This window comes from Taudactylus pleione, unplaced genomic scaffold (genome assembly GCF_031769625.1).
Source record: "Taudactylus pleione unplaced genomic scaffold, aTauple2 ptg000201l, whole genome shotgun sequence".
Taxonomy (NCBI): domain Eukaryota; kingdom Metazoa; phylum Chordata; class Amphibia; order Anura; family Myobatrachidae; genus Taudactylus; species Taudactylus pleione.
The window spans coordinates 34,275,607-34,419,785 of record NW_028284603.1 but is presented as its reverse complement, the minus strand read 5'-3'; the positions used below and the strand labels follow the sequence as shown (position 1 = coordinate 34,419,785).

Below are 144,179 nucleotides of genomic sequence, written 5' to 3'. Positions count from 1 at the left end.
CAACTTCTTTACTTTTATCACCTCACTGCTGCTATACTATGTGTTCTTATGGAGTCTGCACTACACTTATGCTAAAGATGGTGTCTGTATGTTGCTCTGGGCATCTCTAATAGATAATATGTCTGTGTCCTTTACATTTGTGTGCCTGTGCACATAACCTGTTGCAAATGATGTGTGTGAAGGGGTTGATATTGCGGTGTTATGTATTGTAGGCACACACCAGCGGATGACTCAAACTATGAACAGCCCAGTTACTTAACAAGTAATTTTGTTTTATTGAGAGATAGCAGGTACAGTCATACTCACTACTACATGTTTACCAGTCAAGGTAGTTAAAATCCCGGCTGTCAAGATGCCAGCACTCAGAATGTCGGTGCCGGTATCCCAAAAACAGTCAGAATCCCAGTGCTGGCATCTCAACTGCTGGCATATCAATGGTAAATAGTGGGGTAAGGGAGATGGTTAGGGTTAGGCACTAGGGGGAGGGTTAGTGTTAGGCACTAGGGTGGGAGGGTTAGGTTTAGGCACTAGGGAGAGGTTAGGTATAGGGTGTGCAGAGGGAGAGTTAGGGGTAGGGTTAGTATACTTACCGGCAGGTGTTGGTATCCTAACCCTGTATGGATGCTGGCATCAGGATTCTGACTGCTGGGATCCCGAGCATCGGCATCCCATACCCAACCCATTTCATGGTAATGGAGCCGAGCCTGAGTGAAGCGAGGTTCTATACAACTCACCAGCTGGTGAGTGTATGCTGTGTCTCTCATAAGAGCTAAGTATCAGACTACTGTCTTCCACTATGTCACTCTACACAGTACAGACAAAATGGCCACTGCACATGCTCAGTAGTGAGCTAGTAGACCATCTTGAGACAGGGCATGAAGCATCCCTGAGAACAGGAAGACTGAAGTCTGCACAGTAGCATAAAGCACCATAGCCACTTTTCCCATTGGTGTTTTTTCTGTTATTACACACACCCATTATTATCTCCTATTAGTGCAGAACATGCACAGTGAAAATCAAATGGGTCTTCATAGCCCATACCCCAGTGGTTGCTAAGAAGAGCAGAGTGGATACAATGGGAGGATGGATGACATCCCCATCTGGTACGTCACATGTTGAGAATATATACTTATGCTACAATGGGGTGCACATACAACAAAACATTATTTGAATATTTGGCTTGAAACTCTCTTTTTTTCAACAATTGTTCCAGTACTAAAATTTAGCTCATTTGGTCTTACGTTATGCCTAGATTGGTGTGCAGTGTAAATGGCTTTAAATAAGCAATTGACAATTCAGCGCACCATTTCAGGTAACTTTTTATCATTAAATATTCACATTTTACGGTGAGAATTACATTATGCATGCATATAAAAAGCTTCAGTCTTTTAAAAGCAATTCAAAATTGTATCACTTTTTGTTTTGTTTTTTTAGTTTGTGTGATTTGCACACCCAGTGAGAGCAACATTTTTATAGAAGAAAAGGGGTGGCTTCATTGTCATTATAATTATTTTCATTCCTTGTCTTTTTTTGTATAATTGTCAACTTAAGAGTAATATGGAGGTTGTATTTACTAAATCTTAAAATAGATGATTAACAAAAACCTTTTTATAATACAGAAAATAATTGAGCTCACCTAATGTTTTACTTATTTTGATTATATTTACATATTTTTTTATTTTGTACAGCTTGTTTATTAATAATAATAAAAAATTATTATTATTATTATTATCATTATTCATGTGGGGTATTACACATTTATATCAGAAGAGTCCATTGCATTGCTCAGAATACAATATTGCTCTAGCCATCTCAATAAATCACACATGAAGTCTTTCATTTTCCTAAATTAAATTTTTATTTAAATAAATGTGTTATGTTGGTATTTGAGCTGACAGCTAAATCTGATAATTAGTGTGTATGAAGTTGGCTTTGATTGGCATTGTAATTGGGTTGTCATTGGGCTGAAAACCTATTATCTTTGGATCATGCCCCATGAAATCTGTTGAAGAAACTTTGCTGCCAGTCATTAAATCCACCATCTTGTCTTACAAATTAGGTTTGAACGGCTTCTTACCACTGGGAATGTAATTTAAATAACTGCAGTTGCAGTCCGACTAATAAAATTATTTTTAAATTATTGTTCATTTTAAAAACATTTTTATACCACTTGGAGCTCTTAAGATTATATAATGGTTCTACTAGATTGACATCTAAAAAGTGACATCATTTATTTAACAGTTGCTATTTGGTATTGCTGGGACTAATAGCAGGTTAAACAGTGCTATTTATGTATGTAACCATGATGAAATTTATTATGTTGTTGTTGTCATCTGATAACATAACACATTTACTTTGTCCAATGTAGCTTATACTATTTGCACCATAAACTGTATTTTTATTTATGTATCATTTAGTTTTAAGGTAGACATATGTGGAACTTCCCAAGTTTTGTACCCCTTAGATCCATATTCTGTATTGTAATAATTTGGTATAATTATCTTGTTTTATGTTTTTATTTATGTTTTGTTTAGTTTCTTTCAGGGTAGAATAATTCTAATGTGATATAATCTACTTGGTCAGGGATTATTAATATAAAAAGGTTTATAAGATGACAATGTAGTTAGGGAGCATTTCAGACAGCAATCTTTAAAAAAAATAAAAAAAATCTTATTAAATTAAAAAGTTGTTTCTCACCCCTCATTCTAATGGAGCGTACACACGGTCAGATTTGTCAGACTTGTCAGATTTGTCAGATGAACGACTGAACGATTAAACGATTTGAACGATTTGGACGATTTGACCAAAGTTTTGAACGATTTGAACGATTGAACGATTTTTAACTGCATTAAAATGAATGGAATCGTCCAAGTCTGACTGCAAACCCATCAGATGTCAGATATCGTTATCTGACAAACGGGAACGCGCATCGTTGATCGTCCATCGTTCAGGCATGTCAGATATGAACGATTTTTCATCAGATATGAACGACTGAACGATTTTTAAATCGTTATCGTCCATATCTGAAGAAAAAATCTGATCGTGTGTATGCACCATTAGACTTAAGCTGGCCACACACTAGAACAACTTGCATCCAACCAGCCAACTAGTTGATTGGTTGGAATGAAAATCTGGTAACGTATGAAAGCAAATGACAATCAGCAAGTTGCTCCCAAACGCCGGAAAATGGACCAAAACTGTTGTTTGAACAAATTGTTTAGATCATACATATAACAAACTTGTCTGAACGACCATTTTCATCTGTTTTCTGGCATTTAGGAGCAAATTGCTGATCATCGGTTACTCCCATATGTTACCAGATTTTCATTCCAACCAATCAACTAGTTGGCTGGTTGGATGCAAGTTGTTCTAGTGTGTGGCCAGCTTAAGGATAAAGACCAACTTGGAAAGCTTATCTTATTCATCCACTGTGACATACTGTCATACACTGAGTAGCATTTCCCATTCTGATCTCATCCTCTTTGTTTACATTGTGTAACCGTGTTTGTGGACTAAAGAAATCAAAATACTAGTTACTGTCAAATTAATCTTTATAGATTCATGACATTCAGTATAAATTGCATTGTGGGGCTCATGTAGTTTGTATAAAATATGAATTTCTGTAATGTACATGTGTGCAAAACATACTTGCACTTGTGTCTGTATGCAGATTCAGTGGCATCTTACCCTTATGACTCATTACACTTAGAGAGGCTGAATGAGAGTGGGAAAAGGTGGCCAGGCACAGATCACGTACAATAAGGCTGTGTTCATGTTGAACAGATGCAAAATGGCACAGAGATGCAAATGTGCCTATCAGGAGGCTTTTCTCTTGTGGAACCTGCAACATTTGACCCAAGTGAGTGGATTAGCAATTTAACCACTTAACTGGTATGGTGCGACTACAGCCAGCTTTGCTTTAGCTGACAAGGTCGCATCATATGCAACTGTGTCATCTTGCTATATCCCCTGGTTTTTGAAGAGGAGATGCATTCTGCGCATGATTCCCTAGACCCCCCTGAGGTCACTGCCGGAATCGCGACTCCAGAATGACTTTAGACTGTGGGATATCTGAGATGCTTGCATGCTTCTAGGGCAGTGAGGAACTCACAGAAGAGGATATATTTAAATCACTTTATGACTGAATTCCTTTGGTGGATGGATTTACTGTAGATGGTTCATTGTTTGCAAATAAAGTGAATGAAATGAAAATATATTTTGTGTTCCAGGTTGTCAGGTACCACAGTAAGTATGCACAAATTATGGCTAGAGTGCCGTAATTTGAATACAATACAACACTTGCTTCCACCACCTGCCACAGGTCCCTACATATAACACAATTGCACAGACTCAGCAACACAATTCCCATTCAGTTAATTGGTCGCCCCCCAGTTTAAAGCATACTGTAGCCCTAGCTGTCTAATAGTCTCTTCAAATAATGGGTTTTGAAGCATATATATATATAAAACTAATAAAGAATACTTTATTTACAAAAAGAGTACAATGTTTAGGTATAAACAATATTACAAAGGAAACAGTTACAAGATAAATACATGTGTTGCAATTACAATTAAAAATTTTATAAACTTCCAGATTAAAACAATTTAACCCAGAATCATTAGTATTAATGATAAAATATGTAATTAGGAATAGCAAGGTAAAATATCCACATCATTCTAGATTCATCTATACTATAATTTCCTACAATCTGTGCCGTCTATTCAATGTGTGCATTGTGCTAGCCAAGATGCATTCTGCCCCTCCAGTGGCTCCCACTGCAAGGGAGATGGGACTGACTTAGCACTGCAGAAGAGAAATTGGGACAGGGTAAATATTAGAGCAGAGGAGGGACTGTTGGAAAGAGTTGAGTAGGTGGGTTGGCGGATGGGACAGATAGTATCAGGGGCTGAGGTTGGGAAGAGAGTGCAAGCAGTCAGGGTTGGGCTGGACAATGGAGGACAGAGTAAAGCAGGCGGGGGCAGATTGAGGTGGCCTGGCATATGTTAAGGCTCCCATACATCAGAGATTGATTGCAGCAATCGTGCAATTTGCAATCGATTGTGTATAAAAATCTTTCCCTTTTTCAATCGATTGTGGCAATTCTGCAATCGATTGAAAAAGGGAAAGATTTTTATACACAATTGATTGCAAATTGCACGATTGCTGCAATCAATCTCTGATGTATGGGGGCCTTTAGTTAGTATTATACCTATTGTACACTGATAAAATAGGTAGTTTGGAATAGTGAGGCAAATATCCACATAATTCTAAACTGGGACTATTCATCACTTCTGCCTTTTAAAGATGATCTGTAGAGGATTTTAGTGTGTGTATAAGGAACATAAATTTTTCTTCACAAGTAAGACCTCAAAATAATTTAATTAATACTTTACCTATTTCTACAAAAAAATAAATAAAACCAGCACTATACAGTATTATGGATGGCAACGTTTTTACATTGATAGCATTACAGTAAATTCATCCCTGATCACAGCAAGTCAAATTATGCCTGAAAATAGCAGATCTTGAAGGAATACATGCTTATAGCTGTACACATGCACCCCTAGAGTTTTATTTTTACCTATGATTTTAACCATGCGTACCTCTTAAATGTCCCAATTTCAGTTGGAGTTGCCTTTTAAATAATTGCCACTTTTAAAATAGGACCAGACTGACTGTACCAGAACCTCACCAGAGCCTGCAGTTTGCAGGATTTTCCATAAACCCCAATGTTTTAATTTTACCCAGTCAATGAAAAGGTATACCATTAATCAACAATACTATTGTTCATAATCCTTAGTATTGTATACTGTATAAGGATTAAAAGGGGAGAGGTTTATATACCCGCAACCTTTGTTGATTATATATATATATATATATATATATATATATATATATCTGTAATTACATATCATAAGAAATGCTTCTCTGCATGGTTCAAAAACTGGAAAAACCTACTTTAATAATCACATCAAGATTAAAATGTCATGTCCTGTGTTTCACCTGTGGTGTCCTGAAGAAGACCACGTTTGTGCGGTCTAAACATCGACCTCTTGATATTTTAATCATGATGTGAATATTAAAGTAGGTTTTTCCAGTTTTTGAACCTTGAAGAGAAGCCCTAGTGAGTGTATTCCTTATGATATGTATTGTATACTGGTACCTTTTTCGAAGACCATTGAATGGTCACCCCAGGCAGCACTATTGACCGCTTAAAGAGAGTGCTGACCTTTGCTGGATATATATATATATATATATATATATATATATAAATAAACACCCTGTCACTAGGCAAGCTAATAGCTAACATGTTCGCAATATTAAGAATAAAGTCGAGGGACATGCTGTGTCTAAACATTTTTCTGTCTACCATGATTCCAATCCGGAGGACTTAACTTTTAAAGCAATAGAGCATGTGAAATTAATAGAGAGAGGGGGTGATCTAGGGAACAAATTATCAAGAAGAGAAATGTTCTGGATCTTCGAGTTAAATACCATGGCTCCACAAGGATTTAATGAGAGTTACGAGATTGCCCCATTCTTGTAAGAGACAAGGCAGTAGTGGTGTATGTTAAAAGGAACCTACAACCAAACCATTGTGTATATGCCCAATCTCGTCCGATCTTGGAAGCTAAGCATGTATGGGTCTGGCCAGTACTGGGATGGGAGACCTCCTGGGAATACCAGGTGTTGTAGTGTTCATACATACTTATAACAGGGTGTGAGATAGCCACTGGGTCTCTGAATGGTTTTAACTCTCTACCCTTGTTCCATGGTTACTCATGAATTTTATCTACAAACCCCCTCCTCCGTTTCTAAATAATTTATTTATTTATAAATAATACATTTTTAATGATTATTTTTATGAAGACTATTGCTTGTCTCTTACCATATTCGAATAGCCAGTGTTTTCTTAAAGGTTTTTTATTAACTTATTATTATTTATTTTTCTTAACCAGCCAGTGATTTGTGCCTTGTCGTCAATATTATCATTTTTATTTTCATTTTTAATATTTTTTTATGTTTCCATTTGCCATTTAGAACTCAATGTTGTTTTTAAGACTATGCTGCTATACTTAGGTTTATTGTTTTATAATGCCACCATCATTTTATGCCTATCCAATTGGTGTGTCTATTTAATGTTAACACTTTGGGCAAAGTTACCCTTTCTCAAAATGGCGCTTTGTATTTTCCAAAAATTACTGAGTTTTTCTGCTTCCGCAGACTTATGGCAGTGCCTATTCCTGGAATAAGATAGGAGAAGGAAACTCTAGACCGGAGTGGGATGTTGATGACGTAGTCTATGGGCGGATGTTTGCCGAGATGATGAACATTGGAGTTAGGGCGGAAGTCACGTGGACCGGATGGGAGCTGAACACCCGCGATACCATTCCCGGATACTGAAGGACGGATGCCACGTGGAGCTAGAAGTGAGGGCGGAAGTCACAGATGTCAAGTGGACACCGATCCCATTGCCATCTGCCTCCGTCTAGACCCGGGAGAGGGCGGATGTTGACATTGAGGGCGGAAATTCGGAATCTTTTGGGCGGAAGTACCGCTTGGTTTCACGTTAAGTTTTACATATTATTAGAAAGATCTGGACATTACTGGAATTCCATTCATGTTATAAATAATGTATTTCATACATAGGAGTGTTTTGGAAGTCTCCTTTGCTAAATCACTCTGATAGACCGGATATGAGGTCACTAATTGTAATGAGGATAAGCACCTTTGAACTCATTGCTGTTTTTAGAACCTTATTCTCAGTTCATTTGTTTTTAGTGTATATTATTGGGCCTATGCAATATTTACCATTATCCATTTGCACTTTATTCCAACACTGTGGTGTTGAGATTTATTGATACGCCTTTAATTCAGTCAATATTTTATAATATTATCATCTTGTAGCTATCAGCTTGACATTTAAGGTCATATGTATTATTCTGTGCGTTTTTATTATATGTATTTATGTTAGTATGTCCTTATGAATTTTTCATTAAATTTCTTTATATATTTATTGCACTGTGCACTTTTTAAGTGACGCCTGTCGCTGTATCATTCACTATTTCCACATTTGTTGTTTGGGATTTGCCCCAATCCTTCTTATTGATATCCAGCTGACACCTTTTGGTAGTGCGTCCTGATATATATATATATATATCTTCCACTTTATTTGTTCACTACAGTTTAAACTATATTCAGTTTTATATTTATTTACTGTTGATTGGTTGGCGCCATAGCCATCACATTTGATATATATATATATATATATATATATATATATATATATAAAACACCCTGTCACTAGGCAAGCTAGTAGCCTGCAAAGTAAACAAAAAAGACCAGCACTCACATTTAGATGAATCCACAGGTTTAATCACATGGCATGAACAAGACACACCGCATCAGCTAAAGGCGGCCTGACTATCGTTTCAACTGTCATCCAGTTTTCTTCAGGGACTCACTCATACTGAGCCCTGGAGCTCTAATATACCAAAAACTACCATTTATAAGCCTGCCTACCCACCTGATGCCTTGTAGCCAATAAACGCCGAGGGGCGTGGCCAAGGTGACACAGCGCGATCTGGGCTTTGCTGATTAAGGCGCTCTTTTTGGGTATAATAGAGCTCCAGGGCTCAGTATGAGTCAGCCCCTGAAGAAAACTGGACGACAGTTGAAACTATCATTGGGCCACTGTTAGCTGATGCGGTGTGTCTTGTTCATGCCATGTGATTAAACCTGTGGATTCATCTTAACATGAGTGCTGGTCTTTTTTGTTTACTTTGCAGGTCACCCACAGCTATACGAGCAGCCAGGAGGCCGCTCTAAAAATTCAGAAGGATGGCCCTGATTCAGAGAGAGCGCTCTGTCAGAACGTCTGGCTCTGAATCAGGGCCACAGTCCGGGAGGGAGAGACTTGGGAGTCCTGTCTGCATTCCATGCCCTGTTTCCCTGTCTCCTGCACTCTCTTCCCCTCCTGGTGACTGGCCTCTCCCTATCACATGGAAATATTGAAAATATTGCAGGTTCCTGATCTGCAAAGAGCCCATCTATAGGAAGCAGAGGTTGCACATCCCTGGGGACACCTACTGGGAACCCCCCCACTACAGCCAGCATCATTAACAAATTCCACCCCTTCCTCTACTCTCACCATCATTAACAACCCCCCCTACTCCCTGCATCACTAATAACCCCACACTACTCCCAGCACCACTAACACCACCCCCACTTCTCACTCCCAGAACCACTAACAGCACCTCCGCTTCTCACTCCCAGCACCCCTACTTCTCACTCCCAGCACCACCCCCACTACTCACTCCCAGCACCACTAACTGCATCCCTGCTTCTCAATCCCAGCACCACTAACACCACCCCTGCTTCTCACTCCCAGAACCACTAACAGCACCCCCACTACTCACTCCTAGCACCACTAACACCACCCCTGCTTCTCACTCCCAGCACCACTACCGCCCCCACTACTCACTCCCAGCACCACTAACACCACCCCCACTACTCACTCCCAGCACCACTAACACCACCCCCGCTTCTCACTCACAGCACCACTAACACCACCCCCGCTTCTCACTCCCAGCACCTCTAACACCACCCCCGCTTCTCACTCCCAGCACCACTAACACCACCCCCGCTTCTCACTACCAGCACCACTAACACCGCCCCCGCTTCTCACTCCCAGCACCACCCCACTACTCACTCCCAGCACCACTAACACCACCCCTGCTTCTCACTCCCAGCACCACTAACACCACCCCAGCTTCTCACTCCCAGCACCACTAACACCACCCCAGCTTCTCACTCCCAGCACCACCAACACAACCCCTGCTTCTCACTCCAAGTACCACTAACTGCACCCCTGCTTCTCACTCCCAGCACCACTAACACCACCCCTGCTTCTCACTCCCAGCACCACTACCACCCCCACTACTCACAACCAGCACCACTAACACCACCCCCACTACTCACTCCCAGCACCACTAACTGCACCCCCGCTTCTCACTCCAAGTACCACTAACTGCACCCCTGCTTCTCACTCCCAGCACCACCCCCACTACTCACTCCCAGCACAACTAACTGCACCCCTGCTTCTCACTCCCAGAACCACTAACAGCACCCCCACTACTCACTCCCAGCACCACTAACACCACCCCTGCTTCTCACTCCCAGCACCACTACCACCCCCACTACTCACTCCCAGCACCACTAACACCACCCCCACTACTCACTCCCAGCACCACTAACTGCACCCCCGCTTCTCACTCCCAGCACCACTAACACAACCCCCGCTTCTCACTCCCAGCACCACTAACACCACCCCCGCTTCTCACTACCAGCACCACTAACACCACCCCCGCTTCTCACTACCAGCACCACCCCCACTACTCACTCCCAGCACCACTAACTGCACCCCTGCTTCTCACTCCCAGCACCACCCCCACTACTCACTCCCAGCAACACTAACTGCACCCCTGCTTCTCACTCCCAGTACCACTAACTGCACCCCTGCTTCTTACTCCCAGCAGCACTAATACCACCCCTGCTTCTCACTCCCAGTACCACTAACACTACCCCCGCTTCTCACTCCCAGCGCTACTAATACCAACCCTGCTTCTCACTCCCAGCATCACTAACACCCCCACTACTCCCTGCATCACTAACAAGCCCCTCCCAGTACCACTAATAAGCTCTGACCACTCCACTGCTCCCACCATCATTAGCAACCCTCCCACCATCATTAACAATCCCCCACTGCTTCGAGCACCACCAACAAACACTGCCCATTACTCTCAGCACCATTAACAATAACCAACAACCTTTTCTACTCCCACTATCACTAACACCACTCCCCATTCACTACTCGGCATCAATTATAACCTCGTACCCCACCCCCAATACTCCCTGCTTCAGTAACAACCCCATGCCCCACTCACAATAGCATTAACCTGTCTCCGCTGCTGTCACTCTATTTTTCATTAGGGAGGAAGCAGGTGCCGATGAGGGCTGGAGCCCGGTGGGAATCCAGCAAGCGCTGCACCGTGTAAGGCATCTAGCTGTTGCCGTCAGGAGAATGAAGTGTGCCCAGATCTCAGGCTGCATTGTACCAGCCAGGGGAGCATGATGTGACGTCATGACATCACCCTCATGCTTCCAGAAGCACAGGAAGGTTGTAGGAGGCAGCAGAGCCGGAGATGCTGTCAGTGTCATGCTGCTGAGAACCATGTACTTACTCGGTGGCACAGTCTGGCAGCAATGGCCCGCTTAAGGTGGCTACATAGTGAGTGGTGGTGTAGCATACCAGCAGCCAAAGAACAGAAATTGTTTAGTGCTTGAAGTGCCGGTATGCCATACCGTTGCATACCAGCACACTTCGAGCACTGGCTCCAGTCCTATCTCCAAGTTACTATAGCTTTTATTATTTCAGTATTATACTCTTCCTTTAGACTGTAAGCTCTCATGAGCAGGACTCTGGGCTGATGTTTCACATCTGCACCTTGTTTATCAGAAATGTCTACATTCACTGTGTTGTGTGCATTTGTAATTGTATGATTTATTACTCTGAATCTCTGGTGCTGCAGAGATTTCTGATGGCTTTAAAATCAAAAAGGTAAAACGTTATCTTTCACGGACATGTGTTCTGAGTGAAAAATGACGTTTTGCCTCATTCTGAGATCCAAACTTGGCTGGGAAGATCTGAGCCAAAACTGAACCCATCATTTCGAATAATTTATGGTATTTAATATACACTTTTCTGTGATGTCACAGAAATTTCTCCATCAATCAACTGTCAGATGTTTTTCAAGGCATTCAAGGAAAAATCAAAACATTGCTAATATTTTAAAGAAAAAAAACAATGCATCAGATATTAATTGTTGCATAATCTTTGGCCACAATTCATTGTAGCTATTTATAAGATGTGCATTAATTAGTGTTATATCTTGCCTACAGTAAATTAATTTTATTATTTTGAAATGGATTCATTAATAATTCAGTCTATATGTATAGGTGAATGTAATAATAATACAGGAAATATTATTACTGTATGTCAAAAACATTTACCAAAAGTGTCATATTATCTACAAAGAAAATACTTAATTTAACTACTTGTGGTTTATTTTAATTTACCATAAAACAACTTATTAACATAATTCATTAAAAAGTTTAAGTTAAATAAATGTAATATGATAGAATACTTATAATAATATTTATAGTGTGTACATTTAAATCAATTTGAATGGGAATTAAAGAATTTAAACTACATTACAAAATTCTTTAGATGGTTATATAAAATGTTTTTGAAATATGTTTCATTGCTTATTTCTCTATTTCAAGGTCAAGTAAACTTAACTGTCTACCAATTTCATCAGATATTAACAAGTATTTCGGTGCCCGAGGCAAAGTTTCATCACTTCATAAATAACACATAAAAGATGCAACAGAATTTCTGTTTCTTTCTCTCCCTTCGGATACCTCCACCCAGCATTCATTATCTTGTTTCCTACATTTCAGGAATTTCCTCCAACCGTTATCACTACACCCCCCAGCATCTTATTTTATTTCCAACTATTTCTTTCATCAGTCCCTCTATCTGTATTTTATCTCCTCAGTGATTAGCCACAGAAGAAAGTCATCCATCCACAATCTCCTTTTATTATAATCTTCTATTCCATTGCTTGTATTACTCTTCACAAACCACGCACATGTTGCTCTCAAGTCCATGTAAAGCTGGGTACACACTGACAGATATATTGGCCAATCAGTTGATCGGCCAATATATCTGGTGGCCGTCGGCCAGTGTGTACCAGCGATATGTCTGTGAACGACATCGTTCACAGACATATCGCAAATGCTGTGCTGCACAGCTGATAGACAGATATGTTTGCAGATATATCTGTCCATCGGCAAGTGTGTATGGGCGATCAGCCGATCGCACATACACATTCAGCGGCAGCCTCGGGGAAGGGAGCAGACCTGCCTCTAACCCACCCCTGGCCAGCATGACCAGTGACTGTCTGGAAGATGATAGTCGTTCGGTGTAAATAAACGACCATCATCTACAGATATATCTGCAGATCACTTGATCTGTAGATATGTCTTTGCAGTGTGAACCCACCTTAAGAGTATAAAGCATGAAACTGTTTCTACTACAGGGTCTACAATCGGTAGGAATCTTTTTTTGTCATGTACATCTTTTTGTCATTGACTCAATGAGGGTAATAGACCAGACATGGATTTGTAAAGATGCATGTGTTATTTAGCACAACTGTGAAATACATTTATAGCTCCCTGCCCAATTTTCAGTGCGCAGTGGCCCTGATTCAGAGAAGGATGCTCTCTCAGAGTGCTCGCTCTGAATAAGGGCATTTTTTGCTTTATTTTGGTGCCGGCTTCCTGGCCGCTCACTAAGCTGTGGGTGACCACCCACAGCTTTTGCGAGCAGCCATGTTATGGACCATCGTTACCATCGGGCTTGCGACGAGACCCTTGTGGTAGGGTCTCGTTCCCGCAAGCCCCAGTGAGCTTCCTGCTCTAATAGAGCAGAAAGCTCACTACTGATATCACTCTTGATGTCAGTAGGGCCGCCCCCAAATGGCAGGTGTTCCTTCAAGAACGCCTCTGTTTGGCCAGCCACCCCCCTGCCTGCCTCCAAAATGGGGCGAGCTGTCAATCACAATTGACAGCCACCCCATTTTGGTGCGAGACCCGTAGCGATGGAGCGCCCTTTCGCTGGCCGGGTCTCACAAATGCGCACGCCAGAGGCGGCGCATGCACAGGGTGCAAACATCGACCCGCTAGCAAGCAGGTCTGAATCAGCCCCAGTGTGCGTCAATGTGGTCTTCTTTTATTGCACTCCGGGCCCGATTCAGACCCACTTGCTAGATATGTTCGCACGCAGCTGTCAGCTGCCAAAATATGCAAATCCTGCGATTGCACGGCAAGGCTTTAGCATGCCCTCTATGTCTTGCTGTGCGATCGTGGTGTGTATTTAGACACCCACCAGCCTGTCTTAAGACACCCACTTTCCCTTAGTAACACACATATCTCCATGAAGTGCATTCAACAATCGGTAACATCGGACCCATATGCAGCACTCGTGGCTGACCATACCCTACCGCAAGCACTGCGAGTGCTTCAGTGTGTAATTCAGCCATGTGACATGTATTATGACGCTGCATCTTAATTATGAACACAGTGAAATGCTGTTAAGATGCACAGACACGTCTGCGTTCGCACCACTACACCCCCGTTACCATCGACCAACCCCTGTCACCATCCAAAAATGGCTCATCCTATCACTCATTCTTGCGAGGTGTGTATGTACAGGGTGCAAACTCTTCCTGATCGCATGGACTAGTTTGCAAATGCACACTGCATCTTATGCACATACGCACATTGCAAACATCGGCAGGCTACATGCGAACGCAGCCTAGCGAGCGGGTCTGAATCAGGCCCTCAGAATGACATTTGTTTTTTGTAGCATTAATGTGCAAATATTACGTATTAAGTACATACCAAAAGTCATATCAATGCACAACTTGCACATTTGGACCTTACTGTAGCTTCATTAATTGGAACTTTTAAGATTACATAAATCATGGCAGCAATAAGACACCAGAGCTGTTTTTATTCATGTGTGAATTATATCTAGTTTCATATAGAAAGTAGAGTATACTGTTGAAAGAATAGTGCACTACTGCACACATTCCATTTTACTGTCTCTCCAGGGAAGCTTCATACCAGGATAGCTGTCGTAGTTAGTACTGAACATGCGCGGCGCGATCTTGAAACTGTTTGAAGTGACATGGTGGGAGACAGACATCTCCTAATTAGCTCATGATAGACACGGAAATTGCCTGCATTATAGGCTGTTCCAGTGTCCTGTAACACAAGTGTCATACACTCACTCTCTGATGAGATGTATGAAACCCCACTCTGCTGAAGCTCTGCTCCATCACCTGCTTGTATGTAACAGTGAGTATGGTTGTACCTGCTATTTATCAATAAACCAACACCACTGGTGAAGTAACTGGTCTGCTCATAGTTTGAGTCATCCACTGGTGTGTGCCTAACTACTCTGCAAATAACAATACTTGTACACACATCATTTCCATCAGGTAATTGGGCCAGGCACCCACAAACCCAAACATACAAGCTACTATGATGCTCAGAGCAGCATACAGACACCATCTTAGGCACATGATAGTGGAGACGTCATATGAGCGCAAAGGGAAGAGAACATAGGCCCTGATTCAGAGCCGGTCGCTATGTGCGCTCGCTCGTCCAGAAAATAGGGGTGGCTATTCAAATGAACCGTTCGCTGTTTGCGGTCTGTTCACGCCTCTAGGTCTGAACGAGCGAACAAAACTTGCGGTCGTTTTTTGGGAAACTATGCCCCCTGGCCGCTCGCATCCAACATCATGTCCGCTATTTATTAGATTAATCGAGTACATCGAACAGGGTCTGAACTGCTCGCTATTCTTGTGGTTGGTTTTTGCTACCACAATTTTGCGAGCAGTTCTGGCTAAAAAAAAACCAGTGACGTGGTCAATGATGCTGCTGTTTTAAATATGCACACCCATAAAACGCCCGTTTTGACCTTTAAGCACGCCTGCGTTCTGATTTCCACTCCCAGTTTTCAAGCACCTTCCCCTGTTACCACCCACATACGCCTCATCCTGTTTACTCAAATTAGCAGGCATTCGCTATTTTGCGAGCACATGAATTTCGGCCGCACTGACTGGTTCGCGCATGCGTATAATGATCCGTACGCATGCGCAGTTGGGCAAACATCGCTCGGAGCGAACGAGCTGGTGCTTACGAGTGGCTCTGAATGAGGGCCATAGTGTTTCCAGTGCACTATAGCAGCAGTGAAGCTAATTAAAGTACAGCAGCTGAAGAGTTATGTCTGTAAGAAGAAACATACAGAAGCTACACTTGTAGTTCGGTTTATTAAGCTAAAAGGTGCAGAAAAAGATGCAACCTAGAATTTTGCAAAGCAAACACAATTAAAGAGTGAAAGGTTGTGGATGGCACTGTAATACCAGATACAAATTCAAACTCAGGTTATATAGAGCGAGTCATGGGGACCATAGTCTTAATGTGGAGCAACACGTGTTCTCTATAATACATGGAAATAGTCAGCAAAAGACCTGTGGACAGCACTGCAGGTGTGTAACAAGATGATTAAAGGATTGCTACAGCAATGCTCCAGAGTTTAATGCCTGCATTTGATTTCCTATTTGTGACATAGGAGGCAAACACAGCAAAGTTAACAACAGACACAAGGCCTGATTCAGATATGTATGCTAATACAATTGCAGCTGCAATACCATATGCAGCTGCTGTGCAGAGATATGCTAATGCATGCAGCAGTATGTAAATGTATAATTGCAACACCCACTGGCAGCTTCATAGATCCAAGCAAGTGTGTGCATACATGCAGCGGTATTCGCAGATCATTCATTAATCGACCATCTGGCTAACCCTATGGTCGCTCAGAATGGCCATGGGAACTGAGCACCATGATTTTTGGATTGCAATAGTATGCTGATATATGCCCCAGAAATGACCATAACACACCTGCGTTTTTTCTGCCACTTCTTATAACTGCCCTCAAATGGTCCCTGAATACAAATCACCTTGCATAGAAATCTTCACTGCAAGCGGCATTGCTAAGGTACCTTAGTGCCTGTGCAGCGCCATCTTGCCACTGTGTGGAGTGACATTGTGGGAGATGGACATCTCCTACTTAGCTCATGAGAGACCTGGCTATTACCTACATTAAAGACTGTTTCAATGTCCTTTACCACTACCCACAAGTATCATACACTCACTGGCTGTTGATCTGTATGAAACCCTGCTTTGCTCCATCACCAGTGTGTATGTTACAGTGAATATAGCTGTACCTGCTATCTATCAATAAACTTATACAACTGGTTACTTAACTGGGTTGTTCAAAGTCATTTGCTGGTGTGTGCCTAACTACTTGCAAATAACACCTGTACACACACATAATTTCCAACAGATGCCACCTTTTACAAACTGTTTACACATGGAGAGAAATCTATTAATGTACTTTTTATGGTTTAACATTTGCCGCACAGTACCAGTAGTTTTGCCTTACTACACAACAGATTTGCAATGCCCACAATGCCATCAGTAGTGCTCATTATACACAATGCCCACAGTACTGCCCTTTATACACAATGTCCACAGTGGTAGTGCCCTCTATACAATGCCCACAGTAGCAGTGCCACCTATACAATACCTACAATAGCAGTGCCCCTATACAATGCCCACAGTTCAGTAGTAGTGCTTTTACACATAAAGACACAGACAAATACACACACAACTGTACTTATCTGAATCCCCGCTCCTCCGCCTCCTGCTGTCCAAAAGCTCCTCACACTCAGCACTGTGGAAGGGACATCATGATGTCTCTCCCTACACCCACTGTGAGAGCTGTTCATAGTAATTTGCTGGTATGTGCCACCATTTACAAACTGTTGTTTACACATGGAGAGAAATATATTAATGTACTTTTTTATGGTTTAGAATTTGCCACACAGTACCAGTAGTTTTGCCCTATTAGACAACAGATTTGCAATGCCCACAATGGCCTCAGTGGTGCCCCTTATACACAATGCCCACAGTACTGCCCTTTATACACAATGTCCACAGTGGTAGTGCCCCTTTCACATAAGTGCCCTCTATACAATGTCAACATTAGCAGTGCCACCTATACATTACCTACAATAGCAGTGCCTAAAATACACTGCACACAGTGGCAGTGTCCTCTATACAATGCCCACATTAGCAGTGCCACCTATACAATGCACACAGTAGCAGTGCCTCCTATACAATGACCACAGTATCAGTGCCCCCTTAGCTACTGTATACAATACCCACAGTAGCATTGTCACCTATACAATACCTACAGTAGCAGCGCCTCCAAAACAATACCCACAGTAGCAGTGCCACCTATACAATACCCACAGTAGCAGTGCCTCCTATACAATGCATGCAGTAGCAGTGCCTCCTATACAATGCCCACAGTAGCAGTGCCACCTATACAATACCTACAGTAGCATTGCCACCTATACAATACCTACAGTAGCAGTGCCTCCTATACAATGCATGCAGTAGCAGTGCCTCCTATACAATGCCCACAGTAGCAGTGCCTCCAATACAATGCCCACAGTAGCAGTGTCACCTATACAATACCTACAGTAGCATTGCCACCTATACAATACCTACAGTAGCAGTGCCTCCTATACAATGCATGCAGTAGCAGTGCCTCCTATACAATGCCCACAGTAGCAGTGCCTCCAATACAATGCCCACAGTAGCGGTGTCACCTATACAATACCTACAGTAACAGTGCCTCCTATACAATGCACGCAGTAGCAGTGCCCCTATACAGTGACCACAGTAGCAGTGCCACCTATACAATACCTACAGTAACAGTGCCTCCTATACAATGCACACAGTAGCAGTGCCCCTATACAATGACTAGAGTAGCAGTGACCCCTTAGCTACCCTAAACAATACCCACAGTAGCAGTGCCCCTATACAATGCCTACAGTAGCAGTGCCTTTTATACAATTGCCACAGTAGCAATGCCTTCTATACAATTGCCACAGTAGCAGTGCCCCATATACAATGCCCACAGTTCAGTAGTAGTGCCTTTTACACATAAAGATACAGACAAATACACACAAAACAGTACTTATCTGAATCCCTGCACCTGCTGCCGTCCAAAAGCTCCTCATGCTTGGCACTATGGGAGGGACATCATGATGTCTCTCCCTACACCCATTGTGGGAACTGGAGTGAACTCCAGACTCCCACTGCAGGAAGGGAGCTTTTCAACAAGGATTAGATCAGAAATGCGCAAACATAAAGTGCTAAGCTGCCTGTGTAACACAAAAAAATGAGCCTTCCCCACACTCCAATAACAACCACAACAACAAAAAATAGTGTTCCACAATGGCGCATAAGCACGTGTTCTCCCAAGTTTTTGTGATATTATAATCTCTTACACAAATTTTCTTTTTTCCACTTTTAGATTCATGAAGAAGGTTTAAATATCCCCAATTCCACTCCTCCAAAGATATTGTTTCTCGGTAAAGAATGAAAAGAACAAATATAGTGTAATACTAGCATGAATTAAATATAGTGTTATTCCAATATTACGCTCACATTTAGTAATCACAAAGCTTGCATATATCACCATATCCAAGGCGTATCCTTTATCGGAGCTTCTCTTCACAGTGTCTCTAATTCTTCTGATTTCCAGTAGATAATATAGGATCTCAAATGCAATTAAAAATAGAACAAATAGTGCAAAATTATTTCAGACAAAGAATATATTTATTTTATTACTACTGTATATTGCACTCACATTTCATCAATTAAAACATGTATATATCACCATGTCTTTAGTGAAGTTTTTAGGGATAACGGTCTCTCCAGTGGCAAAGGTAATTCTTTCAGATGGTAAATAGGAAAATGGAGTTTTTCAAGAAAAGGAAAGGGGACAGGGGGATTGTCGAAACCGCACAGGACTAAAGTGTCAATTGATAGAAGATTCAGTATAATAGTCAAAGACCAGCATATTTTAAAGAATTAAAATAGGATTTATTTCTTTAATAATTCTCATAGAATTGCTGGTGGTGCACCATTGGAAAAGTACAGATAGTACTTATATAGTGGGTATTGAGTCATAATAGAAAATGACTCAGAAAAAAGAGAAATTTCCTTTTTTGATGCACTCTTGTTACCTAATAATTAGTACATTGAATATCAGTACAGTATAAAACTTAACTTTTAATTATTGGACAAACAAACACAACAAAAGACATACATACAAAAAATCTGCTCGCAATCAAAGCATATAATGCTGCAGATAACTTGCTCAGCTTATAATGCTGCAAATAATTTACTCCCTTCAGGAGTGTTAATTGTTAAACTGGCTCAAAACAATTAATATAATCTATATAGGTCTATTATTACTCCAAACAATTGTGCTATATCAGCTAGTTTACTAAATACACAATTGGTTATTTCATCAATGTGAATAGACCTTATATTGAACAAGAGAAATTATAAAAAGTGAAATATATCAGTCAAAGGACCAATTTGTATTATCGTTCCTTGAAATATAGATAACAGTCCCATTACAGGTATAAATTAAACATAGCAGGGTTACTCACATCCTCATAATTAACCCCTGTCAGAGTATTTGCATATGGTATAAGCAAAGATATCAAAAATAAATGTACATACAGAAACAGGTAGTTGATAGTATATATCATTCCATCCATATATCTATTCTTATTTCTCTTGTTCAATATAAGGTCTATTCACATTGATGAAATAACCAATTATGTATTTAGTAAACTAGCTGATATAGCACAATTGTTTGGAGTAATAATAGACCTATATAGATTATATTAATTGTTTTGAGCCAGTTTAACAATTAACACTCCTGAAGGGAGTAAATTATTTGCAGCATTATAAGCTGAGCAAGTTATCTGCAGCATTATATGCTTTGATTGCAAGCAGATTTTTTGTATGTATGTCTTTTGTTGTGTTTGTTTGTCCAATAATTAAAAGTTAAGTTTTATACTGTACTGATATTCAATGTACTAATTATTAGGTAACAAGAGTGCATCAAAAAAGGAAATTTCTCTTTTTTTCTGAGTCATTTTCTATTATGACTCAATACCCACTATATAAGGAAAATGGAGTTCCCAAGTCCCAGAAACCTGTGAAGACTCTTCTGAGGAAGGACCAATAAGGGTCTGAAATGCGTTAAGCGGAGGTATTCTTTGGGGACTATTGGAGGTGGAGCGGTATCCTTTGAGGATTGGAGCAACATGTGTCTGGGACTTGGAAACTCCATTTTCCTATTTACCATCTGAAAGAGTTACCTTTTGTCACTGGATAGACCGTTCTCTCTAAAGACTTCACTAAGGATATGGTGATATATGCATGTTTTAATTGATGAAATGTGAGTGCAATATAGTAATAAATGTTTTTTTGCTTGAAACAATATTGCACTCTTTGTTCTATTTTTAATTGTATTTGCGATCCTATATCCTACTGGAAATCAGAAGAAATATTAGAGACACTGTGGAGAGAAGCTCTGATAAAGGATACGCCTTGTATATGGTGATATATGCAAGCTTTGTTATTACTAAATGTGAGCGCAATATTGGAATAAAAACCTATATTTAATTCATGCTAGTATTACACTATATTTGTCGTTTTCATTCTTTACCGAGAAACAATATCTTTGGATGAGTGGAATTGGGGATATACAGTCAGGTGCATAAATATTGGGACATTGACAGAATTTTTATATTTTGGCCTCTATTCACCACCACAATGGCTTTGAAATGAAACAAACAAGATGTGCTTTAACTGCAGACTTTCTGATTTAATTTGAGGGTAATTACATCCAAATCAGGTGAACGGTGTAGGAATTTTTCTCTGAAGTTGTTGCTCAATGTTGCTTTTGGATCTCAGAACCTGCAGACCACTATTACATATTTGCCTGTGGATGTTTAACATTTCTAAACCTAGCCCACATTCAGCAAATAAGACCTGACTTGCACCAAACCTTTGGCACAGCAAATGCTGTAACCTTGACAAGCAAGTAGTTAATTATATATGTACTGCTGCGCTACTGAAACAAAAATATCTATGCGATTTTGCAGCTCACTTTGTTAATGGAAACAATGTTAAAGATGAAAAAACGAGCGCTTGTGATAATGAATTAAAATAAAACTTATGTGTAGCACGATTCATATAAAAAAAAGGTTAAAAGGTTATAGATATGTTTATAAGCTCTTTTTAGCACAGTTAAAGTCTTTTAAGTGCATTGCTTGTGGGTTCCAAAATTGCCAGTAGCAAAGTGTTGACCGGGTAGCTACAGGTAGAACTAACTAGCTAGCCCTGTTACTGCCTACCTTTCCCTCCCTGGCTGGTTCCCTCTGATATTTCGCTGGTGTACGCGGTGATTTTCCGCTGGTGGATAATCAATGCCTTTTTATAACATTATCCATGATGTCAGATATTATCATACATTAATAGCATAATAACATTAATACAATACATTATATTTTTTAGTTAACAGCGCAATTCCATTTCTTATATTCCATACATTTTTCTTATAAGGCAGCCACTATAATATTAAACACATGGTAGCCGCTTTTTTAAAAGAGGGAAACAATGGATATTGAGAGCTAGTGTGACTAATAATCCTCATGTGTTAAAATACTAATACACAAAGCTCCCTGGTCTGCTGCTGGTCAGAATGTGAAGGGTGAGACCTCACAAAAAACACAATGACAATCGGAAACAGATGAACAGCGCTGACCACAGTGAGCATATAAACAGTATTTAATCACATAAAATATGATATATAATGACAACATAAAACAGAAACTCTAAAAATAAAAACACACTGTGATTACACAGCTGATGTAAACTCTTAACAGCACAAAAAGTTTCAGTACAAAAATTAACAATTTTAACTGGTGCTGTTAAGAGTTTACATCAGCTGTGTAATCACAGTGTGTTTATTTTTAGAGTTTCTGTTTTATGTTGTCATTTTATATCATATCTTATGTGATTAAATGCTTTTTTAAAAGGAAGTCAAGTCCAGACTTCCGCTTTTTTCAAAAAAAAATTCTCTATAAATAGAAATTTTATGCCATTTAAATGTCATTCTTGATAAAGGGCAGAAGTGCCAGAAACGCGTTGGTTGCGGACATCACAAAAGCTAATTTTTCCTATTCTGGAGCAGCGCTTCACATCGCGCACACCAGCGGAAAATCATCGCATGCACCTATGAAATTTCAGAGGGAACCAGCCAGCCACGGAGAAGACCACATACAGAAGGTAGGCAGTAACAGGGCTAGTTAGATAGTTCTACCTGCAGCCACCCGGTCAACACTTTGCTACTGGCAATTTTGGAACCCACAAGCAATGCACTTAAAAGACTTCAACTGTGCCAAAAAGAGCTTATAAACATATCTATTACCTTTTTTACCTTTTTTCTTTTACAGGAATCACGCTACACATAAGTTTTATTTTAATTCATTATCACAAGCGCTCCTTTTTTCACCTTGACAAGCAAGCCCACACAAAATGGAACTTGTTCTGCAGTTTTTTATTTCCACAAATGACCTTTGATTTATGTTTATTTATGTGCTTATTTTTTATTTAGCTGCTTGCTTGCTTGGTGTTAATATATTAACCCATTCCCTCTCACCCCGTAATAGATCTATGTGCTGTTGCACTGCATAGATCTGTTTCTCACTGAATGGATGGTCAATACATTTCTTTCCCCAACCAGACAGGAATTGGGACTGCATCCAGCTCCAGTAATAAGTCCATGAGCAGAAACAATTGACTTCTAGATGCAAAATCAGTAAAACACAGTACATAATGTTAGTGCTGTGTCCCAAATACGCAGAATGATTACTATGAAAACCTTTCAATGCCATTAGAAAACCATTAGGGGCTACTTTTAAAGTATAAAGGGGTGACCAAATAAAAAAAACCCATACACCTCATCAATTAGAGATCACTTGTTTATTTGAGCATTGTGGATGTGACATAAGCAAATTCACCTGTCAGTCGAAAAGTAAGAGAATGCCATGAAGGAGGGGAAGATGGTGAAAAATATATTTAGGGTGGAGAATAGGGATTGTCACTTATTTTACTGCACCTATGTTAAAATAAAAGTCTGGGATACAGTTCAACTACTTTTGAGATGATGGTCAAATTAGTATCTAAGGTTTTAGTTTTCTAAATGCCTTGAAGAGCTAAATTATTATGATACATTGTTTGAAGACCATTGCCACGGTTTCAGTAATGTTTGAAAGAATTAATCAAATTGATTTGCTGATTTATTATTATTATTATTATTATTATTATTAACTTCACATTTCACATGGAACTTTGCTGTGTACCTTTGGATAAGTTTTACAGTTTATTTACCATCATATATCTCCTTAAACAAGAGGCTACTGCTCAATTTGCATTTCTGGAGCTACATCATTATTCAAAATATTTTATACACATAAAACGCATTAAAACTATTTCCTTGAGCAAAATAATCATTTCTCTGCTGAATATATCATTTGTGTACTCAAACTGTAAAATGTAAATTGATATATAAGAAAATGGCCCATTAACTTTTTCATTAATGACAATAATGCATTTTGTGCATCATCCATGGTATTGAATGAGTATGTGAGACAACAAGAAAAAAACTAAATTGCATGAAAGGAGTCACAATGTTCTGGCAATTTTCATAACAAATAAGGAGTCATTGGATGATACATATGTATGATTTCAGGCTGTATAATTATGACAAGTTCTTTAGTAGCAATGAGAGGTGTATTCTCACAGGTAGGTGGGGATGATACAATTCTAGTTAAGGCATTCAGCAAGACAAATACGTTACTAAAGAGTCATCACATAACCATCCTGTGCCCTATCCTCAGCTACACAGATCTGTAGTCCTTCTTCTATTAGTTTATTTTCTTATTCCTAGTTGCTGTTTGCATGTTTGGAATGCCTCTTGTTACATTTTGAGTAAAGTTGAAACCCCCTTTTTGGCTAAAACACTAAATATAGGGGTTATCACCTCTTGATACATCTATCCCATATCACAATGTCACAAAGCTAGCCTCTTATGTTATACTGTCATCCACAGTACAATCTGTAGTTTAAGCCTCTATTTGAGAAATATAACAATTTAACCCATTACCATATAATTTTATAAATAATGATGCAACACTTAAAAAACTTGTCAAAGCCAGATGATTGGCTAAGACAAAATCTGTTTAAAATCAAGATCTGCAAGACGCCATTTTGCGACTGGTCGCAAAATTGCCATTTCAGATACAACTGAAAATAATCTTTACATTAAAATATTCAGTGATGACAAGACAGGTTTTTGTAGATTTGTCTGTAACAAATAATCAAGAATACACAAAAACACTGATATACTCAGAGTTAATTTGAAAACAATTGTTCGGGATTTAAGCTATCGTTAGCCATTGTAGGCATGGTATCTGATGGGGTTAAGCTAACTAAGCCATTGTCTTTAAGTCTGAGGCTTAAACAAATTAGCCTTACCTGCATGATCCCTTCAAGCCTCGTTTGATCACATGTGTAAACACATTGCCTGTCATTGTTGTAGGCCCAGTAATATCAAAACCAAGTAAAGCAGAGAAATATATATATATATATTATTAAATTCATGATAAATACATGCATGCACATAGACAATCGCATGTGTATTCACAATGCGTGCAAATATACACACAATTACATGAAAAGGTTCCGCAGTAATAAAGGTTTTTACCCGAAGTTTTATTTATATTTGCAATACTGTGAAATGTATGTTATATGATATTTATGGTTTAGTACATAATAAGTAGATCATGTTTGGTGCCATTCTGATCCGCTGTGTATTTGCAGATCTCCTGTTCTATTGGTGGGGAAATCGCTACAAGCATCTGCAAGTTATGAACTGTAATGAATTAGGTGATAGAATGTACAATGTATGAAGTGTTCATTGCTTAGTTATGCGGCAGGAAAAGTACACAAAGAGCCACTGGGAGGCTGAACTTCTCAAGTACAAACAGACCAATGAACTATGTTGTAACAGAAGACCAAAGAAGAAGAAAAAATGTGAAGATGCCAGCTCATGCCTATTGTATTGCTTATCTCTGTTCAGGTACATAACCAGGCTCTCTGACCCTAGTTGGGTAGTCATATTTCTTGTTCCTGTGATGGAGGTTTCATGTTGATGCCGGTATCTTGATTCAGAGAGCCTGCGTATGTATCGATTGTGCCATAGTTATTGTAACCTTTGCACGTAGTGTTTAGATCATGTGCGATAACATACCTTTGTCTTTTATGCCAAAATAATAACATTTTGTGCTTTGGAACCACAATCTGAGTCAGAAGGTATTTATTTCTGTGTGCAACTATTTGCAACGCTAATTAGCGTCATCTAAGGTTTAGAGGTTATAGGCAGGATTCCTTAGAGGTTGTAGGCAGAATTGCTTAGAGGTATTAAACAGGATATAACATACTGAACCATAAAGACTCAAAATGGTTGCTCTCATGCAAACAAAGGTATTTACAACGCAGTAGTGCAGAGAAGCACAAAAGCCATTTTCTTTCCTTTTTTGATGTCATTATTCTGCCTTTTGGCCTGATGCTGAGTTGGGAGTACCCTAATTTACATAACCTAAAGGATAGAAGTTTTGACTGCATATTTCCATATGTGCTTGCTTGGGTTTCCTCTGGGTACTCTGGTTTCCTCCCACACTCCAAAAAATATACTGTTAAGTTGATTGGCTCCCAACACAAATTAACCCTAGTGTGTATGTGTGTGCGTATGTGATAGGGAATATACTGTAGATTGTAAGCTCCACTGGGGCAGGGACTGATGTGAACGGCCAAATATTCTCTGTAAAGCACTGCGGAATATGTGTGCACTATATAAATAACTGGTAATAAATAAATAAATATAGATTGTAAGCTCTCATGGGCATATATATAAAGGATAATAATATTAATAATAACATTATTAATAATAATAAATATACATATCTGATACTTGTACTTCCTTATGATTGGAGAAGCAGAATGGGGTAGGGATGAAGTCGTCTAATGTAGGCTGAGTAGTGTAAGGATATGTTCATGTAATTGTGAACTTAAGGAAACCTGTACAGAGACAAAGATATGGCTTACGGTAAACATTATAATAATAGCACATTTGAAATGTTTTAAGCTGCTTTCTTCTTGGATATAAATAAAAAGTGATAGATATAAGGTCTGAGGAAGCGCTATGTGCCCAATGTGGTGGAAACAATATTGCATTTATGAGTGTAAACAAGTGGCAATAGACAAAAATTAGTTAAATAATGAACTATAAAATTATATTTAAAGAACAAGTAATGTTATAACTCTTTCACTGGGTAAATGGTTTTAGTGTAATGCTGCAGGTTTCTCTCCCTATCTTACCCTATACTCTGGTCTGGTGTCCTCAGTCTGCTGCTGGTGTTTAATGCGCTGCTGCCAGTGTCCCGATCCCCTCCCCTGAGCTTTTCTGTCTTGTGCAGACAGGCGGGTATGCAGTGTGACCTCAGTCTATAGCACAGTTTCTCAGGCGGCATAGATATTTCATGAACTGCTCCATTGGCCTGACTTCACTTTGCACTGTGTCCTACCAGTCCTGCCATTGTTAGTGCTTGCAGGCTCCAATGAGTTTCATCCCTTACTGGACTGATGGTTGTAGTATCAATTGCGGTTGCTGGAGTGCATGGGACAAACGCATAATGGTGATAATGATGGATCCACCTATGAAGCTAAGAACAGAAGTGGGAAAAATAACTCTATTTGATGATCATTCTTCTTAATACATCCTATTTAAATCTTTAAAGCATACATTTTCTTAAAGTTTCATACACTAAAAAGGATTAACAATACATCAAGGTAAAAATTGTGAAGTGAAGTTTAAAGTTAATTGCTTGTGCTGAAAAGTGAGCTTGTCCTCTGTGAACAAGCCACCAGGTGAAACGCGAGTTGGCTGCTTGGGTACGCCATGACTCCAAGTCTGTATGTGTTCATCCTTTTAGCTGATACTACTCTTGTTTTTATCCCTGTGGACATCGGACAGGTCACCTATTACAGTCAATTCACCACTAGCACTTTATATGGTATTCCTAATAGAGCTACCAAATGCCACTATTTATCTGATGAGATTAATAGCAAAAAAAGCAAAATATACACAGTGCTACTTGACAAAGATTTAATACTAACAATTACCATACAAATAATTAATAAATAATGAAAATACAGCGTTATAAACAATTAGAAATGATTAAGTGTACGGAACCGGCTGGTGTAAACACTCATCAACAGATACAGCTAAAAAAAATATGATTTTAAATATCCATATACAACCAATAAGCCATATGGTTTTATAAACACACCATGACTGGTGTTCTGAAAAAATAGCAAGCATAAAAATAACTTAGGATGGAACTCCGTCTGCTCAGAATGTAAGTTCAGTTCATGCCCAAATCAAAGATTTTTTGGCTTGCACCACATCATAAATATGCCGAAATTAAGTCCTTTTTGATCACCTTTAGTCCAATTGTGGAGTGATTCCACGCAGGTTTTACAAACTTTTTGTCAGGCACCCAAATCTTTTCTTGCTGGCTTATGTGACGTCCAAAATAAACCTGATATGCTCGTATTAAGAATGCAGTTATATTTTTATTTCTTTTGCAACATTATATTTGCCACAAATATAACAAAAAACATCAGAGTTGTTAGTACACCATCTCCGAGAAGAACTCATTTTTACGGCAAAAACGTTTTGTTTCACACATTCAGTGCTAACTCCCAACAAAAGGACGTACTGAACAAAACAAGCCCAAACGGCAGGAAATTGGTTGCATTACTCGGTCCTCTCCATTGCTCCTCTCTGTATGCTGGGAGGAGGCATGACAGTGGTCTGAAGATGTCCCAGCAGGCTCAGCAATGCACTGCCACACCGCCTTCCAGCATTAGTGAAGGGATTTGAATGTGATATGAGTCTCAAACGTGACTATCAGCTACGTTATAACAAATTAAAACATTTTTTTGTTATTCTGTTAAGTAAAGCAGGCCTAGACTAGTAAGGTACTTCAAATGGAGAAAATAATTGAATTTTTTCATTTTTCATTAATTTGAAAACTGGAGCCAATTCAGCTATAGTGAAGATCTAATGCCAAAATAGGACCTGTGAGTACTCTCAAACTGATCTTAAATCCTTGGCAAGAAAAACATTTTTTTTGTTCCCCAGTGTTATTAAACAATTGGTAATATGGTGTAGGTCAGAGGTTTTTAACTCCTTAAGTACCCCAAAATGTCATGTTTTAAGGGTTTCTTTGATGCACAGGTTAGTGAATTTATTTTGCTAGGTCAGTAATTATGTCACCTGTTTGAACAGAGAGAAATCCTGAAAACTTGAGCTTAAGTTAAAAAGCCCAGTCTAGATTTTCACAAAAGACAAAGAGAACACAACTTTAGGTATTATCTTTATTTTATTATAAATTAGGAAATATTACTTTGATAAATGAAGTACTAATGGACATAGGGCCTGATTCAGACCCGCTTGCGAGCGCTGAGCGCTCGCAAGTGGGTTGATGGTGCCCTAGTGCGCATGCACACGATGGAGGGAGCTCCGTCGTGCGCATGCGTGAGACCCGCATAGCGACGGCCAGCCACACTATGGGTCTCGCACCAAAGGGGGCGTGCTGTTGATGGTGAGTGACAGCACGCCCCCTTTGGTGGGTGTGCCAGGGATGTTGCTGCCCAGATGGAGGCATTCCCATGGGAATCTGATAGAGCCAAAAGCACTCCTGGGCTTGCGGCGCGAGACCCTACTGCAGGGTCTCGTCGCAAGCCCGATGGTCGCGATGGTTTTGACCATCTCGACCATCTTTTTGGCCACTCGCTTAAGCTGTGGGTGGTCACCCACAGCTATGCGAGCGGCCAGGAGGCCGCTCCAATTTTAGGTATGAGGACCCTGATTCAGAGCGAGCGCTCTTGTCAGAGCATCCGGCTCTGAATCAGGCCCATAGAACATGATAGATGCCACAATGCTCATTTTTCAATGAAACTAACCCTTTCTTAATGATGTTCATTTGCTAAAATAATGTAGATAATTTTATTCCTCTCCGAAGCTATATATTTAATAGACTAAAGGATCCCCAGTCATTTAATTCTTCCTCATGAAACCATTTTATGGGTTTTCATCGAGCCATTTTATGCTCCCCTCACCCAGCCATTTAATGCCCCCCCTCCGCAGACATTTAATGCTCCCAACATATACCTATTCTTCTTACAGTGGAATCGGTTACTCTCAGGGTGGATATTTCCTGCAGAGTGAGCAGAAAGCTACTAGTCTCACATTATGTTTTTGCAATGACAGATAGCATGCAGGAAATCTGATTTACTGTCAGACTGTCTGTCATAGATGGTGCACTGTGTCATAGATGGTGCACTGCATGGGCCTCCTATAGACTGGGGTTGGCCCTAAGGAGTCCAAGAAACGCTCACCTTCAACTTGCTATAAAATCTAAAACCCAAGTACATACATAAAAAATATTCCTGCTGCTAAAGCTCAGGATAGCAACTGCTCAGGGTATTCCACCAACCCTATACAACCAATTACATCTTAAATAAACTTGGCCATAAACTGAGCTGAGAGGGTGTGAGGAGAAGCGTTGAATATCTGTAGGAAGTACAGGGGAGACATAACCATGCCCCAAGCAATTCAGCGACCACATCCTCCCCATTACACATCTCTGCTTTTCAGCAGCACACATCATACCAGTATGCAGATCACATGCCCTCTGAACATTGCACCAGAATTTATCTCCCTGACCCCTTGGAAGCGAGAGCACAGGATACTTATATTTAATACTTAAGCATTCTTATTTGATGAAGTGAGCAGCCAACACCCACAGAACACATTAACATATTGCTGTAATTATTACATTCACCTGCAATATATTTTATAAATATCAAGTTTTATATGTGCATTAAAAAAAACAAAATAAGTCCTTAGAATACAATCATGTGGATTTAAAAATGAAAAGAGTAGCAGTAATCTCAACACTTCCAACTAGAGAGTACACTTGCACCCATGAGAGCAGCTCTTTTTCATTACATTTTCTTTTTTGAGGGAAAGTACTGTTTATGGTGTCTCACACATTGTAAATAGACATAAAATAATATATAAAAGTAGTGTAACTTTTTACAACTTGGCCAGTTTTTTAAAATAGGCCTTTATGTCTCTACTCTTGGATACTGATGTCACAGACTTTATTGAACTATTAGTTAAATCATTTCACATACAGTATCTAACCAGGGCCGGATTAACAATGGGGCGGGTGGAGCTACAGCTCCAGGCCTCCCATTGAAAATAGGCCCATAGGAAACTGACAGCCGTGCAGACAGGAAAAAAAAACATTTTTTTTCCCCAGTCACAACCAACAGCCCAGCTCACTCACCTCCTGGCCGACCGAATCTTAGCCCTCACACCCCCTTGGTCCTCCTCTCCTCTCTGCTGGTGGACACACACACATGCCGGCTGAAGCCCCGCCCACCTCGGACCCGCTGAAGCTCCGCCCCTAGTCACCCGAAGCTCCACCCCCTGGCCATCTTGCTCTAAAGCATTGTGAATGCAGTAGCCTAGCACATGAGGGAAGGCAGCCCTGAGTACAGCATGATGAACTTTCAGCACAGCAGGTCAGTGTAACTCTAGATCCCTGTGTACTTATGTTTCCATATCTATCTATCTATCTATCTATCTATCTATCTATCTATCTATCTATCTATCTATCTATCTATCTATCTATCTATCTATCTATCTATCTATCTATCTATCTAGTTAGTTAATCAAGTAGTGGACCAGCACTCAATCTCCTCCTATTGTAAAGTGCCCAGGTGACCTCCTCTATATAAGCGACTACAAAGGTAAATAACAGGAAACTTTGGAAGTTATGTGTGACATACTTTCAATACAAGTGATTTATGAGACCAGGAGTACCGCCTGTTATTTACCTTTAAAATATATATATATATATATATATATATAGGACCGTACGGAGGGTGGTGCGGCCGGTGCCTCCGCACAGGGCAGAATCCTGCAAAGTCATCGGCCTCTCCCTGCTGGGCTCCGGAGGTCTGCAGGAAGTGACCTCCTGGAGTGATAAGCGACAGAGCAGCACAACTCTAAAGAAATCCCTGCCCTCCACCCGACGGCCGGGTGAAAAGGCATGCACATATGGGAAGTAGGCGGCGGTGGGGGGAGTGAGAGGGGCGGCAGTACAGCACAGAGCGCACTGCCGTCCTGCTACGGCACTGTGTGTGTATATAATATATTATATATATATATATATATACACACACACACACACACACACACACACACACACACACACACAATTGGTAGGCTGCCACTCCTGTGCAAAGTATTGTGCCATGGTGCCTGGTGTCCTCCTAATTACCTTTTGCCTGTGAAGGGAGTGGACCATGTAGCAGTCGAATGGGCTGCACTCAGGTCGGCTAGTATATAACACTAAAATTCGGTATCAAAATTGCAGAACCTGCACTCATTCTCTCTGTAATCCCTCACGAAAGTATGAAAACAGGTTCTGAAATATTTAAAATGTAAATGGATTTTAGTGTGCTTTATACAAGATGTTCAGAGTGCTGTCCGTTCGACTGCTATATTATATATAATTATATATATACACACACACACAGTAAGCGGCCTGGCAGATTACTGGTCCTGTCCCCTAAATTCATGATGTCATGTCATCACACAGGGGGGCGGGAGTGTCATCACCTGGAAGTGTAAAGTGCAGCACTGCCGAGAGTGCCCTGAGGATGCTGCACAGACTGCAGGGTGTCTGTCTGAGCAGCACTGCATCTGCGATACTGGCAGCAGGATGCTGTTCCAAGCAACCTGTTTGCCAGTGTCAAGGGCGACGGTGCTACAAACAGCGCACACCTCTAGATTGGCACTGTATACAGTCAGAAACGGTGGCACTCACTTTCGCCATGATTGAGACATCAAAGGTCTATGATCAACATTTCAGTCCTCTGTGGACTTTTACCAAGAACCCTCCAGAGGACTGAAACATTGATCGGGCCAATAATTAGTGTATATGCAGGAGGGCTAGCCAATAAACATCTTCAAATGCTCCTGCAATGGTCAGATAGCGTGTTCTGCACACACTATCTCGTTCCCGGAATGGTATTTAAATGCCGGCAGCTGTTTAGCCAGTTCAAATACCGACTGCGGATGCCCGACAGGATGAAGGTCCCAACTAAGGCAGGTAAGTACTATTATCCTCCCCTGTCCCCGCCCCCTAACCCTCCCTTAGGAGTGCCTAACCATAAAACTCCCGGGGTGGCAGCGGCACGCAATAGGCCCTTCATGAATTTCAGCTCCAGGCCCATGTGGACATTAATCTGGCACTGTATCTAACTGATCATGATAAAAAATGTATATTTGTAAGACTTATTTTACTCCAATATCTTTAATGGAAATATAGCTTCCAAATTGATACATGTTCAATTTAGAAAATAGAATTTAGAAAAAAATATATTATATTATATTAAATATTATTTTCATATTAATATATAGCCATTTCTTACCTCATCAAATGACTAAAAAACATTTTTTCAGTACTTTTTATTTTACAGTGTATTGGGCATACATTCAAATAAAAAAATAAGATATTGAGCAAAGTATGAATTCAACTATATATTCTTTTTCAGAATTCTTTAGTTTGTCCTTTATATGCTTTCAATTTGTATGCAAAGTAAGCTTGGTAGAGAGAAGCTTTGCAGATAAAGCATAGACTTATGAATTTGTGTTATTATGCATTAATTCGACAGTGATTTTCAGCATTTAGAGCAAACATTCATATTCTACAAATTACCTTAAGAAATTAAGTAAAGTTCAAAGCACAGTTAAATGACATGAGTCTTACATAGCACATTCTTCTATTGTCCTTTTTTTTTTCTCTAGGCATTCAGAAACAGATGATTAAAAAAAGTTATTAATTTCTTTAAAATACAATATCTAACAAATATACTATGTTAAAGAAAAACATAAACACAGAATTAATATTAAAAAAATACAATCTGCATATAATATTTCAAATACAATCTGTTTAGCTACCTGCACTTCCGAATATTATGTTGTGTCTCTAAAATGCTCGATTTGCATTTGTTTTTTTTATTGAACCCTAGTGAAAATATATAATCTATTCCCTCATCAGCTCTTGCTTACACTCATTCAGTAACACAGTGACTGCAAAAACAAACAATATACTAGTAAAAAGCAAGAGATAATGTGGGTATTTCATGCATAATCTGCTATCTGAAATGTATATTAATAGGAAAATTGCAATGCATTCAACTATTCTAAAATACCATCCAGAGATGTTTTGATATGGCTATTTACTGATAGCATTGGAACAGCGGGGAGCTTCTCAAGTGATGAATAAATTAATCTCCTAATCTCAAAATGGGCATTATTTACAATCAATGACAGCCTGGTGAAAGAAATCAACATTTACATGTATACAAACAATGCAAATATTATAGATAGTCCAAAATGCTTTATTTAGGGTTTTACACAAAGGTGGGTACACACCTGACAGATATATCTGCAGATGATGGTCGTTCAAACACACTGAATGACCATCATCTGCATGCTGCAGCAGGTCCTGGCGGCTAGGGGCAGGTAGGGGACGTGGCCTAACCGCGGAAGGCGTGGCCATGCCCCCTTTGAAAAAAAAAAAACCATTTGCGGCGCTGGGGAGGGGGACGCTGTGTGCCAATGGGGGCATGATCAGCGTGATCGCCCCCCCCTTTGGCATAGGAGACTGCTCAGGTTGCTGCTTTAGCAGCCTCAGACAGTCTCCCAGTGCAGCCCAGCACACAGCAGCGTGTGCTGGGCTGCTGTGGATGGGGAGCTGTGCCGGACCCGGGTAAGTAGTATCCATTTGCAGCCCCCCCTCTCTGCACCCCTGTGTACGGGCTATCGGCTGATCACCCGTACACACTTGCCGATGGACAGATATGTCTGCAGACATATCTGTTCATTGGCTGTGCAGCACAGCCAATGCGATATGTCTGTGAACGACGTTGTTCACAGACATATTGTCTGTACACACTGGCCAATGGGGGCACAATATATTTTCCGATCAATTGATCGGCCAATGTATTGACCAGTGTGTACTCAGCATAATACACGTAAGAGGAAAAAGCAACAACTATTAGCATAAGATTGTGCTATTACACTACATTATAAAATAATAGGTTAATACCAGTATTATACATAGAGTATGCTTGTACCCATTGGCCAGGGTGGCACTCACCAGGGGTGCCGTCCAAAGGGGGGGTGTCATCCGGCAGTGTCACCAGCAGTCAAGGGGTGGGCTACCCCCACTAGTCCCTCAGCCCCACAAGTGTAGGGCAGACCACAGTGAGAGCGGTCTGCCCTACACAGTTTACAAACACACAGCTGCCAGCAGCAGCAGCTGTGTGTTTGTTATAGAAGTTAGCCAATGAGAGTCAGACAGACTCTCATTGGCTGCTGTGTTGTCCACGGAGGGAGCCGGCTGGAGCTCACTCATGAGCGCCATCTTCTGGCTCCTCCCACAGTGGGTGATGGGAGAGCCATAGTGCAAGAGAAGAGGTGGGATTTGGAGTGGACAGTGGGATCAGGTAAGTTGTATTTTTTTTTCTTCTGTGTGACTGTGTGTAAGCCTGTCACAGCAGGGGGCACTGTATAGGGGTTGGCTGCTACTTAGGGCACTTTATGGGGGGTGCCCATACTGGAGGCACTGTATATGGGGGCTGCTACTGGGGGAACTTTGGGGGGGTGGCTGTTACTGGGGGCACAGTATAGGAGGACTACTACTGGGGGCATTGTATAGTGGGACTACTACTGGGGGCACTGTACAGGGGGGACTACTACTGGGAGCACTGTATAGGGGGAACAACTACTGGGGGCACTGTATATGGAGGACTACTACTGGGGGCAATGTATAGTGGGACTACTACTGGGGGCACTGTATAGGATGGACTACTACTGGGGGTACTGCATAGGCGGACTACTACTGAGAGCAATGCAGCATAGGAGGGACTACTACTGGGGGCACTGTATAGAAGAGGCTACTACTGGGGGCATTGTATAGGGGGGACTACTACTGGGGGCAAAGCAGCATAGGGGGGACTACTACTGGGGGCAGTGTATAGGAGAGGCTACTACTGGGGCATTGTATAGGAGGACTACTACTGGGAGCATTGTATAGTGGGACTACTACTGGGGGCACTGTACAGGGGGGGACTACTACTGTACTATATACAGTAGTACTGAACTGCATTTTTTTATGAATTCAGAGCTGCAGTTGACTGTGTAATAAAGGATTCAATTATTTGGTGACATTATATGCATTGTACTGTATATAATGTATATTATAGACATTTTATTATACTCATTACGGGCCGTCCGTATGGTATACTGTCAGTACATGGTGTATAGATGCCTGGCTTAAAGATGCAGATACAATTTTTCATGGAGAGAGATCATTTCAGGTTCAATACTCTTAAAGTACTTGGCTCAACTTTATGTATTGCTCTGCACTTTCTTCATTCCTTCATCCAGCATCCAGCTGCATTAGACTATAAACCGCTATTGACATTGTGTTGTACATGTTGGTGTAAAGACGCATGCTTAACATCACACACACAATAAGTGTAACAGCTGCTATGGCTGATTTGTGTGGGTGAATGGGTAAGGTGAGCACAGGCCTGATTCAGAGGCGCTCGTAAGCGGCCGCTCGTTCGCTCCGAGCGATGTTCGCACATCTGCCCATGCGTATGGGTCGTAATGCGCATGCACCAACCAGTCATTGCGGTCGGAAATCGAGCGCTCGCAAAATAGCGAGTGCCTGCTAATTTGAGTGACAGGATGAGGCTTTTGTGGGTGGTAACAGGGGAAGGTGCTTGAAAACAGGGAGTGGAGATCGGAACGCAGGCATGCCAAACGGTCAAAACGGGCGTTTTAAGGGTGTGCATAATTAACAAAGCAGCGTCATCGGCCACGTCACTTGGTTGTCTCTTAGCCTGAACTGTTTGCATGATTGTGGTAGGAAAATCCAACCACAAGCACTGCGAGCAGTTCAGATGCCTTTCGATGTACTAATAAATAGCGGAGATGACATAGGATGCGAGCGCCAGGGGGCGTCTTTACAAAATAGCGAGCACATGTTTTGTTCGCTCGCTCAGACATAGCAGCGTCAACAGACCGCAAAGAGCGAGTGCTCAATTTAAATAGCCGGCCCCTTTTTCTGAACGAGCGAGCGCAAATAGCGTCCGGCTCTGAATCAGGCCCACTGCTCGCTGCTGGCCCCTTGGGTTTGAGGTCTGGAAAGGGACGGTCATTTTGTAAATCAGTATTTATTTTTTCTAATCTACAATAAAAGATTAAGTAAAGGATTAAAACATTTGGTGTGTGAGTTTTGTGTTTTACAAGAATACATATCTGTGCTAAAGTGAAGACGCATGGGCAGGAATTCAAGTTCAATAATATTAAGGTACTCTGCCAAACTTAATACATTGCGCAGGACTTACCACCACATTTAATTTCTATGTTATGCCACCCAGCTGCATTTTACCGCTATAGACATTGTACTTTATTGCACTCACTATTGGCCAGCTGTACTGTATACTTTTGGTACGTGGTGTAAAGACACCTATCTTAAAGACGCATTGGCAGTTTTTCATTAAAAGAGATCATTTCAGGTCAGGCTTGCCTACCCTCCCGATTTGGATGGGAGCCTCCCGAATATCGGGTGCCGCTTCTGACCCCCTGGAGAGGCAGGCAAGCCTCCCGGCTGCCACCTGTCCACTGACTACTTAGTAGAAACCCCCGCAGCGGGGGGCCCGATGACTCGATTTGCGCTGAATTGCGTCATCCTGGTTCTGCCCCCTTCTTCACAATGCCTTTATTTTTGACCCCCAACATGGACCCATTGCCCGGCCACTGTTTGCAGACATTCAGCTCGCTCTCGGAAGGAGGGAGCTGAATGTCAGCGAGTATGTTTCAGGTTCAATACTTTTACAATTTTCTGCTCAATTTTATGCATTTCTTAACACTTTCATCATGCCAATCAGCTACATTCAACTCCAAATCGCTATTGACAATGTATTGCTGGATGGGGCCCTTCCCCCCCAAACTTAAGCCACCATGAGTCATTCATCACAAATCTCACATTGGAGTGGGAGCAAAGAAGATGCCTACAGTATGAAAATGTTACACACTTTGATTTTTGCCATGCTCTTCAGTGGCAAGTTTGGTCGTTAGGGAGCAAGGTCATACACCTGTTGTGTATGTCATGTTAACCGTGCAAGCTGGATGGCATAAAAAAAGAGATGTAGGGAGAGGGAAAGTGGCTGACAATGCATAAGGTTCAGCAGAGTACCTTAATAATATTGAACTTGAATTGCTCTGTGTTTATGAAATGCTGCACATGAGTCTTTACACAAACGCAAATATGTATTCTTATAAAATACGGGACTCGCACACCAAATGATTTAGGGCCTGATTAAGCTTTGGGAATAGAGGCCCTGATTCAGAGCCGGATGCTCTGACAGAGCGCTCACTCTGAATCAGGGCCGTCCCTCTGAATTTTAGAGCGGCCTCCTGGCCGCTCGCATAGCGGTGGGTGACCACCCACAGCTAAAGCGAGCGGCCAAAAAGATGGTTGCGATGGTCAAGACCATTGTGACCATCGGGCTTGCGACGAGACCCTTGTGGTAGTGTCTCGTTGCCGCAAGCCCAGGAGTGCTTTTGGCTCTATCAGAGCCGAAAGCACTCCCACTGACATCACTTGTGATGTCAGTGGGGCCGGCCCCAGATGGTAGGCGTTCCAATGGGAATGCCTCCGTCTGGGCAGCCACGCCCCTGGGACACCCACCAAAGGGGGCGTGCTGTCACTCACCATCGACAGCACGCTCCCTTTATAGCGAGACCCATAGCGACGGCTTGGCCGTCGCTATCCGGGTCTCACGCATGCGCACGATGGAGACTGCTCCCTCATGCACATGCGCACTTGGTCAACATCGACCCGCTTGCGAGCGCTCATCGCTTGCAAGCGGGTCTGAATTAGGCCCAGAGTCAGATATAGCAAGTAACTGTGAACCTGGACAAACCATGTTGCAATGCAAGGGGTGCAAATACATGCAATTAATTTTTTTTGCATGTAGGGTATATACAGTATACTGTCTGCTTTTGCATATAGCCCACAAATACAGCACAGCTTTATTTATACACTACAATTTAGATTTCAATTTGGACACACCCTTCCCTAATCTACAGTAAGTCTCACTGCACATTTTATATCTGCCCCACCTGTAGTGCAGCATGGTTTTACCAGGATGCTTAGTTACTTGCTATATCTTACTCTATTCCCAAAGCTGAATTAGGCCCTTAATCGTTTATTTAAAACCTGTATAGTAGATTAAAATATGCTGATTTACAAAATGATATTGTCCCTTTCCAGGTCTAGAATCCAAGGTACCAACTTTGGAATGCGCTCACCTTTCCTACTCACCCATGCAAGCCAGCCATAGCAGCTGTTACACCTGTTGTCTATGTCCTGTGAATCATATTAGAGACTAAAGCAGCTGTGTTGCATAACATAGAGATGAAGGAATGTGGAAAGTGCAGATTAATGCTTTAAGAATATTTAACCTTAAATGATCAACTTTAAGCACTTATCTATGAAAAACTGCCCATGCGTCTTTATACCAGACGTCTTTACACCATCTAGCAACCGTATACAGTACGGATGGACCATAATGAGTACAATATCATTTAGTCTTGACACAGTGATAGTTTCAAACACCTGGAGGAGTGATTGTTTACACTGCCTGAACGTGATTGGCCAGCCTCTCATGGGTCATCATCCACTGCTACAGTATTGTATTCAATACTATAGTAGTTTTCTTCCATGGAACATTCGGCACCCAACGGTTAAACTGTGTACTGCATGGCACGTTGTCTATCACGGCATACAGTACACCATGCCACGCCATAATGCTTATTGACATGCCACAACAGGAAAGTCAGAATGTAATGCTATGAGCAAAGACGTAGCAGGACACATCTGTAGGAACAAAAAACAGGTCCATGTTACATGATTTTTACTGTTTTTATAAATTTTTAAAGAAATCCCAAACCAAAACACTTGAAAGTGTTTTTGCCAAAACCAAAACATGACGATGATTTAGGACCGAAATGTGAAAATCTGTGCACATTTTACAATGCCTGCAATATTCTGTACTATAAGTAAATTGTTTCTTGTTGTGTTCATTCTCTTTCTGTCTATATACTTTGCAAGGCACTGCGGACCCCTTGTGGTGCCATATAAAGGATAATAATAATATTAGTATAATACTTCCATATTCACCATTATATTATAAATGCCCTAACAACACATACTTTTTTAAATTAATACAAATCTAAAACAAAGATCAGGAGATGTAAATATGGCATATTGAAATTTGTTTTATTGATAACATTTTCATAAATTTATAATATTGTGTGTATATATATATATGTATATATTAGGGGTGAGCGGGTTCGGATTTCTGAAATCCGAACCCCCCCGAGCCCCCCCGATCTGAGGCCGATCCGAGTCAGGCTCGACTTTTCCAGCCTGACTCAGATCTGAAATCGGGGCAAAACGTCATCATCCTGCCTTCCGGGTCTCGCGGGTTTTGGATCCTATATAAGGTACCCACGTCGGCGCCATTTTCTCACTCGGCTGTGGACAGTGAAGAGGGAGGGTGGGAGTTACGGCTGGCTGGGCTGTGTAGTGTAGTGTAGTGCAGTGTAGTGTTGTGCTGTGCTGTGCTGCACTGTGCTGCTGTTGTCCATAAGGGCTGTGTCCACTCCTCCAAAGTCCATAGGGGCTGGCTGTGTTGTGCTGTGCTGCTGTTGTCCATAGGGGCTGTGTCCACTCCTCCAAAGTCCATAGGGGCTGGCTGTGTTGTGCTGTGCTGCTGTTGTCCATACGGGCTGTGTCCACTCCTCCAAAGTCCATAGGGGCTGGCTGTGTTGTGCTGTGCTGCTGTTGTCCATAGGGGCTGTGTCCACTCCTCCAAAGTCCATAGGGGCTGGCTGTGTTGTGCTGTGCTGCTGTTGTCCATAGGGGCTGTGTACACTCCTCCAAAGTCCATAGGGGCTGGCTGGACTGTGTTGTGCAGTCAGGTGTCCATAGGGGCAGTGTCCACTCCAAAGTCCTGTGCAGAGTCCCAGTCCTAAAGGGGTGCTGTAGTGTTGTCCAGGGGGTGCTCTGTCCATCAGGGGTGCTCCCCCCAAGTGCAAAAAAAAATAAAATATTTTCTGTGTTTGTGAAATGTGTGCGTAGTAGCCGCACGTGCGTCAACAAAGTAGTGCCAAGCGAGCGCCTGTGTCATAAGTAAAGGGCCGGCCTTCTTGACCGTTAAAGGGTGCTGTAACCCCCAAAGTATACTCCAAACAAAATAAAAAAATATTTTCTGTGTTTGTGAATTGTGTGCGCAGTAGCCGCACGTGCATCAACAAAGTAGTGCCAAGCGTGCGGTTGTGTCATAAGTAAAGGGCCAGCTGGCTTGACCATTAAATGGTGCTGTTACCCCCAAAGTACACTCCAAACAAAATAAAAAAATATTTTCTGTGTTTGTGAATTGTGTGCGCAGTAGCCGCACGTGCATCAACAAAGTAGTGCCAAGCGTGCGCCTGTGTCATAAGTAAAGGGCCGGCTGGCTTGTCCGTTAAAGGGTGCTGTAACCCCCAAAGTACACTTCAAACAAAATAAAAAAATATTTTCTGTGTTCGTGAATTGTGTGCGCAGTAGCCGCACGTGCATCAACAAAGTAGTGCCAAGCGTGCGCCCGTGTCCCATAAATAAAGGGCCGGCTGGATTGACCGCTAAAGGGTGCTGTAACCCCCAAAGGGCACTCCAAACAAATTAAAAAAATATGTTTTTTTGTGTTTGTGAATTGTGTGCGCAGTAGCCGCACGTGCATCAACAAAGTAGTGCCAAGCGTGCGCCTGTGTCCCATAAATAAAGGGTCGGCTGGTTTGACTGCTAAAGGGTGCTGTAACCCCCAAAGGGCACTCCAAACAAAATAAAAAAATATATTTTTTTGTGTTTGTGAATTGTGTGCGCAGTAGCCGCACGTGCAACAACAAAGTAGTGCCAAGCATGCGCCTGTGTCCCATAAATAAAGGGCCAGCTGGATTGACCACTAAAGGGTGGTGTAACCCACAAAGTGCACTACTCTCCAGCAAAAATAAAAAAATATTTTCTGCGTTTGTGTGCGCTTTAGCGGCACGTATATATCAATATAACATAAATGGAGGACCAAAATTTCTCCGATAAAAATAAAATAGGGAAAGATCAAAAACCACTTCCTCCTAGTGCTGTTGCTGCTGCTGGGCATTGTTCATCATCCCAGAGAGGAAGTAGGAACACCACTACTTTTACTAAACAATTGACCCTCCAACAGTCCCTAGCGAGGAGGATGAACTACGACAGCAGTCATCCTGAAGCAAAACATATAACTGAGGCCTTGACTGCTATGTTGGTGTTAGATGTGCGTCCGGTATCTGCCATTAGTGCAGTGGGATTTAGACAATTGATGGAGGCAGTGTGTCCCCGGTTCCAAATCCCATTTAGATTCCACCTGCATCCTCAAAGCAGCAGTGACAAGCGTGCGTCTGTCTGTTAAAGGGTGGTGTAACCCTCAAAGTGCGCTCCACAAACAATAAAAAATTCTTCTTTTTTTTCTGTCTTTGTGAATTGTGTGGGCTGTAGCCACACTTGCATCCTCAAAGCAGCAGCGACAAGCATGCGTCTGTCTGTTAAAGGGTGGTGTAACCCTCAAAGTACGCTCCACAAACAATAAAAAATTCTTTTTTTTCTGTCTTTGTGAATTGTGTGCCCTGTAGCTGCACGTGCATCAACAAAGGAGCAGCGCCAAGCGTGCGCCTGTATCCCATAAGTCTGTTAAAGGGTGGTGTAACCCCCAAAGTGCTCCAAAAAAGAAAAAACATTTTTTTTTCTGTGTTTGTGACTTGTGTGCGATGTAGCCGCACGTGCATCAACACAGTAGCAGCGCCAAGCGTGCGCCTGTGTCATAAGTCAAGGGCCTGTTTGGATATCTGGTCCGGACTGAAGGACGTGCCAAAAATTTCTGACAAGTCTAGTATCACTGCATATGATACTGTCCTCAAAGCAGCAGCGACAAGCGTGCGTCTGTCTGTTGAAGGGTGGTGTTACCCCCAAAGTGCGCTCCAACAAAATAAAATAATCGTCTTTTTTTCTGTGTTTTTGTGTGAAATGTATGCGCAGTAGCCGAACCTGCATCCTCAAAGCAGCAGCGACAAGCATGCATCTGTCTGTTAAAGGGTGGTGTAACCCTCAATGTGCGCTCCACAAAAAATAAAAAATTCTTCTTTTTTTTTCTGTCTTTGTGAATTGTGTGGGCTGTAGCCGCACCAGCATCCTCAAAGTAGCAGCGACAAGCGTGCATCTGTCTGTTAAAGGGTGTTGTTACCCTCAAAGTGCGCTCCAACAAAATAAAATAATCTTCTTTTTTTCTGTGATTGTGTGTGAAATGCATGTGCAGTAGCCGCACCTGCATCCTCAAAGCAGCAGCGACAAGCGTGCATCTGTCTGTTAAAGGGTGGTGTAACCCTCATAGTGCGCTCCACAAAAAATAAAAAATTCTTCTTTTTTTTCTGTCTTTGTGAATTGTGTGGGCTGTAGCCACACTTGCATCCTCAAAGCAGCAGCGACAAGCATGCGTCTGTCTGTTAAAGGATTACATCGGTGACAGCATCCAAGTAGGCATGTCAGACAGTCCGTACCTGTACTGGCAGGAAAAAGAGGCAATTTGGAGGTCCCTGTACAAACTGGCTCTATTTTACCTGAGTTGCCCCCCCTCCAGTGTGTACTCCGAAAGAGTGTTTAGTGCAGCCGGGAACCTTGTCAGCGAAAGGCGTAGGAGGTTGCTTCCACAAAATGTGGAGAAGATGATGTTCATAAAATGAATTATCAACTCTTCCAGGGAGACCAGCCTCCAGAATGTACAGAGGGACCTGTGGTTGTGGATTCCAGTGGGGAATAATTAATACTCTGTGAGGATGAGGATGTACACAACACTGAAGAGGGTGAGGAATCGGTGGATGAGGAGGATGAGGATGACATCTTGCCTCCGTAGAGCCAGTTTGTGCAGGGACAGATTAAATGCCAGCTTGTTTTGTGGGGGCCCAAACGAACCAATCATTTCAGCCACAGTCGTGTGGCAGACCCTGGCGCTGAAATGTTTGGTTTGTTAAAGTGTGCATGTCCTGTTTATACAACATAAGGGTGGGTGGGAGGGCCCAAGGACAATTGCATCTTGCACCTTTTTTTTTTCTTTGAATTATGTACTGTTTGGGGCCTAGTTTTTGAAACTGCCATCCTGTCTGCCACTGCAGTGTCACTCCTAGATGGACCACGTGTTTGTGCCGCCCATTCGTATCTCTTAGCATAGTCATCCAGCTACCTCGGTGCAACCTTTTGGACATAAAAACACTATTGTGAGGTGTGAGGTGTTCAGAATAAACTGGAAATGAGTGGAAATTAAGGTTATTGAGGTTTATAATAGCATAGGAGCAGAAAAACACACAAATTCTGTGATTTTAGCTGTTTTTATGCTTTTTTACAAAAAATACAGATCCAAAACACAAAACCCAGAACCCAAAACACGGAAGGGTGGTTTTGGCAAAACCAATCCAGATCCAAAGCACGAAGAAAGATCCAGATCCAAAACCAAAACACAAAACACGAAAAGTGGCAGGTGCACACCCCTAGTATATATATATATATATATATATATATATATATATAATTATATATATATATAAAATAAATATAATTAGCTGATGTACCCGGTTTCACCCAGGTAGACCTTAGATATTTTCATTTCCTTCATACCATCTTAACAACTTATATACTTATATTATTTTTGCCTCTGGTTCATGCAGTGCAGTTTAAGAGAGCAGGGGGCCCATGTTTAGTTTCCATGCGGTCCCCCACCACTCTGGCAGCACAGTAGACTCTGGCTTTATGCCGGTTTCTGGAGACATCTCTACTGTGCATGCACTAATCACAGGGAAGATTTCTGTCTGCAGTGCCAGAGAGGTAAGTATAATTATCTATGGTTGCAGGGTGTGCAATGTGGGATGGATAGATAGTGTTAAGGATTAGGATTCATGTGAATGAACACTTGTTTGTGCCAGTAGATAACCGTCGTTACATTTCTACAGTGACTTAGGGGTCTATTTACTAAGCAGTGTTAGGAGACAGAGAGAAAAGTGATAAGGTGCCAGCCAATCAGCTCCCAACTGTCATCTCACAGGCTGTGTTTGAAAAATGACAGTTGGGAGCTGATTGGCTGACACCTTATCACTTTTTACTCTGCCTCCTAACACTGCTTAGTAAATAGACCTCTCCATTTTCCACTATCTCTCCTCGTTTCAATCATACCAAATCACCAGTAGTTGCACAGAAATCACAATCACTATGACTCATGTTTACCATCCCTTTCTCATATAATTGTATTTGATTTATTTTTATAATATTGCCCTCGATGTACAGAGATGGATATATAATAATATAATAAGTGAGTAGTGTTAAAATTATTTGAACAGGGACTCAATGTACAGTCCAGTGTAATATATCAGTGCTACAAAATAGGAATATAATAATAGATATCCCACAATTGATAATTAGTAAAATAGACCTGGCATAAGGTGGGTCATCATAGCCCATCCCTGCACCGCCTGTCCTGCCCCTCCCTGCCCCATCCCATCCTGCTTTGATTATCATTCCTCCTGTCCAGTCTGGGTTATATCTCCCATCTGTTACTGGATGACAAAGATAGGACAGATCAACCTCGATTATTATGTAGATAAGATAGATCCATGTTATTAAGTTCTTAAACTGTCATTATTTTTTCTGGAAAATAAACATACAATAAAATTATATCTAAATCACTTGGGTCCACAGGCGTCTAAAGATGTTCTAGCCTGGGCTCTCACATTCTCATCCTTTCAAGACATTTGGAGTCAGCTGCCACTACTGGTGATACTGCAGTGTTACACAATACAAAACAGTGAATGTTGTTTTTATCATACAGCAGTGGAAATGTAAATACCAAAAAGAGCATCTAGAGAGCAGACAAATATATACTACCTGGTCCTCTTTAGGAGCCCAGGAGAGCAGAGGAGGAACCACATCTCCTTGCACACAATACTGTGACCATTCCCTGGGTTGCCTTTGACCCAAGTAATAAGCTGTAGAATCTGGTTGCCTACAGAAAATAAACATGACAGGGCTATATTTTCTTACATTAAGCACTGGGGTGGGACACTGGGTATGCTAGAAGCTTGTCTGGCCTCTCATGGAGTTTACGGCAGTAGAACACCGTGCTGAGTCCTCAATTTGTTTTATTATTCCTGCCACCATTGCCAGCTATCTTTAGCTTTGTTGGACACAAATTGCTGGACCTGGTCAGTGCACTGATGGAAGTGATCAGTTATTGGCAGTGTGTTAGGGAGATATTTAACTCCCCAAACACAAAGCAAAAGACTGGTATTATCCTCATCACTACTGTCTACATACTAAGGACATGTACCATATAACTCTATTTGTGCAATGTGGTGCATCATTAGCATACAGAGTGTTAATACATTTAATGCACTGTACACTGTCAATGCAAATAGTATATATAGAGGAATAGAGTAAAGATAATCCTGATTTTTGCTGAAGCCTGAAGCCAATTATTAGTAGAAGTACATACTCCCAAAGTAGCTATTGCTTTTGTTTCATCAATATTTAAAATGCATTTACAGTAACAATCTTACTAGTTTCCAATATTGTAAAAGTATTGAAACCTGTAAATCATAGTCTCCAGATGAGTCTCATATACTGGATGCTACAATCTCACCCATTGGTAAAAGAGGGGATGGGGCACAGCCATGCAATCTCCAGTGGCTAAGACCCCCAGTACCTGTCACCATCCTATGTCTCTGCAGCCAAGAAAACCAATGATGTATTTATTTATTACTAGTTATTTACATAGCACACATATTCTGCAGCAGTTTACAGAGAATAGTTGGCCATTCATCAGTACCTGCCCCAGTGGAGATTACAATCTAAATTCCTTACCACGTGCTCACAGACCTACACTCTAGGGTTAATTTTTGTCAGGGGCCAATTAACCTACTAGTGTATTTTTGGAGTGTGGGAGGAAACTGCACAGGGAGAATATACAAACTCCGAAGTGGGATTTAAAACCACAACTTCAGTGCTGTGCAGGGCTGCCATCAGAAATTGTGGGGCCTGGGACTGACAAAACAGGCCGGACCCCCCTAGTGTTTTTTACAACTCCAGCCCTGCAGTGTCTCTACAGTACCAGCTAGCTCCCTTATGTCTATGCCTGCCAGGCCCCCTTCTGTCTTTGCCAGCCAGCCCCCTTCTGTCTTTGCTAGCCAGCCCCCTTCTGTCTTTGCCTGCCAGACCCCCTTATGTATCCACCTGCCAGCCCCCGTCTGTCTCTGCCCAGTCCCTACATGACATTACACTTACCTTCTCCTCTTCTGTCTCACATGCCATGGCTCCTTAACCTTTCAATGACATGACGTCATGCTCACAGAAAAAAAACTTTATTGCATGGCATCTGGGCTGCGGCAGTAGGAGCTGGGGAAGGTAGTAGTAGCTACCAGCTAGCAAGCAACCGAGTGGGCCAGTGGGTGGGTGGTAGGAGTGGATGGGCCATCTCCTCTGACTGTTGCACGGTGGGTGGTAGGAACAGGTGTCCCCCCATCTCTCTGGGCCCGGGACTAGAGACCCACCAGTCCCCCCTTTGATGGCGGTCTTGTTGTTGTGAGGAAGTAATGCTAACCATTACACCATTTGTGCTGGTCATTAACTAAATAACAACATTTCCAAACCATTCAATAATCAGTTGGAGGATATGAGGATTTTTTTTTTTTTAGAACATATCTCCTTCAAAATCCTTCTCATTTTTAAGTTGGATATGATTTTTGTGTAAGACATTGCACACAATGGTTCACCTGACACTCCTCTATGTAGTAACAAATGTGTTGTATTTTTGTCAACATTACAAAAAAAACTAAGATGAGTTATGTGAGTCTTAATGTTTAGTATACTTGTACAATTTCTGTGCAGATAAATAAAAGATTCAGCAGGGCCACTGGAGAACACAGCAGCATGTCTTTGGCATTGTTTGAATCTTATCTGATGTAGATGTTTATACCTCACGGGGAAAGGCAAAATATTGGAACAGACGGCTTGATATTCCCGAAGAATATAGTAAGCTTTATTAGCAATAGCTGCAATCCCTGACTGACAAATTTTTCACATTTTTTATCTTATTAATCCGCGCTACTGTATGTAAATGTTATTCCACTCTGCATAAGGGAGCCAACCAGCGATTTGTAATAAATGCTTATGAGTGCCTGAGGCTGCACTTAAACTTTAAAACATCTATTATTAAGTTGCAAAAAACACTGTAATGGCCAATTGTGACCTCATAGGAATTTTAAACTGTGGTCTGCTACTCAGCATTAAAAAAAAAGCGCCTGAAGTTAGAATTATGAGCTATGCTATTCTTAACAGCTGCATTTTGATTATTAAAGTGTGTTTTACAACTGAATTAAAAGGCTTTAATGGACTCTAAGAACAAGATTTAAAAAGGTCATTAAACATAGTTGTTTTTGTCACAGTGGGTGTCATAGTACACAACAGATAGTGAAGACTCTATTTTATATAACAGAACATTGCGTTTTTCATAATAATAACATACATTGCAGTTTAACGTGTCGTTTGCAGATTATTGTGTGTTTCTTCCTGTACAATGATAAGTTTAAATTACTATTTTATTAATTTCATTGGGAAACCTGCAGACTATTATCATGCCCAGTTTATCTATTGCTGCAAATCTTAAGGGGCACATCCACTTGCAGACCAAAAAACGACTGCATGATTACGACATTGTAATCGTGCAGTCGTTTCACAGTCTGTGCTGGGCTACACTGAACGAGCAGTCGTTCAGTGTAGGCACATCAATCATCCCCTACCATGCTCAACCTGACGTTATCATCAGGTTGACCAGCATGTACGGGCGATGATTGATGTCGGAAACGACCAGCAGGAGCGCACATCGCTGGTCGTTTGCGACATTAATATGCCCGATTCATGACCGATTCATGTGCTATTGAACGATAACCATATCGTTATCATTCAATTGCACATAGAAATCGGCAAGTGATGTGCGCCCTTAGATACTACTTATGTTACTCTTGTTATTACTTATACAGATTAATATACAGTGTGTGTATGTATGTAATATATATATATATATATATATATATATATACACAGATGTGTCCAGCTACATCATTGCTTATCACGCTACAAACGTGTATGCATTGCACCATGTGACTACCCACAGCAGCATACACTACGGTACACTATGGCACGCACTGCGATTGCACCATGCAATTTTATGGAAGCGTGGGTGGGGACGCAGTGCACGTATCCACTCGCGGGTGCATGCCTCCAGCCATATGTTGTACAATTTGCCGTGTATGCAGCAGTCATGTAGCTGGACGCACCTGTATATATGTGTGTACATATATATATATATATATAATATATATATATATATATATGTGTGTGTGTGTGTGTGTTTGATTGTTTTTGTATATAGTTCACTTTAAACTATATTTATTTGCACCTGATTTCTTTTGGTCTAATCTTAAATTAAAGTATCATGTCATTGCATATTTTATTCTTTATAACATGAATTTGTCTTTCATGTTTTGTTCTTGTAACATATTCTCCTCCGATGTGTAGCAATAGATATACTAGAGCCATAGAGCTGTCATATAAGTTTATAAAATAAAAGATCCTCAAACTGATTTATATTAAACAATCTGCCTTATACTGCAAGTTGTATACACTGTGAGCCTATTTCCCAATATAAATAGTGGATGAAAAATTGAATTATTAATTAGGTACACTCATCCAGCAGAACACTCAAACACTTAAAATTTATTCCACTATGAAATGCCTCTAGGTGTAAGATAAACTTTATATGTTTGCAAAATGTTACATGTTTATGATTATTGACATATCTATTGCTAATTAAACCAGTACCTCACTGTTACTTTGCTGCAAGTTGAAATATTTATAGAAAATAAGCAATATCTCTGCAAATGAGCCATGCAAATATAAATATTAGACGTCAAGAAACTTAAAATTTGTCATTCTGTCATAAATGTCTACATCTGCATGTTGTGCTGGAGACAGAGCATGTTGATTAGTGAGTAGTGAACTGTGTCTGTCTGTGTTTTACCTCATATTGATAACAATCTGTTTGCACACTATGTATTCTATGTACATTTTATGAACACATCTTTGATCATCTTATCTGTCATTCAATTGACAAATTAAAACCGTACATTTGTAAAATCTCTACATGATGATTAGGAGCAGCTACAGGATCCATTGATGTGTTTTTTTGTGTTAAATGTAACACATTTGTGCTATGTTCTGTATAAAAATGTGATATTATCAACCAGTCATTTTCTGGCATAGATTAGAAGATGAAAACTATAGGGGTAGTTCAATAACTCACGATTATAACTGGAGATAATATTCACATGGTAGCTCTGGGGCTTCTATGTAGTGTCCCTAGCTGCACCACATATAGAGGTATCCCAATCTCTATTGAATTAGAATTATATAAAGAATATGTTAAGTGCACTCTGAGGCACTTAATATGCTTAATCTTCGTGTATGTCCTGATAAGGCTCCTTATTGGTAATTATACACTGAAGGAGGTGACTGCCATCCGTAGAATATTGCTATTACTCATTAAACATACGTATAGTCCCGACTTTCAATGTGTAGGCAGGGTGTTCTTAAAATATGGTCCATAGGGCTTCCCAGCACTGATGTTTTACAAATGTCTTTCTATATAGTCCCAACTTTTCAATCACGTTATATCTGTAGGGTGGGTGTTCTTATATATCGGCTGAGGAAAGAAGCAGCTCTCTTCACTCTCCTCTCCACCTCAAATATAATACATAGCACATTATCAGGAATTTGGAGAACACTATTGTGCTTTATAGGGTAAAAAGATGTATACTAACACAATGCTGCTGTGCATATCCTGCAGGTTCCTTCAGTTCCGGTGCTCGCAGAGGTGGTAGTGGGGGTTAATATTATGTGTTGATAAGCGGTGTCGCTAATGTTAAGTACTAGACACTAAAGCTTGTATCTAATACTGTCACCTCCCTCAGTGTATAATTACTAATAAGGAGCCTTATCAGGACATACACGAAGATTAAGCATATTAAGTGCCTCAGAGCCCACCATAAAATTTTCTTTAAATAACTGGAGATAGCCTCAGGCTTTAATGCCTGGGGCTATTCAATTAGCCTCCCGCATTCACCCAATAGCCTTTTTAATGCACATACTGTTAGGATCTGAGTTTGTTGTGGATTTGGGGTGGTAATAGAAGCAGACACCTGAACAATTTGAAAAGTGGCTTTTTTAATGGGTGAACTTGCAGACATGTACACGGATAAAATAAAGTCCGGAATATTAAGAAGATGTTGATTAGAAACTGTAGTGAAGTAATAATAAACAATGTCTGGTTAGTGGCAGAACTAATAAAAAGTCTCTGTAATCCAAAAGGGTTACTGCAAGGCTGCAGACAGGAAAACTGTAACTGATTGATACTGGTGAGATGAAATCCAGAGAGGTATAGAGAAATTGGATTAGCAGCAGCTGATGAATTGAACTGAGCTGGCTCGGAGCAGAATCAGAGAGCTAGGTAAATGGAGGCAGTGTAGGGTCAGGGTTATTTGTACACATGGGTCCTTTGGCAGGGAAAGGGTAATTAGAAGGTGTAGGATGGTTCCAGCAGGAGACTGGGAGTAGGCAGAGTGGTGGAGGCTACTTGGAAGCTGGGAACCAGCAGGAGCACAGGTGAGCACTCAAACAGACATTTTTACTGGAGCACAGGAACTCTCTCACAGCATACGCTGTGAAACACATTGCACTGGCAACTATAGGAAGCTTTGAACTACCTTAAGTACCCAGTGTAGAATCATGATAGGTCAGAGAGAGCATGTGACACACCAGGACTGGAGCAGCTAAGTCACATGACCAGAGGCAAGATGGCAGCGCCCATACCAGAGTGGAATGGAAACACCACTAGGCCTACCCCAGCCAGAATGACATAGTGCCCGCGAAACACTTTGCACAGCCAAAGGCCGCCACCAGAAACCAGCTCCTCTGCCAGAAGAACCATGGCACAGCGCCCTCACAGGTAATAAATGTCGACCCCTATGCCTGGAAACCCTGGTCATGACACGTTAAACACATGGTTATTGAGCGTTAACATGCAGGAACCATGATGTGCTCATAGACCTGTGCATTTACTGCCAGCTGTCACTGGATAACTGCTCGGTTAAGAGGGCTTTCTTTTTGGGTCTCAGGAGACCCAAAAGGAAATCCCTGATAAGTGGGGCTAATTGAATAGGGGCCAACACTTAATTAGCACCCGTTCAGTTAATATGGCTAATTCAATACAGCCCTATACCTGATTGGATGTTATGGTATTTTTCTAAAGTGAGTGCCACTTTTGTAAAAAGTGTACTATGGAGATGTATAAGTTTGATCTTTTAGTATGCAATTTATATTATGATTTTACCTGGTGATGTGTTTATGAACATGTGGAATTTGGTGATATAAATTGAGTTGATCACAGGTGAAAGCAAGTCTTTTTGCATATCTCATATATTTGTATATTATCATTGTTACCACTATGATATATTATTTTATTTTTTGTAATGTCTTATTTTTAGTATCATTTTAATCTGATGGATCTTCATACTCACATTTGAGCGCAAGTAAAAATAATAAAATAATACTCTGTCTAGATGATAGTTTTCTCACCCTTCTTGCAGTATATGCTTTCACAACTGATATAATGACAGTTCACAAGGAAAAAAAACAAATTGAAGTTGTTGACATATTGGACAACTGAAGAATATTAATACTGTACTATATTTTATAGACCAAGCAGGTGTAGTGCTAATCAGTACTTTATTATTCTATCTATCTATCTATCTATCTATCTATCTATCTATCTATCTATCTTAATAAATATATATAATATATATGCATTGAAGTGTACTGTACTCAAGGGAGCCAGGATATAGTAGATTAGAAAGTATAATGAAAATGGTACTAATAAAAATAGATGAAAGTATAAATGTTTTGGGCAGCCTAGTGCTCTTTATCAAGGTAACTAAAGAGCTCTTGACTGCCAGAAACTTTGCTGTTTTAATCTGTTTGATGTTTTAAAAAACACTTTGGTATTGGACTATGGGCCTGATTCAGACCCACAAGTGGGTCGATGATGGGGCATTGCGCATGCGTGGCGAGCACAAGCCCCAGAGCGAGAGAGAAATTCTCTCGCTCTGGGGCTCGCTACAAACGGGGCGGCTGTCGATGTTCATTGACAGCTCGCCCCATTTTGTAGGCAGGGTGGGGGGTGGATGGACAAATGGAGGCATTCCTGAAGGAATGCCTGCCATTTGTGGGCGCCCTACTGACATCACGAGTGATGTCAGTAGTGAGCTTCTGGCTCTATTAGACCCAGAAGCTCACTGGGGCTTGCAGCAGACGAGACCCTACCACAAGGGCCTCATTGCAAGCCCAATTGTCTCGATGGTCATGACCATCGTGTCCATCACCTGGCCGCTCGCTAAAGCTGTGTGTGGGCACCCACAGCTTAGCGAGCAGCCAGGAGGCTGGGCTTGTTAAAACAAAGCGGCCGCCATGATTCAGAGCTAGTGCTCGCTTTTTGCGAGCAGCTCTGAATCAGGCCCTATATACAGTAGTTCAAAACAAGAAAAAGAAAAAAGCGACTCCTTTTATAGGGCACTCACTGACTATTTATGAAAATCTGATGAAATTAAAATATAAATCTTTATTCAATATATTTAAAATCAAGTTGCCAAAGAAACATACAAATAATGAACTTCAAATGCCAGACAAACAAACAAATAAAAAGTGATCATAAGTGATCCTGTATGTGCTATATGCACCCCTAAATTCAGTTAAATCTCAGAATGCATATATTCTCCACATGAGTTGGAAATATTTGAGAGGAAATAATGATAGAACAATAATGATCCAGTTAGCAGTTCTAAATATAGACTCTAAAGTATCACATATAGGGGTATCAGTATAAACTGCACATATAGGTGTGGCGAAATATTGGTGAAAAAAACATATACAAAACATATAAAGCAGAAACAGATTACATATATTGTTAAAAGGCTGAAAACCACGAGATAAGTAATACAGTACACAATGGTTTATATATTGGAGGCGTCCCTCCCTTCTAACTGGGAGAATCTAGAAAGGATTTAACCTAAATAGATTAGGAATAATAAGAGATAAGTGCTCTTATAAACCAGATGCTGCTTTCCCGTGTCATATAAATATCAGACACGGGATGAGTGTCACTGATATATGGCACAAAAGAAACAGTGCAGCTTGCCTCTGCTGTTAGCGTCCACAATGACCAGACCCCCTGTTGCCTAAGCAGCGCAGGGAATCACAGTAACGGTTAGCTAATGAGAGAGCAAGGAGGGAGAGTAAAGATAAAGTACCTGTCCCTGAAATCTCCCAGGTAGGATCGTGGTGTGGAGGTTCCAAGTGCGCACTAGGTCCCCCCCAGCTGTGAGGCCAACGCGCGTTTCGCCGGAGGCTTTCTCAAGGAAGCTGTCATGGCTGTATGTGCAAGCCGGATTTACATAGTGCCGGCTGTTCATTGATTGGTTGGCAGTGTACGTTAGTAGCGCCAGCCTCAGGGGATGACGTCACCTTCAGGAGATGCACATAGTCACAGCTGTAACTAAAGCAAAGGTCAGCTGATTGAGGGATGGCTAGCCCTCTTCATCTCTGCGCATTCAAGAATTCAGAGGGATCAATGTACAGACAAAATTATCTGCTTATACTAAAACAATACACAATCGGCATATCATAGAAAGGCCCTAGATATCAGTCTGATATAAGTACATAATATCATATACTAGTAATTATAAGCTATTTAGCCAGATTAATAAAAATAATAATAATAATTAATTTAATTTGTAAACTGACAGTTAACTCTGTCAATAACGAGGATAACGAGGATTTTAATACATCGATATCCCTTTGGGTTCGATATATCGATGATATTTTGATAATATGGAATGGACCAGTGGAAAGATTCCATGACTTCATGATGAAGCTTAATGAAAATAATCTCAACCTTAAACTGACTTATGAGACCAGTATGAAATCAATTACCTTCTTGGACCTAAGAATAACTGTGGATGAACAGGGCCTCTTGAAAACTGAGCTGTATAGAAAACCTACTGCAACCAATAGTTTGTTGCATCATGAGAGCTGTCACTTTCCCTCCACGATAAAAAATATCCCTAAAGGGGAATTTCTGAGGCTAAGAAGAAATTGTTCTGATGATGATATCTTCCGGACACAATGTGCAGATCTGTCTTTTAGACTCAAGAATAGAGGATACAGTAACAAATGTATAAAAAGAGCATACCACACTGTATCCAAAATCAATAGGGATACGCTTATTTTTCCATCAAATGAAAGAAGTAAAAAATAGAAAGATAAATTGAGGTTCATAGGTAATTTTTGCCATGAGTGGCAAACCATTCGTGACATCCTACAAAAACACTGGGGGATACTGAGGTTAGACTCGGATCTTGAGCAACATCTGGACCCTAGAGTGCAGATCAGCTTGGCGCAGAGCACAAAACATTAAAGATATGTGTGTCCACAGTCACTTTGTGATGGAAAAAAAGAAAAAACTCAGTGTACAGGGTTCCTTTCCGTGTGGACGATGTAAAGCATGTCCGAATATGGTCCGAAAGAAGGAGGTAACAGATCGTTTTGGTAAAAAATACACTCTTCGGCATTTTATAAACTGTGACACCTCGGCAGTGATTTACTGCCTTGAGTGCACATTTGTAAAGAGATATATATAGGTATGACTACCAGGCCCCTCAAACAACGAATACTGGAACACATTTGGAGTATCAGACATGCAGCGACGGACATTCAGAGAATGAAGAAAATAACATCGGTCGCCAAACACTTCCTTATACATCATCAAGGATCTTCGAAAGACCTGAAGGCTTTTGGTCTTGATAAGATATCTCTGGACCTCAGAAAAGGCGATGTAACCAAGGAACTCCTTAAAAGGAGTGTGAATGGACTTTTAAATTAGGTACAGTCAGTCCAAATGGGATGAATGAGATGATTAATTATAGTCCTTTCCTTGATACCTGATTTACAATCTAGTGGTATACTCACTTTGATTTCTGGTATTTGTCGTTTTCAATATAGTAATCAGATGATCAATTTATTCTGTCAATATTAATTTTTGATATTTACATCTATATTGACTTTTTTCATTTATTTTTTCTATTATATTCTTTCATACTATTTTATTCTTTTAACTACACATCTTGTTAATGTTATATGACCATAGGTTTATAAATGTTTTTTATATTTTTTGTCTCACCTCTTTCAACCCTTTGGGGTCACTTTTATATTCATACATATATATTTTTTTCTTATTCAATTTTCATGATATATACTCACCTTATTTAATTTATTTTTCACTTTTATAACACTGTTTGCATCATTTATACACATATATATGTTTTTTATCCTTATCCTTATCAAGTTTTTTATCTTTATCATGAGTGTGATTATTCAGCATCTTATTAGCATATTTATGGGTGAATTAAATTTCGGAATATCTTACACCATTTATATTATTAAATTATATATTATTTTTAATGCATGTGTGTACTTTATATTGAGTATTTATACAAATTATAAATTATTTTACTCTTTGGTTATTTATCTTTGAGGGTTGTGGTTACACCACAAAATCATAGTGGTGAATTGTGCATATTTGTCACAGATATATCTTTCCACTGGTCCATTCCATATTATCAAAATATCATCGATATATCGAACCCAAAGGGATATCGATGTATTAAAATCCTCGTTATCCTCGTTATTGACAGAGTTAACTGTCAGTTTACAAATTAAATTAATTATTATTATTATTTTTATTAATCTGGCTAAATAGCTTATAATTACTAGTATATGATATTATGTACTTATATCAGACTGATATCTAGGGCCTTTCTATGATATGCCAATTGTGTATTGTTTTAGTATAATCAGATAATTTTGTCTGTACATTGATCCCTCTGAATTCTTGAATGCGCAGAGATGAAGAGGGCTAGCCATCCCTCAATCAGCTGACCTTTGCTTTAGTTACAGCTGTGACTATGTGCATCTCCTGAAGGTGACGTCATCCCCTGAGGCTGGCGCTACTAACGTACACTGCCAACCAATCAATGAACAGCCGGCACTATGTAAATCCGGCTTGCACATACAGCCATGACAGCTTCCTTGAGAAAGCCTCCGGCGAAACGCGCGTCGGCCTCACAGCTGGGGGGGACCTAGTGCGCACTTGGAACCTCCACACCACGATCCTACCTGGGAGATTTCAGGGACAGGTACTTTATCTTTACTCTCCCTCCTTGCTCTCTCATTAGCTAACCGTTACTGTGATTCCCTGCGCTGCTTAGGCAACAGGGGGTCTGGTCATTGTGGACGCTAACAGCAGAGGCAAGCTGCACTGTTTCTTTTGTGCCATATATCAGTGACACTAATCCCGTGTCTGATATTTATATGACACGGGAAAGCAGCATCTGGTTTATAAGAGCACTTATCTCTTATTATTCCTAATCTATTTAGGTTAAATCCTTTCTAGATTCTCCCAGTTAGAAGGGAGGGACGCCTCCAATATATAAACCATTGTGTACTGTATTACTTATCTCGTGGTTTTCAGCCTTTTAACAATATATGTAATCTGTTTCTGCTTTATATGTTTTGTATATGTTTTTTTCACCAATATTTCGCCACACCTATATGTGCAGTTTATACTGATACCCCTATTTGTGATACTTTAGAGTCTATATTTAGAACTACTAACTGGATCATTATTGTTATATCATTATTTCCTCTCAAATATTTCTAACTCATGTGGAGAATATATGTATTCTGAGATTTAACTGAATTTAGGGGTGCATATAGCACATACAGGATCACTTATGATCACTTTTTATTTGTTTGTTTGTCTGTCTGGCATTTGAAGTTCATTATTTGTATGTTTCTTTGGCAACTTGATTTTAAATATATTGAATAAAGATTTATATTTTAATTTCATCAGATTTTCATAAATAGTCAGTGAGTGCCCCATAAAAGGAGGCGCTTTTTTCTTTTTCTTGTTTTGATCTACTTCTCATACTCTGAGGGAGCACCTCTGATTTGCTATTAATCCTATACCCAGACCTTTGTTGGGTTTCTCCTGTGCTATTGTGTTTTTTTTCCCCATTCCCGCCTTCCCATTAATAATACCTATATACAGTAGTGTCAGTTTCAATATACTTATATATAAGTAACACCTCCCTACCACAAAATACATTTTCCCAGGAGATGCAGCAGGTCACTGATGGGGGTGGGGCAGAGTGCTTTGAGTTATTAGACTCCAAACCTTTGTGGCATAATGTCACAATGAAGAGGGAGCATGGCCAAAATCATGCAAATCTCTTAAAATTGCATCATATTGACCCCATCACCTTCCCACAGACACACAGATTGTGGCACTATTCTGCTTGCGGGTGAGATTTCATCTCTGGAATTTTTTTTATCCATTAGGGAGAGATTTTAGGTACTCAGAAACTCCCCTTGGTGTGTGCCCAACATCTTTTGTATTTTTGACCTTTACTGTACAGCAGAAATAGTTTTTTATACAGCCAAGTTAATTATTTTTTCAGGACAGATATAAACTTCTTTGTGAACCACAGTAGAGTAAATGTATGTTTCATTTATTCACATTCTCTCCTTACCTTGCTATGGGATATCCACAATAAACAAACCCAGCATCCCCCTATATCATGAACTATTCCCCTCTCAAAACTAAATATGCCAGAGTCTTCCACAACCTGGGCATTTATTCACATTCAAGATAATAGAATGTAAGCTCTCACAAGCAGGGACCTCTTCCCTCATGTGCTTCTCTTTACATTTTCTGCTACTCTTTACTCCCCATAAGGGCACCTAACACATGACTGCCAACTCCCTGCTGCTTATTGTGAGTGCTTTAATCACTATTGCAGCATTGTATATACATTGTGTCTTTGTCCTGCACTATAATGTACTGTAAGTTACTTGTTTCTTGTTCACTTATTAGTTCTATGTACTATGTAAGGCGATGCGGAACACTTGTGGCACCATATAAATAAAGTATAATAATAATAATAATAATAATAATAGAGCCCTTTGATTTATCTAATGATTTCACTATTAGTTCTGTGATGCGATCTATAAGCACATGATTAAGAACCTCTCCTTTTTGGGCTCAAATAACAAATGTTCTCTCACTTATTAATTTCATGTTTTTTAGATGTAAACAGGAGTTAACATTGCTTACTCTCAGATAATGAGCTTTGTGCTCTATTTTGACCTAAGATGAAATTTACATAGTATCTATGTTCTTCCCATGTTTGTGTAGAATCCCACATCAGGACTGCTCTTACCACTTACTGTCTTTTTAGACATTTTTAAAGGGTAATAACTTCTGTCTAAAAATTTTACCTGGTGAATGTATTTTTGCACATCTGTGGGAAAGGAACTTATGTGTCTTAATAACATTCTCTAATTTGACTGTGCCTTATAAATAAAGTATTATTACTATTATTATTGATGATGATAATAAGTGCTTTTTACAGTATGTGAATTAGTATTGTACAGTATGTTCTATTTTCCAAAGTTTAAATAAAGATAGTATCATAGGCTTCTTAATGCATTAGTAACATTATACAATGCTCTGTTATCAAAGCTCTTAAACAATCTTTCATCTACACTATCTATAATGATATTCTAGTTTTGAAACAGAATTTACATTTGACAGTAATTTTCAACATGTCACAGCATATTTTAACTTTACAATATGTGTTTACAATAAGTGGCAGATAAGTTTATTATAACGATTCTGCATAATGTTTGGAATCATTCTAATCTAATCAGGGCACATAGTTCCTTTTAAATAAAAGATGCATTTCTATGTAAAGATGTATAAAACTAAATTTTACCAAAGTTAATATAAAATGTTAGCAAAGAATGGGCACGATATCGCATGTTATCTGTCACCAGATGAATAGAAAGTGATTATGGAAAGACAGCAAGAGACAAAATCATTTTACAAGTGATGAAAACTGTAAGTATTGACAGCAACTTCTAATCTTTCTCACAAATCAATACACAAGGAATCGAGGGGGTCATTCAGACCCACTCATGAGCGGCAGTACGCTCGCAAGTGGGTCGATGTTCCCCACTGCGCATGCGCAGGATGGAGGGAGCTCCGTCGTGCGCATGCACGAGACCCGGCGAGCGACGGGCTTCCCATCGCTCCAGGTCTCACACCAAAGGGGGCATGCTGTCGAAGTTGATTGACAGCACGCCCCCTTTGGTGGGTGTGCCGGGGGCGTGCCTGCCAGACGGAGGCGTTCTCATCGGAACGCCTACCATCTGAAGCCGGCCCCACTGACATCACTAGTGATGTCAGTGGGAGTGATTTTGGCTCTGATAGAGCCCAAATCACTCCAGGGCTTGTGGCAGGGAAACCCGACCGCAGGGTTTCCCTCGCAAGTCCGATGGTCGCGATGGTCAAGACCATCGCGACCATCTTTTTGGACGCTCGTATATGCTGTGGGTGGTGACCCACAGCTATACGAGCGGCCAGGAGGACGCTCCATTTTAATGGAGGAGGGCCCTGATTCAGAGTGAGCGCTCTGGTCAGAGCATCCGGCTCTGAATCAGGCCCAGAGTCAGCAATGACAACACAATTTTTGCTCACATCCTATAAAAGTAATAGCAACAAATAATAATAAAAAAATATATAAACTATATCTCCAGGTATGTAAGTAATAGTAACAAATAATAATAATAAAAAATCTTATCAACTGTATAATAAAAAAGGTAATGCAGTAGATATCACAGATATCTCCTGCTTACCTTTCTCTCTTGAAATGGCCCGCTGTGCCCATACACTAGTATGGGGACAAAAATTCAGCAAGCTCCAAAAATACAATATTTTCGGAGCTTGTCTGCAGGAGCATTCACCATCTTCAGATGCCGTTTGCTCCCTCAACCTGCTCCTTCCTAATCGGATACCTCTAGTTTACACAGGCGCACTAGTTTCACTGCTCCGAAAGGAGTAGTGAAAAGATTCGGGGAGACAGCTGATTTTCATATCAGTTGTCTCCACGCCAGAGCAATGATTAATTGCTTCGGCACTCGCCACGAGTTGAAATGTTAATTATCGGGGTACATAAGGACCCCAATAATTAGAATAATGAATAGATCCCTTAGAGAGAGCTGTAGGTAGATGGAGTAAGTGGAAGGCATGTAAAAGACTGCAGACATCTTTGTCACTGTGTGTATATTTGTTACAGATAGATAGATAGATAGATAGATAGATAGATAGATAGACAGATAGATACACTCACCTCATCTATCCAGGATTAAGCTCGGAACCAGCACTAATATTTAGTAGTATGAATTGGGCTTTATTGAAGAGGAAACATATAAATCAAGTCATCACAGCAGGTGCCTGATGACTGTTTCATCTGCTCACTGTAATTTTTCCTCAAGGGTCTGTTTACTTAAAGCCAGACCTGTCAGGTTTTACTTGATAGTTTGTTTATTTTTGTGTTGCTAATAAAACTAGCTGTAGTCACTTGTTCCAAGGCCATTGGCTGCTGCATGACAAGTGCAACCTTTTACCCTGGGAGGTGGCACCCTTAGGCACTTATTCAGGTAAATGTAAAAAAAACTTGCTCAGTTGCCCTCCTTTAGGAAATAACTTGTTCCAATATGGAAGGCAGTACTCAGATTTTTCATACAGTAATAAACACCTTGTTTAATCCAATGTTTCAATAGCAGGAGTTATTTTCATCATGGACAATAAAGTTGCATACAAAATGACAATATATATCCCCACCCTCAATTGAACACACTTGGGACAAAATAACATCTGTGCAAGACACATTACTTTTGTGTTCCATATAAACACTGTTGGAATGCAGGGGTCATATTTTCATAGCACAGGCTATGCAATACAAAAACATTAAAGCATACCATTAACTCATACACCCCTAAACATTATAACAATAACAAAGATATTAAAAAAGCAAGCAATTTAAACTGTAAATAAGTTGCGGTAATATACAAAACAACCACGACCATATATTAATTTGACATAATCAAAATATAAATGTATAAATAAATCAGCAATACAATACTAATTTTAAATTAATTTATATAAAACAATGGAGCAGCAATGTCTCATTTAATATTAATTTATACTGTATTAATAGTAAAATGCAAGACAGTGAAGTAACCTTTTAGTTGATCTAACCTTTTTATTTGCTCCATATAATTTCCATAGAGTAGTGGCATCATTAATTACTTACCTGCAATCTACTTTTTTCTCGATCCAACATAATCCAGTGGGTTTAAAAAAAAAAACATTAGCAGCTCATTAGATACTACTTTTGAAGACCTCTGACACAAAACAAGTGAATGTCCAATAAGCCCACCAATCAGAAATGGTCTCTTATCCATCAGAACTTAAGAAGAAAAAAGTTAAAAGGAAAGTAATTAATGATACCACTGTAGTGGGGCCAGGCACTGAGAAAGACGGTGGCCCCAAATTTGAAGGGATCCAGGCCTCCGATGTGGCAGGGTCTGGCATGAGTCATGGGCTCAGCAACAGACCCAGAACTTTTGGGATCCTGTCCCTGTCTGGAAAGGCTGGGATAAGGATCCAGGCTGGCAATATGGTGGAACCCGGTATAGGCCAGCAGAGCAGGACAGTGGCAGTGCAGGGATTAAGCAAAGGTCATTAGACCCCATAGAATTGCACCCTTATTATGTGGCAGTATGCTTAGACACTAAGGGCACTAGGCCCTATAGCATAGACCCTTGTTAGGTATTACCAGGCTGAGCCCAAAAGAGCATAAGGCCCCATAGAATTGCTAGCTTGTTAGGTGACACTAGGCCAGAAAATAAAGGGTACTAAGCCCTGTGGAGTATAAATATTTCCCTGTCCAGAATCATCTGCATTTAGTGTACTGTGTATCACCTGCATTGCTTTGTATTGTATGATAAAGTGTGTATTATCTGCAAACTGCATTTCAATTTGTTTGCATATTTGAGGATGTTAGGGGCAGTACACTACACCTAGTCTGTTTTGTTATTGTCCCCAGGCCAACCAGAGTTAGGTGCAAAGGTCTAGTCAGGATGTGGGTGGTACACAGAAGGGAAACCAAAGTAGCCTAGTACAGCTATGTGGGTGGGTTGTGTCATAGTGCTGTTGCATCGACAGAGACTTGGATCATTCATCCATCAAGTGAACCAGTGTAAATTTGGCAAGCGTAATTTGTGTTCTATACATATTCCTTCTTCCCCCTCAGGCATTTCTCACCCAGGTTGCATAATGATGACTAAATATTGTCCCCAGTGGAGGATGCTCTGGTAAAAGCATCCCTTTCTTTGCAGGGGCCAGGAGGGGGTCTACGACCACGTCTGACCTGCAGTACAGGACCGTCAACCAGACGGCCTGAAGGTAAGTTGTGTGTTGCAAATTGCATTAGTAAGTGTATGACTACACATGTGCATGCAGCAGGACCCCCTTAGCCACCCCTCACACCACTACACTACTGAAAATCTTAATGATCAAAGAGAATGGCAGACAAATCCAATTAAAACAGTTTGAAGAAAGAAGCCATTGGCTTGTACAGTATCAGTGGAGGTGATGTGCAGTAGGAAGAAATAATGAGATTTCTATGAACATTAATGGTCAATCTGAATAGATAAGTTTATAGTGTCAATAATATTCTTATCAGATGCTCAAATGTAATTGTTTTATTGCTGTATCCTTCCTAAATTCTATAGTCAAGCAGAAATTAATTTTACTCTGGTGGAACACAGAATATTTAATTCTAACATTACAACAAATTTCTCTCAAACAAGACATTTTTGTGCATGTGTATATTGTGCCAGTGTGCAGGGGTAGTTTACCATAAGGGAGAAAATTTTTTAAAATACAAGCAAAATATACTCCTTAATTGTTGGACCCTATATCTGTGTCAAACTTGGTATAAAATACAGTATGTATACCTGTATCTGATATCAATATACATGAGTTTAGTAGTCCTTTACATTTTGTGGTAAATCATAATTATGTGAAACTAACTATGGAATGAATCATAAAAAACATATTTTCTCATAATTTAGTAAATTGTTCTATATATAATGTCCATAATATTTAACTATAGTTATATATATTTTTTGAAGCATATTATAATTAATATCTGTCCTAAGATGAACTATATCACTTGTGTGGACTTAAAAAGGTTTGCCTGTCAAAGCTACAGTATGCAAAATGGAAAACTTTGGTCTGGCAGTGGTTAATCTATTCCAATTACAATCAGTAAAAAAATTTATATTTAGCAGTACAATAGAAGTTTTCTAATTATATCTCCAGCTACAGCATATGAATTTAATAAAAAAAAATTGTAACAGTTATCAATTATATTTTATATATACAGTAAATGGGTAAATTTGATATTCATTCATAAATACAAAATTTTTTATACACATTTTTTTTAGCACAACTAAGATATTGACACCTTTGCTTTCTGATGGGTCAATGTACACAAACTTTATTTAATGGACAAACTTATTTAAAATATTGTATACAATTATCTTCAGACTGTGTATAAGGTGTATATGAAACAATTAATTTTGCGTATGTACACAAACTTTGATGCACAAAATGATTGAAACTATTGTATACTATTACTTTGAGGCTATGTGTATAAGGTTTATATGAAACATAAATGCATTTTCAGTTTATACTTGGGTCCCACTCTAAAGATATCTCAGTTTGGTATGCAAATATTCCAAAATATGGAAAAATCCAATATACAAAATACTTCTCCAAGCATTTTGGATATGGGACACTCAACCTGTAGCAGTGTATGCTGATTTTAAAATGATTGCTTAATGTACACCATTACCAACATCTCTAAATAATTGATTGTAATTGATTTGATCTGGTCATAGTACAACCAATAATTTTTTGTTTATAGAATGCTAGTAATGAAAAACCAACATACATTTTTAAAACACTGACATGAAAAGAAAATTAATTTTTTACTCAGAAAACCCATGACCTCTTAAATCTAACAAGTCTTGAACTTGAATTGATTTCCAGCAAGGCATAGGGGAGATGATTACAGCAAAATACACTATTATATGGCTACTTATATTTTAATATGCCAGGAGCTTAACCTTTGGATTGTGCTTTATAATATAGGGTTTTACTAGTTACATAATAAAATGTTTATCCTTGCTGAAACTGTAATGTCTAATGTCACAACACAGAAAATAAATAATCTATGTAAGGAATTCAGGTCCCTTAGTTTAAATGTATACTATAAAAAATTCAAAAATAGCACATACGTATTTTCTAAAAATCTACATGTTCAGTGCTTTTTTTCTGATGGCACTTAACGGTACAAAATACAAACTTTTTTTGTAGATTTAACTAGTTCCATTAACAGGAATAAATTGGCGAAATCATTTAAGAAATGAATGAAATAGGAGTCTGAAGACTTGTCCAGAGTATGGCAGCTACATTTTGTATCACCTTGTAACATTATGTGAGAACCAATATCTTTTTTCTGGGTGCTAATACCATTTTTCCATAGAAAAAAACACTGCACTTATTACAGTGCTGCAGTAAAGCTGAGGCATCACTGGGTATGGTGACACCCGGAGTGCACTCTGGATACCTCACACGTGCCGATGATGCGTCTGGCTGAAAAAGGGGCATGGCCTAAATAAAGGGGCCAAGCCCCAAGGGAATCCTGATAACATCACTCCTGGGGCAGCCCAGCATCACCGGAGATGCTGGGCTGCCCACAGAGACTGGGCAGTGTGCACTGTCGGCTCCTCTTCTGTGACAGGAGCCGGGCGCTGTAGAATAATGTCACACTGCAGCAGTTGGCTCATGTCACTGCAGAGGAGCTGGCATTTTGGTGTCACCCCCACCCGAGTCCATCCCGCACCCCACTCATGATGCCACTGTGTAAAGTAAAAGGTTTAGTACATTCTAGAATCTCTGTATTACATATGATTCTGATAATGTTATTTGCTTTATAATATCAAATCATTTATTCAAAACTATACAACATTACCTGTATTTTAGTAGATACAAACCAGATTATGAGTTTTTATGCCCTGTCTAATGAGACTATTAGCCACTATCTAATTGTATTTTCCATAAACAACCTTTATATCATTATATATTTAACATTTAGGGGGAGTTGTACTAAGCCTTGGGGCGGGCTGGATTCAATTAGAGGTGAAAAGCCGTGATCGGCGAAAAAGTTTTGCCTATTGCCACTTTTCGACTGTTTGCATCTTATCTCCAAATTCAATTACAGGACCAATTTGCCTAAGCGGAAACTCAATGCACTGACACAGGTGGAAACATTTCTGCAATGAATGGCAGGAGAAGAAAGTGCAAAATCTCTATTTTTGGGTGCAAATGTGGGGAATTGATTAAGAATTATTAGGACACCCCCCTAAAGGACAAATCAGCCAAAAAAATTACTTTAGAACACCCAAATAAATACATGTCATTTTTGGTGCAAAAATGTAAAAAGTGGGAGGATAAGGATAAAAAGTAGCAAAATAGGTTTCTTGGGGGCTGTATTGATGGGACAGGTGTTTTTAGGATTGCAGGTGCATGCAGCAGGTTGATTTTTCTAATTTTTTAAAATATGCTTGCACCCATTTTCAAGTATACCCCAAATTTGACTGGACTATTTATTTTCACCAAAAAATACTGTTTTCTATCATTCTTCACCACTTTTGCAAATATGCATCTAGAAAGCATTTAACACAACTTAAGAACACAAAGTATGTTTATTAGGGCTAATAGAACACATCTGTAATGATTTCCAGTGTTAGTGCATCTTATTTTGCGGTACAGGCTGATTCCCCCAATCTATTCAGTACTTTCCGCCTGCTATGCATTCGCCTATTTGCATTTTTGCCTGTTCTGCAATTGAATAGGGCGAATCACGGGGAAGTGCATGCAGCAAATTCGTATCTCAAACAGGCAAATATGGCGGAAAATGCAATAGGCAAAAAGTTTTCGACTTTTCGCCTCTAATTGAATATGGGCCTTTGAGAGAGATAAAGTTGAGAGAGGTAAAGTACTGACTAATCGGCTCCTGTCACAGGCTGTGTTTGAAAATTGACAGTTAGGAGCTGATTGATTGGTATTTTATCTCTCTCCAAAGCTTAGTACATCTTCCCCTTATAGTGATAAAACTCCATTCTCTGCATGATTCCATGTCATCAAAATTCCTTAGTAATATTAATCCTTTTCATAATCCTAGTTTGAAACCCAGATTAGTTTGTGTACCCACAAATTTTTGTAAGGCAAGAATAGCAAATCTTATTAATCTGAATGTAAACTGTAGTTATGCTATTTTCCATTCGGAGGCAAATAATAATTCACATTAAAGTGTGTTAGATAATGATAGTGAAACCACTTAGTTTCCTGCAATTTACCTTCTAGTGTGTAAACACAGCATTTCTGAGGAGTGAGCTGTCTCCTGACCTAACTTGGGTGCTGAATCCTATCTGTGAGTCTCAGTTCACTATTTCCTATCTTAAACAAAGATAGATTTCAAAATGTGTGTTAAAGGTTTGTATTGTGACTCAATTGAAGGGGTATAACTTCTTTAGAAGAGTCTCATACTTACTCATCTAGCATTATATTAGGGATTACAGTTCCAGGTCTGTATTCAGTTCTTTTGGTACAGGGCTTTTAGTGTGTAGATCCATTTTGTCTATTTATGCTTCTTGGGTTCAAGAAATTGCCTATTCTTCTTCAATTTGTGTTGACCTCTTTAATCACAACATATGTAAGACGTGGGGTCCCCCTATTTATAAAACCAGCACCAGACTCTAATTAGCTGGGGTGTAATGCCACAGCCAGGGGACCCTTTCACCAGGTCACCCTGGCCAAAGCATTAACACCCCCGAGTACCTCAGGCTTAGGCTGAAGCCTGGGGTCTTCCCTATACCCCTGGCCAGTGGGTGCAGGGGTAACAGTGGGATTTATATATGTCTACTATTGTTTTTTACAGTGGGACTATAGGTTCCAGTGTGGCTGTCCTTTGGTACTTGTGTAACTAAAAGTGCCCCACTGTAAAAAAAAAATTGTAAAATAAACACAGTACACACACACCATATAAAGTAAAGTTTTATTACATACAAAACACAGTCACATATACTAACCTTTTGCCTGGTGATCGGTCCCCTTGTCGAGTAGAATGCCCACAATATTCCTACAAAAAAAAATCTATACTCACCTACCTCCTAGTCCCCTTGTCCAGTAGCATCCCGAGACTTGGCAAAATAAAAAAAACAATTAGCGCAGACCCACGAACACTGAATAGATGTACAGTATGTGTTTCCACAAACATCTCTACCCAGGTAAATGATGGAGATCGGGTGGTTTCTGTCATTTGCTGAGCCACCAGCCAATCAGAGGCTACTCTAACGTAAGTGGCCGCTGATTGGCTGTAAGCCACATGGCTGTCAATCAACATCCATGCTTGTTTTCTTTGGGTGAAAGGACTTAGAGGGCACACCAGGTTTGTAATGCGATCACACCACCCATTCCAAAGATTTCAAACAGTGCCCATTGTTCATTTTTCAGGCATACCATCACTGTGAGAGCACCGCACACCACTTTCTATAGTGCCACAGTAAAGGCACTTACTGATGTGAACTGAATAGTGACATGTTGTACAAGTTCTTAGTGGCAAAGCAGTGCCAACATTGCTGCAAATGTGTGGCATAAAATGCACAGTTAGTCTGTAATCGAGAGACACCTCTTTCTGCGCTAAGACTTATAGTTCAGTAATGGTTTTATACACCACTGTTCAGATCCCACTACTAATTTCTAAGGCATGCCACCACTGGCTACATTGCCAAGGTCACAGGCATTTACTGATTTGTACCAATTAGCAACATGTTGTACAAACTCATAGTGGCACAGCAGTTCTCCTACAAGCTTGGTGATGGTGTCCTACCAATGGTCATCATTCCTCTCCTTTTCATGGCACAAGTACTGTAATTGTAAGGGCAAACCTTAAGCTGCCTTCTTAAATGACTAACAAAGCTTCCTTTATTATGTTAAAGAAAGGGTCTTGCTTGCTTTGGGGGAAGGGACCTAGAGGCCACACCAAGTTTTTAATTTATTTATTAACAGTTTCTTATATAGCGCAGCATATTCCGTTGCGCTTTACAATTGTAAACATTAATAGAACAAAACTGGGTAATAACAGACAGATATATAGGTAGGAAGGCCCTGCTCGCAAGCTTACAATCTATAGGTAATGTGATTAAACCTTCCACTCCAAAGATTTCAAACAGGTACAGTAGCCAGCCCCCTCAACAACCATGACCATTCATTCTTAAAGAATACTATTAAATAATTTAAAAAAGAGTATTTTTTTACTTTGGTGGGTCTCCTGTCAAAATTTGCATCTAGCACTAAATAATGAATTAAAAAAACAAAACCCTCAAATATTATGTACTGTATGTGTGCCCTTACAATCTTACACACTGATTACTGACACATACTGTAGTCTCACCTGCAGCACAAATCGCAACACAGGCACTTGTTGCAAGTGTAAAAATGACAATGTCCAGATGCAATACTAATATATATATATATATATATATATATATATGTATATATCAAGGTGTCTTTATAAAAAACATATATAATTGCTGCTACCTATTTAACTGCTCTGATGGTGCTAATTAAATATATACAAGAAAGTAAGAAAGTATGGTGAACTAATTATTATTCACCTTAGTGTGCGCTTATTTAGACCTGAGAAGCCAGATAAAATAATAATAAAAGTATTTATTAAAAAGATACAGTATATAAAAAGAAACAATGATCAAATTATACACATAATGCAGCAATCTATACACCCATTATTTGTAGCATACACAACTTTATTGTTATATTAATGTCATCTGTGGATTTACATTGATCCACTAACACTTTAAATTGATTTTTGGCTCCTTAGTGTTGCGATTCCCAGACAGGAACAAAAACTGGTATCCAGCAGACTTGAGAGTCATGTGGCTGATGAACCATTGGTACGGCTAAGAGCCAGTTGTAAAAGACAGAACTCAATTGATGCGGCTTGGAGCCGGTGGTAGAAGAAAGAATGAAGATGATGAGGATTTCAGAGCCGATGGTGCGGCTTGGAACCAGTAGCAGAAGGTAGTATACAATTGAGGCGGCTTTGAGAGATGATGGTGTGACCTGAAGCCATTTGTAGAAGAAAGAAAGTGGTTGATGAGGCATTGAGAGCCAATGGTATGGCTTGGAGCCAGTAGCAGAATTAAGTACACAATTGATGTGACTTTGAGAGCCGATGGTGCGGCCTGGAGCCAGTGCAGAAGAAAGAAAATAATTAATGAGGCTTTGAGAGCAGTTACACAGTTTAATCTACAGATTCATATACAATTTAATGTACTTTGTCTTTGAGAGCAGGTACACAATTTATTGTACAAGTTGGTGTACAATTGTCACATCTGAGACTGGAGGAGAGGACGTGGTTGGCCTAAGTTGGGGAAGGAAGCGGAGATGAGGGGCCTGGATATAAGTTCTCCTCATCCACAGGTCTTGAGTGTTGGCGAGACCTTGGCAAAGGTGCGGAGTCTAACCCACAGGATGGTGTTCGCCAGTGACCCCCCCAATTGGGATTTGGGCTTAGCTGCTCCCCATGAGCAGGTCGCGGTCCTTTGACCAGGTACCCAAACCCTGCAGGGATAGAGACACTACACCCGTGGCCCAGAGAGGTTATGCCTGCTTAGGCACAAAGCAATTCCTTAAAACACTGTACAGTAATACACCTTGACACGAGGATCAATAATTAGGATTACAAGTGGGGAGCGACTCACGGTTACTTGAGAATTCACCAGAGATAGAAGGCACACAGGTAGAGGTGGTATACACTGTAGCACGAATGCTCACTGGAGACGTAAAGGCACACAGGTGGAGATGATAATGCTGCTGCACGGGTATTCACCAGGAACGTAAAGGCACACAGGTAAAGATGGTAACGCTGCTGCACGGGTATTCACCAGAGACGTTTACGGCACACAGGTAAAGGTGGTAACGCTGCTGCACGGGTATTCACAAGAGACATTTAAGGCACACAGGTAAAGATGGTAACGCTGCTGCACGGGTATTCACCAGAGACATTTAAGGCACACAGGTAAAGATGGTAACACTGCTGCATGGGTATTCACCAGAGACGTTTAAGGCACACAGGTAAAGATGGTAACACTGCTGCTGTAAGGAAAATAGGAACCTGGACCGGGAACTCACTAAAGCACGCTAGGAGACAACCGTTGTTCAGGCAATTTCCTGGAACCTGTGGAACAGTTTTATACCCAGGGGAACCCTTAGACAGGTGCACAGCATCAGCTGATCACGGACCTATCAGGGAGAATGATACAGTCACATGGGCCGACTGTCATGGCGGCACCCATGTCCGGACTTGCGATGCCGGACACCAGCCCACCAGGAAGCCACTGCATGCGGGGAGAATACTCAGCTTCTCCCCCACCGTCGCGCAAGCTGCCCGACCACCCAGGATGACAGGGGAAGCCGGCGGCACGGTAAGCGGGAGCCGATCCCTGGCTGAGCCCTGACAACAATTTAGTGTACTTCGGCTTTCAGAGCCAGTATGCAATTTAATGTACAAGTTCATTTACAATTTAGTGTACTTAGGCTTTGAGAGCTGGTACACAATTTAGTGTACAAGTTTGTGTACAATTTAGTGTACTTTGGCTTTGAGAGTAGGTGGCTGTACATAAGCTGCTTGGTGTGAGAGCCATAGTAGAGACAGGTGAGCCGATTGCAGCACGGAAGCTGCTGGGTGAGGCCAAAGAGCTGTAGGTGAGCCAATGGCAGCATGGAAGCTGCTTGGTGTAGCTGAGCCAAGTGGAACTACAAGAATGCTATAGTCGGCAAGGTGGCAAAAGGCCAGAGTGTACAAATAGAAGGAGAGACCAATCACACTGTGCTGTGAATGACACGTCACCTCCTGAGGCATGCCGATCACCTAGCAACTGAGGGAAGCAGAATGACCTCATCTCACCAGGTAAACTGCTTGAAGGTGACAAGTCATGACCGCGACTTGTAACAGTACCTCCCTTGAAGCAGGGTTGTAGAACTCCCAGAACTTGGTTTATCCAGAAATTCTTGGAAGAACAGTCCTTCAGCCTGGGAGCATGTAGAGCACTTTCCGGAACCCAGGAGTGCTCTTCTGGACCACAGCCCTTCCAGGGACCAGGAAATGCAGATTACCCCTGGAAATATTAGAGTCCAAGATTCTTTCTACCACAATTTCATGTTGCCCATGGACCACAACTGAAGCAGGCCTAGATGAAAATTTAGGCTTAAACTTGATGGAAATGAAGACTGGTTTGTACAATAAACAGTGAAAGTTGTTATTGATGCTGAGAGAATTGGGTAACTGAAGTTTAAAGCTACCTGTTTCACCTGTGAAATGATGCAGAACGGGCCAATGCATCTTGGACCCAACTTTTGAGTAGGCTAGCGAAGCTTAATATTTTTTGTGGACAGCCAAACCAAATCACCCTTCTTAAAAATACACAATCTCCAATGTTTGTCAAACTTCTTGGAGTGAAGAGAGACCTTCCGAAGGCTTTGATGGACCTTAGTCCAGATTCGATGGAGTCAAGAGACAGAAGGTGACATAGCAAACCAGGATTGAATGAATTGGTTCTGGGATGTTAGCCTGTGATGCAGAAAAATGGGGAAACTGAGGATGCTGAATGACACGAGTTGTTGAACGCGAATTCAGCAAGTGGCAGATGGAACACCCAGTCGTTATGGCATTTGGACATGTAACAACGTAAATATTGTTCTAGACACTGGTTGACCTAATCAGTTTGCCCATTGTAATGCAGATGGTAACCAGAAGACAGGCTAAGGTCAATGCCCAAGGAAGCACAGAAGGCCCTAAATAACTGTGCAACAAACTGTGTACCACGATTCGAAACAATATACCTGGGTAACCCATCCAGGTGGATGATGTGTTGAAGAAATAGATCAGTGAGCTCTTTAGCAGAGGGTAGCTTGGGCAAAGGTACAAAGTGTTCCATTTACTAAAACAATCCACTACTATACAGTTCATAGAACATGAATCAGAAACTGGAAGATCGATGATAAAATCCATGGCAATGTGAGATCTTTGGTATGGACAGAGGAAGCAACAGACATGAAAGAGCTGTTCATGCACAAATCTCACATGATGTCAGGATGAACTCACGCACACGTTTGGTCAAGGAAGGCCACCAGACCAAGCAGTAGAGTCATTCCAAAGTCTTACCAATGCCTGGATGGCCAAAAGCTTGATGGGAGTGAAAATCCAGTAACACAGACCTTCTGAGCCTTTCTGGAACAAAAAGAAGACTGGCAGGTTTTTCTGGAGGAGCCTCTGGCTGACAGGTTTGAATGAGTTTAGCCAAATTTCGAGTGATAGCACAGTAGAAGAATGTGTCAGGAAGAATGGGTTTGTCAGAATTAGGAATCAGTTGCACTGGTTCAAAGCTCCTGGAGAGAGCATCCGCTTTGATATTATTAGAACCAGGACAGATGGAAATGATAATATTAAACCGGGTGAGAAATTATGCCCAGCACCTATACAGTGATAATACCACTGTATAGGTTATTGTTACGTCCTCATCTCGAATACTGTGTTCAGTTCTGAAGACCATATCTCCAGAAGGATTTTAATACATTAGAGACTGTGCAAAGAAGGGCAACTAAAATGGTGCAAGGTCTACACCACAAAATGTACCAGGAAAGACTAAAATATCTTAATATGTATTGCTTGTAGAAGAGAAGGGATAGGGGGGACATGATAGAAACATATAAACATATAATGGGTTTTATCAAGGTAAAGGAAGGATACATTCTTTAAAGAAAGAGGAGTTTTGGAACAAGAGGACATGTTCTGAAACTGGAGGGTGGTAGGTTCAGGGGAAATTTTAGGAAAAATTACTTCACAGAAAGGCTAGTGGACAAGTGGAATAGACTCCCATCAGAGGTGGTAGAGGAAGACAGTAGAGCAATTTAAACATGCATGGGATAGACATAATGATATCCTTCAGAAGAAGTAAGGATCAATAATGGTTGAGGTAACAATATGTTTAAGAATGGGGCGGACTAGATGGGCCAAGTGGTTCTTATCTGCCGTCAAATTCTATGTTTCTATGTTTGCTTGCCAGGAGTTCAACCTCTTAGCAGACTGGATGTAGGAAAGGTTCTTGTGGTCAGTAAGAACTGTAATCTGGTGTTTGTCACCTTCCAGCCAGTGTCTCCAGTCTTCGAAGGCCCATTTAATTGCTAGCAACTCCCAATTTCCCTTGTCACAGTTACACTCTGCAGAGGTAAATTTGCATGAAAATAAGACACAAGGGTGCAATTTCTCATCAGCAGAATCTTTTTTCGACAATACGCTCCAGCTTACACTTCAGATGCATTCACTTCAGAACAAATGGAAGATCTGGGTCTAGGTGATGGAATACTGGTGCCTGAGTGAATATGACCATAAGGGTTTTGAAGGACTGTATGGCTTTAGCTGACCAATTTAAGGTATCAGCTCCTTTCTTTGTTAATTCCACAATAGGTGCCACAAGAGTGGAGAATGATTTTATGAATCGGCAGTAATAGTTGGAAAAGCCGAGGAAGCATTGAATTACCTTGAAAGAAGTTGGATGGATCCATCTCAGTATGGCCTCGACTTTACCAGGATCCATCGAAAACCCTTGGGACAAGATGACATATCCTAAAAAAAGAGATCTGGTTAACATCAATATCGCATTTCTCCAGCTTGGCGTACATATGGTTTTCTCATAGTTTTGAAAGACTAAAAGTATGTGCTGATGATGTTGCTCAAGTGTCTGGGAAAAACTGAGATTGTCATCCAAGTAAACCACAACAAATATTCCTAGAAACTCTCAAGGATGTCATTGATAAGGTCTTGGAAGACTACTGGGATGTTTGATAGGCTGAATGGCATTACTAAATACTCGTAATGTCCCAAGTGAGTACTGAAAGCTGTCTTCCATTCGTCCACACTTCTGATGCAAATCAAGTTATATGCTCCTCGAAGGTCAATCTTGGAAAAAATATTGGCTTGGCTTAGTTGATCGAACAGTACTGAGATGAGAGGTAGCGGATATAATTTTTTTCTGGTGATATTATTGAGGCCTCTGTAAACAATATAGGGGTTCAGGGATCCATCCTTCTTTTCCACAAAGATGCCATCCCCCACTGGTGACTTCAAAGGGCGGATGAACCCCTTAGCCAATGCATCCTCAATGTACTCTCCCATGGCCTTGTCATCAGGAAATGATAGTACAATATCACGGTACTGGAAAGGAATAGTGGGAGAAGGTTTGGCAACCGCAGGAAAAACTTATTGGACTGGAATAGCCAAGCAATGAGCATGATTGGCATGACTCCATTTAACTATCCCTCCAGAGGACCAATTGATGACTGGATTATGATCCCTGAGCCATGGGAGGCCAAGAATGACTGGAGCCAATGGACACTGGAGAAGATAAAATGAAAGCACCTCCGAGTGTAGAACTCCAACCGTCATGTGGAGAGGTGTTTTGACTTGACATGACCACACAAAATCAAATTTCCATCCAGTCAGCAAACTGGGATCTCCTTAACTAAAGGAACAACAGGAATACCTAGGCCTTGAAAGAAATGAAAGTCCATAAAATTACCAGTCGCTCCACTATCAAGATATGCTGAAGTGGAGAAAGTTGATTTGAGGAGTTGAACGGTCACCAGGAATAATACCACATTTTTTAAGGAAATAGGGAGAAGGCCTAACTGTAATCCCCCCTGAATATTTAAGCCTTGCCTTTTACTGGACTGAGAGGACAGTTGTTTGCAGTATGTCCTTTGTCTCCACAGTATATACAAAGGCCTAGGGAATGTCTCCTGCATCTCTCATTGGGTGATAGTTGAGATGCCGCAGTTTGCATAGGCCCTTTTGGACCCATGAGAGAGAACGGGGCAATCTGGTGGGAAGATTTAGCTCCTGACTTTGTTTCTGGAGACATTGGTCAATTCTGATAGCGCTCTGCATGAAATTGTCCAGTGTGTCAGCAGGAGGATGTTGGATGAGTATATCTTTAATCGCGTCAGAAAGGCCAAGACAGTATTGTCTTCATAAGGCTGGGTCATTCCATCCAGAGTCAGTAGCCCATCTGTGGAATGCAGAAGCGTAATCTTCTGCCACCTTCTGACCCTGTTTGAGGGAATGTAACTTGGGCTCCACCAGAGCAGATCTATCTGGATTGTCATATAGTAGACCCATTGGCTGTAAAGAAAGCACTGATTTATTGTGTTTCTGTCCCAGAGGAAACAGGACAAAGCCTGAAGTATAACTTGCAGCTTTCGCGGAAGTTGAAGAATTGTGGGCGGTCTCTGGAAAATCGATTCAGCAAATTCATTTGGGCTTTTTGGAAAGATCAGAAACTATGGAATGTCAGCTTTGTTCATCATGCAGGGAGAGTTCTTGGACCTTCTGAGTGAGGACTTGGATTTGTTCAGCGAGCACCTGGGCAGGGTCCTGTGTCTGCTCCATGATAGCCCTCTACTATAGATATATTTTGTGGATTTAGTATAATGTTAAGATTCCCAGAGCTTGCACTGTGTGAACCCCCAAAAACCCAGACTAGCAAGGTTTTCTGCCAATAACAACCACCCATTGTTACCTTAGAACTATGAGATGTTCACCGGCACTTAGGCAGCCACCTGGTCTTATAACTGCGGGTAATAAAGGTTCACATGGAAATACAATGAGAATCAATGGAGATAGGAATGACAGGAACAGAAACTGGTATCTAGGAGACCTGAGAGCCGATGGTGTGGCCTGAATCCGATGCAGAAGAAAGAAAATAATTGATGAGGCTTTGGGATCCAGTACTCAGTTTAATGTACAGATTTGTGTACAATTTATTGTACTTCAGATTTGAGAGCTGGTATGCAATTTAGTGTACAAGTTCGTATACAATTTCGTGTACTTTGGCTTTGAGAGCCTGTGGCTGTACAGTAGCTGCTTGGTGCAGCCAGAGAGCCGTAAGTGAGACAGGTGAGCAGAGGGCATCTTGGAAGCTGCTTGGCGTGACCAGAGATCTGTATTAGAGACAGGTGAACTGTTGGCAGCACAGAAGCTGCTAGGTGAGGCCAGAGAGCCATAGGAGAGACACATGAGCTGATGGCAGCACAGAGGTTGCTTGGTGCGGCTGAGCCAGGTGGAACTACAAGAATGCTATAATCAGCGAGGTGGCTAAGGGCCAGAGTGTACAAATAGGAGGAGACACCAATCACGCCATGCCGCGACTTAGAAGCCTGTATGGCATGCTATGAGCAAAGATGTAGCAGGACACATCTGTATGATGTTACAATTCTGAAAAATGTGCAAATGATCTAACAGGCTGCATTGTTTCAATTACTTGTATGCGCTGCATATGTGCATACCAATTCTTGTTTTTTTGGCTGTCTGATTTTTCTAGCCACACACTGTATGCCACAGGGGCACCGTAACAGGAAAACTGCTCCTTTGCTACTAGAGGTGAAAAAGTTATGTGTTTTGTATGTCTGAACTGTTTGTTTAGATAGAAATTCCTTGGAATCCTGTTGGTGTTTTTGTAATTTACTATGTTGCATAATTTGTCATAATAGCAAAAACCAGATTTATGGTTATCTGTGTTTAGATGAAATTGTAAGGAAATATGCAGCTTGATCTGACTAATTTTCTTTTAAGGTCCTGAGTTTTAATAGAGACTATGGGGGAAAATTTTTAAATCTTGGAGAAATTGTTCATAGCAACCAATCAGCTTATGTCATTTTTCTAATACAGCCTGTAAAATGACAGAAGCTGATTGGTTGGTACATTGGGCTAAATGTATTAGGGTCCAAGTTTTGAAAATGTGCGAGTACAGAGCTATACATTTTGAGAACTATGTAATAGGATGCGAGAGCATGCAAACTTGAATGTTCTTTACACCACTGCAACTCCACTGCCCATGGAAAACAAACAACTCAGACAATGCAATAAAGTGCAAGTTTTTAACTCGCACATAAATCTTACAAAAATTTTTTACCTGCTCCAGGCTAACGAGTATAGCCTGAGCAGGTGCAAGTTACACAGAGGTATGCATAGATCAGTGAGATCTGTGCATGCTTCTGTGTTAAAAAATCTATGAATTAAATTAAAAAAATCGTTGTCCCCTCTAAAAGCACAACCAGCACCATGCTTTTCTAAGCCAGGACTGTTGTGAAAATATGGGGGGGAAAGACATAGGGATACCCCGTATTTTCATCAACCAGCACCAGACTCAGTGAGCCAGTCCTGGTTGTGAAAATATGGATTACAAAATGAGTAGGGATCCCCCGTATTATCCACAACCAACATCAGACTCTTTCTAGCGGGGATGTAATGCCACAGCTGTGGGACCCCATTCACAGGGTCCCTCAGCCAAAGTACTATCACCCCACACTAGTCAACCCAGGCCAGGGAGCCCTGGGGTGTCATCAACAACTTTAAGTCATATTTATTTTATATGCACTGTTTTGCTAGGCATTTATTATGTATTGCAGCACAATCTTTTAAATTGACCTATGGGTATATTTTGCAGCCAATTAGGACTTGCCAAGATTTAGCTCTTCACATCCACATTCATGTCTCTAATTTGTTATCTTGCATGTAAACTTCCAAATATGAAACTTCTTGCTATTCCTTTTAGTGAATTCCAAGTTCAAGTGAATTGTTTTTATGTAACTTATGAACTGCAAAATATTTTTTCTGTCCATCTCCAAACAAAAAAAAACCCATGTACCTAAATTACTCCAAAGGGACAGTATTTTTAAAATTACTCTTCTTCAAGGGTGATGACTTCGAAACGTGTCAGTGAGGGTACTGAAAGACTCCATTACTGGGCTGCTGCTTACCATCATAAAGAAAGATACATATATGGAGACTGAGGGGTATATTTACTAAAGTGAGGGTTTTCAGAAGTGGAGATGTTGCCCATAGCAACCAGTCGAATTCTACTTAATATTTCGCTACCACCTACTTGAAGATATTAGCTAGAATCTGATTGGTTGCTATGGGCAACATCTCCACTTCTAAAAACCTGCACTTTAGTAAATATATCCTTGAGTGTCTGGTACTTTCCCCCATATTCTGATGTGCTCTTCCTTTAATTGATACCTGGTAGTTGCAACCCATGTAAAGGGGATTGTAATGTTGTATATGCATCTGAAGTTTTAACTATTGGGATTGCTACGTGGATATATTTGGAGAGTACACACATATAAATGATGATGGGCATATACATTAACAATATATGGTAGAAAGAGAACCCTTGGGTGTGTTGGTGACCCTTGCTTAACCCCAGTAAAAGATTAACTTTTTATCACTTCTGTATGACACATGGTGGACTCTTATATTATTGCATACTACATATATTGTTTATATTTTTTCATGTGCATCGATAGAATATATTCACTAAGGAGTACATAAGAAATAGTTTCAGTACTCCAGTCTTGTAACATTTTAAAGTTTGTCCTATTTGTAGTCTTGTGTCATATTATTTCTGTCTTGTCAGGGTTTCTTTGTGTGTGCCTGTGATGTGCTTGTGTACAGTTTAGTGTTAGTTTAGGTTTTATTTTTCTGTGTTTATTTTTCTTGTTAGTTCTTGGTGTTCTGTGGGCCTGATTCAGAGCCGGACTCTCTTTCAGAGTGCTCGCTCTGAATCAGGGTGTTTTTTTTGTGGACCCTGCCTCCTGGCCGCTCATTGAGCTGTGGGTGACCACCCACAGTTTTTGCGAGTGGCCAGGTGATGGTCGCAACCATCACGACCATTGGGGCTTGCGACGAGACCCTTGTGGTAGGGTCTCATTCCCGCAAGCTCCAGTGAGCTTCCTGCTCTAAATAGAGCAGGAAGCTCACCGCTGACATCACTGGTGATGTCAGTGGTGCCTCCCACAAATGGCAGGCATTCCTTTTGGAACGCCTCCGTTTGTGTAGCCACCCCCCATGCCCGCCTCCAAAATGGGGCGAGCTGTCAATTGCAATTGACAGCTGCCCCATTTTGGTGCAAGATCCATAGCAACAGAGCACCCATCGCTGGCCAGGTCTCATGCATGCACATGCCGGAGGAGGCGCATGCACAGGGGGCAAACATCGACCTGCTTGTGAGCACATAGCACTTGCGAGCAGGTCTGAATCAGTCCATGTGTTCATATGGAGGGGAGAGAAGGAGGAGTAGGGAGAAGATGAGGGAGCTCAAGGTAGGAGAGGAGGAAGTGCAGGAGGTGGAGTTGTATTCTAAAGGTGCCTATCCACTAGACTATTAAAATGAGTGATTGAACTATAATGATATCAATATATTTCGATCATTTAATAGTCATTCAAAAATTGATTGAAAATCATTTGCAGATTGTTTAAAAAATTGTTCTTTTAGACATCTATCATCGTGCAAACATGCTGGTCAACCTGCTTGCCGATGATTGAGAACCCTGCACTGAACGACTGCTCATTCAGTGTAGGCACATCACAGAACGACAAATGAATGCACAATTACAATGTCATAATTGTGCAGTCTTTTGCCTGTCTGCTAGTGGATAGGCTCCTTAAGGAGGAGAGTCAGCCCAGCAATACCAAATCTGGGTGAAATATATGCTTTAACTTGATGAGAATGTGGCCCTGGTTCCTATTTATGATATGCTCTTTAGGAGATTGGCTGCAAAAACCTCAGTGTGCAGGAAGAAGCATAGTTGGCAGTCAAAGGTGCAGGCTGTGAATTCCGTTGGACATACAAAGCACGATATTGAGCCATGCCAAAAGTGCTTCTCAGATACAAAGCGTTAGGTCTGTTAGCGATGTAAGATGGCACTTCAGACATGATGGAGTACTTGGAGTACGAGGCACGAGTACAGGAGATCATACCACCAGAATCATACCAGCCAGGTCTGCGGCATCAATGTCCACAGCTCAGATGTCCCTACACAGTTAGTGAGTCTAAATAATTGTATCTGTGATCATATTTTAAGTGTTTGCATTAATGTGTAACACATATATGTGGCAATGTAAAAACAAGCGTAATTATACACTTTTGGCCCAATTATGAAATGATAGTAATGGACACTATGTAACAACTAATGGTAATTATTTTAAATAAAACATTAAAATTTGTCTGTGAAAGTTGGTTCAATTAATTAAATCCAAGTGAGTCAATCAAAGTAGGTATTGGAGGCACGGATGCTTAAAAGTGGGAGGCAAGGAAGTTTTCATTGACGTAGAAGAGATACCATTTGTGCCTAACCTAGGAGTGGCCAGAGCTCAGCTATACAGGTCACACCCTATGCACCTATGTGCCATGCTGCTCTTATTTATATTATAAATTTGCACAAATCCCTGTGTACAGTACAGATGTGTCCTCATACAGCATTTCCGCAGTCATGCCAAACAGACCCTCTTGGTGCTTCAGGTCCCATGCGACTCTGCTAATGCTGGGGATCTTCTTGCATAGTTTTTACCCAAAAATGTGTCTTAGTTGCAATACTATGTGACTAGAATGCACCAAGAGATGGTGCTGATTAATTTGCTATGCAACACTTATACAATATATCTGTGTGTCATAGTAGTTTACATATAATACTGTTTGTTTACTGTTTCATCACACCACAAAAGAAAAGAAAAAAGCCATGGCCACAAATATCCACAATGATGAGGTTGTAGGTAAATGTTTTTCGACCGTGTGAAAATCATTTTGTCCTCTTTAACAATCTATATATTAGTAATGTTTAAAAAATCCTTGAGTTCTGTAGGTCCATCAAGGGCAGTAGCACCTCCTTCACGAAGGACAACAGTTCTGCAAGAACAGAATGCTTCTTCTTCAGTGTGAAGCCATAGCATGGGCATCTCCAGTGCAACTTCTTTACAGGCAATTTTTTTAGTTTCTGAAAAAAATATATAAATATATATAAAGTTATGACAACAAGTTCTTACAGTGAAGGGAAACTGATGGAAACATTTGCTTACTTATACAGGTTTTTACATGTTTACCTTTCGGTCCTTAAACAATAGTAAACATTCAATGGTTGATAAGAGGATCCAGGTCGCTCTACACTATCTCTTGCTAGGAGCCCCGCCCCCTCCTGTGATATCATGGGTTTAGCACAGAGAGGTAGGGAGCCCTGCTCCACCACAACTTATTGGGTACACAAATAGGGCAAGTAAACCACATGTCAAGAAAAATAAGGAGGCATAACCATGTCTTGTCTCGCATTAATAAAAACATTAATAGGTTGTGATCAGCAATAAAGACTTAAACTTCTGCACAAATTAGGATGCACGATGCCAACATTAGGATGGAAAAGGCCCAAATGACTGCATACGGTACAGTACAATACAAGAGTCTCAAACTAATGCAATTAGGGAATTAAATAATGTTGTCATTTGTGACTCAACTGATAGCACGCCTACCTGAGACTAATACAACTACATACAGTATGCAAGCAACACATCTCAAACTATTTCTGCTCCACCATCTGGACCCAGGTGTGTCCTTGGCACTTGAGGTGGCTATGTAGAGACAAACCCTGAAGAACATACCCCTACTCCACATTTTAAAAGAAGAAAATAATTGTGGCATTTGCATTAGCCTGACACTTTTTTACTTACGTACTCTGGTTCTTGCAATACATGTAAGTGGGAAGTTCTATTTCTATTTCACTTTTTTCCATTATCATTGAAAATTACTAAATTGTCCAGTTTTGTGGACTAAATTTTAATGTGTAATAAACATTTGGAAAAATTGCATCTCTTTTTTTAAGTAAGATATATCCTAGTGCAGTGGTTCTCAAACCCAGTCCTCAGGACCCCACACAAGTCACGTTTTCCAGGTAACCCAGGTGCACAGGTGTACTCATTACTAACTGACACATTTTACTAGATCCACATGTGCAGCTAATTATTTCACTTGTGATTCTGTGAGGACACCTGGAAAACATGCACTGTTTGGGGTCCTGAGGACCGAGTTTGAGAACCTGTGTACTAGTGAATGTACTACAGTAAATATGTAAAAGGTAAAGCAAAATATTAACAAATATCAAATAAAAAAAATATAGTAAATTAAGGTTGTTAAGAATTTCAATGTAAAAAATACAACATATTGGTAACATCAATTTAACTGCAATGCCCTTCACATATGTAACGTAACAAAACCTATGACACAGAAAGGGAAAATTCTATTTCAGCAAGTTATAACATTAGGCAGGATAAGTGTTTACAATAGGAATATGCATACCTTTATAAATGACACCTTTTTTAATTTATTGTTTAGTCACATGACAAAAATGTAAAGAGGAGTTTTGTTTTTTTATAACAAAATAATTTATGCACTTATGGCTTCATTGAGCATTTATCATGGTGAAGTATACTAACAGGTGAAATAGTTATTATTTTATTATTATTATTATCCTTTATTTATATGGCGCTACAAGTATTCCGCAGTGCCTTACATAGTACATAGAACTAATAGGTGAACAAGAAACAAGTAAGTTACAGTACATTACAGTGCAGGACAAGGACATGACTTATATACATTGCTGAAATAGTGATTAAAGCACTCACAATAAGCTGCTGGGAGTTGGCAGTCCCATGTTAGGTGTCTTAATGGGGAGTAGAGAGTAGAAGAAAATGTAAAGAGAAGCACATGAGGGAAGAGGTCCCTGCTCATGAGAGCTTACATTCTAAGGGGAGGGGCAGACAGACAGGCATGACACAGAAGGGGAAGATAGGAAGGAAAAAGCATGAGGTGGGTTAGGATGAGTGCTGAAAGGCCTTGATGAATCAGTGGGTCTTGAGAGCCCGTTTGAAGATTTGTAGAGAGGTGGAGAATCTGATAGGGAGAGGGAGAGCATTCCAAAGGTAAGGAGCAGCACGGCAAAATCTCGGATGCGGTAGTGGGAGGAAGTAATCAGTTGGCAAGAGAGGCGGCATGCATTTGTTGAGTGAAGTGGACATGCTGGAGTGTGAAGGGAGAGAATGTCAGAAATGTATGCGGGAGAGGATTTGGTGAGGGCTTTGTAGGCGAATGTAAGAACCTTGAATTGGCATCTGAAGGGGAAGGGGAGAGAGTGTAGGGCTTGAAGGAGAGGGGAAGCATATGTAGAACGTCTGGAGAGGAAGATGAGACGAGCAGCAGCATTGAGAACCAACTGTAGTAGAGAGAGGTGAGAGACTGGGAGGCCAGCTAGGAGAAGGTTACAATAGTCCAATCTGGATATGACCAGTGAGTGGATGAAGGTTTTAGTGGCATCCTGGGTGAGGAAGGGTCTAATCCTGGAGATATTTTTAGGTGAAAACAGCAGGACTGCGAGAGGTGCTGAATGTGCAGTTTAAAGGAGAGGGAGGAGTCTAGGATAACTCCAAGACAGCGCACTTTGGGGCTAGAGGAGATAGTTGTGCCATCAATAGATAATGAAATTGTGGGAAGTGATGTAGTGGAAGAGGGTGGGAAGATGATCAGCTCAGTCTTAGACATGTTAAGTCTAAGAAAGCGCTGGGACATCCACGAACAGACAGCAGAGAGACAGTTGGAGATACGGGTAAGGAGCGAGGGGGAGAGCTCAGGGGTGGAAAGGTAAATTTGACTATCATCTGCATAGAGATGATATTGGAGGTCAAAGGAGTTAATGAGTTCACCTAAAGTGTGTATATAGGGAGAAAAGGAGAGGTCCAAGAACAGAACCTTGGGGAACTCCTACTGTTAATGTAAGTGGGGGGGAGAGGAGTCATGAGAGGACACAGCAAAGGAAAAATCAGAGATAGGAGGAAAGCCAGGAGAGGGCAGTGCCATGTACACCAAGAGAGTAAAGGATATGCAGGAGGAGAAGGTGGTCTACAGTGTCAAGTGCAGCAGAGAGGTCAAGGAGAATGAGAAGAGAGTAGTGGCCCTTGAATTTGGCAGCAAGGATGTTGTAGCTGACTTTCGTGAGGGCAGATTCAGTGGAGTGGAGAGATCGGAAGCCAGATTGAAATGAGTCAAGGAGGGAGTGGGAGGAAAGAAAGGTGGTAAGGTGGTTGTAGACAATACGCTCAAGGAGTTTGGAAGCAAAAGGGAGAAGAGAGATGGGTCAATAGTTGGAAAGTATGTTAGGATCAAGGGTAGGTTTTTTAAGAATGGGGGGGACAAAAGCATGTTTGAATGCAGAAGGGACAGTGCCAGATGATAGGGAGAGATTAAGGAGGTGAGCCAGATGGGAACAGGCAAAGGAGACAGGTGGGAGAGGAGACGGGAAGGGATAGGGTCAAGAGGGGAGGTGGAAGGAGGGAAGGACCGGATGAGGGCCATGACTTCCTCTCCAGAAGCAGGGGAGAAGGATGTAAGAGTTGGTGAGACAGAAGGGGAGGGGTGGTAAGGGCAAGGAGGGGGAGGAGTGGTGAGGGTCTGATGGGATATGATGTCCTCACGTATGGAGTCAATTTTGGATGGAAAGTAGGTGGCAAAGTTGAGGGCAGAGAGCGAGGAGGGAAGGCGAGGAGGGGAAGGGCAGAGTAGGGAGTTAAAAGTGGCAAAGAGACGCCGGGGGTTTGAGGACTAGGAGGAGATGAGGTTCTTGAAATATGTTTGTTTGGAGAGAGACAGGGCAGCACTGTAGGAAGAGAGAATAAATTTGAAATAGAGGAAGTCAGCCTTAGAGCATGACTTTCTCCACTGATGCTCTGCAATTTTTTAACACTTTTGTAGGTATCTGGTACATTTGGAATGCCAGGGTTGTGGTGTGAATCTGCGAGGGTGAGTAGTTATTGCTGGAACAACAGAATCAAGAGCAGAATTAAGGGAGGCATTGTATAGGGAAGTGGCTTCTTCAGGCCAGGAGAGAGAAATTATAGGGGAGAGAAGAGAGTCCAGCAGGGAGGAAAAAGCAGCAGTGTCAATAGCCTCAGTATTATGCTTAGTAATGGTAGCCTTAGGAGTTAAAGGAGGGGAAGGAGAGAGGGATACGTTAAAAGAGAGAAGGTTATGGTCAGAGAGGTGGAATGGGCAATTGGAGTAATCAGAAATATCAGAACGGTGAGAAAAGACCAGGTCAAGTGAGTGCCCACTCACATGGGAGTGTGATGAGGTCCATTGGGTGAGACCAAATGAAGAGGTGAGGGTAAGGAGTTTAGCTGCAGAGGATTCTGTGGGAAAGTCAATAGGAATATTAAAATCACCTAGGATGATGGAGGGAAGATCTGAGGAGAGAAAGTGAGGGAGCCAGGAAGTGAAGTTGTCAAGGAATTTGAAGGGAGAGCCAGGGGGACGGTAAATGACAGCTACTCTGAGGTTTACTGGTTGGAAGAGGCGTATAGCATGAACCTCAAATGTGGGGAATGTAAGGGATGGTTCAGAGGGTATTATCTGGTAGGAATAACTGGTGGATAGAAGGACCCCAACACCACCACCATGTCGACCCCCAGGCCGGGGTGTGTGATTAGTTCTTAATTAGTGTCTCCCTTACCTTCCTCAAACTTTCATTGCTCTTTAGAGTCATGTTTGTGTATATACATATACCGTTTATATGTGTGTGGATGTCAGTTTTGAAGTATTTAAAAAAAAAAAAAGATACACATACCTAGTAGTCATCCCTCTGGCAATTGTTCTGCCTCAAATTTAGCCTAGAGGGATGCCTGCCTTTGGATAAAGGCATTGTGACATTAGCCAGGATAGCCATCTACAACAATCATGACTTTTTGGAAATAAATTAAAGGGATATACAGCACTGCAAGGTGCAAGGGGGTATGTGGAAGAGAAGAGCACAGGTGTATGTGTGTGATACCCAGGAGAAATGACTGGGCTGTTAGGGGATATTTACCCAATCATACAGTACCTTCCAGTTATGTATAACTTAATATATGTACACAGATTTAGGGCCGTATTCAATTAGTTTTGCATCCACGGAAAAGTTTTGCCTGCCGGACTTTTCACTGACATCGCATCTTTTGGACCCGAAAACGTATCGTGCGCCTCCCCGCTATTCGCCATATTCAATTGCAAACCACACAAAAATGGCAAGCTGCAAATTCAGAACAGGCGGAAAGTTCTGTCAGGATTAGGGAAACCAGCCTAAACCCCCCAAAAAGATATACTATCATTGGGGATCAATGTAGATGTGTCCAAATAGCCCTAATACAACTGTTTGGGGTACTTAAGTTGTTTCAATAGTTTCTTATTAGCGTCTTTGTACAAGTGGTGAAGAATGGAATTAAGCAGTATTTTTTGGTGAAAATAAGTAGACCTGTCTAATTTGGGGTACTTGAAAATGGGTGCTAGCATATTTTATGTTCTAAAGTGAAGTTTAAAAAACTGTGAAAAAATGCACCTTTTGCAAGCACCTGCAATCATAAAAACATCTGACCGATCCTTCCAGACCCCCAATAATCTATTTTGCTAGTTTTTATACTTGTCCCCCACTTTGTGCTTATTCACCCCAAAAATGAAAGTACTTTTTTGGGATGTTCTTAAGTTTTTCCACTGGATTTTTTTGACACAGTTATCCTTTGGGGGGCTGCCCCAAAGGTTCTGAAAGGTTTCCCCACCTTTGCATCCCAACATAAAAATGTTGCAGTTCTTTTCACCTGCTATTCAGAGGTGAATCTTTTTCACCTATTACATTACATTGTATTGACTTTCCGCGTATGCGAAAACTGTCTGGAATTGAATATGGAGATAAGTTCTGACCTGGCGAAAAGCCACAATTAGCTATACTGTTTCACGAAAAAACGGCATTTCACTTCTAATTGAATACGGCCCATAGTATGTAAAAATGCCATTTGTATTTATATAGGTGCCACCCCTCATGGAGGGAGAATGGAGCTGGCGGCCTGCTCCAGACTTGGGGAGATGATGGGAGTGTGGCACAGGACACTAGAAGGTGGCCCTAGAATAGGAGGAACTATCCCTAAAAAAAGGTGGCCAGTGAGTGGAGGCAGTGCATGCAGTTTGTGGAAAGAGGACCGGCACGAGACCACAGCTATAAAAAGAGAACCTGTGGGGGCCAATGGGAGAGACCTGCCTGAGGGGAGAAGAGCACAGTAGTTTCTAGTGCATGTGGTGAGGAGTCACCACAGCCATGTGGTGAGTACTAGGGCTGGAGCTGACATGAAGCTGTCAGGTCCATAGGAGGATACAGCATCAGCAGGGGCTGCCCCCCAAGCCTTCCCCTTTAGAGTGACTGACAACCGGGTCTGGAGAGTTTGAGATACCACTGTCTTGGGTGCTGAACCAGAGATCAGGTCTTTAAGCAGCATTCACACTCCATTCCAGCAGAGGACACTGTAGACTGCAATAGACAAGCAGAGAGCTAATAACCTGTCAGCTAATAATAGCTTCTTTTAGCAAGGAGTATAAATTAAAATTGAGATATTCAGTTTTAATAGAGATGGAACCAGTTAATTAATACATCTGCTCTATTTAAAGTAGAGAAACAATTTATCCCCTCAACTTGCTTACTCAGTTGGAACAGAGGTTAAAAGAACCAAATAGGAATTAAACTGTTTTCTGAGAGAAAATCTACAGGAGTATATCCGCACTAGGGAGTGCCAGTCATCCTCAGGGACAGCAACAGCCTACATAAAGGAATCCAGAGGCCCAGGCTTGCAACGTCCAAGTGTCAGTGCCACAGTCAGTGCAAGTGTCAGTATAAGTGTCAGCACAAAGTTCAGGCTATGGTGGTCCTCTGTAGAGGGATTGTTAGATGTGGACCCAGTTTGAGAAAGGAATCATAGGTGAGGGGCAAGGATATATGCCTTCCTCATCCACAAGTACCTGATGTTGGCTAGACCTGACCAAAGGATACTGGGAGGTGTTCACCAGTGACCCCTCCAAGCAGGATTTGGTTTTAAGTTGCACTCAGCTAGCAGGTCACTGCCCTTTGGTCATGTATCCGGCACAAGTGGGAAATGGAAGAACACTATCACAGGGAAAGCACACAAGGGAATGATAGTGGAAGTTTTGCACTTAGGTGATGTACTGGGTACACACCATGTTGATCCAGACAATGGGCTGGCACAGGAAAATGGCACTAGGAGATTGTACTTGGATAACGTACTATGGGCCTGATCTGTTGTGCACATGCATAAGACCTGGCTAGTGACAGGTGCTCCATCGCTCCGGGTCTCACACCAAAGGGGGCGAGCTGGCGATGGTGATTGACAGCTCACCCCATTTGGTAGGTGGGCAGGGGTGTGGCTTGCCAAATGGATGCATTCCCGAAGGAATGCCTGCCGTTTGGGGGCGGCCCCACTGACATCGCCAGTGATGTCAGTGGGAGAGTTTCTGACTCTATTAGAGCCAGAAGCTCTCTGGGGCTTGCGGCCACGAGACCCTACCACAAGGGTCTCGTCGCAAGTCCAATGGACCATCGACCTGGCCTCTCATAATAGCTGTGGGTGGTCACCCACAGCTATGCGAGCGGCCCGGAAGCCGCACAAAAAAAATGCCCAGATTCAGAGCGAGCGCTTTTTCAGAGCATCCATCTCTGAATCAGGGCCTGAGTACATACACTGTTGTCCCAGATGCAGAACTGGCACAGCAGGATGACACTAGGACAGAGGTTCCCAAACGCAGTCCTCAAGGCTCCCCAACAGTGGAAAATCAAATTGACTGAGGTACTAATTAAGGCCCTGATTCAGAGCCAGATGCTCTGACCAGAGCGCTCGCTCTGAATCAGGGCCCACCTCCATAAATATGGAGTGTCCTCCTGGACGCTCGTATAGCTGTGGGTCACCACCCACAGCCTATACGAGCGTGCAGGATGATGGACCCGATGGTCTTGACCATCACGACCATCGCCAGTGTGAGCAGAAGCCTGCGGTTGAGTTTCTCAACCGCAAGGCCAGGAGTGATTTTGGCTCTATCAGAGCCAAAATCACTCCCACTGACATCACTAGTGATGTCAGTGGGGCCGGCTTCTGACGGAAGGCGTTCCTTTGGGAACGCCTCTGTCTGGCAGGCACGCCCCCGCCATGCCCACCAAAGGGGGCGTGCTGTCAATCAACATCGACAGCACGCCCCCTTTGATCAGACACAACAAGCGAAGGAAAGTCCTTCACTCATCGTGTCTCGCGCATGTGCACGACGGAGCTCCCTCCATCGTGCGCAAGCGCAGTGCACACCATCGACCCACTTGCGAGCGGACAGCCACTCGCGAGTGGGTCTGAATAAGGCCCTAAGTCACCAGTGTTCAACAATGGATAGCTCTAAAACCTGAACTATTGGGGAGTCTTGAGGACCACATTTGGGAACCTCTGCACTAGGATATAGTACACAGGTAATTTACTGAGTGCATACCCACACCATGGGTAAACACTAGGAGAGAATTGCTGGAAGAAAGGAACTTGGAACCTGAAACACTGCAACAGCTAGTATACACTGCAAGTAACAACATTGTACAGGCAACTTCCTGTTGTCTGGAGACCGGCTAAATACCCTAAGGTAGCAGTTCCTTGGAGGATAGTGTCATCTTACAGCAAACAATGCTACCATTAGGTAATGGCTAATCAGGTGATGTAGACTGTCATGGCTGCAACCATGATGGTAACCTCAGGAACCAAATCAGAGAGCAAGCACATGGATGTCCTAGCAGACCCCAGGTAGAATCCTCAGTGCGTCACTCACTGTCCCACCAGGTGTCTGACCACTCAAGAGGTCAAGGGAAGCTGACACTGTGCAAATTTCATGCTTGGAGCCTTCATTCAATTGTTTTTAGTTGACAGCCACACTCTATCTCCAATCATCAGAAGAGGAACGGCAAAGATATTTACAGTCCACAAACTTCTTGTAATTACTAGAAGCTTTTTTCAAGGAAGAGTGAATGTTTTTCCATATATCTGAAAATGATTTCACAAGATTTGTGTTATGGCGGGTACTTCCATGGGAGGTAAATCTTGGAAATCCGGAACCGGCGGATGTCTTCCATATACTGCAAAAAATGGAGTAGAATTTGAAGAAGAGTGGTACTTAATATTGTGGGCAAACTCTACCCAAGGCAATAAATTGATCCAGTCATCTTGAGAAGAAGATACAATGAGTCTAAGAAATGTTTCCAATTCCTGATTCACCCTCTCGGTTTGGCTATTTGTTTGCGGGTGATAGGTGGAAGAAAACTTCAATTTAATTCCACAAAAGGCACATAAAGCCCTCCAGAATTTGGCAACAAATTGTACACCTCGATCCAACACTACCTTCTTGGGTAGTCCATGATGATGGAAGATGTCACGAATAAACATTTGGCCAACTGTGGAGCTGAAGGAAGTCCAACCAAGGGAATAAAATCGATCTTCTAACACCCAGATAGAATTGTGTCCCTTAGAGGGTGGTAACTCAGAAATAAAATCAATTGACACTTGCGTCCAAGGAGCATCAGGCATGGGCAGAGGATGCAAAAGGCCAATAACTTAGTTGTGAGTGGATTTATGCTGATCACACTTCACACAGAAAACAATACAATTCCAGATGTCTTCTTTCATAGTGGGCCACCAGTTGGAGCACTGTAAAACTTAAAAGTTTTGAGGATGCCCGAGTGGCCAGCAAACAAGGAGGCATGAGCCCAAGTTAATAAATTCTTATGCAACTGAGGCTTCACAAAGATCTTGCCAGGAGGAGGAGTCAGCAACTGAGTTTGAGCAAAAACAAGAGGATCTAGAATAGGACAAACTTGAAGTTGTTCTTCTTCTTCCTGTGGAGGCAAAAATAACCGGACCAGGAGAGTGCATCAGCTTTTTTATTTTGTATGTCAGGATGAAATTGGACTCTAAAATGGAACCTGGAAAAAAATAGAGACCAGCGGACTTGTATAGCGTTGAAACAATGAACTGTTTTGAGATAAAGAAGATTATTATGATCGGTGATGATTGTAATGGGAAATTTAGCGCCTCCCAAAAGGTGTCTCCATTCATCTAGTGACAATTTCATAGCCAAAACTTCTTGATCCCCATATGGCATAATTCTTCTTGGCCTGAGAAAATATACAAGAAAATAAACCACAAGGATGATTATTCCCATATTTAGCCACTTGAGACAGTACAGCTCCCACTCCTACCAAAGATGCAACAGCTTCTGATGTGACGGGTTTCTCTAGTTGTGGTTGACAGAGAATTGGAACTATGGAATAGGCTGTTTTGAGTGCTCTTGTAAGGCAGCCACCACTGCAGGAGGCCAACAAGATGGATTAGCACCCTTCTTAGTGAGAGCCATGATGGGGGCAACAATAGTAGAAACATTTAAAATGAATCTCCTATAATAATTAGAGAAGCCAAGAAACCATTGGATAGCTTTCAAGGAGTTCGGTTGGAACCAGTCTTGGATGGCTCCTAGCTTGTCTGAATCCATTTGAAGGGAATTTCCTGATATGATGTGCCTCAAAAATGGCACAGAGGACTGTTCGAAAAGGCATTTGGAAATTTTCCCATACTGATGATGACTTTGAAGGCAGAACAAAACCTCTCTGACATGTAGACAAAGGGATTGCAGGCCTTCTAAAAAATTTAAATATCGTCCAGATAGACAATTAATTTTTAAAGGTCATATCTGAAGATATCATTGACATAGCTCTGAAAAGCTGCTGCAGATGATTATTATTATTATTGTTTATTTATATGGCACCACAAGTGTTCCGCAGCGCCTTACAAAGTAAGCCAATAGGCATCACCAAGTACTCATATTGGCCGTCTCATGTATTAAAAGCGATATTCCACTAATTCCCTGCCTTAATACAGATTAAATTATAGGCTCAACGGAGATCCAATTTATTGAAAAGGGATGCGCCACAAACTGTACCAAACAGTTCCGAGATGAGTGACAAAGGATATCTATATTTTACGGTGATTTGATTCAGCCAATGATAGTCTATGCAGGGAATGAGACCCCCGTCTTTCTTCTTGACAAAGAAGAATCTGACCTCAGCAGGAGAGGAAGATGGTCTTATAAAACCCTTGGCAAGATTTTCCTTTATGTAGTCAGACATAGCAACTATTTCCGGAAACAAAAGAGGTTATATATGGCCACAAGGTGGCATCTTCCCAGGGATTAGCTCAATGCTGCAGTACCAAGGGCCATGGGGAGGCAATTTGTATGCAGCTTTTTCACATAAAATGTCAGTGAACTCTTGATATGGTTTTGGTAGATGAAAATCTGGTTTAAAAGTCAATTGATCAGACATAGGAAGCTTCAGGAAAGATTCAGTAGAGACTTGTTGAGTTCATACTGGAACAACACAAGGAAGACAATGGTGAAAACAATTGGATCCCCAAGACAGTACATGCATAGTGGACCAGTTGAATGTGGGTTTGTGAGTTTTTAGCCAAGGTAGACCTAGGACTAGAGCATAAGGAGTTTTAAGTAGAACCAATAATTCTAACTCCTTTTGATGTAGGCATCCTACCCAAAGTGAAGTGGGTAAAGTCACAAGATATAGGGGTCTAGTTACTAAGCAGTGTTATAAGACATAGTGAAAAGTGATAACTCTGTGATAAGGTGCCAGCCAATCACCTCAAAACTGTCATTTTTCAAACACAGCCTGTGAGATGACAGTTGGGAGCTGATTGGCTGGCACCTTATCACAGACTTATCACTTTTCACTCTGTTTCCTAACACTGCTTAGTAACTAGACCCCTTAATATCTCTTAGGTTAATTTTGCCATCTACTCCAGAAAGTGACATGTGTCAGAGATTCAGAAATAACATTTCTGGCGGCTCCTGAGTCCACCAAGGCTTTAATACTTGTGATTTGAGTCTTGAAATTAATAGACATCGGTAGATGACTATCCAATGAATGGGAAGGCTTAGTTAACACTCCCAATTGGACGCTCCTGGAACCACTTAGGGTCTCTCAATCCTGAGAAGAGAGGACCAACTTTAAGACTATGATCAGAAGCTGCACAGTAGAGGCAAAGCTTGTTATGGAATCAGCAGTTTTGCTCAAACTAGACCTGCATAGTGTTAGGATTCATGACAGTGGATCATCTTGGTGACAGGTACAAGCTATAGTTGTCACTGGGACACTGCATCTTGTCCCGATCCATGTTCCAGCTGTTGCAGGCAGCTGAATTCCTGTCTTGTCTGTGTACAAGCTGTCTGTCAGTATACTGAATTCAGCTGCACACTAGTTAGTCATGTCTTGTCTGTGTGCACAGCTTAGGTGCGCACTAGCAGTCATTAGGAAAGGCTCTCTGCAGGAAATGCCTTTGATTGGATCATGCATTGCATAAGTTTCAGCCAGCCCTTCATTCCATGCCAGCTATAGCATTTATTTGTGGCTTCTGGATCTAGTGAGTAGTTCATCCTTCTGTGTGTTCTAACTCCTCATATCCTAGCATCTCTGTACTCCATGCAAGTTACATATAAGCAATGGCTGCCGCTCCCAGCATGTGTTTGATTTATCTGCAAGTGACAACAGAGCAGTGGCTGCCACACCTCGGTGTCTGCGTGGATTCCCAGCAAGTAAATTAAAGCAGTGTCAGCTGCACTCCAGTACTGTGAACTTTTTGTTTATTCATTCCAGCACTGTCAGCATCTTCTCTGTGTCTGTGTTGCCAATCAGCTAAATAACGCACAGCTGTCTGCACTGCTATTCAGTGCTATGTGCACTATCTCCAATTTTCAACTTTTCAGTTTCAGTTGCAATACATTGTCTGTTTATTCAAGCAAGCAATTAACTTTTACAGCAATCCCTGATATCCCTCAGTGCATACCAGCTATCCAGGCTGCAACTAGCCAAGTGCACACCAGTCCTCTAGACTGCAACAAGCCAAATGCATACCAGCTATTAATGACACAACTATCCAAGTGCATACCAATCCTCAAGACTGCTACTAGCCAAGTGCAGTTCAGGCTGCAAATAGCCAAGTCCATACCAGTCCTCAAGACAGCAACTAGCCAAGTGCATACCAGCTATTCAGGCTGCAACTAGCCAAGTGCATACCAGTGCTCATGACTGCAACTAGCCAAGTGCATACCAGCTATTAAGGCTGCAACTAGCCAAGTGCATTCCAGTCCTCAAGACTGCAACTTGCCAAGTACATTTCAACCCTCTAGGTCACATTTCAACTAGGAGCCATCTTGTCCTCACAATTCCTTAACAATTGACTATTTAAGTATCTATTAACAATTGACTCGATCAACCAATTCACTATACTGTCCTGACCTTCATGTTCCTGGTATGATTTAATTGTGAATCTTCTCTGAGATTCATATCACATAGGTTCCTCTTTAATTGGTGCAGGAGAGAAAGTATGTGCAGTTGGTGAAAATCAATCCTTGTAACAATCTTCACATACTTTACTAGCCTGCCATTGTCTGTGGTGCAAGTCAATCTTAATACATAAAGATATTACATCAGACAAGGACTCTGGAACATCTCGAGAAGCTAACACATCCTTCATTCTCTCGGACAATCAGTGAAGAAATGCTGCCCTAAGCACCTCATCATTTCACTTTAACTTTAAGTGATCATCTGGAATTGAACCGTGTACTGGCCCACTGTACGTGTCTCTTGTCAAACTCGTAGGAGGTCAGAGGAAGCTGAGGCAGTCCTGCCTGGCTCATCCAAGATTCTTTAGAAAGAACAAATAAAATTTTCATAATTGGAGATGAGAAGATCAGCTTACTCCATTAATGGAGAAATCCATTCCAAGGCAGTTCCAGATAGTAGGGAGATGATGTATGCCAACTTTAACCTTGGAGTGGGGAAATTCTGGTGCAGTCACTCGAACTGCATCTCACACTGATTGATGAAGCCCTGGCAGCATCTGGGATTTCCATCAAAGTTCTCAGGAGAAGTCAACTTTAGATGAGACTTTTAAATTACTGCTACTGGAGGAGTTAGTGGAGCAGATCTAGAGGCAACAGGAAGTATAGTGGCCAGAATCGACTGAATGGAGAGTAATTGACTCCTATGATTAAGCCACAGAGAGAAACGCGCGTCAGGAGACACGCGATGCACGCTGGTTGGCGTGTATAGTGGTTGTTAAAGTGTTTGAACCACCGTTTTAATAATATGTTACAGATAGTTTAGGGCGTCTGTTAGACTAAAGGACGCAATGAGCGGGTGCATGTGACCCTGCATAGATAGGATACGGACATTTATGTCAATACATTTAGTTGGGGAGTACTGGCAATACCAAAAATGTCAGTGTTGCCCACTATGTTATACTAACAGTCATGGAAGTAGGAGAGTGAATTTGTTACCACAGAGCTTATTTGCTATTATGGAATGATAGGAACCACTTTGTTTTTAAAGGGCACCTTAGTAACATTGCACATTTGGATTTATAATACTGATCCCACGCAATTATAAAGATTATTAAATATCAATGATATGGCTAACAGGGGTATAGAGCATCTCATTATGTTTTTCATAATATAGTGTTGCAGGTTTAGACAATATTGCTAGGCTTTTTTCTGTAACTATGGCAGAATAAGAGCTACATTGTCTCAAAAGCCATTTCAGTAATAGATATACACATTGTATCCATAATACTGATTATATCCATTTATAAGATTGGTGGACATTAATAGAACGGACCTGTTGTGGAACAGCAACTTAATATTATTATTTTTTGAGAGTAAGCAATAGTATTATGGCACGAAACACATGTCCATCGATAACAGAGTATCAGCTCTAGATATATCATTATAATATGGTGTTGGGATAATAATGCAAAGCACAATTAATTAATAAAGCTTATATAGCTATATGTGTATTTGTATATGCTATTTATCATGCACATGCTATTCATTTGAGTAAGTGACCTTGCTATATTGATAAGACAGATGTCATATGACGATTAGGTCCTTATGATATATTGGATTGACTATCCCCTATTGAGTATCTGTTTGTGAGTGGGACAGTTAGGATCCTACTATAGGATCTCTTATTAACACAGATATAGTGAAATTACATTTGTACGTTTCTGCAGACGCCCCTTTGAGACGTGATACCACATAAATGAATGTGGTTAGTCCAATAATTACATATCATTTAATATGTGGTAAGGTGGTAATAACAACTAAATAATTTTATTAAAATTAAATAATAATATTTCGCAGCATCCTATTAAAGGACTTATTAAAGGTTAAGTTTTAAATAATTGTTGTTAATTGGGTCAATGTTATAGTTTGTGATAAGGTGGAATCATATTCATTTGAATATATTATATTTGTTCTGGAGTGCCCTGTGATAGGAATAATTTTTCTTTTCTCTTTTTTCGGTATCCATTTATTCCTAAGTGCACCCCCCCTTAGTGATAAATTAGTAGAATAGCTTGTGATTTGTAAGGGGTAGGACATAATATAAATTACTTCATGATATAGAGGAAGTGGTCTGTGCGGACTCTTTCCCTTTTTGTGCCAAACTCGTAGGAGGTCAGAGGAAGCTGAGGCAGTCCTGCCTGGCTCATCAAAGATTCTTTAGAAAGAACAAATGCAATTTTCATAATTGGAGATGAGAGGATCAGCTCACTCCATTAATGGAGAAATCCATTCCAAGGCATTTCCAGATAGTAGGGAGATGATGTATGCCACCTTTGACCTTGGAGTGGGGAAACTCTGGAGCAGACACTCGAACTGCATCTCACACTGATTGATGAAGCCCTGGCAGCATATGGGATTTCCATCAAAGTTCTCAGGAGAAGTCAACTTTAGATGAGACTTTTAAATTACTGCTACTGGAGGAGTTAGTGGAGCAGATCTAGAGGCAACAGGAAGTATAGTGGCCAGAATCGACTGAATGGAGAGTAATTGACTGGAGAGTTCCTGGAGATATTGAGCTACCTAATGTTGTGCTGCCTCCTGATTTTTGATGCAAGAGGTTAGAACTTGTAATGCCGCTGCACCCTGAAATCCTATGGCTTCCATTGGACCTGTACAAACTGTCATGTTCAGTCTATGGTGGTCCTCCTATAGAGGGATTGGAAGACATGGACCCAGATTTGAGAAAGGAATCGGAGGTGAAGGGCATAGATATATGCCTTCCTCATCCACAAATACCTGATGTTGGCTAGACCTGACCAAAGGCGTGGAGTCTAACTTACTGGGAGCTGTTCACTAGTGACACCTCCAAGCAGGATTTTGGTTTAAGCTGCACCCAGCAAGAACTCACACAGGAGGATGACACTAGGAGATTGTACTCGGATGACATACTTATAGAAACATGTTATTGACATATAAGACGAAAACAAAAAAACCTTCTGACCTTTTGTTTATAACACAATACAATGACAACTACAAACAATTCAATAAGATACTACAAAAACATTGGCACATATTACTAGGGGATAAAACCCTTAGTGATATTCTTCCTGCAAAACCAAAGATTGTATTTAGAAGAGCCCTGAACCTTAAACAAAAGCTAGTACACAGTCATTTGCCATTCAAAGAGCAAACACAAAAAACATTGAGAGGGCAACAACTCACCTCAGGGTTCTTCTATTGCGGAAGGTGCCCACCATGTAAACTTCACCACCAAAAAGACCTGCACATTTACCTCCAACCAGACAAACATAGAATTCAAAATACAAGATCATATAACCTGTGACCACAAAGGAGTAATCTACCTCATCACCTGTCCTTGTGGGCAACAATATATTGGAAGAACAACCAGGAAATTAAAAATACTCGGAACATATAAGAAACATTCGGAGAGGTTTGGATACACATAATCTATCCAACCACTTCAAACTGTATCACAACCAAGACCCAACAGGTATACTTTTCTTAGGCATTCAATCAGTTGAAAATAATTGGTGACCATAAGCAAAAAATAAATAAAGAAGAACTTAAATGGATGGTGACCTTAAAAACACTAGCCCCTTATGGACTAAACCTTGATAAATGAGGTAAAAGCAGTTTAAAAAAAAATGGGTAAAGAAGGGAAGTAGAATTTATTCACAATTCTGAGAATAGTTTTTTTGACAGATCATTTATGGATCCATGCAAGACAATTTCTATTCATAGAATATACCAATTAGAGATAGTTTTATTGTTATTAATACTGTATTTTTTTATTATTATTATTTATATTTTATTATTTTTTATTGTGTTTCTAACGTCTATTGTTAATTTCAATATCAGAGCCTTGCAAAATTATTAAATTATTACATCTCATCATGTAACAAATATATTTATTTACATCATTACACTTTTTTACACAAAGTATATATCTTCCTGAAAACATCCAATTTAGTAATATCCACTTTTATTAGTTTTACTTTATTATTCCCTTAATCATTAAGGAGAATAAATAAAAATAAAAATAAGTATTCAAGAGCACACTCCAATTAACCTACTAAAACCACCACCTGATATTACCACATTATTATTCACCACAACTACCTCTGGAAGGATTCATTTTTAACTTAAACAATAAATCCCTTTTATAATCATTCTTATCAAGAAATGACATAAGAAGTGTGTTTATATATTATTTATTGATGTAAATGGAGACTGTGCCAATTATCCAGACACACCCCCATGACATCACAAGCTGATGAATGAATACCACCCATAGCAGGACTACATTCACCTAACTCCCTAAGGAAGGCTGCACGGCTGACACGCGTAGGAGATCATTCCCCTATTCATATTTTTTGCTATAACCATGAACTACGAATGCCTGCTTACTTTACCCTGGAATAGCCCCCTTTCACACACGGGCAGAGGAACCATCTATTTCCACACAGCTGCGTAACACATCCAGTGATGTCACAGGAAGCACCAATGCACCGACCGGTCACCACGCAGAACAACAGCCGGCAGGGGCAGCAATGGTGCCCCGCAAAGTATTAGAGTTAAGTTCCCCCCTCTCAGGAGGAGACACACGGCAGACAGCTCCAGCAGAGCGGTCTTTGCCGTGACATCTCCTCCTGTCAGACAGTAGCGCTCACATCAGCATGCACTGCCGGTGTTTGCCTGGTCACTCAGGCACATGACCGGCACTGCGGCTGCCAGCGACACATGCTCTGTCAGGAGCATACCTCCGCTGCATCTGGTTCACCCAATCCTAGCCCCAAGAAGAAACTCCCGGACATCTCTACAGAGCTCATCATCCCAGCACATCAATGTTAGTGGGACACCACTGACATTAACAATTTTTTCATCAAGGCTTTATCCTCTGCATTGAGACTTATTCATAACATCTTTTCTGGTCCTTGGACAATACAGATCATAGTTTTTGAACCAAGCTCCCTTCCACCTAACATTGGATCTCACCCATCCCCATCAACCTGTTACTATTATTCTACACACTGGCTCATACAAGCTCTGATCATTCAGACTGATCAAGTTAGTGCATGTGCATGTTTTCAGTCCATCAAGGTTTGATCACACATCATGTGCAGGTTTTCCAGTTGTCCTATGGTTTAGCATTTTTTACATACCAATAAATATTTTCTTTACCTTTACTTCTGTTTATGTTTTGATACAATTCATACATGGTTACCATTGACAATTATCATTTGGTACAAGGTTTTCTGTTTGTTATATTTTACTATATTTTTTATGTCATATTTTATTATATCTACCATTTAGATCCCATTTGTAGACCACCTTTCCCTTCTCCCTAGGTGTATTCTTCATCAGCCAATACTCACACCATTTGTAATTAGTTTATCTGGTCTTAAAGGGTACACATATCAGCTGAGCGCAGTATCATTTATTCCTTTGTTGCATTTCATCCAGCATCACTGGGCATGCACACACATATTTTTTCACTCTCTTTGGCCCTCATTCAGAGCCGTACGCTCTGAGCAGAGCGCACGCTCTGAATGAGGGCCGGGCTCCATTTTCATGGAGCGTCCTCCTGGACGCTCGTATAGCTGTGGGTCACCACCCACAGGCTATACGAGCGTGCTTTTTGATGGCTGCGATGGTCGAGACCATCGCGACCATCGAAATTGCGAGCCGGAGCCTGCGGTTGAGGTTTTCAACCGCAAGCTCCGGAGTGATTTTGGCTCTATCAGAGCCAAAATCACTCCCACTGACATCACTAGTGATGTCAGTGGGCCGGCTTCTGACGGGAGGCGTTCCCGTGGGAACGCCTCCGTCAGGGAGGCACGCCCCCGGCACGCCCACCAAAGGGGGCGTGCTGTCAATCAACATTGACAGCACGCCCCCTTTGATCGGACACAACGAGCGAAGGACTTTCCTTCGCTCGTCGCGTCTGGCGCATGCGCACGACGGAGCTCCCTCCGTCGTGCGCATGCTCAGTGCATAACATCGACCCACTTGCGAGCGGACAGCCGCTCGCGAGTGGGTCTGAATCAGGCCCTTTGTCCACTTTTGAACTAAACACAGCAGTTCACCACATACAGAGAGTGAGTTTTAAGTGCAGACCTTCTGCATATGTTTACATATGCCCCTCTTTCAAACATTGTCCTAGAAGAATAAGGGATTTTCTTCAGTTAAGTCTTGCTGCTAACCTCCCGAACCCCCATCTAAGTGAGCGCCTGTGACACCATTTTTCTATTAAAATACTGAGTACATACACTGTGGTTCCAGATGCAGAACTGGCACAGGAGGATGACATTAGGAGGTTGTACTTGGATGATGTACTGAGTACATACACTGTGGTCCCAGATGCAGAACTGGCTCAGGAGGATGACACTAGGAGATAGTACTCAGGTAATGTACTGAGTACACACCCACACTGTGGGTACATACTAGGACAGTATTGCTGGAAGAAAGGAGCTTGGAACCTGGAACACTGCAACAGCTAGTATACACTGGAAGTGACAATGTTGTACAGGCAACTTCCTGTTTTCTGGAGCCCGGCTATATTCCCTAAGGTAGCAGTCCATTGGAGGATAGTGTCAGCTGACAGCAACTAATGCTACCATTGGGTAAAGGGCTAATCAGGTGATGTAGACTGTCATGGCTGCATCCACGGCAGTAACCACAGGAACCAAATCACGGAGTAGGCACATGGAAGTCCTAGCAGACCCCAGGTATAATCCTTAGCACGTCACTCGTTGTCTCACCACTCGAGAAGTCAGGGGAAGCCAGAGCTGAGGTGAGTAATGGCCGATCCTAGGCTGCAACTTGACAGTGTCAGTGCAGCATTCACAACCATCACCACATATCAGGGAACTATAGCATTAAAACCACCATCAATTCAAATGTGCACGAAAGGGGTACTGGCCAGACTTTAAAAGAATTGAGAGTCCATAAAACAATTACTTGCATGCAGTAAATCTGTGTAATTTATTGTGCACATAACCTACTTTGAGTTAGTGTATTTCATTTGTAACTGATGCATTTGTGATTATTATATGATGTTTTGAAAATATGTCCTAACCCCTTTCTCTACAGTCTGAAGAGAATGCAAGGTTGACCTGGTGTTCCTGTATTCCAGGTTAATAAATATTACTTCAGGATCAGAGTGTATTTACTGTTGCCCTATGTATGTATCTTACTGTATTTTAAATTGTTGATTTGTCCACTTATTGTACAAACTGGCTCCTTTTGTGAGTTTGTTAATTGTGGATAAATGCACACTGTTGTTCAAACGTGAGGAGGAAAATTCTATTACCTGTATCTTTATTGCCACTAACCTGGAGTGTTTGAAAGGGCTAGGAGGCAAGTTGACCGGGTAAGGACACATTACATTACATAAAACTGAAACTAGTAACCAGTGGGGTGTTACATGTGTATTAACTTGTGTGTTTAGTACACAGTTGTTTGGATTTGCAATGGCACCTGTGGGCATCTCAAAACAAATTCCTGTGCCTGTGACATTAGAATATTGTCAAAAGTGTATGGAGGATTAGCATTGGGGCTCCTCAAGGTTGTGTTCTCTCCCTGTTGCTTTTTTCTCTGTATACAAATGATTGCACCTCTGGGGATCCATCTGTCAAACTTTTGATGTTTGCAGATGATACAATGGTCATTGGTATGATAAAAGGAGGGGATGAGTCCGCCTATAGAAGAGAAGTGGATCGGTTTGCGCAGTGGTGCAGCCAGAATAACTTAGAGTTAAATCCTTTTAAGACAGCTGAAATGATCATTGACTTTAAAAAGCAGTGCATCTCCTCTGATCTTAGCCAATGCTGCTGTTTCAGTGGTGGGCTCCTTTAAATTCTTGGGCTCTATTATTTCTAGAGACTTAAAATGGGAAAAGAACGTTGATGGTATCATGAAGAGGGTGCATCGTGGCTGTATTTCCTATGCCAGCTCAGGAAATTTGACCTCCCAAAGGAATTGTTGATTCTCTTCTATTTAGCAATATTTGAGTCTGTCATATGCACCTCAATAATTGTGTGGTTTGGGGCAGCTAGCGAACGTGACAAGGCTAGACTACAGAGAGTGGTCAGGATTGCAGAAAGGATTATAGGAGTTGATCTTCCTCCTATTCAATAATTATACCTGTCTAGGGTTAGGAAATGGTCCAGAAATATTGTGGCGGACGAGGCCCATCCGGGTCATGACCTGTTTTGACTGCTTTCATCAGGCAGGCAGTACAGATCATGCCTGGTTAAGACCTCCAGACTTTTAAAGGGTTTCTTCCCGCAGGCAATTTTGTCACTTAATCCTTAACTAGATGTAAGTTGTTATAGTGCAACTATTTTATCCTATATGTTTTATTGTCCAAATTTTTAATTATGGTTTTTTTGTATATTGTGAATGTATGATTGAAGTGTTCAACTTGGTTAGCAGTTACCGGAGTCAAATTCCTTGTAAATGTGTTTATACTTGGCAATAAAGGTGATTCTCATTCTGATATCCTTTGTATACAAAATACAATGATGGCATTATCGTAATTCTCTGAATCAGGCCCACAAGATATGAGATGCCTGTTGCGAATGAGACGCTCTGTGTTTTTATTTACATTTTGCATCTTAGTTGCATTCGCAGATGCAGTGAACACCACTCACAGTGTACTACAGATGCTGGAACGTGAAGTGGCAGATGAAGCACAATGGAACACATCGTGGGCACTGCATTGTAGCACCTGTATACAAATTCAGACTTTGTTGCAGACAGATATTCAAATGTCGCACATTAAATTGATCAAGGCAATCTAGCACAGTAGTTTTGTTGCTCCAAATGTTTTATTTAAGCTGCAGATTTTGATTGAGAATGATGCTTGGTATGGCCGAGTTGCACGGGACCTGGTGCACAAAGAGGAGCTATTTGCTACAACTTGAGAAACAGTATATTAGAACACATCTGTATGTTCAAATTCAACAGCTGTGCAAATGCAGTAAGTAAATGGACTGGAGTAAAATAAAGTGTAGATATTCTTACTGGCTTACTGGGAAAAACATAGAAAGAGCTCTGCTGTGTAAATAATGGAAGTTGTATTCATTTGTTACATTATAATTGATGTAGTAAACAGTCCAAAAATATTGGAAATGTAATTATAAATTAAATTAGTCCAAAACCCTTTTTTCAAATGATGGACAGAGGGTCCTGAATAAGAGATGTAAGCTAATGCTGCCACAGCTGCAAAATTATACATTGTGGATGTGCGGAAATATGCAAATGTCGGAGCCGCCGGGATTTGTATTGAGACACCCACCGGTGACTTTGTAAATCTCAGCGACTGTGTACAAAAGATGCAGCAATGGATGCAGATCAGTCGATTATCGGAGTTCTGATTATCCATATGGTTGTGCTGAAAATGATCGCGACACATCTGTGTTTGAGTCATCACCCCCCATTGCCGTCCACAAACGGAGTCTGCCTATCAATCATTTTGCTAATAAATCCTCACTGCAAGCGACTTTGGTAAAGAAACTTGATGCATGCGCAGTGCAGCTCAGTAGCATGTGCAGACCACCGATAATCGCTCTTCTGCTTAAACATTGTGTTGAATATGATTCAGGAAGACATTTAATAACAGTGTGGAATTAATTTCAGTGGTAGAGCATCACATACATTTACTTAGAAGCTAATTCACTACTATAATTTTCAAATATAAGGTAATAAGAAAGAAATAGGGTTTACACTTTAGACTTTAAGCTCTCACGAGCAGGGCCCTTTTCCCTCTTGTGCTTTTCCTTCCCTGATTTCTCCTCACTGCCAACAATGGTATCAAACCTTTGGGCTCTGCCATCCTGCTGCTTATTTGAGTCTTATGACTGCTTATGTGGCAATGTTTATAAACCTTGTCCATGTTCTGCAATGTTTTGTACTGTAAGTCACATTTTTTGTTTTTATACCGTTCAATTTCTGTAGGAGCAAATGGTGAAATACAGTAAGTGAAAGCTAAGGAAGATACATAAAAATGTTTTGTCAATGTTAGTATTTAAAAATATTTTGCGACAGTTAAGAGACTTGTACAATTATCCATATTTTGTATTCTCTTTTTAATTAGGGCTAAAGTATGTGAGTAAGTGTGTGTGGTGGGGAGGGGGCATTGCAGACTAGACATATTGGAAACAGCTGTGAATACTATTTATTTCAACACAGATCTGGTCTTAGTATTGGACCATGATATAGATTGCAGCATTTTATGTACCAGGGAACATTTTAAGATAATGTAGAGGTCTTTTGTACTGTAGCAAGCTAAAGCACCGTAAACACTGGATGATGTGCGTAGAAGTGACCTTGTCAGTGCATACACACTTGCTGATGCCGGCAACGATGAATGACAGTAGGGGAGAGAGCGGGGCCATACGGCAGCATGGCATCATTAAGGATATCCCCAGATTGGTAGGTAGCCCACATTTGTAGTTCACATGTTCGTGTGGTGCAGTCGCACAACATGGATGAGTGTTTGTGTGGGATGATGTGTCACATGGGGTTTTAGTGGCACAACAGCCTTGTTGAAACGCATCTCATCTGCATTGTGCATGTATACATGGATAATGCAGTGGATATAAATGGTTATATTAAGATACTACTATATGATATGCAATACTCTGTGTGCTGGCATATCACATGGGATGCAAGGGATGTCAGTCGCCGTGTCGTATGTGAGGTGGATGCACACTAGGGTTATATACGTTGCTCTACCACTTGTAAATGTAGATTTGTGTACTAGATTATGAATAAGTGGAAAATATATCTTTTGGATGTATAATATCAGCAACTGTAGAAAACAATGAAGGGCATAAGCTCAACGAAGATTATAATATTTATAAATGTGGGCTTATATATATGGGTCTTTGGAATATACAATATTCTAAAATACATTTGAGGCAGAAAAGCTTAGGTGGTCCATATTATTAGAGCATCATACAAATTTTATATTATGTCAAGAACGCGCTATATATACATTTTTAATACATTTATATTTAATTTCTACTTTTAATTTATCTTTATTTTTATTTTATGTTCATTTCTCTTTTTAGAGGATTTTTATTTATTTATGAATATTAATAATATAGAAATACAGAGACCATAGATGAAGACAATAAATGAGGGCTAGAAAATAGATAATAGAAATAGAGGATAGGTTTAAAAATAATAATATAACGAATTATTGAAAAGAAAAACAGGAGGCTTGTTTAAATAAAAGTGTGCTTGAAAATATTGTTATCCTGAAATATGTATTTATTTTTTTATTCTATCTAAACATTTGTAATATTCTTTTTAATATTGTTGTTTCTAATAAGAGGAATATTTAAACAAATGTAAATATTTGTAAGATAATATATCTCACTATATATATACAAGATGATGAATTGTGGATTACAACAGATGTTTAACTCTTGGTAAAAACAAAACAAACAAAAAAGTAATCTAATGGTGTAGCACAAGTTGGATTCAGGCGCAATAGATTCAATTAGACTTTGGGGGAATATAAGGAGGTATTGGAGCCTCTGATCTTCAGTCTTGAAAAAGTCCCAGCATTCCATGGGATGAAACACATTTACTTTGAGAGAAATTGCCTCCCCCTTCAGCTTCTTACCCAGCTTCGGTCATTGATGTGATGCATCGTGAGAGCCCGTTATTACAGAGCGAGAAGGAACAGCTTATGGTGGCAGCCGAACACTGCCACGAGCACTTTCAGTGCCTCCAGCCATTGCTTTCTACAGGTATTGAAGCACCCGACATATGGTTCCCTGCAGAGTGGCCTTGCTACTGTAATGGACTCACTACCATAAAGGGTGCACAGACCTATTCGGCTGCATACTATAAGAGGTAACAAACTATATGTTACACAACTCTCTGACCAGTTGAAATCACAATATATGTACTGAGACGCCAGTACTATACAGACTTTGCTTCTAGCAGCTGCCAACTATTTAATTGACCTGCCAGATTTACTTTGAAATTAGCAACGTATTGCTACATGGTGTTTAACGAAAAAGAATTACAAATACACTGCAGATTTCCTACTTATTATAATAACTGGATGTGTTATAATAATAACTGGATGTGCCACATTTACAGCTTTTCAACTCCTTCCTACATATACTGTATGTATTTTATATATGGTTTTATGTAATTTTGATTTTATTGTCTCATGAGATTATTGTTTTTATTTTTTTTAAGATTGGATACATATTAATCCTTAATAAAACCTATATTTGGTAAAGTTAAATAAGCCTGTTCAATTAATAGAGAGCAAAACTCTTTACTATAACAGATTTATTAAAATCTTATAAAGACCAATTAATTAGTACCAGTGCATTATTTATAGTTATAATTCCCAGATTGAGCTGCATGTACAGATGACTGGGGATATCATTAAGGACCCATGGGAGAGTGCATCGTTCATCGTTAAGTGTATACACACTGGACGATTTGAACAATATATCGATCAACAATGTTTTTTTTATCATTCAAAAAAATTGGCCAATGTGTACTGGGCTTAAGCCAGGTGTAAGGAGTTGGTGTTCTGTTCATTCACAAATAAACATTCATACAATAATGTACACTTTATCAGGTTCCACTCTGTAGATAACTGTAAGTTTGAATTATGCATTGATATAGTTATCAAGTTCTAACGTTATTTTTTTTATGTTATAATTTTAATATCAAATACCATTATTTATAGTAACATAAAATTGCTCTCTGCAAAGCATGGTATTGATTGGAATCCTGATTTGGACATGAAGTAGTGAACTTTCTTTTTAATGAGTGTACTGTAGTCTAAAATCTCTTGTCAAATTGCCAAATATGAGGAGGAGACATTCTAAGCAGTGAACTGTTTTAGGTTAGTGGCTAATGTTGTACTTTGCTGCCAGTTATTAGTATAAGAGAGTGCTGTATCCTGTAAGTCACTGAAGCTATAATGAAACAATCTAATTTCATCTGGTGTCTCTAGCCTGAAGTAAATTTACTGATCACGGTTGCAATGAATGTTAGGAAGAACCAAATCAGCAGGTGCTTTCAGCAACATTATCCTATTAAAGTGGGAAGACTACGTATGGTTGTTTAAAGAGTAGTCAGAAGCAAGTGATGGAAGTGAGGGCTTGATAAAGAGACTCTGTACATGCTAAGCGGGCTTTTTTTCTGCTAAGCTAAGCAGCAGAGAATTGATATGTTAGCAATGAAGTGCAATGACAATTAAATTGTAACTGACCTACATGTTACCATCATTATGCTTTCTCTTTTTACTGCTTTCCCTCTTATTTAATCACACAGTATGGGGGTTTTATTAGGCAGTAATGTTAAAATCTTCATCCATTTAGCCATAAATGTTTGAATGGTGATCTATCAATGTTTCTTGTACTATACAAACAAAACCATTTTGCTGAATCATTGTTGACTTGTTTGTGGTCTAATTTAATGAGAGTAATAACTTACATTACCGCTGGTAGAGAACACAGAAATCCTGCTAGCATGAGTAAGCTATATCATTTCTATTCATATCACTTCTATATTCATCGGCCGCACTGCACCAATATGCATATGCACATTTCTTCCAGCATTATAGAGTTCAAGTTGAGTTCTGTTACATTGTTACAAAGCAGAGCTTCTAAATAATGTGCTGATAAAATTGTGTGCTGAGATATTAGTAACCTTAATGTAACTTGCTGGGGGCAGCAGGCTCATAGAAAACACATCTAGCATAATACTAAGTGGTCCTGTTCTTAAAAAAAAAAAAAAACTCACAGGTTCCAGGATCTAGGGGTAAATTTACTAAAGCGAGAGTTTTTAGAAGTGGAGATGTTGTCCATAGCAACCAATCAGACTCTAGCTATTATCTCCTAGAATGTGCTAGTTAAATGTTAAGTAGAATCTGATTGGTTGCTATGGGCAACATCTCCACTTCTGACAACTCTCACTTTAGTAAATATACCCCTTAAAGAATATACAGACATGGGCTTCTTAGTCATTTCATTCTGGTCCGCAAAATGAGGTCTGCAAATTAGCTTTATGACTGATGATACAGCTGTTAATTAAAATAATGTACTTGATTTTCATGAATGTAATATTGTCTGCATATTAGATATTATTGGTATTATAAATATAATAGGAATGTGGGGACAATATAATATTTATACAGTATTAGAATCTAGTTTATTAGTTGGAAATACACAGTGGGTTTACAAAGAGTGTATTATGGGGATGAAGGCTAAATAGCTTGGAAAACATATTTTGAGTCTTAATTCAAAGGTTAAGGGTCTGGACTACAAACACAGCTAATAGGAACCTGCACAAGATCCTCTACTTGTGAATTTTTTTCCCCTGATTATTTCAAACGTTGATGACATTGTGATGCAAAAATACTGTATATGAAATATTTTGGGGATATATTTAAGAAATATAACTACCAACAGACAAGGAAATGTAACAACCAAACAAGTGCTTGTATTTCCAAATCATATTAGGAAAAAATAAACCGATTCTGATATTTTTTGCTTATTTGTATCTAAACCTGTTTTAATAAACGTCCTAAAGTTTTTCACTGTTGTTACCTCTCACTGTTCCAATTTGCAGACATCATAAGGAGTGGTGCTTACAAGAAAGCGGCTAAGCAGCATGTTTAAAGTTATAATACCTGCACGGTTAAAATGCTTTAAGTAGCATTGCATAAGGTCGGCAACCAAAATGTAAGTACAGTTACAATGTTGACATACAGTAGCTAAAATTCAAACTCTTGGTGGCTAGTAAATAGTCTGTCATGTCAGACTGATTGCAATTAGCAACTCAAATGATACTGCCCTAATTGAAATTTAAATATTGTAACAGGACATGCTGGCATGTGTAGTTCCACAGCAGCATATACTAATTATCCCGGCTGTAATTGCCACAGCCGCTAAACCCCATCAAAGTAGTGCTGTGAGTAAGGCCTGCTCAAACTGTGGCAGGGCATGCTGGCATGTGTAGTTACAGAGCACTATACAGTAATTGCTGCAGCCGTAATTTGCCGCTGCAGCTAATGCACGTCATAGTAGTGCAAATCAGTAGTGCTAAACCCCTGCTTAGTTTGCCTAAATAAACGGCATTCAAAGTACAGTATGTACACCTGCCTATATTTTGACAGCAGGATACAGTACATGCAGTGACATATATTGTCTATTGTCTATAGATTGTAAGCTTATGAGCAGGGCCTTCCTACCTATATATCTGTCTGTTATTACCCAGTTTTGTTCTATTTATGTTTCCAATTGTAAAGTGCAATGGAATATGCTGCGCTATATAAGAAACTGTTAATAAATAAATACTGTAAATGTCGACATATTGACTATCTATATTTTGATTTGGTCAAAATATCAACATGCAAAATATAGACATGCATATATAGTATTATCAATGTCAACAATTTGGCTGTCTACATTTTAAGTTGGTCAAAATGTCGACATTCCTATATTTTTTTAATTCAGGGTAAACCGCTGTATGTGCAGTTCACTATGTACATTGTTACTGACACCTTTTAACTACAATACTAACTTGATATTAATTTTATATATGTCTATAAATACCATTCTATGTGTTTAAGTGCATATTTATTAACAAAGAAAGTGTCTATATGTTTTTTATGTTTTTCTTTTTTTTTGGTCACACTTTTTTTTTGTGACCTAAATTCAGTAAGTGGTAAATGCAGTAGTATAGACTTTGTTCTAAATGTAAAATGCTATGGTCAGTTTGTTAATCTATCTCAATAAACTACATTAAACATTAAACATTGTTTTCATGTTCCTGCAATCTTGCTATATTATTTAAAGCAACTGACTAATACTGATATGTACATGATGTAAAGGCATGGTGTGGGCATGGGGATGTTTTTTTAAATCCCAGCTGTCAAGATGCCAGTACTTGACACCAGTCAGAATCCAGGAGCCAGCATCCCAATCCTGTGATTAGGGGGAGGGTTAGGCGGTAAGGTCAAGCACTAGGGGGAGGGTTAGGGTTAGGCACTAAGGGGGAAGGGTTAGATTTAGGCTGTGGGGAAGGAGGGTTAGGTTTAGGGTTATGAGAAGGGTTAGGATACTTACCGATGGGTGCCCTAACCCTATCGGGATGCCGGTGTCAGGATTCTGACTGCCAGGATCCTAAGCGCTGGTATCCTTTACCAAACCCATGGGTATGTAGTAGTGAAGTGTGACTAAAATGGCCTGTGAAAAGACACAAACATAGTCTCCTGGAGCAGTCTGCCTTGTGGGTACTGTAACCCTGGAATAACTTGCACAATGATGATGTTGATGGCTGATTGAAAATACACACAAAATCACTACAATTGCTGCAACAGTGTTTTTAAAGCCACTACAGTGCACACTAGTTTTGCATGGGGAACATATTTTAAAAATGTGTTATCATAAAAAATAAAATTCCCTATTTGCGTCTGCTTCAATTCACTTAGGCACTTCTTATCTGCTGTATCCGGCCATTAAATGTACTGTGTTTTCTTTGTGTATTGCATTTATTTATAGCACTTTCAATCCATAAGGTGCATACACACGTAAAGGTTTTCTGTCCAACCATCCAACTAGTTGATTGGTTGGAATGAAAATCTGGTAATGTGTGAAAGCAAATGACAATCAGCAATTTGCTCTCAAACACCGGAAAATGGACAAAAACTGTTGTTTGAACAAATTTTTTAGATCAAACATTTAACAAACTTGTCTGAACGACCATTTTCATCTGTTTTGTGGCATTTAGGAGCAAATTGCTGATCATCATGCACTTCCATACATTACCAGATTTTAATTCCAACCAATCAACTAGTTGGATGGTTGGACAGAAAATCTTTACGTGTGTACCCAGCTTTACAGTGAAACCATGCCTCCAGTTGTACTTCAGCTGCATCTGATCCAGGTATGTGAAGGGGAGGGATCTGCAACTACAGACTTTGTGACTTTTTTTTCAGATGCATTTTGCTACTCTGTTTGCATCCAACTCTGAAAAAGGCCCAGAACCAATTGGTATAGGCTGCTGTGCATGCTGCTTACCACAAGAGGGAGCTGTATATATGTAGTTATAATAAAAGTAGTTGATTTAACCTTGACTGTTATTCCAACACAAAGTCCTAAGCATACTCATCACTTCTTTTGGCAACAAGCATGTGACTCTGCTGTGTAGACTGGGTATATACTCACACCAGACAAATCCAGAATACTGTAACTAAGCATAAATAGTTGCTCTGGGATACACTATATAGAATAATTTGATGCAAGTGATCCTGCTCCTTCATAGAAAATGATTCTAAAACAATTTCAGACTTCCCTTAACAGCATGCGAACATTGCTTTGGTTGTGAAGGTCAGCATAAGCACTCTTCATGTCTTTTTAAGACACATACTGTAGGATCTGTTGCAGAGTCAGATTAACACCTTGTGGGGTGCTAGGCAAGTTACTGGTTAGAAGCCCCCATCCTCTACTTTGACCTGTCCCAGCAAAAAAATAAAAAATAATAATACTACAATTCCACTGTTTTAAAAAGTCTAAAAATATATAGTTTTTTTAAAAACATTGAAAAATGTATACATAAAAAATGCTTTATTCTAGGAATAAAGCTTTTTTAATTGGTTAACAGAATAGGTATTATGGTGGTAATAGTCCCACACCCCATAGTACTTATAATTGTAAGTTCCATGGCAAAGCCTTTGCTGTTAAAAACTGGCTTTTTTCAACCACCATCAGGGTTTTTGCCAGTGATAGAAAGGTTATAGGGCAAAAAATATTAAAATCAGAAGATTGTTCTCACATCAGGGTCACCCACATTGCTGAAGAGGCTCGTAGTAGTAGAAAGGGGATTGGGAACAGGGGCCTATTGAGAGAGGAGGGAACCCGTGTGCATTCCCCTCTCCCTGGCAGCCGCCAGCAAACTGACAGCAGCAGTAGACTCTGGGCACTAGTCTGTGCTCAGAGTCTACTGTGCATGTGCCATTTTTCAGGCAATTTCCCTACTGCTCATGCGCAAAACGCAGGGAACATGGCCGCGGCTGCAATTTACCAGGCATTTTGTGTAGCACTACTCTGGCCAACATGGGACTTCATAGAGGTAAGTACAAAAAAAGTATGGGTGCGGGGTGGGCCGGCACCCATTATAAATACACCCCTGGGTGTGATAGGGTGCAGGGTAAAGAGGGAAATGGCTTGTGAAAGTAACAGGGGAAATATGTGTGGTCAGGGGGCACAGGGGAAAGATGGATGAATGGGGTTACAGAAGAAAGATGGGTTGTGGGAGCAAAGGGGAAAGATGGGTGGTGGCAATAAAAAGGTATAGATTAGTGGTGACTGCAGTGAATCCAGTGGCATCTTATGGATTCCAGGGGTCAAGTGACTGAGATTTTCCGGGTCAGACCTCTGATCCTCCAGTGTTTGCATGAGAATTTCTCCCCTAATCTCCACCCCTAAATACCTCCACAGCCTAACCCTTACCTCCCCATGCAGCTTAACCCTAGCACTCCCACCAGCAGCCCAACACAATTAAAAAGAAGAAGAAGAATTGGTATGTGACTTGCGCTAACAGAACGGCAGCAGGGGTCCAACCCAAAGAGTCACCAACTCTTAATCTAGCAACACATATACAGAAAAATAGGGGAAGGCCACCCAGTGCTGGTCTGAAAAAAATAAGTAATTAATCAAATTATGTCATAAATAGTTCTACTGTGTAACAGCATCAAGTGAGGTCTTCAGAGAGCTTCAAACAATCGATGCTGACTGATATATTCCGACAAAAGTATACTCACTTCAAATAAGTGAAATGAGTACAGGTAAAGGTATCTTTGGAAGGTCTTCTAGGTTTATTCAAGGAAATCACTTGTCCCACTATGATCGATACTCCAAAGACCCTCAAACATAAATTATAGAGAATGAACTCCCATTGTGTGAGATACTAAGGATATTTATTCACAATGAAACAACACACTGAACATGCAACAAAAGGTACTGAACAGTAAAAAATAAAAATAAAACCAAAGACCCCCTTCAGGGTTCCTGCTTGCCAGAGTGGGCCTAGATGTTATCCCGGGTATATCTCCTCCCAGATCAATCCAGTAAAGTCCCCTCCTAGGTCCAGTCAGGCAGCAGTAATTTCTCCAACACCACTGATGCATTTCGGAATCCTATTCGTTCCTCAAGGTGTATGGGAGTAATGAGAACTGAAGCTCCTTACATACATGAACACATAATTAATGACGCTCATTAGTGAATCCACCTGTGATCCTAATGGTGGACTCTCAGATGAATATGTGCCTAAATAAATACAGAAATATCTAAAATATCCACATCCTATACACAATGATTATGTAAAAAACCATTAAAAATAAATAATTAATAAAAACATTAAAAAATAATATTCTTTCCCCAATCAGTAAAAACCAAAGTGCGGTGCATAATCCTGACATAAATGTATTGGTCCATAGTGATCCCATATTCATATTAGTCCATTTACTGTTTTTGTGTTGCAAACACAATGCTTTAGAGATAAAACTATAATGTTATATCTGGTTCACGGAGCCCGAAAGCGGAAGTCGTCACCAACATAGATGCTGAACAGCAAGCCCGTGTGCCGTGACATGAAAACTGATCCTACCGCCATGATCAAACTAGTATTTCCGGGCCATGAAATGCAAAACCGGAAGTCATTGGCAGTGAAAAGAACAGGTGACTGATATTTCCGGGCTGTGGAATGCAAATCCGGAAGTCATTGGCAATGAAATGGACAGGTAGCTCCGCAATGCGGATGTCAATTGGCCACACATTCAGTTAACTCTTTATGCATGGCATCTTTGGTCACCAAATGGCATCATGGGGATTGTAGTATTTCTAAAAAATGCCCATGGCATTACAGGAACATTGCCTAACCCTTACCTCCCCATGCAGCTTAACCCTAGCACTCCCGCCAGCAGCCCAATACATTGTTGACATTTCACCTGACAACACTTAGAATGTCAACACATTGCCTGCCTGCCTGCATTTTAACAATGTCGACATCATAACTGTAGCCAATGAAGTGTCAACATTGTTAGCCATTGTACTACATCCCAACAGAAGACTTTGAAATACATTCCAAGGGTCAAGTTTCATGTATCCAACAAAGTACTTAAAGGCAAAAACAGACAGGGGCAGCTCAAGGGATGGACTAAGAGGTCTATTGTTCAGAGCACTGTGGCCTGGGTACACAGCTTTAATAACCCAGCAAGCACCATCTGTAAGAGGCATGCTAAGCTCTGCCTCTGTTTAATGCCAGTTAATAACCACTAGAACCCAGCAACAGACATGCCCCCTTCCCCCTCTAACAACCAGGAAGTCTAACAGACCTCAGAGATTTCAAGGTAGTAAGTAACCTAGCATAGCCTGCCTCATTGGCGAGAGCTCTGCCGGTGGGGCTCCAAACAAGTTTGACTTCACACCTAATTTATACAGTACAAAATCCACTAGTAATACAGACTGGTTATAGACTGTATCAGACATTTTAAAAAGACACCAAAAAATAATTTAAAGTGTATGCAAGCGTTCATGCATTTTACCCATTTTTGCAGTTCATAGTTGTGACTAATGTGATGCTGTCTTTAAGCACTAATTTAGCCTTTTTTCTCACTAATTTTAATCAACTTACAGGGGCTTGTTTGCTAGTATCTCAATGGGGTCTGTGATAGCAGTCCTTTATAGTTGTCTGAATCACATATCACTGATAGATGATTTCACCTATTGGTACATTTATGACTTACTGCAAGACACATGATTTCAAGCTCTTCAGAAATTATGTAAGGTGGCTTTTATCAGTGGATATGTTGCCAGGAGCACTGTAGCCTGGTTGGTTCTATTAGCCCAACCCTTCACTCTCCACATTGTTTTGCCACCCTGCCTGGTCCATGCAGCAGCTGTCTTTCCTCTGCTCCATGCCAACCCCTGGTCAATGCTACCATCCACCCCTGCATACTGCCTTCCCATGCTCTATACTGCTTCTTACCCTGCTCTGTAGATCTACCTTTCCCTGTCTCCATGCAGCAATTGCCTCTCCTCTGCTCCATTCTGCCTCTTGGTGCATACTGTCTTCCCCTGCTTCATACTACTTCTCCTCCTCTCCATCCCACCCCCTGGTCCACACTGACTTCCCCAACTACTTACTTCCTCCCCATGCTCTATACTACCTCCTCCCTGCTCTGTGGTGCTGCCTTCTGTCTATCCTGCCTTTTGCCTGGCCTGTATTGCCTTCCCCTCTGCTGCATACCTGGGCTATTTTAACAGCATTGTAGGCCCTGGGCAAAGCAATGTACTGGGGCCTCTACCCACCCATTCACAGGAATAAAAATGTAAACAGTCAATAAAATTAAACCTTTTAGATTTAATAGTACTTTCAACAAAATCAATGTTTAAACATAAAAATAATAAAGTATGGAATCTGTAAAGTAGTGGCCAGTATGGAAGGGTCAGTAATGTAATGCAGGGAATAGAGGTCTCAGTGATGTAGTGTAGGGTATAGAGTAGTCAGTAAAATTACTAATACTAAGTAATTAGTATAATATTATTAAATGAATGCAAAATGCAGTAAAAAGTATGCAATATGTGTTAAAAAAGCAAAGGTCAGAGGTTGATATGTTATGTTCAAACTGAGATATGTTCATTTATTTGTATGGGGGGCACCAAAGGAAATTTTAACCCTGGGCCCTGCTTGGTTTAAAACTGGCCCCCAAAAATTTATTGTATAAAGGACAGAGGCAGAAGTAAATGAAATACAGTCAGGGTTGATTTCTTAGTTTCCAGAAAAATAACTGTGAGAGCAAGTGAAACAACAGGAACTAAGCACAGGTATCCAGATGGAAAAATAATAACTGTCATGATCCATACAGGAAATCCTCAGGTGATGGTAAAAGCCAGGGGGATAGGGTGGCTAGGGAACAACTAAGCGAGTGCTAATGACTAGGTCTCCCTATTGTGGCCAAACACTAGAACTGCCCAGAGGTGCAGAGTCTAACCCACTTGGTGGTCTTCACCAGTGATGCCTCCAATCAGGATTTGGGTTAAGCTGTACCAGAGGTTGTGGCCCTCTGGACAGGTACCTGGGAGTAGCAGAAAGACCGGGACTATATTGGCATGAGTATCTTAACACAAGAAATGAAGTGACTACTTGAACATGGGAGTTTAGATAACACTTTGAACATAGGAGTTGATATAATACTTGAACACATGAGTTGAAATAAATACTTGAACACTGGTGAAAAATGGAATACTTCAACACTGGAAATGAACTAAATACTTGAACACTAATGATGAACTAAAAACTTGAACACTGGTAATGAATGGAATGCTTAGAACACTGGTGATGAATGGAATACTTGAACACTGGAGATGAAGTTAAGAATGCTTGAACACTGGTGATTAATGGAATACTTGAACACTGGAAATGAATGGAATAATTGCACAGTGGAAATGAACTTGAGAATGTAGAGATCCTGGTGTAGATTTGCACAGAGGAACTCAGAGAAATGTGGACACAGGCATGTACTGGGATTTGGTAGAGGTCCAGCTGAAAGCTAAGTAGTAATTATCAGGAAACCTGACAGCTCAGTACCACAGAGAAGCTGCAATAGAGGCTGAGATGCACCCTACAAAATACACAGAAAAAGTAATATAAAAGACTGGAGAACTGAGAGAGAGCTCAAGTCTCAGACAAAAATTAGCATATAAGCTAATGCAGGAAATACTGTAGAACTGTGAGTAGGCTGAAGCAACACTCTGAAGGAAATAGCACAGAGCCACACTGGTGAGTAACACAGTCACTGGAACAGCAAAGTTGAACAGCAGTTTTCTGTTCTGGAGTCAGACTTAAATGGATCAGAGGATCAGCTGAGTGACCACAGGACTACCATTGGGAGAGACTAGTCAGGTGATATGGACCAACATGGCTGCAGTCCCTGGGGAGAATACTCAGTCACCACTCACCTCCACTTCCAGTGACTGAACACTTAAGCCCAAGGACGCCAGCACAAAGGTGAGTAGCGGCCAATCCTAGGCCACATCCTGACAATAACTTAACACCAACTAATCAGTGAACATCCGTTATAAGGCCATAAGAGGAGGAGAACCAAGCTTCACAGAGCAAGCTCTTCCAAGCATCCACCCAACTCCCAGCATTTGCATTCCAGCCCCCAAAAACCATTGATGTGGCTACTGAACTGGGAAGCAGAAGCCTGATCTTGGTAATCAGGCTGTGGTGTATGTCAAATGGACAGCATGTCAAACCATAAATTAGATGAACTACAGCAACAGAAGACCACACCGAGTTCAACTGGTCTCAGCTAAGAACAGGAAACTGAGGCTACACTGGCCACAGATTCACTAACTGGACATGTAAAAATTGGTAAGAATTTGGCATACACTATATGAAACCATAGGTCCTTCCTGCAATTGAAACAACTTTTCACTAATAAACAGATAAAAAAGACCAGTTAAATTTTTACACCCTCGCTACATTAGCATACAACATTTACAATTATGACTTTAATGACACAAAGACTAAGTAAGGTTTTGATAACGTTATGTGTCAGTAAAAACTGCTATTCTTCAATAATTTATTTTTATGAAACTGATACTTAAATTAAAAAAACTATTAGAACCAACCACCCTGATCATTCAACATATATATGTTTTAAAATACAGTGTTTTTTGTTCTAGATAAAATGTACATCTCCAGTACTTCAATTTAATAATTTAGATATTTAAAAAGCCTTTATTCTTTTAAAAATCCAGCTTCTACAAGCTACTGTAGATTTCATATTCAGAAGCATTAATTTAATTTCAAATTATTTTATCATGGCTTTTATTGTAGTCATTGTTACATGAATAAATCTTTAGAGTAATACGTTTTGCTAGGAATGGTCATAAAAATTTACAGACAGTAACTTTTACCATGTCCCTTAGAATATTTCAATACAACTATAAAATAACTCTCATTAATGACCTCTAAATGGTTGTGTAATGACCCAGATTAGATTATAAGTGCACAACCATTAAATAATCGCTAGCTCTTCCCTTGCTTAAACTTGTATTTTAACACATACATATGATTTAATGAAAAAATAGTTATAAGTCAAACATTAATAAATAAGTATATATATTAAAATTTTAGATGAATATTAGATACTCTGTATTTGCCCTATTTTATTACTGGTTCTGTCACATTGCAATTGTATTTTGAATTATTCTACCCATGTGCAGTTGTTTACATTTTAAAAAGGCAATATAGAATCAGTAATTTATGCTAGACAATTCACTTGGATTTAAAACACCTTTGTTGAGATTGCTGATGATTTATTAACTGTACAGTAACTGATTTAAACATATTTTCAGCAACTTTATAAGAAGAACACTGAGTATTTATTCAATATTACAGCAAGTGGAGCTGCAACTCATATGGATAAAAAATCTGAAAATGTGGCATATTTTACTGTACCATGATTAGTAGGCAATATTACTTTTTATATCCCATTATTACACTTGAACTTTAGTATTTATTTCATGCTCTTAGGGTAGCAATGATTCTACACAATATTCCACACGACTACAGTATCTACACACATATACATTAAGTACTACCAGCTGGAGAAAAGTTTATTCAAAACTCAAGAACATGAGTGGTTAATAGTAGAGATGTGTAATTTGCCCAAATATAAATTAAAAAAAACTGTTACTCCAACCCAAAAATTCAGTAGCTAATCTAAATAATTATTCTTGCAGTAATTTTAGAAGAATAAATAAATGTAAAATTCACCCTGTTTAAGGAAAAATATACAGCTCAACTCATGACAATTTCTATATGAATTAATTAATTTCTGTTCCTGGTTACAGAAGTTAAGCATCTAGCTTCCTGATATTGTAATTTTTTCTAAAATTTGCCCTCATCCAAAGATTTACTAATTGAAAATGTACAGTGCCTTAAAACTGGCAACATCTGAACAAAATCTGAAATTGTCCAAAAATATTTGTGTATTGCTAACCTACAGTGTGTTCATAATGCCAGTTGTTTTTATGAAATTGACTGTGAACTTCACCGTTTTTGTACTTTCATAAAAGTTTCCACTTTTCTTTTATTCTCTCTATATTTGTCACCTTGAACATTGCTCTTATTTTGTATCTTTATCTTTCTATTATATTTCTCAGAGTATGAATCTATCTCTGGAAAGAAAACCTGTATGCCCAACTGCACCTGTGGATCATCTGTGCTCTCATTTCCAAAATATGAAAACTGATACAATTGGCTAATTTTTCTTTTATATGTCACCTTTATTTTTACTCAAAGCATACTTTTGTCAGTTCTCTCCTTGATCCAATTGCCCCTTCCCCTCCAATGTACGGCCTCAATAGCTAACATTTAAAGCTAGAAGAATAGGAACTTCAGTTACTCTTAGAGAAAACACATATGCACAGAGCAATGTTGGACTTCACTAGTGTTTAATGGCTTTTCTTATTTTTATTTTATAATTTTGACTTCACAAACATATTTTAATAGAAATGTGTGGCTTGGTTTCCTGAAATATGACCACACCCAAACTTAGGGGTTTCAAGTCTAATTGAGTCCCACTTTGGAATTAATTTGTTTTTTGTTGTGTAAATCAACTCAGATGTTGCCGTATAGTTTACAAAGAACCTCTATTGCCTTCTTACAGTGCCTTGCGTGCTATACAGTATATGTAACAAATACTGTAACACCAAAGGCTCATTATGTTTGCTCAGGGTGGAGATTTAGGTTTAGGTAGGTTCATAATGTCAACACCACAATGTCAGCATTGTTAAAATGTCAACAGGCAACATGTTGACGCTAGTAGTACACATAATGTCAGTTGCTGATATTAATTTATTGGTCCATCACAGGTGATTGTAAGGAATGGGCTAAACTAGACAACCAAAACCACAGAATTATCCAGCAAATGAGATTCTCATCATACATAATAATACCAATGCTTAGATCTCAGTTACATATATTTGCAAACATATGGTAAGCCACCAAGGTGTCTATGTTTTGGTTATCCTAATGCTACATGATAATAGCACTCACATGCTATTATCATTTCAACATTAGGGTTAGACTGCAGGACAGGAGACTTAGGGTTAGGCACTAAGAAGATATTAGTGTTAAGCATGAGAGGGCAAGTTGGAGGTAGAGGTAGGGATAGAGGGATAATACTCATTGGAACCACCGCTCTGTCAGAGGTCTGCACTGGAATTCACTCTCAAATAACCACTGGGACCCAAAAGACGACACTGGAACTGCTGCAGCCATTGAGAGTAGGTAAGTCACCACTGGGCCACACTTTTCTGTACATGTTAACAAAGCCGTCTGCATCATGAGTCAGCAAAATCATCTACTCTCTAGCCACATAAAGATAGAAAACACCTAAAAAGTTGACTCTCTAGACAAACTGATTTTTTTACTTCAAGCTCCTTCTCTTAAATTAAAAGCTAAAAGCAATATTCACACATTGAAACTATTTCAACAATCTACAGCAACTCTCCATAGGCTTTAGGTTGGGCTCAAATTGATATTTCACCCATAGAGTATAGCTAAGAAAAGTGCCAAGGGGTAGATAAACTGATTTTACAAGAGGAGAAGCTGGGAAAATTGTCAAAAATATTTTCAGCCAAAAATACGTGTTATTGGGGAGATCTATGCATTGGAGAGTGATAAAGTCGAGATAGATAAGGTACCAACCAATCAGCTCCTAACTGTTACTTTACAGGCTGTTTTGGATCAATGACAGAAGGAGCTGATTAGTTGGTACTTTTTCTTTCTCCACTTTCACTCTCCAAGGTTTAGCACATCTACCCCTTAAAGTCTTATACTGACAATCCAACACAAGGCTGTGGAAAATGTAAATGATCTAAAGGTTGCTGATCATAAAGTAGAGCATTTACTGTATTACATTATCTCATTGAAGCATGCTAAGTTGGTGTTTTGGTAACTTCATGCAGCCTTCTACCTCCTTTCCCTTGATTTTCAGCTAAATCTTATGTGCCACACACTGCACACCCTGCACTGAGATTATACTTACCTTGTGACAGCAAGCTTTTCTTTCTTCCTCCACAGCGCCATCTTCAAAGTGATATCTTTGGGAAAATGTCACCGCAATGTGAAAGAAAAGACTCTAACTCTGTGTGAAAGCTTTTGCTCTCTTGTGCACATGCTCCATCTTCCTGAAGATGTCACTGGGAATATGGCACTGCGGAGGAGGAGGAATCCACTTTCTGGTGAACAAGGTAAGATGTGCTATTGAGGGATGCGCCCACTGCTCAGAGGAGGGGCCCTGCTGCACACAGGCTCCCTCAGGCATAAATATGCCATTGTTTCAAGGTCCGTTTTAGGTAGTGCTATTGAAAATACTGACTTTTTTCTACAATTTAGACTCTTTATGCACACTTTATACATAAATTATAATGATTATTGGAAATGGATATCATAATTTTTTATTGCATTTATTGCCCAAATATATGCAATGCAGGGCTGTTATGAGAAAAGTTAATATGTTTTGGTTTTCTGATTCAATTTTAAGGGAAACCTTGATTCTTTATATCCTGGAAGACCAGTGTCCCAATTTGTATTACTGTACTCTTCTACCAAAGATTGAAATCTTCTAATATTAATTTCTACTACACATCTTATTTTAGCACTTACCCAGGTTGTCACATCCATTTGTTCTAGACCACTATATTCACACACATGTTCTGCCAACTTTTAGTATAAAAGTTTGAGGAGCATCTTAAAAATAATATTGGCTTGATTTGAAGATGAACATAGCATTATGAATGATGCTGCAAACTATCCAATATTTAATTTGACAATGTTGAATTCAGATGAGTCAGATCAGAGATAGACATATACCAAACCTCCTTGGAAGTCTATACAAGTAAAGGGCCATGGGAGAAATGTATCAAATCTTCTAGAGTGGGGAAGTGGACAAGTGGAGAAGTTGCCCATGAAAACCACTCCGCTTCAAGCTAGCATTTATCAAGTACATTCTATACAGTGATAAGTAGGAGCTGATTGTTTGCTATGGGAAACTTCTAATCTTGGCCACTTCACCCAGAACTTACAATGTCAGTCATTTGATTGTACAAAAGACAAGTAACTGTTCCCATCTAATAGCACATGTAGTTTACTGGACATGGGGGTCTTTTCACTAAGCTTTGAAGAGAGATAAAGTGGATGGAGATAATGTACCAAACAATCAGCTCCTAACTGGGCAGCACAGATGGTGTAATGGTTAGCATTACTGCCTCACAGCAATGTGTTCGATTACCACCACAGCCCTATCTGTGTGCAGTTTATATACTCTCCATGTGCTAGCATGGGATTCCTCCAGGTACTCTGGTTTCCTACCACACCCAAAAAATATACTGGTAGGTTAATTGGCTCCCATCAAAAATGAACCCTAGTGTGTATGTATGTGTGTGCACATGTGGTAGGGAAAAAAGATTGCAAAATCCACTCGGGCAGGGACAGTGGCATCTTTAGTGAGGAAGAGGCCCATGTGCATCCCCCTTTACGGACCCCCTCCTCTCACTCTGGTGACCAGCAGCTGACTGGCCACTGCAGAATCAATAGACTCTGGGCACTAGAATGTGCCCAAGGTCTATTGCGTATGTGCAGATCGCTGGGGAAAGTGGTGCGACTGCCATTTTCCCAGAGATCTCCTCACAGTGCATGCACAAAATGCTGGAAAAAAAGGCCACGTTGGCCATTTTCCGGCATTTGAATGGTGCTGGGAGACCCAATATGGGGCTTTGGAGAGGTAAGTATTGGAAAGTATTGGTCCAGAGTGTGCAATACGACCCCGCTGGACCCGGGGGCACATGTTCACTGCACACCATGCACCCATTACAAATACACCCCTGGGCAGGTACTGATGTGAATGGGCAAATATTCTCTGTACAGTGCTGCGGAATATCTGTGCACTATATAAATGACTGGTAATAAATAATAATAATAACTGTCAATTTACAGACTGTGTTTAAAAAAGGACAGTTAGGAGCTGATGGATTAGTGCCATAGGCATAGCTACCATAGGTGCAAGAGGTGCAGCAGCTATGGGGCCCAGAGCTGAGGGGGCCTATCTTCTTTGTCAAAGTTACATGTGTTACATCCATTTTTCACCATTGGGTGGTACATAGGGGCCCTTGCAAACTTCTGCTATAGGACCTTCAAATACATAGTCATGCTCTTAGTTAGTGCTTTATCTCTATCCACTTTATCTCTCTCCTAAGCTTAATGAATAGACCCCATACTTTTTGCAGATTATATGGAATTTCCTAATATCCCTGTATCACATCAGTATCTCTAAAAGCATATGAGACTTTCTGCGAAAAAAAGGAAAGCAGTGATGTACTATAGCTCAACAATTACAGTAGCTAATCATCTGGTTGTGATGACTGCAATACTGTGAGGAAATTGGTGAGAAAAAGCACATAGTGTGTGAGATAACACCTGCTACTGAAAGGATTTTATTCTAAGTATATTTTCTTAGTGCTCTATGTACATGAACTGAACCGTTTAAATCTCTATACTGTAGTTAGTTTTCTCTATAACAGTTCGTATTGTGTGTAATTAGAAAATTGCACAATACTTTAATTCTGTATGCTAAATATAAAGCTTACTATCTGTATTTATATATAACTTATTTATTAACAACAGTTGTTCAATATGATACCTTTCTAATCTCACTTCTATGAATACATTGCTGTCTGTGTAGTGCATTAAACAACACATACTTGAACAATCAATGCAATGAATGCTATATGTATTCAAGTTTCAGTGTAAATTTATATTAAATAGTGAGTGTTTCTTTAAAGTAGAGATGCAGGGTTCCAAATTTGGGGTTTCCGAGTAGAAACGAGTCCCAACTCGCGTACTCCCACCAAATTTGAGTCTCAAAATGAAGTAAATTTAATTTTCCCAGAAATCGTAGATCTCGCATGTTGATTGCATATAAGTCCCTCCCTCATTATTATTATTATTATTACCAGTTATTTATATAGCGCACACATATTCCGCAGCGCTTTATCTGGCCATTCACATCAGTCCCTGCACCAGTGGAGCTTACAATCTATATTCCCTATCACATGCGCACACACATACACACTAGGGGTAATTTGTGCTGGGGGCCAATTAACCTACCAGTATATTTTTGGTCTGTGGGAGGAAACCGGAGCACCCAGAGGAAACACAGGGAGAATATACAAACTCCGCACAGGTAGGGCCGTGGTGGGAATCAAACCCATGACCTCAGTGCTGTGAGGCAGTAACGCTACCATTACACCATCTGTGCTGCCCCTCATGATTTCATATGCCATTTTACACAGGAGAATACATGGTGAGGACTGTGGGGTGTAGCAGTGCTTCCATAGTAGACATTAGAGAGATTTTTAGGTGGTTGGAGTGGGTCAGAAATCTGTGTGTCTGTGAGGGTGAGATACTAGAAAGCAATCTGAAATCCAGTCACCTCCTGTGTATGTTTGTTGAAGTGATCTTCACTTACAATTATTTTTCACAAGAGTATCTCTATCTACATATCTACTGTACCCTGCGCTGTGTATCAGGGCAGATACAGTACTATGAAAAGATTTCAAGCTTAGCTGACCAAAGATCTAGGTTGCTCAGTGTTGTGTCTTGCTGGACAGAAAAGCACAGTCTTTTAAACTGTACATATCAAGGGGAGATAAAGAGAGACTTTATAGCTAGCAATATGCACAGGCTCATGCTTGTATTTGAGAGTCTGAGTTGCATTTACTGTGTACACAATTGAAGGGTACATATATCTTGTGCTTTAGTGGCAGAGACAGTACTGTGATTGCAAGCTTAAATATCCAAACAATACTATGCTGTGTCTGAGTGAGCTGCACCCCAAAGAAGACATAAACAATTGCAACATATATTACTATACTTAATGGGTGTTGTGGCCCCATTAAGCAGCACCACAAAAAATAAGAATTGAAAATATTATATTTTTCTGTTTTCAAAAAAAAATCTCATATTTTTATTCAATTAGTTATTTCAATGGAACATTGTGTGTTTCTGAGAGGCAGCATATATTACTGTACTTCATTAGCTGCACCCCAAAAGAATAAAGGCTGAAAAAAAACATTTGTTCTGGTTTAAAAATAAATTTCAAGTCTTATTATTCAGTTTATATATTTCAAGGGAAGATTGTGTGTTTTTGAGAGGCAACATATATTACTGTACTTACTGGGTGTTCTGTCTCCATCAGCTCCACCATCAAATAATAAAAGCTGATTTTTGTTTTTCTGGTTTAAAAATAAATTTAAATTAAAAAAATTCAACTGAAGATTGTGTGTTTTTGAGAGGAAATGTATATTACTGTACTTACTAGGTGTTGTGTCTCCATCAGCTGCATGTCACATTATTTAAAGCTGAAAAACAGATTTTTTTTCCTGGATTAAAATTTTTTTGTCTTTTAATAAAATTGGAAGGTAAAGATAACAGTAACTAATTTCCTTAGCTCATTGTACATTCACTTGGTGTGGTGGCTGTTACAAGTTCAAGTACAGTAGATTGTACTTTGTACTGATTGTACTCGTCACCCCAATGAAATTCGTACAATGGCGCATGTTGGCTGTGGCTCTAACTGCCACTGAGCATATTAAGATGCAACATCGGCCATGCATTGTTCGCATCATCAAACATTGCTACACATCTAAGGAGGCACATAATCAGTGCAACTGTGGCAAAAGATGCAGTTGTTGACTGAAACATGCCCTCAACAGGCTTGTGTCTAGCTAGCCACCCCCCTGTTACCTCCTAGGAATAAAATTGCCTCTCTCTGCATTTGAATTCTTTTGGTGGTAGTCATCAGGATGCATGCTCTGTGTGGATAGAACATTGCCACTAACATGCGACACCCACTTAGAATATCCTCTGAATCGGGCCTGTATTGTAAAAGTTGTTGAAAATACATCTTCCTCATGTGATACACAACACTCCTCACTACCAGCTAACATAATTGTTCATCCACTTAGTGTCACAAGCTGCCGTAATGTTTTGTTTGACATCAGCGCTCCAGGCAGATCTCTCGCTGCTGTTGCTAGGAGATGAGGATGCTGGGCTGCTGCTCTGTGAGGCCCTCTTACCTTACTGCTCCATCACCTCCTTCCTACACTGATTGGATATTCTTCATTTTTTACCTCCGCTGGTTCTCTGCACTTTGCCGGCTATAGTGTTCAGTACGTAGCTTCCAGTTCCTGTGAGTGAATTCATGTTTCTGTATGTTCCAGCTCCTCATGTCCAGCATGTATTTCAACTGTCTCTGCTGCACATCAGCATCTGTGTGGACTATCTGCTAGTAACACCATAGCAGTTCCTGCCACACTGCAGCACCAGTGTGGACTTTCAGCCAGTACTCCACAGCTAGCTCTGCAGCACTTCAGCATCTGTGTGAACTGTCCACCAGTTACATCACAGCAGTCACTACTGCACTTCAGCATCTGTGTGAATATTCGCTAATTACATCAACAGCCTATGCCACACTTCAGAGTCTATTTGGACATTCTACTAGTACACCACAGCAGTCCCTGATGCACTTCAGCGTCTGTGTATACTACTTATTATTTACATCACAGCAGTCTCAGTTGCACTACAGCATCTGTGTGGACTTTCAATTATTTACATCATAGCAGTCTCTGCCACACTCCAGCATCTGTGTGGATTCCCTGCTACACATCAGCTCTCAAGGCTGCTACCAGCCAAGTATACCTCAGCCATCAATTCTGCATCCAGCAAGTACACATAAGCCATCAAGGCTGCTACCAGCCAAGTATACCTCAGCCCTCAAGGCTGCAACCAACCAACCATACCTCAGCCCTCAAGGCTGCTACCAGCCAATTATACCTCAGCCCTCAAGGCTGCAACCAGCCAAGTACACATCAGCCCTCAAGGCTAAAACCAGCCAAGTACACATCAGCCCTCAAGGCTGCCACCAGTAAAGTTTATATCAATCCCCTAGGCTGCAACTTGGTCATTAGGCCACACTTCAGTCAAGTGCACTCTAGTCCTCAAAGCAACTTTATTAATTGAGTCCTCATCAAACAAATTCTCAAAACTTCTTTATCAATTGACTCCTCCAAGCTTCTTTATCAATATACTTCTCTAAGCCTCCATAGCAATTGATTCACACATCTATGATAGTTCTTCTTATTGAATATCGATTGAGAATAGTGCTTCTATACATAAATAGAGCTGCTTGTATGGTCTTTATACCCTTAGTCATATATGGACTAAAATGTTCAGATGTCGTGATGATGATAATAATAATAATAATAATAATAATAATAATAATAATAATAATAATAATAATAATAATAATAATAATAATCTTAATAATGCAGTGCTCCATGAGAAACTTTACTGAGTTGACACTGGTAGTTTGACATGGAATTACACGTAGAGTTAAACCATACCATGTTTTTTTGGCCAGTTTCACTCTGTAATCTTTCAGTGCATAGAAATTAGTAGTTAGGAAGGACATATACCAATGCACATATAAAACCGAGCACACATTAATTCTACCCTATATCTCAATATGCAAAGATACACAATATAAATAAATAGTAATAGCACAATGTTTACAGCTGGTCTGGTATTACAGTTGTTGCCAATAGCAGTTGAAATCCAGAAATTATCACAGCTGCCGTCTGAGTAAAGACTAGAATTATGATTTTATTAAAAGTTGAAAACTATTTCATACTAAGGTTACAAAATTTAAAGTCCAACTTTCATAAATACTCAGCATATTGTTCAACAGAAAGGCAGAATAAAATCCCTAGTATAACATTTGCCAATGTAGAGTCTCTGGGGACACAAATCCTTCCTGAGTTAAAAAAGGATAATCACATAAATATACTAAATCAATCATTCCCATAATGTATATTGCTAATTTTAATAAAGAGATTCCATGTGTAAAAATGGTATGCCATTTACTTTTACATTTCTGCCAGCAAATGTCCTATTAGTGCCTTATGAAGTAATCACATAACCAAATTACTAGAGCCGACCCCTGTGTTTTTGTTTTGGATCCGGATTCATCTTCGTGTTTTGGTTTTGGATCTGTATTTTTTTTAAATAAAAAAAACAGCTAAAATGATGTCATTTTGACCTATTAGCATGCAATAAAAAACCCGAGTTCGATATTTTTAAATCTGAGTACCGAACCACAGGAAGATCTGAACCAAGACTTGGTTCGACTCGGTACCCCAAGGTGATACTGACTCGGTTTAACTCGGAATCTCTAAATTTGGTTGTTGTCGATTCTCTAAAAACTGGGCCTGCATATCTCTACTAATTACCTTTACAATAATAAACTCTTCCTATGCTAATGGAGAAATTTTCTTTCTTCTGTTTGCAATTGCTGACCTTTGTCCATATGGCCTATGGCCCAAAAAAGTTTGTCATACAAATATTTGTATTGAGCTCCATTAATTTTGCATACTGTATATTAAGTCACCTTTAGACAAGTTTTTTTTTAAATTTGTTACCAAGTTATTGACTGTATTAATGAGGCTGCACAACTTTGAGTACTCTTGACTTCTCATGTGGATTGCGCAGAGCATCTTTCTCCTGAAAATACAATTTAGTTGCACATAAAAATACAAGTGTCACATATCATATTAATCAGTGCAGTCTCATGAAACTGTTTCTTGCATCCGATTGTGACTAAGATGCATATTCCAGTAAAAAGAGGTAAAAAAATATGCTTGGCACAAGCCGAGTCGCTATGGACCTGGTGTGTCGAGATCGGCTGTTAAACACAACTATTATCTGCTATCCCATCGGCCGGCTGAGTGACCATGGGGTCATGATGCAGATGCACAAAAGAGGCCACAAAATCTCCATCAGCCGAGTGAGATTATGGCCTCTTTAACCCCCCCCAACGTAGGCGACAAGCCACCGTTTTTGAAAAATAAGGCCGTCACTTCCCCCTCCCTACCCAGAAATGGCAGTAGATTGTCAATAACTGACAGTCTGCTGCCAGACTGTGAGCAACATCACAGACCTATACTGCAGTCTGTGCATACTCCAGTGCATACTCCTGACCACCGGGAATATAAAATGAGCAGTGTGCTAGCACTGTTGAATCATCCCCATAGCTAATATATTATAAACATTGCTGGCTGACTTCATTTACATTCAAGATGCTTGTGTATATACGACTTCTTGAATAATAGCAAATCCGGTGACTTCTATTATCAATAAATGACCAATAAATGAACACATTCTATCATAAAGCTATATTCGGTAATTATCACTACTGCTCCCATCAGATGCTGTTTTATTGATTGCCACAGCACAGTTTTGAAAAATTTATATTCGGTAATTATCACTACTGCTCCCATCAGATGCTGTTTTATTGATTGCCACAGCACAGTTTTGAAAAATTTATATTCGGTAATTATCACTACTGCTATACTAAGAGCAATTTCTATAAAGAAAGTTAGGAATGTATTGTGAATCTGTGATGGTCCACTCCCCTCTCACAAATTGTTTATCTTAGACTTTATTACATCCCAATTTAGTGTGTGTTGAGCTATGGGGGTGAGGTCCCAATCAGTGAGCACACAGAGCCATGTTTGTAACTTTAGTTATTAGTGCTCACTAAGGCTGCATAGACGTAGGCTGTGTTAGATGAAAAGTGTGAGATTATAAGTGTAATTACAATATGATAACTAAGTCGGAGTTACGCCGGAGTTAAACTGGAGGAAAACAATCTGAAAACCAGAACACTTTCTGAACGACAACAAGCAACTTATTTATGTGAATTACCAAAATCAACATCTTCTGCTTCAGGATTATCCAGGAAACTACATACTACACTCACTGCTTGGACATAACACTTCGGACTGGATCGGCTTGGTACGTTGTAATTTTGCCCTCATACTACATAAATTCTTGTATGTATTGCCTTTTCCCATTGTGTCACATCTATCCACTTTAATCATTTATTTAATAACTAATTCCTGCACCCATTACTCACACACCTCTCTTTATATATCACTTTCGGAGCTGCACTCATACATTATAATAATAATAATAATAATAATATTATTTATATAGCGCTTTTCTCCTAAAGGACTCAAAGTGCTTTACATTTACATTTACAGTACATTTACATTAGCAGCACTGTTCTTTTATCTCTATTTTTGAACATTTAACAACTTTAATCCACACTGTCTCTACATCACACAGCCTCCACTCCAGTTTTCATCTCACTTATTACCTCATCCATAGCATGAACACTCTTACTTCAAACACCCCCCTTAATCAGTGCCCACATAATCCTCTACTTTATCCATCCCTATCCTCCCCCTCTTGTCTCCTATGCTTCTTGTTCCCCCTTTTTTCTCTCATCAGTCTGCTTTCCAACCCTCTGCTTCTTTTCCCCCACCATTACTGTTCCTCCATTCTCAACCTCCTCCCTCCCTCCATGGCCTTGCTATCCCACCACTATGCCCACCTGGTTCTGCCTCCAGGGCTACCAAAAGAAATTATGGGCCCGGGTACTGCAACATCCTGTGGGACCACAGCCTGTTGGGCATGGCTGCACCCATTTGTGGGTGGGCCTAGCATGTGAGATGCACCCACTCACTGGAGCATGGCATAGCATCCAGCAGCTGCGATTAAAGTAGTCACTACTGTATTAGGATGACGGGACAGTCCCATAATATATCCATTTTTTATCAGGATGTATGTAGATGCTAAAATGTAACACACAATAATTAAAGTGCTACAACTTTATTTTGTACATCTCTCATGTGAATAACACATAAACAAAATCTATTTTCTGTCATAGGGATAGATGTAAGAAGGACTTAATCTTGACATAACATCAGGTTATCTTAAACACACACATACCACAGTACATATCCTAACCCACTGCTCCATGCTCCTTCCTCACTATCTACCCCATCTGTGTCGCCCCTGTCTGTCTGCCCTTCCCCTTTAGAATGTAAGCTCTAACGAGCAGGGCCCTCATCCCTCACGTGCTTCTCCTCCCCCTAGTTATAGTATAATTTACTCCTAACTCCCCACAATGACACCTAACACCTGGTTGCTCATGTCCTGCTGCTTGTTATGCAGCTATATTTATAAACCATGTCCTTGTCCTACATTGTTTTGTATTACTATTAACTGTTTTCTTGTGTGCTCATTTATGTACTGTGTAAGGCGCTGCGGAACCTTTGTGGCGCCATATAAATAAAGGATAATAATAATAATAATAATAATAATAATAAAGCTAAAGAGTAAATCTTATTGAACCAAAGTCGCAAGCTCAGTCCTAAATTTAGAAAAATATTTACAGATTAATTTACCAGGCATAGTTTCTGATTGAATGAATTGCAGTTTTGAAACCACACACTTATAAATTGCATGTTTTGTATACTTACCATTGTCAGTAGTTGGGATGGAGGTATCCAATTGTACCATTTAAAACAAAGCAAATTGGCTTTCATTAAATGTCAAATACAATCGTCAATAAAAATTGCGGTTTTGAAAATTCACACTTTATTAATTCCATTTTTTTTTATTTTGTTTTTTAAAGTACATATTTAAAGCTAAAAGCTTTGTAGATCATATCTATCTCTTTAAGTCTATCATACCTGTTATGTTAATACATTTATATTATGGTGTATCATGCTAAGTATTTTTCTAGTAAAGCTTGAATCAAAGCCTTACTAAATGAAAAAAAAAACAATTATAAATGGCATTGTTCCATATGGGCCAGAAAATTGTTCTTTAAATTAGTTTATTGATCCATGTAATCACACCTTGAATTCCCAATAAAAGCAAATAAAACTACAGCGGGAACAGATATTAAATAATTTGATAAATCCACCGTCCTTGATACTTCTTTCAAGGAATTTGTAATACACAGTAGTTTCAAATCACAGTATTGTTATCAGTGCACCAACGGAATGTACTGTAACTTTTTTCCACTTACAAGTGTTGTATTTATAGTTTCCTAAAATATACAACACTTTTTGTATTCCTTTTTGAAAGATTTTATTTTACTAAAATATTTTAAGTCTTTGTACTAATGTAGTTTTTGTTGTTTGATTCTGTTTATTTGTGATTCTAAAAATGTGGATTTTTTTTGGTGCTAGTTTTCTATCATTATCATTGTGTCACCTAAAGGTTTATTGATGCTCTCCCATTGTTTTCGAATTGCTTTGTGACTATCAGAAAATTACATCAATAAGTATTTTATTCTGTTCTGTAAATGGTTGGCTAATTTTTTCGACCGGGTTTGCAATTTTGGTTAGATAACATTTACTCAGTATAAACATAAAATAGGTCTGTTCCCACAATGCTGAATAGTGTTAGCTTGATGCCAGAATCTTCCTTTTTATTCATCCTTTATTGATAAAACATTGGATATGCCATCATACAGGAAACTTGAATGCAATTAAATCCAGCCAGCAATGTACGGTATTTAAAATATTAGATATGTCTATAATATTTTTAACAGTGCATTTAATGATATTTTGAAAGCAAGAAATAGTATTATTAAAGCAAGTACTATTTTGAGTTTTGATCCAAAAGTTGCCATTGAACATAGTAACAACATGATTATCTGGAAGTCAAATAAAAACACCCTGTTATATGTACAGTCTAGAACATATAATAGGGTCTGGTACTAATTTGGAACAAATTTTCATTTTAATAGCATACAATTATGAAATTTGTATTGTGCATGCCCAAGAAGATTTGGGACAGGGACAATGGTGGTCTAATGTTAGCTGAGTAGAGTTAGAGTAAGTTTGCGTAATTGTGAACTGATCCTGATAAGTATGGAGGCAAATACCGCCCCCTATCCCATCTGTGTCACTCCCGTTTGTCTGCCCCTCCCTTAAAGAATGTAAGCTCTTTCGGGCAGGGCCCTCTACCCTCTTGTGCTTCTCCCTACTGTAATTTAATTTATCTCTTACTCCCCTCTAGGGCAACTAACACTCGGCTGCTTATGTGGATGAGAAGGTCGCTAATATAGCAATGTTATTATACATTTCCATGTCCTGCTTTGTATTGTATTGTAAGTCACTGGTAACTTATTTGTTTATGTACTTTGTAAGGTGCTGCGGAACACTTGTGGCACCATATAATTAAATAATAATAGTAATAATAAAACATGCCTGTCAGTAGCTGTATCAAAAATGGGTACAGTACATGAGGCTGGTGCAAATACATAATCATGGTTGTCAACAATAGCTAGCTGTTTCTTATTAGATGATTGTGTGTTCAGCTCTGTAGTGGATAGAGACTTTATTGACCATGTATATACTATATGAATTTATATGCACATATTAAAATAAATTTTTTTGCTTCATTTTTCATATATCAGAAGAAAATGGAACCTGTTGCAAAAACGCCTCCCTAATCCAAACTACTCTAATTTGTTTTGGATATCCTGTGATTAGAGGGGCTCCTTGTCACATATATGTTGAAGCAGTTCCAAAACAACCCTTTACTGGGCAGAAGTCAATAATCTAATTAAGACTATAACTAACATCCTACTTCAGGGGTCCAACTTACATTCTCTCTAACGCAGACTCATTCATCAAATAAATGCTGGATATGCGGCACTATTCTTTTATGGTAACAAAATGTATATTAATAACTAATATATATAAAATTCTTAATTTCTTAGCACAAAAAACATATTCATTAAATGACAGAGCTCCCAGGAGTAGGAAGTCACATAAAAACAATAATAATTGTGTACAATAACAAAGAACAATATAAATGCATTTCAAAATTAATTTGGCAAATCTTGAAAGCACCTAAAAGTCAAATTGCAAGTAATTTAAAAAAACTACTAAAAATCATTGATACACTTACACTACTTTATTAATATGAACAATAATGTATGGCCAATTTTCTATATGTACTACTTATTACATCCATCAGCTTCATCAAGCACTTGGCCTCAATGGACTAATCCCTTGAAGATCAGACTTCCATTACAACTGAAAACAACACCTACTGTATACAGTAACTGAACTGAGCAGAGTGACTCGCTCTTCCTAACAATATAATACCACCCTCCAATTCCCATGCCCCTAATTCTCCTATCCATATTAATGGCCAATCCTACTTAAATAGGCACCCCGATAGTGTCCCAAACTCCCTCTTCTTCCACTCTTGCTACAATATGGACATGTAGAAAAAGGGGGAGGGTTTAACCCCCTATTGTTCCTCTGCACACTGAATTATACTTGCAACAATATATGAAGACTATATGGTAATAGAAATTCAGAGATATTAGTTGCATGCATTTGCAAATACATGGGAAACTGCTAGGCTGTGTCACGGCTTCTCTGTCACTAGCAGTCCTTAACACTAAGGGGTTCACATCCAGGGTGCAGTGCACCCCAAAAAACATCCAGCCCAGGACCCCCCAGGGCATCACACAAAAAATGGAAAAAGGGTGACAGTGCAGTGTAAAGTATAGATGTGTGCGAGTAGTTAATAAGTGTTGAAAAAGGGGTTAAAATATATGTATACGTATACATATACATATATGTATACATGTGTATATCTTTTGCATTTCGGTCTGTCTGTGTAACTTACGGTTACTTCTGTCATTATTTTATTAAGGAGTTTCTGTAGGTTATCATACCCCAGGTGACAACTTCCTGTGCCAGAGTTTCATAGTATGGTATGAATCAGAGTCCATCATCACAGCAACACTCTTCTAAGTCTAGGGCGTACAGTTCCTGGTATCGGGTTACTGTTGCCAAAACAGTACCTCTTCTATTCTGCCTTTCTGCTCAATGACACTTATGGCAATGAGGTTTGTTCCCATATCTGGTATGAAAAACACATCTCTAATATCTGTAACTATGGTCCCACCTCTTATTCTTTGGTGAATGAGTGATTGTCCCAACTTTCATGGCTGTAAGGGTTTTGTCTCCAACCCCTCTGATATTTACAAGATGACACATAGCTAGTGATGTAAACCACTCTTGGTTACAACTGAAGTGAGTTGTACAGTCTTTTTGTTTCTGTCCGTGTCACTTAGAGCTCATTCGTTCTTCTTGTCTTGCTTCTTTTGCTGTGTGGCATTCTCATCTTCCAGTTTGCATTCTGAGGTCTTGTGTTCAACTTTATGACATATGAAACATCTGTACTTAGGCCTTTTGAGCTTGGTATTCCTTGTATGTAATGCAGTATACTTAGCATTTACTTCACCTGGTATGCATTCCTACATCATACCTACATCATGTATTTTATGTCACAACCCCATGGGGGTATGCAGGAAAATGCACAAAGACAGGCTCCCTTACTGTATGTACAGCATTGCATGTGCCAGAAAATGTGATCTTACTGTATATTGCATTTAATTGAATTCCCTGCATAGATGTTGTGCCTTAACTTACACATTACCAAACTTTAATTCAAGTATTTGTCATTTAAGTCATTTTTTTTAAGTGCTCTAAAATAACAAATATAGTTTTAGCAACATATGCATTTAATTTTAATAAAACATGTATTGATAATATTTCAAAGAGTTATTGGCTAATGACCAATGCAGTATTCAATTGCACAAGATAAAATGTGTACTATTAAAAATGATCATTTTCATCATGCAAGACTCATTTTATCCTATAGTACATGCTCTTTTACACATTGTTACATCTAGTGAATAAAGCACAGTTGGAATCAGAAAAGAACCTTAAGCGTTATCATAATGCTCAGAAGCAATTACTTCACACCGTATAATCTATCAAAGGTGTCAGATTTACAAAATGCAGATTTTCTGTCACATTTGGGCACTATAAGCGCTGTATCTTTTCACCAAGATACATACTCCTGTTTTAATGAGGCCCTTTGGTGGCTGTAAAACAGTAAAGTAGAGGATTATAGAGGTTAGTCTAGGTATTGTCTATTTGTCTTACAAATTTCACACTAACTACCAATTACATCTCCATAAACCTTTGGCTAGTTTAAGCTTCATGCCATATAATATGTAAAAAATATGCTGCGTTAACCTCTCTCCCATTATACGAGTAACTACAGCCACTGATGCAAGTAACATATCTAATGAAGCTAATAATGAGCCTCTTTAGATGTACTCTTGTTATAGAAATAAAATTACTGCAGTTTTGTTTAGTTAAAGGAAAAAGTTCATTGTGAAACGTCTGCAATGTTGTTTGGTCCAGATTTCAAGTCTGGACAGATGCTGACAAACTAATTTAAGCTCAAGAAAGCTATTAATCTTATAACTTTTGCCTTGCTTTACCTAATAGGACATCTTGCCTGGGCGGAATACACTTCATATATTCTGGTAAACATATTTTAATAAAGACAAATGGGAAATAGCTTCAGCAAGATGGGATAAGTAAACAGAAACCTCTTAAGGAAAAACAAGCACATATTTTTTGACAAAGTGCATTGCTCTTAACAGATGCAAATCAACTGAGTAACAAAATTGAAAGGTTGCGTGTTCAAAAAAAGTTTACAATAATTGGGCCTGGGAATTTGAGACTATTCAAAATGCTGTCATTTCTTGTGTATATTCATTTGGTATTACATATATTCTAATATATGATATACGAGTGTACTGCATGTTTAGAATTTTTTACATTATTGATAGTAAATTGCTGATTTTTGGCGTGTTATTTTTCTGATGCAATAGCTCAGCAATGTATAGAAATTGTAAGAATTATGTGGTTTGTGCTAGTGTATAAAATAATATTATATTTTAAAAATCAATTTTACAAGACTGTCTAGATAAGACCTAAAAGGGGATTTGTTTGGCCCCCTTTTACTAAAAACTCCATAATATAACAAACAGTTCTGGGTTGAATTAGATGACCTAAAGTAAAATACAATAGTTACTCTCTAATTTGTAAACTTGGATGGTCCCATGATGGTTGTAACAGTCTACCCCAGTGGTTCTCAAACATTCTTGAATCACAGCACCCTAGAGTATCAGCATTTTTTTCATGGCACCCCTAAGCCAAAAGTTTTCTATTGATAAATTGAGAAAAAAAAGATTGTTAAAGTAAATTGTGCTTACCTGTCATTATAAGCTTCAGTTGAGTGATGGTAGACAGGGTTGCGCTTCTGTTTGACCACATATATTCTGTTTTTGCCACTTACATTGACCATAAATAATTTGATTTGGTGCTGGACCACCAACCTGAGGCACCCCTGCAAGTGTCCCAAGGCACCCAGTTTAGGAACCATTGATCTACCCTCACGATTCAGGCAATTTAATTTGAGGTTGTCAATGCCCCTCTTTAGTAAATGTATAATTTGTATACAGATATTGTAGGTTTGTAAATAGAAGCCTATATAGTTTTTCAATATGAACACTACTTACAAATACTTGTGTATGCTGAATTGAACACATCACAGGATGCATCCAGGTTTGCAACAGTTGTATATGCCTCAGGTTTACACCAGGAGAAAGCATATGCACTTGATTTACACCAAGCATTATAGCTTGACAGTATTAGTGGGAAATTGTAAAGTTGCATTTCCCAATCTGTACACAATGTAAAACTGTAATGAAATGTACTGTACTTTGTAAGGCACTGCTTAACACTTGTGGTGCCATATAAAATATAATAATAATAATAATTATAATAATAATAATAATAATAATAATAATAATGTTAATAATAATGAAGTGTGATATACAGTATATCAGTGGGAAGGGTCCAGACATAATCAGCTAAACATATGCAGCTGCTAGTTATTATCACCGCTGAGCTTCTGTCAGGCACATACGCATCTATGTCCTAGTATAACTCTGTCATATTTATGTGCTCATTTTATATTTATGTGATCATGTCTTTACTGTAATTGGCTATCAGTTGACTGACCCATCTCACTCTTGTTCCACTTCTCTAACTGTAGGGAGTTGTAAACATAAGACTTTTTTTGCACAGTACAGAAATGCATAATTTACACAAAGACATATAACCAACTCTACATGAACCCAATTGTATATACCATATATATAATGGTTGACATTCGACTAGTTGTTTCTCCTATAAATGGAGACAATTTGTGATTACAAGACATTGTATTTAACCAAACTAAATCCAGTTAATCTTAATATGAATATACTATATAAAATAAGTAATATTTAAATGTTAATATTGCTTAATAAATCACTAAGGGGTCTATTTTGCAAGAAACTGCAGAAATTATTTATTAGGTATCATCTCTTATTAATGCTATTCTCAGTGATAAAGATGATACATTGGAACAACTGATCAATAAAGTCATACTGGGAAAGTGCCACCAATAAGTGGCTGTTCTGGTGAAGAGTCTACTTGTCACATGTCGGGGTCTAAGCCATCATTACTGGGTTCAGAGGAGCAATCTAATGGCCATCCATGTCCCCCCTGGTCAATGCTGGCATTCCTGAGGGCTAGACTTGCCCATCTGCATCTGGGCCTGGCATTCTTTTTGGTGGATCTCTGGTTGCAGTGCATGGATGCCACCATCTTGGATTTCATTCACATGTCTGTATCCATCAACCAGGTTCCCAAAGTCATGCTCACATGACCTGCTTGGCCAAACTGCACAAGGATCCCCTATTAATACCCTGTCTGCTATGCTCATTGCCAGAACAACAACTCTCCCTTAGGGGTATATTTACTAAAGTGAGAGTTTTTAGAAATGGTGATGTCTGCAAATTGGAACAGTGAGAGCTAAAAACAGGTTTAGATACAAATAATCAAAAAATATCAGAATCGGTTTATTTTTCCCTAATATGATTTGGAAATACAAGCACTTGTTTGGTTGCTACATTTCCAGGTCTGTTAGTAGTTATATTTCTTAAATATTTCCCCAAAAAATTTCATATACAGTATTTTTGTATCAAAATGTCATCATAATGTTTGAAATAATCAGAGAAAAAAAATCACAAGTAGAGGATCTTGTGCAGGTTCCTATTAGCTGTGTTTGTAGTCCAGACCCTTATCCTATGATTTAAGACTCAAAATATGTTTGCCAAGCTATTTAGCCTTCATCCCCATAATACACTCTTTGTAAACCCACTGTGTATTACCAACTAATAAACTACATTCTAATACTGTATAAATATTATATTGTCCCCACATTCCTAATTATTATATTTATAATACCAATAATATCTAATATGCAGACAATATTACATTCATGAACATCAAGTACATTATTTTAATTAACAGCTGTATCATCAGTCATAAAGCGAATTTGCAGAACTCATTTTGGGGACCAGAATCAAATGACTAAGAAGCCCTTGTCTGTATATTCTCTAAGGGCTATATTTACTAAAGTGAGAGTTTTTAGAAGTGGAGATGTTGCCCATAGCAACCAATCAGATTCTACTTAACATTTAACTAGCACCTAGAAAAAGATAATAGCTAGAATCTAGTTGGTTGCTATGGGCAACATCTCTACTTCTAAAAACTCTCACGTTAGTAAATACAATATACCCCTTAGAGATCATTATCCTTGCTTTTTCTGCTTCCTGCTTCTGTTCTTGCTAATAGCATTACCAAATGCATCCTGTACCCAACTCAGTCTCCATCCATTTGCATGATCTGACTCAGTATCCAGTCACCTATATTGCCAAGTGCATCTTGCATCTGATTTCACATCCAGTCTCCAAGCATTCAGCTCTCATTCCAGTAATATACCATCTGTATTGCTCCTGCACATCACGCCTATCCCAGTGGGTGTCCTATAGCACACAGGTTCAACATCACCTGCCGCCCACTTCCAATCATGTGCAGCATCCAGTATCTACACCCTCTGCAGTATTTTCTATTCCTATTGCACATGTGGCCTGCTTCCATTATACTGCAGTCCAGGAACCAGCATTTCCTATATATACTATATACATTGACTGTATCTTTCATGCTATCGACACTCTCTTCAGTTAACTTCAGGCTATACCACTGCACAAATTACTCTGATACCCTCATAAAGGCTTCAATCTTAAACTAATCTCATAAAGCCAAAGCAAATTTCAAGAGTTCCAATCCAAATCTACAAAACCCCAGTGACGTGACACTACTACAATAAAGTACTAAATATCACTATAACTTTACTTCCAGGTTTTGTCAGTTTTTTCCTGGCTACACATGTGCAAAAAGGAATACAGCAGAGAAGAAGGGGAAGAGCTTGCAGCGTACAGAGGAGGGATCAGACGATCCCTCTCCAGTGGTGCTTTAAGTATTGGAGAAATATGCTAATACCTTTTTCAGATACCATTAGCAACTGCAATTGAAGCTTGATAAATTTCTTCAGATTGCATTGACGATATTGATATCTCCTGTGTTAGACATTTTTTAATTAGCCTAGGGTCCAAATTAAATAAAGTTCTCCATTATATATTGGAACAGCAACAGATGTACAAGTGCAGCCCACATTGTAGATGATTTTGGTAAATTGAAATCTGTCAGTTTATACTTTGTGGTCTGAAACTTTCAAAAAATTTAACTGTTCTAATTTTTTTATATTAATTTTATTTATTTGCTTAAATTTGATGGTTAAATATATATCTTCTTCTGGAATAAACTATGCATTTTGCACTTTTTGAATGTATAACAACCTCTGTGAATGCTTTTTTTCACAAATTTGCAGCTGGTTCAGCGTGTCCAATGTGTTCATTGCGTATTTTCATTTGGGGTGTGCACCGGCCACTTTTCATGTTTTGTGTTTTGGTTTTGGATCTGGATCTTTCTTCGTGTTTTGGATCTGGATTGGTTTTGCCAAAACCACCCATCCGTGTTTTGGGTTCTGGGTTTTGTGTTTTGGATCTGTATTTTTTTTTTAAAAAAGCATAAAAACAGCTAAAATCACAGAATTTGTGGGTTTTTCTGCTCCTATGCTATTATTAACCTCAATAACCTTAATTTCCACTCATTTCCAGTCTATTCTGAACACCTCACACCTCACAATAGTGTTTTTATGTCCAAAAGGTTGCACCGAGTTAGCTGGATGACTATGCTAAGCGATATGAGTGGGCGGCACAAACATGTGGCCCATCTAGGAGTGGCACTGCAGTGGCAGACAGGATGGCAGTTTGAAAAACAAGGTCCCAAAGGCAAATGCAAAGAAAAAAAAGAGGTGCAATATGGAATTGTCCTTGGACCCTCCCACCCAACCTTATGTTGTATAAACAGGACATGCACACTTTAACAAACCAATCATTTCAGCGCCAGGGTCTGCCACATAACTGTGGCTGAAATGATTGTTTCGTTTGGGCCCCCACAAAACAAGCTGGCAACTAATCTGTCCCTGCACAAACTGGCTCTACGGAGGCAAGATGTCGTCCTCATCCTCCTCATCCACCAATTCCTCACCCTCTTCAGTGTTGTGTACATCCTCATCCTCACAGAGTATTAACTCGTCCCCGCTGGAATCCACCACCACAGGTCTCTCTGTACGTTCTGGAGGCTGGTCTCCCTGGAAGAGTTGATAATTCATTTTTATGAATATCATATTCTCCACATTTTGTAGAAGCAACATCCTACGCCTTTCGCTGACAAGGTTCCTGGCTGCACTAAACACTCTTTCGGAGTACACACTGGAGGGGGGGCAACTCAGGTAAAATAGAGCCAGTTTGTACAGGGGCCTCCAAATTGCCTTTTTCCTGCCAGTACAGGTACGGACTGTCTGACATGCCTACTTGGATGCTGTCACCGATGTAATCCTCCACCATTCTGTCAATGGTGACAGTATCATATGCAGTGACAGTAGATATGTCAGAAATTGTTGCCAGGTCCTTCAGTCCGGACCAGATGTCCAAACTTGGTCCTGCCTGCCCTGCATCACCGCCAGCAGGTTGCTTAGGATACCTAAGTTTTTTCCTGGCAGCCCCAGTTGCAGGAGAAAATGAAGAAGGAGCTGTTGACGTGTCACGTTCCACTTCAGCTGACAGTGTTTTCACCAGCAGGTATTTGCACCTCTGCAGGCTTGTGTCGGCCAGAAAGAGAGACACCACATAGGTTTTAAACCAAGGATCGAGCATGGTGGCCAAAATGTAGTGGTCTGATATCAACAGATTGACCACCCTGGAATCCTGGCAAAGTGAATGAAGGGCTTCATCCACAAGTCCCACATGCCGAGCGGAATCGCTCCATCTTAGCTCCTCCTTCACTTTCTCCAGCTGCTTCTGCAAAAGCCTGATGAGGGGAATGACCTGACTCAAGCTGGCAGTGTCTGAACTGACTTCACGTGTGGCAAGTTCAAAGGGCTGGAGAACCTTGCACAACACGGAAATCATTCTCCACTGCACTTGAGTCAGGTGCATACCCCCTCTTTGCCTATGTCATAGGTGGATGTATAGGCTTGAATGGCCTTTTGCTGCTCCTCCATCCTCTGAAGCATATAGAGGGTTGAGTTCCACTGCGTCACAACCTCTTGCTTCAGGTGATGGTGGGGCAGGTTCAAGAGTGTTTGCTGGCGCTACAGGCTTCGGCACGCAGTCGCTGAATGGCGAAAGTGGCCAGAAATTTTTCGGGCCACCCAAAGCATCTCCTGCACGCCCCTGTCGCTTTTCAGAAAATTCTGCACCACCAAGTTTATTGTGTGAGCAAAACATGAGACATGCTGGAATTTGCCCAGATGTAATGCCCGCACAATATTGGT

At 40.1% G+C, this 144,179-nt stretch overlaps 1 pseudogene; it reads left to right on the top strand.

Moving 5' to 3' along the window:
* Positions 1–6,580: 6,580 nt before the first annotated feature.
* LOC148518299 (5S ribosomal RNA) lies at positions 6,581–6,699 on the top strand (annotated as a pseudogene).
* Positions 6,700–144,179: the final 137,480 nt, after the last annotated feature.